Below are 121,896 nucleotides of genomic sequence, written 5' to 3' on the forward strand. Positions count from 1 at the left end.
TGTCGCTGGCACTCCTTGTAGGCTATGTGTGACTATACCCAGATAGCACAGGACGACTTAGAGTCGCAGTTTTCACGTCTTTTCTACGTCTTTACGTCTTACGTCTCAGTAAGACGCTTTTTAGGCGTCTCTGCTGGGACGACGTTTTCACGTTTGAAGGCAGGTGCCTTTTATGCATCTCATTTCTGACGTGAAAACGTCGTCCCAGCAGAGATGCCTTTATGGACGTGTAAAAGTTGTCTCTTTTGACACGCCGTTTTCACGTCAGAAATGAGATGCATAAAAGGCACCTGCCTTCAAACGTGAAAACGTCGTCCCAGCAGAGATGCCTTTATGGACGTGTAAAAGTTGCCTCTTTCGAGACGCCGTTTTCACGGCTGAAATGATTGAAGTACTTACGAAAATATGTATATCTCTTAATCGTTAATATACTAATACTATGCTTCATTTTAAAAAAAATTGTTTGATTTTTACCTAAAATATATTTTAACAGAAGTTTATCTCTTCTAATAATTATATAATATGTTAAAATACGTGTTAATAACGTGTGTTAAAATATTTTTTATATAATAATTATATAACTATATAATATATTATATATAATATTAATAAATAATAATTACATAATTATATTAGAAGAGATAAACTTCTGTTAAATATTTTTTATATAATAATATATACATATGATTTGATATGGTTTGAGCCTATAAGAATAAAAAGTAATGAATCTAAGAGCAAAGGTTCGCATGGATCAGCGAGGAAGCCATACATATATGAAGTTAAACGGTAAGTCCAGAGTTCGAATCCCGCCCAACTGCATTTTTCTAAATTGTAATTAGGTTTTTTCAGAGACAAAGTTGAATGCAGTGCATGAAAGTAGCAATATATATACAATATAGATTCTAATTTTTTTATAACTTTTTCTTTGAAGATTTTGTGCGTCTAAAAAAGATGTCCAAAAAGGCAACTTTTTTTGCGTCTTTACGTACAACTTAAAGACATCGAAAAGACCTGTGAGAGGCGACTTTAAGTCGCACAGTTTTGTAACAAAGACCTGTTAAAGTCGTACAAAGTACGCGAAAAAGACGTGAAAACGACGTGCCACAGTCGTAACGTACGACTTAAAGACGTACTTACGTCTTGTGTCAGGCAACTTTTAGGCGTACTTTAAGATCTCTTTGTGCTATCTGGGTAATGTAATTTACATTAGATATCTATTTTTCATAATTATATTTTCATTTACACAGAAAATAAGGTAAGTATTTAATTTTTTTAACTAACTTCTTATGAACGAATTCTTTAATTTCTGGTGATATCTTATTCTTATTTTTATCACTAGAAGTTGAAGAATTCGTTGATGAGAAGTAAGTTAAAAAGATTAAATACTTACCTTACTTCCTGTGTAAATGAAAATATAATCATGGAAAATAGATATCTAATTTAAATTACATTACAGTCACACATAGCCTACAAGGAGTGCCAGCGACAATCGCAGCGATACGTCGGGTGATTCAAATACTTCATTATGTTTAATATTATTGTGTTTTATACATATATAAGAATACAATATACCTTCAAACTAGTGGGTTATCAAATTATTTCAACAAAGAAATGATTACATTAATTCTGTTCACAAAAATCGATTTCTTGCAAAATCCTGAGGTCGTAGACAAATTTTGAGACCAGATTTGAAATCAGCATGAAAAAATCTACGGGAACTGATATATGTATATAGCATGTAAAAAAAAAATTTTCTGCGCATGGTAACGGAGAAACCGCATTTTCTTGAAATTGTGAAAGTGTAACGAATTTTCTCAAGGTTAAAAAACGTTCGTAACATAATCTCTCTATTTTTCCCATATTCTGCCAAGTTTCAGCTTTAATTAAAAAAAATTTCATAGCTCTACCTCATTTCCATCGAAAGTTCTTTAATTTTGAATCGAGTTTGGTCGAAAGTTCCCACTGCGCGTCTGCCCAGCATAAGCTTCCGGGCAGATGGAAGGCAGCTCGTTCCTGGATTCTGCCTCGCCGTAAGACCGAGGACCGAGCTGCCTTCCAAGCATTTGGCTGACTGGGATGAAACTAGTATTGCTGGAAGTACGTATTTTCAACTCTTCGTGGGCAAGCACGTTTTTTGTACGTTTCCTGGGCAACCTAGGTTACCTATGTTCACGAATAATTTTTTACCGTTCTAAGCTTTCTAAAATTTGAAAAAGTTCTGGAATACGTATGTATTAAAGTTCATTTATAGGTCTGTGACTACATATTAGTGAACATCAAAAACAGAGGAAAATTAATCGATTCAAATATTTTGTTATACATTTTATTTTATGAAATTCAGAAGTATTTTGAAGAAACAATAGAATAAAAGTTCTGTAACATTTGTAAAACTTCAATTAACTTCTGTATCACTTACAACGTGTAACACTTTAAATTTTAACAATTACAAACTTGAATTTAAATGCGATACATATACTATACATATACAATACATATATATCCCCAGTTAGCAAAATACTCGATTTCGGACGGGCATCTAATTGTAAGTATCTACACGCGCATAGGTCGCGCTTTCTGCCGCCAGAAAGACCGAGCATCTGCCCGAGCAGCTTGTGCCTGGGCTGCGCCGGGCCGGGCATATGCCCGGTCTTCTGCCCGGCTTATGCGCGCGTAGATACCCGTCCAAAATCGAGCATCCCATGCTTCGAGCAGCTTCGAGCGACGTTCAGCCAGTATAATGCCCTTCACCTGCTCGCCAGGATGGCCTTGATTTCTGCTCGAAGTAGGCCAGGCTGACTGGGTACATATACATAAAGAAGAAGTGTTAGCACATCGAAAATATTACTATATAAATATGCGAATGCAAGATAGCACTATATACCATATTAAAATTATTATAAATAATAGGAAGTAATGTTTTCGTAACTTTCCGCTGAATCTAAGAATTAGGCACTTACAGCAGTTTCTCTTCCGCCTAGCAAGCTGGCATTCGTCAAATGCATTTTACAGACTATTAACTCATAACTACCCTTATTATCTTTACGTGCGGTTCTCCCCTTAATCTGCGTCTCTTCTTTTATATCAAGCGACAAAAACGTCTGTATCACATGCAGTCCGCCTTTCTTTTCCACAGCAACATTTGACTTAAAGTCAACACCACGACCCATACCTCTTGTTGCTAATGTTACTGTCTTTGTAATGCCTGCTTCGTTAATGTACTTCTGTTTGGTCTGCTCTTTCGTATTTTCGTCTAACGTATGTAAGCGATCATATTTACTGCAGAATTTGTTTTTAAATTTATCTATTTCAATATCTGTATCGAAAAATATTAATACTGATCGTCCTGAGGCAATCTCAGAATTTGCATGACTATCAATTTTACTGAGCCATTGTCCCTCTGACGTTTCACATATAAAATCATTGTGTATATTGAATTGTAACTTGGTATTACCAAAATAGGAAACGCGTATAACCTTCTAGCAAAGGCTGAAATAATTCAAGACTCTTTTCTGTCTCTCTGGGAAACAGCTCAGCAATGGAATTGTCAAGAACATACATCCATACTAGACGCTCCTCAGGTATATCTGGAGACTTATCACTGACAAACAAGCCCTTGAAAGAGTGCCAAAATGATTTACCACCATACCTTTTTGAAAACTTGAATTGGTACTTAAATTTTTGCTTAACACTATAAACAGGCTCAAAATGTTTCATCAACTTAAAAACAAAGCGATATTGTTGCTCAAGAGATTGGTTAAGAGGGGAAGCTGGCCAGTTTATACAATTTGCCAAAACCATTCTACCGTTTTCATCTATTTTAAGCAAATCATTAACAGACATATCTGTTTTACCACTAATCTCTAAAATTAGCTCCTGAATGTGTTTACAAAGATGAAAATAAATAGGATGAGTTAAAGGTGCTAACTCCTTCAGCGATATGTGATTATTCACTTTCATTACTTTATTAAATAATAAGATCTGCAAATTACGCAAGAATATTGAAAGAGATTCGTTCATTTCATTAGCAAGGTCACAAAATAGATTTATATCTTGCTTACTTATGTAAAATACTTGTTGTCCAGATAGAGCATTTATATTCGAATCCATTGAATGAGCTGATTGAGAAATGGAGGAAAAACATTTCTCCAATAACGACGTTTTATGATTTTTCACCGCACTCTCATAAGTTTTATACAATAACTCCGCGAATACGTTCTTGGGTTCAAATCGATCAACTTGAGAAAAGCCTTTTCTACTTACATCTAAAGCTTTTTCTCTATTTATCAATTCTCGACAAGTGTCTTTAAAGTCCTTTGAAATATATTCATTGTTAACTATATTATCCGATATCGATCCTATAGGGGAAAGTCTACAGCCTTCTAATATTATAGAAAGCTGAAAAATGTCTTCTGCACACTCGAGATTCTCAACAGTTTTACCACTCCTATCTTGCAAAAGTTGTATAAACTGCATATAAGCAGCATCCCTGCAATTGATTGCTTCGTCTCTTATAATTTCAATGATTATAAGCTTTTTAAGGAAATTTTCCTTGGTGTTCACAACAGGTAATTGGTCAAAATCCAATTCTTGAAGCTTGTCGAAGCTTACTCTTGCAATAAAATCATCCTCATCAAAAGTAAATAGAAAACCTGGGCGTTGATTCCTAATACAGGGTGTCCCAGAACAAGTGTCGTTCCTTGAAATGGGAGGTTCCTGAGACCATTCTAAGAGACATTTTCCTTTGCACCAATGTCAACTGCGGCTTTGTTTAGGAGTTATTAACGAAAAACACGGACCAATCAGAGCGCGCCCTGGCCCGGCGCGCCAAGCCGCGCCGGCAAGCGAGTGTCGCGGTACGCCGTGACATCGCATCGTGACGGTGCGGCGGCCCAGGGCGCGCTCTGATTGGTCCGGGTTTTTCGTTAATAACTCCTAAACAAAGCCGCAGGTGACATTGGTGCAAAGGAAAATGTCTCTTAGAATGGTCTCAGGAACCTCCCATTTCAAGGAACGACACTTGTTCTGGGACACCCTGTATAAACTGTTTGATTACTATGTGGATGAGTAAATTCGCAAGAATATAACTCTATCAATCGATTTTTCTCCCACTTTCCATCCACATATCCATCGTTACAAAATGGTATTTTTATTCTTCCGTTTTTATCATGCCTGAGTTGATCCAATCTATCAGGTCGAGTAGCTCCCAAAATATGCCTCTCTGATAGTCGTTCCTTTGAACTTCTGACTTGCGAACAAGGACCTGTCTCCGGTTCTTGCTTGTGATCTACTTTAGGATGATGGTTATCAGAAGGTTCGAAATGTTTTTCCTTTGTCAGCTCGGGAATTCCTGAATTAATTTCCTCTCTATTTTGAAATTGTTGCGCATCTTCCTCAAAATCAGTACGGGCTCTTTTCGTGTTACTTCCAGTTACATCTGATAATCGTTTTCTTGGATTACTGACTTGTGAAGAAGGACCTGTCTCACGTTCCTGATTCTGGTCTGATTTAGGATCATGGGTATCAGAAGGTTCTAAATGTTTCTCCTCCGTCAGCCTGGGAAATTCTGGAATAATGACTATATCATCATCTTCTTCGTCTTCTTTTTTTTCTAACTCGCCTCTTGCCTCTTCCACCTAGATAAAAAGGGATATGGAGTCTTTAGTTAACAGATCACAGTTAGTATCTAAATGTTTTAAGGAAATTAAAGGAACTGATTTATTCAATAAAACATAAATCCTTGAGTTACTTTACATAGAAACTTAACTTTGTAAAGCTTTTATCGTACTAAAATGAATAACACTACCAATTTTTATGTAGAGCTTACTATCTTGTTTTTGGTTGCTTTTTCCGTTATTAACACGTTCGCTGCCGAGCGACATTTTCAAAAACGGTCCCACCACGCCAACAAATTAAAAAAGAATGTACTCGTTACGAGTATACTTGTAGTTGGCGTCTAAACACAAACTTCGACCTACGAGATAACTCGTTGTTGGCAGCGAACGTGTTAAGTATGAATCTGTACTGTAAAAAGCTCTAAAATTCTATTTTTAAATTCGGTTTATACATATTATAAATTTGTTCATTATTAAAAACCAATTAGCATTAACTTAGTAATACATATCATTGATTTCCTAAACAATTTAGCTATTTGCAACATCAAAACCGTCTAGCGTGGGAACATTTTGTTTGAAATTCTGAGGTCTACCGCTAGATATGTGAGAAGTTTTCTATACAGGGTGTCCCAAGTGGATTTATTGCTGAATAAGTGAGTTTTTAATTCAATCAGTTTTTGCTGCTTCTTTTGTTCTTTGCCAAAACGCTCCTAGGGCGCGCTTTGATTGGTCCGTGTGTTTTCTGTTAATAACTCCATAACAAAGCCGCGGCGGACATTTTTCCAAACGAAATTTCGCTTCCATAGACTGCAAAAACCGCCCATTTCAGGGAAGCTGAAGAGTTTGAGGCCCCTGTATAATGTTTTTCTTTCTGAATCCTTTTATATTGCAAACCTAGCTGCACTAGTCTACTTTCACGAGCTTCATATACGAACTAATTTGTTTAATTTTGTTGTAAAAATTTTATTCTCCTGTACTTTCACAAACCAATTTCTACGCAACCTGTCCTCACAACTATATGTATGTACAGTAATATCCCATTCTAGGCCCGGGGGGGGGGGCACCGCATTGTGCCACGTAGCCTACGCCTTCCCCTGGGGGCAAACACCGCGAGGGTCCAAGAAGAGCTTGAGCTGCCTCGATCGCCGAACAGTGTAAACATGCCGCGTAAGGGTGCGCCTACAGTGCATCCTACGACCGACAGACGTGGTGACGTCAGAGCCGTCTGGCAGACATTTCAAATGTGTGGGTAGGCCCAGGTAGGCCCGTCTGTGAGAGGCCCTTCTAGTTTCGTCCTGCATCAACCGACAGGACGGCCCTTGCACCATACAATATTTCGGTGCAGCGTTCACTTCAAATAATTTTCATGTCGCCAATTTTGAAGTATCCGTATTTTTAAAAACGGGGCCGTAAAGAGGACACTTGGGGCTATATTATCATTATTTTTATTTTTTTTATTTTCTGGTGCTTTCATAGCAATGCACCTGTTTAAAACAATTGCAAAATAAACTATGAAAACAAATATTTTCTGAACTGAAATAATATTTATTAAATACTCTGATGGTTTCACTATGAGTAACCAAAACTAAGTTTCATCAATTTGCTAGTTTAGCCGCTATAATTTAATGAAAAACTTGTGACACACAACTCATATTACACGTCCGTAAAACCAACAGTTTTCAAGATTTCAAAGAATTCTTCGAGGTACGTCTATATTTTGCTAAAGACTGCAACATATTCAAATTTGAACAAAATTCGAAACAGTAGTCCTATCTCGCATGGAAAGATTCATGTGCACTAATTGTATATGTATATGTAGATTAACTCTCATGGAAGTATGGATACTCGAAAATAATTAAAAATTAAAACAATTAGAAGAAACTGCGATTTACATAGATCAATCGTAAGCAAAAAAATTCAAATTGCAATTTTTGAGAGGAAACCTCTCTTAAATCCATTTACTTCGTTATTATTTTATTGTCGGAGCCACGAAGAAAAACTCGGACATCTCCCTATACCTCAATAGCAATTATGTGCTATAAACCTTGCAGACCTCCACGGTCAGTTTTGGGCTGCAGCTAATCATCTTGGGGTTTCCCGTCAAACCCGCACACCATGTGCAGTGACTCTTTTATCTGTCTTCCACTTGGAAGACACTTTTGGCCAAGTAGAGATGGGACACCTTTCATGTAGTGAAAAAACATTTTCAATTTGTTTATGTCCAACAAGTAGTCCAATACAATGCCCGAATTACTATATAATTGAAATACAATGTAATTCAATTCTGTAATTGAATTAGCAAAACTCTGAGTGGGTTAAGATATTACACCGTTACCGCCCACTACTACGCGATTGTCGGGGTGGCAAGGCGCCATCTCGTATGGGTCCGAACTGGTGACATCGTATTGATGCGAGCGTGAGAAGAAGGGTCCCAGGCAGGACTACGGTGACGTGTCTCTAGGAACGAATGAGCGGCCGATTGGATCAGAGCGGAGGAGGCAGACCTCGTTTCACACGCATTTTCGGCTGTCGACGAAATATTGGCTACAGCGGCCACACATACCATGTAGCGTGCAGCGTCGAAGTCAAAACATTGGGACTACGGGCGCGGCTGTGGTGGCAGATAGGCAGACCTAGCAATGATAGGCTCGATTTGTTTATGTGCCGTTCCCGAGGCTGTTCTCTATGGAGAGGTTTATGACAGGTCATTACTATTGAGCTGGAAGTCGACACTTTATCGGACATGACGTGTTGACTTGTGTTAAATTAAAAAGTACTTTACAGTAAAACATTATGAGTAGGACGCGTTAAAAACAGCTTTCTGGAAAATAGCTTCGCTGTCGATCGCCCAATAATGACCCGACCATTTGCATGCCCAATGTTTTACAGCCGCTACGCTATCGTACGTCGTACAGTGGTGCAAAATCCCCAAAACATGGCAATAATTCGTTTATTATGTCATTTTTAAAAATCTATGTGTATTGAAATACATTACAGTATTAATGCATCGATCATAGATTGTAATAGAACCTAACCCAAACACTGACATTGGAAAGAACTGTGACATACATTTGAAGGAAAAAATTTTGTCTCATTTCTTTGTTGTTTTTGCGTATATGCACTCCTTGATTTTCGAAAGTTTCATAGTGTAGATATTATTCAGTGCGGTGAGTACATTACTTTAAATTATAAAAAATGCAAAGCTAATCATTAATTTTTTTTGTATACATATTATTAAGACCCTATGGTGCCACCGATTTTTATTTGGTTATAATCCAAAAATTTGCGACTTTATGTTACTTTTCCACAAATAAGGTCACAATGGTTTTAGAAAGTGCGAGATAAACGATTATTTCGAATCCACATTTATTAATATTAAGATTTTTAAAACTAAGAAAATATGAAAAAACTATCCGAATACCCAAAGTCACAAGTTTTTCATTAAATTATATCATAGTGTAACCATAAGAGTATTTAATAAAAATGATTTCAGTTGAAAAAATATTTGTTTTCATAGTTTATTTTGCAATTGTTTTTTAAACAGGCGCATTGCTATCATACCGCCAGAAAATTGAAAAAAAAAATTATGATAATATAGCCCCAAGTGTCCTCTTTACGGCCCCGTTTTTAAAAATACGGATACTTCAAAATTGGCGACATGAAAATTATTTGAAGTGAACGCTGTTTCGTCCTACGCCGGACGAAAATTGAAATTATTTGATTTTCCTCCTACGGGTACGCGCACAGTGGACCCGTTTTCGCCCGACGACCGACTTTTGCCCACACAGACGAGCGTTCGGGAAGCATGTGTTGGTGTCTTTTCGACCGATTTCGACCGAAAAGTGCTCACAGTGGAGCCGACATCGGGCAAAATGGTCAAGTTCAGCGGGGAGCCGAACCTTTTCGAGACCTTCGAGAAGGGTAACAATGGACAAACCCCATGGGGTCCCGACGCCGGTGGAGAATCAAATCATTTCGTTTTTCGCCCTACGTCGGACGGTGCAGCGTTCACTTTAAATAATTTTCATGTCGCCAATTTTCAAGTATCAGTATTTTTAAAAATGGGTCAGCACAGAGGACACTTGGGGCTATATTATCATTATTTTTATTTTTCCAATTTCCGGGCGGTATAATAGCAATGCGCCTGTTTAAAAAACAATTGCAAAATAAACTATGAAAATAAATATTTTTTCAACTGAAATAATTTTTATTAAACACTCTTATGGTTTCACTATGGGCACCCAAAACTAAAATTGTCATTGTTTTGTTAGTTTGGCCGTTATAATTTAATGAAAAAGTTGTGACACCTCATATTCCACCTCCGCGTAGAACCATCAATTTTTAAGATTTCAAAGAATTCTCTTTGAGATACGTTCATGACTTTTTCGGATTATAACGTTCATATTAACGTCCAGTTCTAAACGAAAAAAATTAATAATTAGTTTTGTATTTTTTATAATTTAGAGTAATGCACTCACCGCACTGAATAATATCTACACTATAAATGTTTAGAAAATCAAGGAGTGCATATACATTATAACAACAAAGAAAGTAGAAAAAATTTTTTCCTTCAAATGGATGTCGCAGTTGTTTCCAATGTCAGCGTTTGTGCTTAGGCTCTATCTCTTATAATCTACATATGATCGATGTATTAATACTGTAATGTATTAATATTTTAATGTATTTCAGTACATATAGATTTTTGAAAATGACGTTACCATAGTAAACGAATTATTGCCACGTCTTGGGGATTTTGCACCACTGTGCGACGTACGATAGCGTAGCGGCTATCGGCACGTGCAATAAAACATTTGGCGCGTCCAATTCATAATTCTTTACTGTAAAGAAATTTTTAAATTACTTTACAACTGAGTTAAGTAAAGTACAACTCGTGTTGTCCGAGAAAGTGCCGACTTCCAGCTCAATAGTAATGATCTGTCATAAACCTCTTCATTGAGAACAGCCCCGGGAACGGCACATAAACAAATCGAGCCTATCATCTGTAGGTCTGCCTATCCCCCACCACAGCCGCGCCCGTGGTCCCAATGTTTTGACTTCGACGCTGTACGCTAGATAGTATGTGTGGCCGCCGTAGCCAATATTTCGACAACAGCCGAACATGCCTGTGAAACGAGGCCTGCCTACTCCACTCTAATCCAATCGGGCGCGCATCGTACCTAGAGACACGTCACTGTGGTCCTGCCTGGGAACCTTCTTCTCACGCTCGCAGCAATACAATGTCGCAAAGTCAGACCCATACGAGATGGCGCCTTGCCACCCCCTACAATCGTGTAGTAGTAGGCGGTAACGGTTTAATATCTTAACCCACTCAGAGTTGTGCTAATTCAATTACACTATTAAATTACATTATATTTCAATTATACAATAGTAATTCAACTACGTCATCACTGAATTACATATTACATGAAAATACAGCTCTCCAAATTATAGTCCAGAACTTTGAAGAAGTGCGGATATATTTTTATGTTTTTCTTTCATATGCTTGTTGGCTGTATATGCGGCGTAGTTTCTATTCCTCGTCCTCTATCCATTTCCTCTGCAAATGGTCGAGCCATTATAGAGCGATGGACAGCGAAGCTGTTTTTAAGAAAGCTGTTTATAGCTCGTCCAATGAATATTGTTGGGAAAAGTATGTTCCGTTCTGAGTTTTCTGCTGTAACTGTAAATCCTGGTACATATCATAAACCCCGAGTTTCCAAAAGGCTTCGCTGAACGTGGTTCGGCGGCCTACACAACTGTTCCGCGAGGGAAACACATCTGTTTCATTTATGATGTCAAGAAGCAAAGGTCTTGATTTATATGTCAAAATTGCGGGCCGGTTCCGAAATCTTTTTAACTGCTTTATGCCCACCGTAGCTCGACAACTGCATTCCAAAACGTCCTATAACCCGGACCTGCAATAGACCAGTGAACGACGACCGGCCATTAATCACGACATCGTCAACACGTGCGAATACGAAAAGTTTTTTATGACATTTTCCCACTGGCGGAAACTCATGTCGTGCGAAGATATTTTGCTTTCTGGTTCGAAAAAAACGTCGATGTCGCAAACTTCAAACGGGGGTTTTTCAAGATAAAAATCTGCTCTATCGCGTGGTATAGTTCGGTTTTCCGCTAGACCCTAATTTTTTGAGATAAATTCGAAACTATCCGCAAAAATTGGTGCAAAAGTGATATCTCTCCGTCTTTAATCATTGTTTAAACATGTTTAAACACTCATAATGTATTAATATTGGATATCACTGTATTCGGGAAAGTCTACAGAATCTTTTGCTGTAAAGAACAATTCAATATCTTTTATAATAACATCACAATATTTGTTTAAAGTTGAAAAATATGTCTTTTTTTTAAACTCCATTTTCTCAAAAACTGGACGTATAGAAAAAAAATGAAAAACAGATTCGGAATCAGCGCGGAAAACTCTATAAGAATCGCATAGTGGGAATCGAAATACTTTTAAAAAGTTGAAATTTGTTGGACAGTGTTATTATCTTGTTCAAAGAGACAAATTCTTCACTACTTCGTCTATGTGTTTTCATTTAGTATATTAATATACCTATCCGCATTTATAATTCCGCCAATTTGTATGTGCTAGCAAATATTGCCCCGTTCCCGGGGCTGTACTCAATGAAGAGGTTTATGACAGATCATTACTATTGAGCTGGAAGTCGGCACTTTCTCGGACAACACGAGTTGTACTTTACTTAACTCAGTTGTAAAGTAATTTAAAAATTTCTTTACAGTAAAGAATTATGAATTGGACGCGCCAAATGTTTTATTGCACGTGCCGATAGCCGCTACGCTATCGTACGTCGCACAGTGGTGCAAAATCCCCAAGACGTGGCAATAATTCGTTTACTATGGTAACGTCATTTTCAAAAATCTATATGTACTGAAATACATTAAAATATTAATACATTACAGTATTAATACATCGATCATATGTAGATTATAAGAGATAGAGCCTAAGCACAAACGCTGACATTGGAAACAACTGCGACATCCATTTGAAGGAAAAAATTTTTTCTACTTTCTTTGTTGTTATAATGTATATGCACTCCTTGATTTTCTAAACATTTATAGTGTAGATATTATTCAGTGCGGTGAGTGCATTACTCTAAATTATAAAAAATACAAAACTAATTATTAATTTTTTTCGTTTAGAACTGGACGTTAATATGAACGTTATAATCCGAAAAAGTCATGAACGTATCTCAAAGAGAATTCTTTGAAATCTTGAAAATTGATGGTTCTACGCGGAGGTGGAATATGAGGTGTCACAACTTTTTCATTAAATTATAACGGCCAAACTAACAAAACAATGACAATTTTAGTTTTGGGTGCGCATAGTGAAACCATAAGAGTGTTTAATAAAAATTATTTCAGTTGAAAAAATATTTATTTTCATAGTTTATTTTGCAATTGTTTTTTAAACAGGCGCATTGCTATCATACCGCCAGGAAATTGGAAAAATAAAAATAATGATAATATAGCCCCAAGTGTCCTCTTTGCGGACCATTTCTTAAAAATACTGATACTTGAAAATTGGCGACATGAAAATTATTTAAAGTGAACGCTGCACCGAAATACAAGCGCGCGGCGGGGGTCCTGTCGGTCGACGTCGGTCGAAGCTAGAAAGGTCTCACAGACGAGCCTACCCACACATTTGGAAGGTCGGGCCCGATGCCTCTGACGTCATAGTTCCGACCGATGTCGGCTCCACTGTGCCCGTACCCTAAGGAATGGATCCCCGGAGTGTGCGCCCTGGCTTCAAGAGAATTTCTGTTATAGAAACAGCGAACATTCATAGCAGGGACGACTGAACGTGCTGGTTTTTAGATTGCTCGGACATAGCATTTTTATATCTCGCCGAAGAAGTCGGGGCCTTCACAAATTACTTTACAGTAAACACGTGTTGTCCGAAAGTGCCGGTTTTCTGCTCAATAGATTAATGACCTGTGTCATAAACCTCTCCATAGAGAACAGCCCTGAGAACGGCACCCAAACATATCGCGCCTATTGCAAGGTCTGCCTATCCCCACAACAGTCTCAATGTTTTGACTTTGACGTCGCACGCTACATTGTTTTGCTGTTTAAAAATTGTTTATTTCAGGCATAAGAATGTTTAACAATGGTTGAATACTAAAAGAAATAAACGAAAAGTATCTTACTGCTAAATAAATTTCTAATTATTATACTAATGTAAAGGCACATTAGAGGTCTACTTGTGACGGTTTTGTACGTCGAGGAGCAGTTTATCTGTACTCCTCGTAGTAATTACTGCGTATCACAGTAATACATTATTCGGTTCACAGCCGTATTAATTTATCTTGCACTTGTATTGCTCCCGAAAAACGCCTTATACAACTAGGAGCTTACTTCTGAATGATAGTACAGGGTGATTGGTATGGGCGGTGAGGTGATGTATATTTACAAGTGAGATATAGGTGAGATAATGATATGATGCTATTTACAGGTGAGATAGTGATGCAATGAGCCTCTTTACAGAGCGAGAAGAAAAAGAACAAGAATATAGAATAAGGGGTGCAGATGTCTGCTTGTTTTTGGTTACACTACTAATGAGATCATATAATATAATATATCCTAACTATGTTAGTTAATGATACTTTTCCTATGTTCGGGAGTAAGCTGATTGGGTGGTAACTGTTAGGGTTTGTAGGATCTTTGACTTTTTTAGCTATAGAAATTACTTTGGCGGCCTTCCATTCTTCCGGGAATACGCCGTTTACATTGTATAGTCGCACGTTACATAGTATGTGTGGTCGCTGTAGCCAATATTTCGACAACAGCCGAAAATGCGTGTGAAACGAGACCTGCCTCCTCCACTCTGATCCAATCGGTCACGCGTACTCGTACCTACTTAGACCCGTCACCGTGTCCTGCCTGGAAACCTTCTTCTCAGGCTCGCATCAATGCAATGTCGCCAGTTCGGACCCATGCGAGATAGCGTCTTGCCACCCCCTATAATCGCGTAGTAGTGGGCGGTAACGATTTAATATCGTAGGTCGTAGGTCTTAGCCCATTGCTGTTCCGCTGTCGCTCGTACGGGCCAGTGTATTGGACCACTCGAAACATAAACAAATCGGCGGGCAATACACCACGCCTTTTCGGGCAACGTTGCAATCTATGTATTGTTATTGTTTCTGAGTTGATACGTTATAATGTAGTATGAGGAAGTCCCTTCCAACACGTGTTTTTCCTCGTGTTTTCGTCGGACGGTGGTCATGAAGTAATTCATGCTCGTCAGAAAACAAATTTTTACAATAGTCTCATTTTTAGAGTAGACCAGTATTTACCCGTCCTTATTACCAGTAATAAAATTTATGGGGGCTTAAGGCTGAAGCTAACGGACGAACGGTGCCTTCTACCTACAAGCCACTGATTTTGAACAATGTAGGAGACAAATAACTTTTAGGTCTTTACGGATAGGAGGAATTCTGTGATGTCGAATGTTTCCAATATAAACTCCCAAAAACTCATTGTCGTCGATTTGTAAAATCAACAATTCATCAAAAAATCATTTCGCGTCCGGCGATTTCGGCAATTGTAAGTGCACGAAAAAAAAACAAAGTTACACATTCGGAGTGTACGACACCCCAACAACAATTTAGGTAAAATAAACGACATATCTCACGTCCTCCTTCCACGCGTTCTGTTTTTTCGCGACGTGAAAGTTGCAATTTTTGTGACAAACGCTATCCCAAAGAATATTTAGCAATTTCATGGACCCGAAATAACAAACAATTCAAACCTAACAGCTGTTTGTAGTTACTGGAGTGTTTCACATCTCGTGTGTGTCGTATGAAATTTTTACATGATGCGTACAGTTGCAAAGTATCGTAGTGGGCGAAATGACACTATTGGTTTCCCTAAAATGAACATTTTATTATTTTCCGGTGTATCCGAAATAATTTTTGATATCATATGTGTATTAGGTTGGAAGGAAAGAGTTATGGCGCATTTTAAATAAGCAAGTAATTTTACTTGTATATCGAAAACACATGTTGCTAATTAGTCATTGAGATACGGGAATTGACAGGTAACCTGAATGATGGCAACAAGTTGTTACGAACAATGAAAAAGGAACGGTATTTCAAAGAGCAAGAATCGTAGAATACGACCATATATTTAAACATTTTTTCACACTAGATCCGGTGGAAAATTTGCAGAAAAAAGATATGTCTCTAATATATTTTTTTGCAATTATTTTAAATCATTATTTAAGAAGAATTCACCAAGCGGTAGGAACGTTTCCGTCTTCCATGATGTTATAAAGGAGACCTACCGATAGTTTACCTAAGGAGTTGTAGAGCACATAAAAACCTTTCTTTTTGTGCCACGCACAGCAGGCAGCCGCGACCCCCGTCGAGAGTTTATGACCTGACGGCTGCGGCCCGGCGCGAAAAGAAATTTCGGAGAGAAATCGGACCGGAGCCGCCGATGTCCGTCGCCCTATCCTTAGGGTACGCCTACGGGTGCGCCTACAGTGCATCCTACGACCGACAGACATGGTGACGTCAGAGCCGTCTGGCAGACATTTCAAATGTGTGGGTAGGCCCAGGTAGGCCCGTCTGTGAGGCCCTTCTAGTTTCGTCCTGCATCAACCGACAGGACGGCCCTCGCGTCATATATTTCGGTGCAGCGTTCACTTCAAATAATTTTCATGTCGCCAATTTTGAAGTATCCGTATTTTTAAAAACGGGGCCGTAAAGAGGACACTTGGGGCTATATTATCATTATTTTTATTTTTTTTATTTTCTGGTGCTTTCATAGCAATGCACCTGTTTAAAACAATTGCAAAATAAACTATGAAAACAAATATTTTCTGAACTGAAATAATATTTATTAAATACTCTGATGGTTTCACTATGAGTAACCAAAACTAAGTTTCATCAATTTGCTAGTTTAGCCGCTATAATTTAATGAAAAACTTGTGACACACAACTCATATTACACGTCCGTAAAACCAACAGTTTTCAAGATTTCAAAGAATTCTTCGAGGTACGTCTATATTTTGCTAAAGACTGCAACATATTCAAATTTGAACAAAATTCGAAACAGTAGTCCTATCTCGCATGGAAAGATTCATGTGCACTAATTGTATATGTATATGTAGATTAACTCTCATGGAAGTATGGATACTCGAAAATAATTAAAAATTAAAACAATTAGAAGAAACTGCGATTTACATAGATCAATCGTAAGCAAAAAAATTCAAATTGCAATTTTTGAGAGGAAACCTCTCTTAAATCCATTTACTTCGTTATTATTTTATTGTCGGAGCCACGAAGAAAAACTCGGACATCTCCCTATACCTCAATAGCAATTATGTGCTATAAACCTTGCAGACCTCCACGGTCAGTTTTGGGCTGCAGCTAATCATCTTGGGGTTTCCCGTCAAACCCGCACACCATGTGCAGTGACTCTTTTATCTGTCTTCCACTTGGAAGACACTTTTGGCCAAGTAGAGATGGGACACCTTTCATGTAGTGAAAAAACATTTTCAATTTGTTTATGTCCAACAAGTAGTCCAATACAATGCCCGAATTACTATATAATTGAAATACAATGTAATTCAATTCTGTAATTGAATTAGCAAAACTCTGAGTGGGTTAAGATATTACACCGTTACCGCCCACTACTACGCGATTGTCGGGGTGGCAAGGCGCCATCTCGTATGGGTCCGAACTGGTGACATTGTATTGATGCGAGCGTGAGAAAAAGGGTCCCAGGCAGGACTACGGTGAAGTGTCTCTAGGAACGAATGAGCGGCCGATTGGATCAGAGCGGAGGAGGCAGACCTCGTTTCACACGCATTTTCGGCTGTCGACGAAATATTGGCTACAGCGGCCACACAGCCATGTAGCGTGCAGCGTCGAAGTCAAAACATTGGGACTACGGGCGCGGCTGTGGTGGCAGATAGGCAGACCTAGCAATGATAGGCTCGATTTGTTTATGTGCCGTTCCCGAGGCTGTTCTCTATGGAGAGGTTTATGACAGGTCATTACTATTGAGCTGGAAGTCGACACTTTATCGGACATGACGTGTTGACTTGTGTTAAATTAAAAAGTACTTTACAGTAAAACATTATGAGTAGGACGCGTTAAAAACAGCTTTCTGGAAAATAGCTTCGCTGTCGATCGCCCAATAATGACCCGACCATTTGCATGCCCAATGTTTTACAGCCGCTACGCTATCGTACGTCGTACAGTGGTGCAAAATCCCCAAAACATGGCAATAATTCGTTTATTATGTCATTTTTAAAAATCTATGTGTATTGAAATACATTACAGTATTAATGCATCGATCATAGATTGTAATAGAACCTAACCCAAACACTGACATTGGAATGAACTGTGACATACATTTGAAGGAAAAAATGTTGTCTCATTTGTTTGTTGTTTTAGCGTATATGCACTCCTTGAATTTCGAAAGTATCATAGTGTAGATACTATTCAGTGCGGTGAGTACATTACTTTAAATTATAAAAAATGCAAAGCTAATCATTAATTTTTTTTGTATACATATTATTAAGACCCTATGGTGCCACCGATTTTTATTTGGTTATAATCCAAAAATTTGCGACTTTATGTTACTTTTCCACAAATAAGTGGAAAATAAATTATTAATATTAAGATTTTTAAAACTAAGAAAATATGAAAAAACTATCCGAATACCCAAAGTCACAAGTTTTTCATTAAATTATATCATAGTGTAACCATAAGAGTATTTAATAAAAATGATTTCAGTTGAAAAAATATTTGTTTTCATAGTTTATTTTGCAATTGTTCTTTAAACAGGCGCATTGCTATCATACCGCCAGAAAATTGAAAAAAAATAATTATGATAATATAGCCCCAAGTGTCCTCTTTACGGCCCCGTTTTTAAAAATACGGATACTTCAAAATTGGCGACATGAAAATTATTTGAAGTGAACGCTGCACCGAAATATATGACGCGAGGGCCGTCCTGTCGGTTGATGCAGGACGAAACTAGAAGGGCCTCACAGACGGGCCTACCTGGGCCTACCCACACATTTGAAATGTCTGCCAGACGGCTCTGACGTCACCATGTCTGTCGGTCGTAGGATGCACTGTAGGCGCACCCGTAGGCGTACCCTAAGGATAGGGCGACGGACATCGGCGGCTCCGGTCCGATTTCTCTCCGAAATTTCTTTTCGCGCCGGGCCGCAGCCGTCAGGTCATAAACTCTCGACGGGGGTCGCGGCTGCCTGCTGTGCGTGGCACAAAAAGAAAGGTTTTTATGTGCTCTACAACTCCTTAGGTAAACTATCGGTAGGTCTCCTTTATAACATCATGGAAGACGGAAACGTTCCTACCGCTTGGTGAATTCTTCTTAAATAATGATTTAAAATAATTGCAAAAAAATATATTAGAGACATATCTTTTTTCTGCAAATTTTCCACCGGATCTAGTGTGAAAAAATGTTTAAATATATGGTCGTATTCTACGATTCTTGCTCTTTGAAATACCGTTCCTTTTTCATTGTTCGTAACAACTTGTTGCCATCATTCAGGTTACCTGTCAATTCCCGTATCTCAATGACTAATTAGCAACATGTGTTTTCGATATACAAGTAAAATTACTTGCTTATTTAAAATGCGCCATAACTCTTTCCTTCCAACCTAATACACATATGATATCAAAAATTATTTCGGATACACCGGAAAATAATAAAATGTTCATTTTAGGGAAACCAATAGTGTCATTTCGCCCACTACGATACTTTGCAACTGTACGCATCATGTAAAAATTTCATACGACACACACGAGATGTGAAACACTCCAGTAACTACAAACAGCTGTTAGGTTTGAATTGTTTGTTATTTCGGGTCCATGAAATTGCTAAATATTCTTTGGGATAGCGTTTGTCACAAAAATTGCAACTTTCACGTCGCGAAAAAACAGAACGCGTGGAAGGAGGACGTGAGATATGTCGTTTATTTTACCTAAATTGTTGTTGGGGTGTCGTACACTCCGAATGTGTAACTTTGTTTTTTTTTCGTGCACTTACAATTGCCGAAATCGCCGGACGCGAAATGATTTTTTGATGAATTGTTGATTTTACAAATCGACGACAATGAGTTTTTGGGAGTTTATATTGGAAACATTCGACATCACAGAATTCCTCCTATCCGTAAAGACCTAAAAGTTATTTGTCTCCTACATTGTTCAAAATCAGTGGCTTGTAGGTAGAAGGCACCGTTCGTCCGTTAGCTTCAGCCTTAAGCCCCCATAAATTTTATTACTGGTAATAAGGACGGGTAAATACTGGTCTACTCTAAAAATGAGACTATTGTAAAAATTTGTTTTCTGACGAGCATGAATTACTTCATGACCACCGTCCGACGAAAACACGAGGAAAAACACGTGTTGGAAGGGACTTCCTCATACTACATTATAACGTATCAACTCAGAAACAATAACAATACATAGATTGCAACGTTGCCCGAAAAGGCGTGGTGTATTGCCCGCCGATTTGTTTATGTTTCGAGTGGTCCAATACACTGGCCCGTACGAGCGACAGCGGAACAGCAATGGGCTAAGACCTACGACCTACGATATTAAATCGTTACCGCCCACTACTACGCGATTATAGGGGGTGGCAAGACGCTATCTCGCATGGGTCCGAACTGGCGACATTGCATTGATGCGAGCCTGAGAAGAAGGTTTCCAGGCAGGACACGGTGACGGGTCTAAGTAGGTACGAGTACGCGTGACCGATTGGATCAGAGTGGAGGAGGCAGGTCTCGTTTCACACGCATTTTCGGCTGTTGTCGAAATATTGGCTACAGCGACCACACATACTATGTAACGTGCGACTATACAATGTAAACGGCGTATTCCCGGAAGAATGGAAGGCCGCCAAAGTAATTTCTATAGCTAAAAAAGTCAAAGATCCTACAAACCCTAACAGTTACCACCCAATCAGCTTACTCCCGAACATAGGAAAAGTATCATTAACTAACATAGTTAGGATATATTATATTATATGATCTCATTAGTAGTGTAACCAAAAACAAGCAGACATCTGCACCCCTTATTCTATATTCTTGTTCTTTTTCTTCTCGCTCTGTAAAGAGGCTCATTGCATCACTATCTCACCTGTAAATAGCATCATATCATTATCTCACCTATATCTCACTTGTAAATATACATCACCTCACCGCCCATACCAATCACCCTGTACTATCATTCAGAAGTAAGCTCCTAGTTGTATAAGGCGTTTTTCGGGAGCAATACAAGTGCAAGATAAATTAATACGGCTGTGAACCGAATAATGTATTACTGTGATACGCAGTAATTACTACGAGGAGTACAGATAAACTGCTCCTCGACGTACAAAACCGTCACAAGTAGACCTCTAATGTGCCTTTACATTAGTATAATAATTAGAAATTTATTTAGCAGTAAGATACTTTTCGTTTATTTCTTTTAGTATTCAACCATTGTTAAACATTCTTATGCCTGAAATAAACAATTTTTAAACAGCAAAACAATGTAGCGTGCGACGTCAAAGTCAAAACATTGAGACTGTTGTGGGGATAGGCAGACCTTGCAATAGGCGCGATATGTTTGGGTGCCGTTCTCAGGGCTGTTCTCTATGGAGAGGTTTATGACACAGGTCATTAATCTATTGAGCAGAAAACCGGCACTTTCGGACAACACGTGTTTACTGTAAAGTAATTTGTGAAGGCCCCGACTTCTTCGGCGAGATATAAAAATGCTATGTCCGAGCAATCTAAAAACCAGCACGTTCAGTCGTCCCTGCTATGAATGTTCGCTGTTTCTATAACAGAAATTCTCTTGAAGCCAGGGCGCACACTCCGGGGATCCATTCCTTAGGGTACGGGCACAGTGGAGCCGACATCGGTCGGAACTATGACGTCAGAGGCATCGGGCCCGACCTTCCAAATGTGTGGGTAGGCTCGTCTGTGAGACCTTTCTAGCTTCGACCGACGTCGACCGACAGGACCCCCGCCGCGCGCTTGTATTTCGGTGCAGCGTTCACTTTAAATAATTTTCATGTCGCCAATTTTCAAGTATCAGTATTTTTAAGAAATGGTCCGCAAAGAGGACACTTGGGGCTATATTATCATTATTTTTATTTTTCCAATTTCCTGGCGGTATGATAGCAATGCGCCTGTTTAAAAAACAATTGCAAAATAAACTATGAAAATAAATATTTTTTCAACTGAAATAATTTTTATTAAACACTCTTATGGTTTCACTATGCGCACCCAAAACTAAAATTGTCATTGTTTTGTTAGTTTGGCCGTTATAATTTAATGAAAAAGTTGTGACACCTCATATTCCACCTCCGCGTAGAACCATCAATTTTCAAGATTTCAAAGAATTCTCTTTGAGATACGTTCATGACTTTTTCGGATTATAACGTTCATATTAACGTCCAGTTCTAAACGAAAAAAATTAATAATTAGTTTTGTATTTTTTATAATTTAGAGTAATGCACTCACCGCACTGAATAATATCTACACTATAAATGTTTAGAAAATCAAGGAGTGCATATACATTATAACAACAAAGAAAGTAGAAAAAATTTTTTCCTTCAAATGGATGTCGCAGTTGTTTCCAATGTCAGCGTTTGTGCTTAGGCTCTATCTCTTATAATCTACATATGATCGATGTATTAATACTGTAATGTATTAATATTTTAATGTATTTCAGTACATATAGATTTTTGAAAATGACGTTACCATAGTAAACGAATTATTGCCACGTCTTGGGGATTTTGCACCACTGTGCGACGTACGATAGCGTAGCGGCTATCGGCACGTGCAATAAAACATTTGGCGCGTCCAATTCATAATTCTTTACTGTAAAGAAATTTTTAAATTACTTTACAACTGAGTTAAGTAAAGTACAACTCGTGTTGTCCGAGAAAGTGCCGACTTCCAGCTCAATAGTAATGATCTGTCATAAACCTCTTCATTGAGTACAGCCCCGGGAACGGGGCAATATTTGCTAGCACATACAAATTGGCGGAATTATAAATGCGGATAGGTATATTAATATACTAAATGAAAACACATAGACGAAGTAGTGAAGAATTTGTCTCTTTGAACAAGATAATAACACTGTCCAACAAATTTCAACTTTTTAAAAGTATTTCGATTCCCACTATGCGATTCTTATAGAGTTTTCCGCGCTGATTCCGAATCTGTTTTTCATTTTTTTTCTATACGTCCAGTTTTTGAGAAAATGGAGTTTAAAAAAAAGACATATTTTTCAACTTTAAACAAATATTGTGATGTTATTATAAAAGATATTGAATTGTTCTTTACAGCAAAAGATTCTGTAGACTTTCCCGAATACAGTGATATCCAATATTAATACATTATGAGTGTTTAAACATGTTTAAACAATGATTAAAGACGGAGAGATATCACTTTTGCACCAATTTTTGCGGATAGTTTCGAATTTATCTCAAAAAATTAGGGTCTAGCGGAAAACCGAACTATACCACGCGATAGAGCAGATTTTTATCTTGAAAAACCCCCGTTTGAAGTTTGCGACATCGACGTTTTTTTCGAACCAGAAAGCAAAATATCTTCGCACGACATGAGTTTCCGCCAGTGGGAAAATGTCATAAAAAACTTTTCGTATTCGCACGTGTTGACGATGTCGTGATTAATGGCCGGTCGTCGTTCACTGGTCTATTGCAGGTCCGGGTTATAGGACGTTTTGGAATGCAGTTGTCGAGCTACGGTGGGCATAAAGCAGTTAAAAAGATTTCGGAACCGGCCCGCAATTTTGACATATAAATCAAGACCTTTGCTTCTTGACATCATAAATGAAACAGATGTGTTTCCCTCGCGGAACAGTTGTGTAGGCCGCCGAACCACGTTCAGCGAAGCCTTTTGGAAACTCGGGGTTTATGATATGTACCAGGATTTACAGTTACAGCAGAAAACTCAGAACGGAACATACTTTTCCCAACAATATTCATTGGACGAGCTATAAACAGCTTTCTTAAAAACAGCTTCGCTGTCCATCGCTCTATAATGGCTCGACCATTTGCAGAGGAAATGGATAGAGGACGAGGAATAGAAACTACGCCGCATATACAGCCAACAAGCATATGAAAGAAAAACATAAAAATATATCCGCACTTCTTCAAAGTTCTGGACTATAATTTGGAGAGCTGTATTTTCATGTAATATGTAATTCAGTGATGACGTAGTTGAATTACTATTGTATAATTGAAATATAATGTAATTTAATAGTGTAATTGAATTAGCACAACTCTGAGTGGGTTAAGATATTAAACCGTTACCGCCTACTACTACACGATTGTAGGGGGTGGCAAGGCGCCATCTCGTATGGGTCTGACTTTGCGACATTGTATTGCTGCGAGCGTGAGAAGAAGGTTCCCAGGCAGGACCACAGTGACGTGTCTCTAGGTACGATGCGCGCCCGATTGGATTAGAGTGGAGTAGGCAGGCCTCGTTTCACAGGCATGTTCGGCTGTTGTCGAAATATTGGCTACGGCGGCCACACATACTATCTAGCGTACAGCGTCGAAGTCAAAACATTGGGACCACGGGCGCGGCTGTGGTGGGGGATAGGCAGACCTACAGATGATAGGCTCGATTTGTTTATGTGCCGTTCCCGGGGCTGTTCTCAATGAAGAGGTTTATGACAGATCATTACTATTGAGCTGGAAGTCGGCACTTTCTCGGACAACACGAGTTGTACTTTACTTAACTCAGTTGTAAAGTAATTTAAAAATTTCTTTACAGTAAAGAATTATGAATTGGACGCGCCAAATGTTTTATTGCACGTGCCGATAGCCGCTACGCTATCGTACGTCGCACAGTGGTGCAAAATCCCCAAGACGTGGCAATAATTCGTTTACTATGGTAACGTCATTTTCAAAAATCTATATGTACTGAAATACATTAAAATATTAATACATTACAGTATTAATACATCGATCATATGTAGATTATAAGAGATAGAGCCTAAGCACAAACGCTGACATTGGAAACAACTGCGACATCCATTTGAAGGAAAAAATTTTTTCTACTTTCTTTGTTGTTATAATGTATATGCACTCCTTGATTTTCTAAACATTTATAGTGTAGATATTATTCAGTGCGGTGAGTGCATTACTCTAAATTATAAAAAATACAAAACTAATTATTAATTTTTTTCGTTTAGAACTGGACGTTAATATGAACGTTATAATCCGAAAAAGTCATGAACGTATCTCAAAGAGAATTCTTTGAAATCTTAAAAATTGATGGTTCTACGCGGAGGTGGAATATGAGGTGTCACAACTTTTTCATTAAATTATAACGGCCAAACTAACAAAACAATGACAATTTTAGTTTTGGGTGCCCATAGTGAAACCATAAGAGTGTTTAATAAAAATTATTTCAGTTGAAAAAATATTTATTTTCATAGTTTATTTTGCAATTGTTTTTTAAACAGGCGCATTGCTATTATACCGCCCGGAAATTGGAAAAATAAAAATAATGATAATATAGCCCCAAGTGTCCTCTGTGCTGACCCATTTTTAAAAATACTGATACTTGAAAATTGGCGACATGAAAATTATTTAAAGTGAACGCTGCACCGTCCGACGTAGGGCGAAAAACGAAATGATTTGATTCTCCACCGGCGTCGGGACCCCATGGGGTTTGTCCATTGTTACCCTTCTCGAAGGTCTCGAAAAGGTTCGGCTCCCCGCTGAACTTGACCATTTTGCCCGATGTCGGCTCCACTGTGAGCACTTTTCGGTCGAAATCGGTCGAAAAGACACCAACACATGCTTCCCGAACGCTCGTCTGTGTGGGCAAAAGTCGGTCGTCGGGCGAAAACGGGTCCACTGTGTGCGTACCCTACGTCGTCGTGCCTCGGCGCACAGTGTCGCAAACCATGGACAAAAATCGAAAAAGTCACATCTTCATATCGATTCAAAACTATGTTCATACTATGTTAAAATGTCCAAATAATCATTTTTTGAAAACAAAAATTTAAAAAATGCAGTAGAAAATTAGTTGCAGGGAATCTTGTAAGCGAATATTAGGAAGATCAAATAGTACATCAATTCTCAGCGTAACTTGTTTACGTTGTGATATGAACAAAACACGTTTCTAGGAAATAATTTTTTTAGGAAATAATGGCTAGGGGTTGGCTAATTGTAATTCAACTTTAAAAATTTTGTAATACTTATATGCAACATAATAATTGACCTGAAATGAAACAATAAAATTTTATAGGTTTCCCTAATCTTTACCAGAGGATAAAAAAAAAACGTATCCGAACGTATCGGTGATTTTGGTTGTGTCTATTCCTAAGATAGTATATTTTGATATTATATAAGTCTAATTTGCGACTTCCGGCGAACATCAGAGTTATTTAACAAAATATGTAGCAAGTACTGGTCAGCAGCCGAGTACGCGGATATCCTCTTGTAGATATATGAGATTTGACTACGGTTGTTGAATAAATAAAAGAATGTTTATATTACATAAATTACAGATATGATTAAATAAATAAAAATTAATGTTCTAATATCATTGATAATTATTTACAAAAAGGTAACACCCTCTGATCACGCTGATTTTTTAATATGTTGTCCAGGTTAGCACCCCGAATAATGTTGTAATGGTGTTACTCGCTGGTCATTGTTTATAAAAAAGTTATTAACAAAAAAAATTAATCTACTTTTTATATATTTTAAAAACACGTTTCACATTTTCTCCTAGGCAGATAACGTGTGTAAATTTTCCCGCAGTAAAATGAATGTATTATACGAATTCTGGTATCAGGTATGTCGTTCACTTGTAGAAAGCGAAGATTCAGATTCTGATAATTATGAATAATTTATAATTTATAATTGTAAATAAATATAAATATAATTTATAATTTATATGAATAATTTATAATAAAATGAATAATTTAAGGGAAACAGTTGTTTTTTTAATATCTATATTTTCTATTATACTTATATGTATTTATTTTTATCTATTATTTTTATGTATTTATCATTATCTATTATTTTTATGTATTTATTTTTATCTATTATTTTTATGTATTTATCATTATCTATTATTTTTATGTCTTTATTATTATCTATTATACTTATATTTCTATTATACTTACATATTAATTATGCTACTTAAAAATTGTAAATATCACGTACTAATAACGCGCAAAAAAATTAAATTTTGTTTATTAAAATCGTTTTTTATTGTTTAAATAAATTACTATATTTATAATAATATCATGTTCAGATTGCTTTCAATATAAAGAAGAAAACCCATTTTGTTTCATGTCTCTATCATGAACAGAACGAAAGTTATTGATTTTTGTCCAAAAAACAGGCATTTCGCGACACTGTGCGGCGGTCCAAACGAGAGAGAGACATCATGGCGGACTGCTAGGCGCGCTCACCGCGTCGCCTAACCCCTACTCGACCGAAACAGGGGAGGGGGAATCCACGATCCCCACATTAGTGCGGCTGTGCTGCCCTCTTACAACGGCCCGATCGTTAAACCAGACACGATCGGCCCGGATTATGGCAACGACATCATGTGCCAAGATCGTGTCCAGGGAACACTACGAGCCCTCACGCGCATTTGTGGCGTGGCCACAATCTAGTCATCGTGTGGCTTGGACAGCTGCGAGTGGCGTTCGACCACTGTACGTGACCGTTTGGTGGCGTCGACACGCTGGGCTCGAGATGTGGCTCCGGCCCGCTTGGTTGTCTGGGTACTAATCGAATTACAAAACTTCATTATGTTACATTTTTTTTACGGAAGTTTCACCAACTTATTTGTGGCATTTTTCCGATTAAAATGGTAGCAAACACGATATAATTTCAACTGTATTTAGTGGTTTCATTGACGGTATGGAGTAACTTTAGGACAGAAGAGGATAGCGAGGGAAAAAGAAAGAGAAACTGCTATCTCGACGCTAGGCAAAGATTAAAAGCTTACTGTATGGTTTAAAATACGAATGCGAGATGCTAACTTTTTATTTCAATTTTCTTATACAAAATCAACAGTCTTAAAGATATCGAAAAATCCTTCGAGATATTCTTTCATAGGTCACAAAGACTACGACATATTCAAATTTGATCGAAATCCGAAATAGTACTCCAAAAAGTATCCGATTTCGCGTGGGATAACCCACCTCATTCATTCGTACAAAACTCCTAAACTCTTGTGCATCTTCTAGTATACATATGTAATTCCTGCATAAGTGAGTATATCCTCTTGAGAGTAGTCTCGAGAGAACTATCGATAGAAATGCTCAAATGGACTTCGGTATTACGTTGGAGGCAAAATATGTAAACAGAAAACTGAGCGTGTCTACACTCGCTGTCCTTTTCATACGTACAGCGGACAGCGCTATACTTTTCCACATTCGGCGAGGTCTTTGAGGCTCAAAAAAATAGTGTCCGGCAACAAGCTGTGCGAACGAACCTCCCCAAGACTTTTTCGACAATAGGTGGTTTACCTACTGTAGTTCTACAGACAGTTTATTAATGACATACTTATGGAAAGATTTTCTCGAAAACAAAACCTCAAACGAAAAAAGATTGATTCCATATATTCGCTTTGTATTTTCTCATGTAGAATCATCCCCCTCCGCTTTTCGTGACTATGATACTCATTATGAGGTAATAGTAATTACATTTCGTAAACAATGAAGCCAATAAATATCTTAGAAAGTAATCTTAAGATGAAAAAGGTTTATAGTTCGTAAATATATTTTATTTAGTTTATTTGAAATCGATTCCTGTTACATTGGAAAATGTCACTTGTCCTGTGATGCTATGATCAGCCAATGCGCGGTATGAATTTTTGTGCCTCTCTACGGTCTCTGGCCTGATAACAATTCAAATAAGAACAAATTCAATGAATTAGAAATTTCGTAAATATCAATTATAATTTTAGAATTGTGCTGCACACATGTTATATTATATTAAATCCTCACCGCTTCAGAAGGCGTGAAATACAACGATGACATCAATAGCACTGAAAGTGCAACAACAGCAAACTTCATTTTTCCAAACATGGTTCCTTTGTAGAATTGTTGGCTCCTCTATTATCGATGTACACTTTACTGCTTTATACATATACATGTCGACACACAGACGTTTAAAAATTAAAATGCACTTTTCGTGACTGCGCTACGGAGTTAATGGTTAATAAATTCCATTGTTGTTTGAATTTATTCTTTCTCTATAAATTACTATCGACCTATGATGCAGATATGTATTATGTATATCAAAACGATTATAATACACACAAAATAAAACCAAATTCCAGTCTTGCTTTTTAATACTTTTTATTTCATTTTTAATTACAGACGCTTTGACTGTAGTAGAACATGTGAAAACATGGTATGATCAGCCTAAACGGGGGTAGGGAATGAGGTGTTGTGGACTTCTACGGTCTCGAGCCTAAAAAATAAATAAGAGTAAAATAATTATTATGTTGTGTTAGTAACAAAGTGCATCCTCAGAGTGACTATTTCAGAGTTGTGTCATTTTTCGCAACTGTATCGTATGGGAAACAGTATCGATATTGATAATTAAATATTTCGAAGTGCAAAAGAATAGTGTAAAAACTTGATTATTAAATAATTCCTTACCGCTTCGTTGGGTATTATGTAGAATACCGATAGCAAAAGTGCGGAAAGAGCAAAAACAGCGAATTTCATTTTGCGGTATTTGGCTTTTTTCTTGAGCGAATAGTGACTCGCCTGTTGCTATGCAGCTTTATATACTCCGCTGCAACACAGACATTTAAACAGTTACAAGCACCTTCCGTGACACTTTTCGAGTTAATAGTTAATAAATTTTTCTTAATTAATGTGGACAGTCAGGAACTCGATGAACTACTTGTCTCTTCTCAGCCACTGAGTTGCTCCAATTGGGTTCTAGGTTATGTTTCAGAGTTCCTTTCCTGTAAGTTGTGCTAAAGTGAAATGCCCTAAACCTGGACAGCATTTTTTGCTACCTTTAATTTTCTCAGTTTAGATAAACAACAATAATTTTTTAAGAGTTGTAACATAAAATTCTGATTTTGGAAAGTAATTTAAAATCCCAAAGTAATTGCTTCGATTAATATTTTAATTGTATTAACAAGAATAATTCTAACCTATATAGTTGGACATATTAAATCCAATCTAAGCAAGTACCTGAACAGGAGTAAACCCTATACCAGGACAAATTGAATTTACATATAATTATATCGATAACATAGAACTTTATTAAATCTTTAAAGATTTACATATTAAAATACTATTATATTAAATTATATCCTGTTTAATCTTAATTTGTTGTTGTAAAGCTAGCATTTCTAGAGACAATACTTCTTTCTCCATATTTTCTAATTGAGTGCATAATTTCGCTTTCTCTTCTTTATCATTGATTTTTCACTTAATATCTTTAATTTCTTGTATAATTATATCGTTTTTGGTTCGTTTAAATTTTTATTGATTTTTTGTTCTTTTTCTTTTATAATTTTGATTCTCTCTTTTTCCTGCTTATTTGACAAATGTTCTTCTTTTATAATTTTTTTTGTCTTGCTCCTCTTTTTCAAGATCTTTAATTAAATTTCCTACGACGAAAGCTCGTGAACCACTTTCATTAATGTTCTTCTTAGACTTTTTAAATTTAGAGGCAGTAAAATTTTCTACATACGTTATACAAACTAATAGAAGACTAATTGTACGTACATTTAGATAAATAATTTGCCATATAAGTATAAGAACAACGAGTTGATTTAAGGCGTATGTACATCGATTATAAGCTTATAGTTAGACAGCTACTGCCATTGCGTCCCAGTATGGAGTACTTATATTTCAAAACAGTTCTAAACTTGGACATTTAATATTTGAATTAATAATTACTATTTAAGTCACGTTTCATTGCCAATTTATTTTAAAATATCAATACTATTATGCGTGATAATTATTTTTTGCCTGAGGATTTAAATTTTATCTTTTTATCTAATAAAAGTCAAACTGTACATGCTCTTGATTCTCATGAAAATACACTATTTTGAATATTGTTTTCATATAAACTTTGAATTTACTTCTAAATTTCAATCAATGTTTAAATCAAATAATAATCACACTAACTTGTAGCTAGGAGGGCTCAGAATATATAAAATAATTATTTCATTTCATAAAGATTGGTTTTAATATAAAAACTCAATGGTCTAGATTTAGTCATCTCATTTGGCTTGTCCTCAATTTTGACTATGCAACGGGGCTTAGGGCATTTCACCATTCTTCATACCTTCTTTTACATGTATCCGAACCCACTTCTTTGAAATCAACGCTAATTTTTTTTATTGAATTTAATAATTTAATCTGATTACTAAAAGATTGACATGTATACATTTATAGATGGCACGTTTATGATTTTGAGTCAAAATGGACCCAACACACGTCATGCGGAGGTTAAGAACAAAAAAATCTCATAAGAGATTTACCATATCGAAAAATAATGGGAAATTTAATTACATTATCAAGTATATGACTGCATTATGAAGTTTTTATTAAATTGAGCCATTTATTCGAGGGAAATATTGTAATTTATTTGGTGAATTTAAAACGCGTTTTTGCAACATGCACAGAATTGCGTCATGAATATCGGGAAACGTGACAATAATAATGTTTTTCACATAAAATTGCGCTGTCACGAGTTACAGTGATAAAATGTTTCAACCTTCCACGTATAATCTTTATCGCCAACTATGGCTTTCTACTGTCAGATATTGATATCAACAATAGAGATGGGTTTCTTGTGATAACAATTGTAAACTGTTGGAATAATGTGGATCATTAACTTTATAATTTCTGTACAGTACACGCTACTAATTATGGGTAATCCATAACAGCTGTGTTTATAAATTTTCCTCATTATTCCTATGCATTTCCAACATACCAAAGTGTATAATAATTCTTATATGAATAATGAATATATATGTAATGTAATATAAATGTTTTTCCAATTCAGTTTTTATAAAATACCTAGTCGAAAAATGATAAATTTGAATATGGATGGCAAGTTAATACGCTGCCACAAAACTTTATTTTAAAATGCGATTAAATCCTTAATAGTAGGAAGTTCGTGCTTGTGGCGGGTATATAAAGAACAGAACTGTTCGCTTACAGTAAAAAATTTTTTTCAAACTACCATATGTTCAGCAACATGTTGAAGGCAATCAGTATTGCATTCCTCTTAATAAGCGTAATTGTTTTGATGACACTTAATACTATGCCCACTGAAGCAGGGGTAAGAATTTATTGTTAGGACAGCAAAATGTTACAATTTATTCATGGTGTATTCCGTTTTACCAATTATGTATTATTTTAATTATTTCGAACGTTTTTTCAGCCCCTTTGGTGCAACTGTTCGCAATACACGACGATGCCAAAATCATGGCGATGTCGGGTAAGATTACATCGAATTATTTAATACAAAGTCACCCTTATAACCGCAGCACTATCAAATAGAATATTTCATACTAGTCAAGATGACTTGAGTACATCTAATGTTAATATGCTGTGTAATTTACTACTTAATTTACCGTGTATTTTATACGCAAGTAGTAACAATGTTCGTGCTTTTATCTGTTTTTTAGAAACTGTGCCAACGTGGTGGCTGATCAATTCGAATATGAAGACGATTCCTATGCATTGGATTTTAATTTCTCTGATCTTTATGAAATTCGATTTGAATTGCTTGATATAATAAACTATCACGATAATAAAAATCATAAATTTTTGTCAATTGAAATTATGTAAAGTGTGAATTCCATTTTAAAACCCTACCATTATCTAGTATCCCAACGTCCATATTTCCATGATATAAAGATAAAGATGTGGAACGTGGAAAATAAAGTATTCGTGTATATACATATAGATAAAGAATTAATAACGCAGTCACGAAAGATGGTTTTAAAATGAGATTGAGATCTTAGTGGTGGGAAACTCATAATCGCGACTGGTATATAAAAGAGCAAAAAAGTTTGTTAACATCAATGGATTGAAAAATCTACATACAGCAACATGTTCAAGGCAATCAACATCGCACTCCTCTTTGTGTCTGTAATTTTTCTGACAACACTTTATACTACGTCAACTGAAGCAACTGTGGTAAGAATTCATGTACATACAGTGAGACTTCGCTTAATGCTGTTCCGCTTAACGCTGTTTGAAGTATTACGCTGTAGTATTGGAATAGGAGTGTTTCGTTTAGAGCTCGAATTTATTGGAATGTAACCCCCGCGTTAAGCGGGGTGTCTCACTGTATACAGGGTGTTTACCTACAGGTGGGAGAAAATTTAAGGGGTGGTTCTCGACGATAATATCAGACGAAAATGAAGAATAAAAAAATTGCGATTTCGGCTTCGTTATTTAGTTATTAACAATTAAAAATCCGCCTAAAATGCTGCAACACTTCTGACAAAAGTATACGTTGCGTACGTCAGACAGGCGCGCGACAGTCTCGTATCAAGTGACAAACGCATGCATAGCTTGGTTCTCATTTGGGACCCCAGCGAGGTGAAAATGTTTAAAAAATCGGTGGACGACATTGAACCTACCTACTCGTTAAAATCCACAAGGGCATTTTTAATATCCGCCCTATGGAATTATCGAGTAGAAGGGGTCAATGCCCTTTCACTTTTAAATTCTTCTCACACATATCCACAAATCCTTATCCTGCACTATAATTGTTCATAAGACTGTACCTAATATACTGGAATAAACGCTCTAGCACTATTTACAATATCATACACACGCACTACGAGTTTACAGAGTCATGCGATTTCTGCAAACGGCAATCTTCGATGCGTGCGAGAAGAATCGTCCGTACAAGCTATTATCCGTATGCACACTGATTCAAGACAGTTAATGTGGTCAATGCACACACATGAGATATTTCGCGGTCACAGACAGAATGAGAAAGAATCACGAAATTCGTGAAAACAGGATAGACAATGTATTGGTATAGCAACGCGCGATGTTTGGGCGGTAGTTTGCTGTAGATCTTCATTTGTTTTATCGATCTGGCATCGACCTCATCAGCTGTCTCGAATCAGTGTGCATACGGATGCTAGCTTGTACGGACGATTCTTCTCGCACGCGTCGGAGATATCCGTTCGCAGAAATCACACACGACCTCAAGATGTCCGTTTCGTCTGTGAGCGAGTCTCTCGCGACGTAGATAGAGTTCAATAAAGTGCAGTGTTTCAACATTAAAGGATTACCAGTTCTTTGCATTCCCCTCAGTAAACTTGTACTCTCTGTAAACTCGTAGTGCGTCTGTATGATATTGTAAATAGTGCTAGAGCGTTTATTCCAGTATACTAAGTACGGTGTTATGAACAATTATAGTGCAGGATAAGGATTTGTGGATATTTGTGAGAAGAATTTAAAAGTGAAAGGGCATTGACCCCTTCTACTCGATAATTCCATAGGGCGGATATTAGAAATGCCCTTGTGGATTTTAACGAGTAGGTAGGTTCAATGTCGTCCACCTATTTTTTAAACATTTTCACCTCGCTGGGGCCCCAAATGAGAACCAAGGTATGCATGCGTTTGTCACTTGATACGAGACTGTCGCGCGCCTGTCTGACGTACGCAACGTATACTTTTGTTAGAAGTCTTGCAGCATTTTGGGCGGATTTTTAATTGTTAATAACTAAATAACGAAGCCGAAATCGCAATTTTTTTATTCTTCATTTTCGTCTTATATTATCGTCGAGAACCACCCCTTAAATTTTCTCCCACCTGTAGGTAAACACCCTGTATAAATTATATTTATCTAATTTTCTCATTTGAAATGTTGTTGTTGAATACGTACATTAAAGCTAAAAAATATTCGATTGCTTATTGGGTAGATAATGTTGAATGTCAAACTACATTCCTGATGAATGTCGTATTATTAATATGTATCATTTTAATGATGTTTTTACATCTTCCCAGCTTCCTCTTGGGTGCCACTGTATGAAGCCTAAAAGCTCCTTGTGTAAGGTAAAGTCATACATAGTTATTATATATGTTGTATACATAAATATTCAACATATCTAATCATTTTTTTCCGGCTTGTAGAAGATATGCAGAGGCGGACGTGGTTGAACAATTCGAATATGACACTAATGGAAGCAGTTTACAGCAGAGAAAAGAAATGGAAATAACAAGAACATAATAAAAACAATTTTTTGAGGGAAAATATTGTAGTTTTATTTAGTTTTATTTATTAACAAAGGTAAAATACAGATAGGTTTCTATGTGACAACAATGTGGTTTGACTCATATAAATTTTTGCTGTCACGTACATACTTCAATAACAATTGTTATAGAAGTTTGCTATTAATCTCTGCTGTCCACGATAGCTTTCTGTTAAGACATGTTTTTGTCAGTAATTTTGAGTATATATGTAGAAGCACATGGCATTAAAGTAAACTTTATGAGCGTCGTGATGTTATAGGTTCGGAATCGACGATTTTACTGTAAGACAATCACGAAAAATTCTTTTAGCGTAGTCAAATGTTAGTCAGGAGGAATATACATACAGGGTGCCCCAAAAATCCTGCTCTTCTCGGAAATGAAAGGTTCCTGAGGTCATTTGAAGCGACATTTTCCTTTGCAAAAATGGCCGCCGCGGCTTTGTTTAGGAGTAAGTGTGGATTTATAGTGGAGCTGCGAGCATCGATAATAGCGGCGCAGTGAAAAGAAACCAACATTCGTGACAACATTTCGACACATACTAATGAAAAAGTACGTATGTATTTTCTTTGTTTTACTTTTTTTTCACCGCACAGCTCACCTCGCTGCTCTACTATAAAGCCACCCTTATTAACGAAAAACACTGACCAATCCGAGCGCGACCTAACCCGCCGTGCGGCGCACAGTGGGCGAAAACCCGACAAAAATCGATTTTTAACTTTTGTTTAAATGTGTGTGACCGAAATAAATTATTTCACATCTTTAACAATACCCTAATGTTTATGAAAAACAAGTAAAATGAGTTAAAAGTTATTAAGTATAAGTTAATATTTGTATTTAAGTATTGTCGTTAACGCTCATCCCTTTAATTTCAAAATATTTTTGTCTGTTCAAACTCCTCGTACACAGCCGCAATTGCATGTAAAATTATAAAAAATTTGCTTATATAGCTCTTTGTACCAAACACGATATCATTTTAACTGTATTTAGTGGTTTCATTGACGGTATGGAGTAACTTTAGGACAGAAGAGGATAGCGAGGGAAAAAGAAAGAGAAACTGCTATCTCGACGCTAGGCAAAGATAAAAGCTTACTGTATTGTTTAAAATACGAATGCGAGATGCTAACTTTTTATTTCAATTTTCTTATACAAAATCAACAGTCTTAAAGCTATCGAAAAATCCTTCGAGATATTCTTTCATAGGTCACAAAGACTACGACATATTCAAATTTGATCAAAATCCGAAATAGTACTCCAAAAAGTATCCGATTTCGCGTGGAATAACCCACCGCATTCATTCGTACAAAACTCCTAAACTCTTGTGCATCTTCTAGTATACATATGTAATTCCTGCATAAGTGAGTATATCCTCTTGAGAGTAGTCTCGAGAGAACTATCGATAGAAATGCTCAAATGGACTTCGGTATTACGTTGGAGGCAAAATATGTAAACAGAAAACTGAGCGTGTCTACACTCGCTGTCCTTTTCAAACGTACAGCGGACAGCGCTATACTTTTCCACGTTCTGCGCGGTCTTTGAAGCTCATAAAAATAGTGTCCGTCAACGAACTGTGCGAATGAACCTCCCCGAGACTTTTGCGACTATAGAGGATTTACCTACTGTAGTTCTACAGACAGTTTATTAATGATATTGTAACGTCCGAGGTTGGGCATTGTTGGGATATTGGGAAGGATTCGATTTCGCGTTTTCGACTTCTCGTTCGCGACTCGCGGTGACGTGGGAGTGTACCACGCAGATCCCGGACCGAGTGAAATTTAATTTAATTCGATGATTCGATCGTTGGTGTTTTGAGACGGGATTTGGGAATTCTCGGACGGCTAGACCAAGTCCGCCTGACCGTGAATGAGGAGGGGCCCGAACGGCTAGACCAAGTCCGCTTAATTCTGTGTAGAAAAGGATGTCGGATCCTTATAGATACGCGATTTTCACTCTCACTCGTACACTATCCTCGTCGCACACGCACACGCCACTTTGATACATAAATCGTTGTATGAACCGCACGTGAATCGTAGAGGAGAATTTTGATGAAAGGAAGCGTTCTCTCAGACCACGGGTATTAACTATGGTAATTATACAGAAAAGTACTGCCCACTCCGATTTTGATGAAATGTAAATATGTTATGCAGCAACACATTCTGAACAGCCTTTTCCTTTTCCAATATAGGGGGGTCGCTTTTAGTTTTCGAGATATTTGCAAAAAACTATCGCGAATACTGTATTGAATTTTTCGTGCTCCTGCACGCTCCGCTGCAACGTAAACCTGTTTCGGTGCGGCGTTTGTTTACATTTTGACGCTGTAGAGATAAGAGAGAAAACAGGGGGGGGGGGCGGAAAGGGCCAGCCTCACACCACACACACCCACCCAGTGTTTCACACGCACCCACTGTTTCTAAATTATACTCTAGATTCTTAAATTATACTCTGTTTCTCCTAGAAACAGGTTTACGTTGCAGCGGAGCGTACAGGAGCACGAAAAATTCAATACAGTATTCGCGATAGTTTTTTGCAAATATCTCGAAAACTAAAAGCGACCCCCCTATATTGGAAAAGGAAAAAGTTGTTCAAAATGTCAATATCTATAACATATTGTAACGAAGTCTCTATTTCGCTAAATAAATGAACACACTTTCAATAACCGTAATACGCTACTTTTCGGAGGAAGGCAACTTATCTCTGGCTAAATCGCTTTTATCGCCTTTGACGTCTTCAACGTCCGCTCTCTCTCGTGTTTGTCTTTCGACTCTCTTTCGTTCCAGCGTCGTTTTCCTAACGATAGACCCGTAACAATATTTAAATTTCATCAAAATCGGAGTGGGCAGTACTTTTCTGTATAATTACCTTAACTATAAATAAATTATAGCGTCCCGATTTGTTCATCAATGAGAACTGTTCTGTGGGTATTGGATCGTTGTGAACGTAGATTAGAAGTGCTACGTGGATATTGAATAATTCGAACTGTATTGTGTTACGTCCCGGAGTCTGACTTTCGCGAAAACTATCGTTCCGCGACCCATTCCCCTTACTGGACGCTCTCAAATGCGATACAACCTTTTGTCCACGCGGCACGTTACGTCCGACGTCTGACTGGGAACCACGACTTTCGCGAACATGCGTATTCTACTTAACGCTTACAGTAGATTCGCCCCAAAGCGGCGGACGAGAACAGAGATAACTGAGACGGCACGAATCTTCGCAGGGAAATATCTAGCAACTTATCGGACAGTTGAGTATAGCGATCGGTGAAGACAGGCAGGCTTCCTTTATGCGAGCTGCTTCCGTTGCTCGCTGACGGCTGCAGTCGAATCAGGCTGGATCGTCGTAGGAAGGACGATGATCCTCACTCGTCCTGGGAAGATCACGTCGTCGGTGATCCTCGGTTGGCGGGAGATACCCCGCTGTTGTCCTCCGTCTCGCGTTCGTTGACGCGCACGAGCTTTCGTAATTGATAGCGACGAACGCGAATTGAATAGGAGAGTATTGCAAGCGCGAGGATGTAGGGAGAAGAACTAAGCGAGACTCACTTATTAAATTAATAACTGGGAATATATTTGTAACGTATGAAATGAAATTATAATGAACTAGAAGCGCGTGTTATAGCAGGACCGCTCAAAGGCGGATGAGAGCGAGGACTCGTCGGAGTCTGGACCGGGACATCCAGGAGGCGGCGAGCCTCGCTGGAGTCTTGAACGAACGTGTCAGACTGGCTGTCCGAATTGAACTGAACTAACTGAACTCTTTTTAGGATCGTGAGGTCGAATACATAGGTGTCTTATTTTCTACCGGATGTCTCGTTAGACATAACGCTATGGATGTTATGAGAAGCGCGCGATTAATGATTACGGTGAATGCTACGTGATACTGCTACGGGGAATACATTAAGATATGATTATTATACAAGGGTTAAGATAAGAATGGGTATATGGTATGAGGTGAGAATCGGATCTGATGAACGGAGCGAAGTATGACTACTTATAACTAATCAATGTTCTTAATAATGACGGTTACAATATCCTACTCTTATTGGCTATGCTTATAACCTATGGCAACACGTCGGCAGACGTGACAATTGATGAGACTGTTCGAATGAGACAATTAGCTATTCTCGATTAAATAATCTTGACCGACTGACTACTACTGACTGAAGATTTTGAATACTGTCGAAATACTAATGATTTAATGCCGCTCTGCTCTCCGATCCTGGCTTTTATAGGCCTGTTGCTAGGTGGATTTGTGGTGGGGAAACAATAGAAGGAATTTCATGGTTGAGAGAGCAGGCAGTGGATCAGTGGGGGAAACAATAGAATCGTATGCTTGAGTGAGCAGGCCTTGAAATTGTTATTCCCAAAATCGCTGGGGCTTGACGAGATCATATTCCAAAGTAATGACGTCAGATGAGAGTCTTCTCAGATATTAATGTTAATTAATTATATACCTGCTTGTGACGCAAATATAAGGAGGGAGTCCGGTGACGGACGTTAGGACGTTGCAATATACTTACGGAAAGATTTTCTCGAAAACAAAGCCTCAAACGAAAAAAGATTGATTCCATTGTATTCGATTTATATTCTCATGTAGAATCATCCCCTTCCGCTTTTCGTGACTATGATACTCATTATGAGGTAATAGTAATTACATTTGGTAAACAATGAAGCCAATAAATATGTTAGAAAGTAATCTTAAGATGAAAAAGGTTTATAGTTCGTAAATATATTTTATGTAGATCATTTGAAATCAATTTCTGTTACATTAGAAAATGTCACTTGTCCTCTGATGCTATGATCAGCCAATGCGCGGTATGAATTTTTGTGCCTCTCTACGGTCTCTGGCCTGATAACAATTCAAATAAGAACAAATTCAATGAATTAGAAATTTCGTGAATATCAATTATTTTGGGATTGTGTTACGGATAGAGAATATATTCCGTTCGTTTTCTCATCAGGAATCTCTTCCAGATCGTCTCTGGCGGGAAGCGTCCTAGATAACCTTTCATATCATATTGAACCCTTTGATTTAGGGCCGAGTTATGGCTCCGATCTCATTAGAAGTGACAATAATGAGAGTCTGGCCCTAAGCCTTAATCTCTAAGCACGATTAGATTATGAACAGAGTATTCCATTCATTGTAGGGGTATATAAACCCTTAGATTCTTACTCTCGCAGGTTAGTACTGCAGTAGACACGCATCGCGTCACGTCGTGCTGCATTTCGGAAAGTTGACTTCTAACGAGATCGGGCTAAAGTACCTTTCAGATTAAAGTTTAACCTTATAGATTCCGCTTGTTCGGTTTATAGTCTATTAGTCAGTGTTGAAGTTGCTTCGACTCCCCCGCATTGCCAGTGCGTGAAAACCGAGCATCCTAGTTTAGGTAAATTCTTTCTTTTACACTTTATATCTTTTACTCTCATTTCCAATCGCGACACGTACAGACTTGTATTACAGAATTTTATAAGTAGAATATATTTGTGTTATTGGTAATTAGAGCAAATTCATTGAACCTATAATTATTGTCCAAAATCATTATACATAGTAATTGAACGTTCCCACACGATACAACCTTACCGCTCGGGTTGTATCAATTAGATTATATTAGTTACGAGGCCTACTAACTATCCTAGCGACTCCCTGATTTCGCATCAGGTTCGTTCGCGCCTTACCAATTATCCAAATAGAGATTTTTCCTATCTAGTGGCTCCCCGATTTCGCATTGGGTTCGTCCACGAAAACTATACCATCCTAGCGACTCCCTGATTTCGCATCAGATTCGTCCGCATCCTAACAGCTCCCTGATTTCGCATCAGGTTCGTCTGTGCTTTTATCCAACCTCCCAGCGGCTCCTCAATTTCGCATTGGGTTCATCCGCAGCGCATTCGTATAGCAGGCTATAGAGAGATTGTGGATTGAGAGACCAGTGCTTGTCCAGCATCTGTTGTTAAACACTGTGCGAGATTTTTTCAACAAGCCCCGATTAACAGAGAAGTGGGAGCATAGACATTAGTTGTTGATTCTTTTAATTTAGGTTAGTAAACCACGTGCAATTTTGTGTAATCCTAGTCCAACTCATCTTATTAAAATAAATTATTCTCTTATTTTAGACGAATCAAGGTGTGTTTATTGCCTCAATAGCCCTTTCCACATATTATAAATACATGTGGGATGTCTAAATTCCAGCGAAAACAGGCGGAACGCGTGTTCAGCGAAAAAACAGACGAATAACGTCGAGAGAAAAGACAATCGAACAACGTCGATAGAAAAAGCGAAAGAGAGACGATCTTGAGGAGTCTCGCATCGGTCGTCGCCGTGTACAGTTGTACCTTTGTACACATATCTTTGTTCCATCATTTTATTTTTCATTAAATCATAGTATATGTTCGTTACGAGTCGGCTCATTAATTAATCCCTGCCCGCGTAGATCGATTACTTAATTCGATCGCAACATCGTGAAAATAGGGAAATCCTACATACATGTCGACACAGACGTTTAAACATTAAAATGCACTTTTCGTGACTGCGCTACGGAGTTAATAGTTAATAAATTCCATTGTTGTTTGAATTTATTCTTTCTCTATAAATTACTATCAACCTATGATGCAGATATGTATTATGTATATCAAAATGATGGTAATACACACAAAATAAAACTAAATTCCAGTCTTGTTATTTAATACATTTTATTTCATTTTTAATTACAGACGCTCTGACTGTAGTAGAACATGTGAAAACGTGGTATGATCAGCCAATACGGGGGAAGGGAATGAGATGTGGACTTCTACGGTCTCGAGCCTAAGAAACAAATAAGAGTAAAATAATTATTACGTTGTGTGTGTTATGTAGTGACAAAGCGCATCCTCACAGTGACTATTTATGAGTTGTGTCATTTTTCGCAACTGTATCGTATGGGAAACAGAGTATCGATATTGATAGATAAATATTTCAAAATGCAAAACCCCAGTTCAAAAGCCTGTGCGTCCTCCAAATGTAATACCAATATAAAATATTTTTATTATTACTTATTTTTTTATGAAACTTTTACCAATATATTTGTGGCATTTTTCTGATTAAAATAAGACCAAACACAATATAATTTCAACTGTATTTAGTGGTTTAATTGACGATGAACGTTTCGGGCGTAAGGAAGGACAGCGTATGGGAAAGAAATAGACGCGGAGAGTCGCAGTCGCTTCGGCCGCGCGCGGTCTCTCTTTACAAACGCTGTCCTTCTCTACGTTCGGCTGTGAAGCTCAAAAAAATAGTGTCCGTCTACAAAAAATGTAAATGAACCTCCCCGAGGCTTTTGCGTTTATAGAGGATTTACTGTATATGCATTGTTTTTTTTATAATAATTTTTATAATAATACGTGCTCGAGCAAAGGAATTCATTGAATTATTTTTAATGGAAGCACATGTTTATAAGTTCAATAATTAAAAAATATACAGAATGTGAAAGCGGTCATTTGTGACCGGTGGTAGTACGCGGTTAGTGTGTTAATAATTTATCTACCAATAATTTATCTTCGTTTACTGTGTGTTCAGGATAACTTGTTACTTCCTCCCAGTCTGTAGAACTTGTGGACCTCCCCTCGTCTTTGATGTCGTCGGGAAATATAATCGCGTCCGACCCCGGGACCCGTAAATCTGTGGAAACAAATTTTCACGATAAAAGATTGAATCAATTACCTCAAATAAATACAGGGAATAGGTACCATTTGTATGGACCCTAAAACACGTCCCATCTACGTTTGAATTATCTCTTTTTTATTTAAATTTTATTTATATTACATCCTATAAGGGGATCACCGTTCACATAAGTCCTAGGACACTTATTAAAATTTCGCTAAATTATAAAATAAAAGTGGTACTGTCACGTCTGCTGACGTGTTGCCATAGGTTATAGGCATAGTTAATAAGAGTAGGATATTGTAACCGTAATTATTAATAATATTCATTAGTTATAAGTATTCATACTTCGCTCCGTTCATCAGATCTGATTCTCACCTCGTAGCATACACCCATTCTTATCTTAACCCTTGTATAATAATCATATCTTAATGTATTCCCCGTAGCAGTATCACGTAGCATTCACAGTAATCATTAATCGCACATCTCATAACATCCGTAGCGTTATGTCTAACGAGACATCGCGTAGAAGATAAGACACCTATACATTCGACCTCACGATCCTAAAAAGAGTTCAGTTAATTCAGTTCAATTCGGACAGCCAGTCTGTCACGTTCGTTCAAGACTCCAGCGAGGCTCGTCGCCTCCTGGATGTCCCGGTCCAGACTCCGACAAGTCGTCGCTCTCATCCGCCTTTTGAGCGGTTCTGCTATATCACGCGCTTCTAATTCATTGTAATTCCATTTCATACGTTACAAATATATTCCTAGTTATTAATTTAATAAGTGAGTCTAGCTTAGTTCTTGTCCCTACATCCTCGCGCTTGCGATACTCTCCTATTCAATTCGCGTTCGTCGCTATCAATTACGAAAGCTCGTAATTCTCAACCGAATCACCGACGACGTGATCTTCCCAGGACGAGTGAGGATCATCGTCCTCCCTACGACGATCCAGCCCGAGTCGACTGTAGCCGTTAACGAGCAACGAAAGCAGTTCGCATAAACGAAGCCTGCCTGTATTCACCGATCGCCATACTCTACTGTCCGATAAGTCGCTAAATATTTCCCTGCGAAGATTCGCGCCGTCTCAGTTATCTCTGCTCTCGTCCGCCGCTTTGGGCGAATCTACTGTAAGCGTTAAGTAGAATACGCATGTTCGCGAAAGTCGTGGTTCCCAGTCAGACGTCGGACGTAACGTGCCGCCAGTGTGCCCAGATGGGATGCTTTTTTCGCGCATGCGCGGCGTTTTCAGCCTCAGTAAAGTACGCTTCGCGAGGAAATGTGGCACCTTGAGCGCCATGCCGAATGTTAAGAAGTTAATATTGAAATATAATATATATTCAGGTAATAATATAATTCCGACTTATTCTATTGTATTTAGAGGATGGGGAAGGGAAGGAGTGCTACATCATATTTTAAAATTTTGTATAATTCCTACCAATTGCAATCGTAATAAATTTTGGTTTACTTATTCTCTAGCAAACTAGCCGGTCTAACATCTTTAAAAAATTCATGTCTTTTGGACCAATTTCTAAAAAGTTATGCGATTTTTAAGCGTGTGCACTATTATTATCGCCGCTGACTAGCTGCCTCAGGGCTCTGCTACATCATCGCCTCGGCCACATCATAGCTACGTTACTGTTTTGGACGCGCATGCGCGAAAAAGCATCCCATCTGGGCACACTGCGTGCCGCGTGGACAAAAGGTTGTATCGCATTTGAGCGTCCAGTAAGGGGAATGGGTCGCGGAACGATAGTTTCGCGAAGTCAGACTCCGGGACGTAACAGTACTCACTAATTGTTTCTAATGTAGAGAACACATGCAAATCAAATCTGACCAAACTAAAGTCTGTCCCAGTTAAGAAGGGACCTGGATAACGACCGGTTTGCGTCGTTCGCTGCGCAGGTTCGCCCTGATTGGTAGAACTCCCAATGCACAACGAGCATGAGCCAATGAGGGGAGTTGGGAGGCTCGCAGCAAGGCGCTGCGATCAGTCGAGCTGCGCGAAACAAGTCCCTTCTTAACTGGGACAGACTATATATCCCATATTTTCGAAATTTTAATTATTCTTATATTTTCTAATTTTGAAAATTTAGGTGGTGCAATTGTTTTCCAGTTTGGCTTCTAGACCTGTCCATAATCGTCTCACAATTTCTCAATCTCTTTTTTGCAACATTTATTCAAACAGTATATAATTTTGCATTGAAATATAATCGTATAATAGCTACATCCAATCAAAATAAAACAATCAAATCAAGCTGGAAGCTTGTATGTGTTATTTAATTGCCATTTTGTTGGAGATATGCAAGTGTCCGATGATTTACAGACGGGAGTGTATAATTCTTAATTTACCAACCTTTGGAACTTCCAGGCGAGGTTCTCGACAACGCGTCAGTCTTATGGTCGATCTGTAAAATGTAAATGCTAGTCAAGGTACGTCACTTTGAAAAAAATGCCTTAAGACGGAAGACTCGTTTCCAGGATTGTAAGGGTGCGGTATTCGCCTTCTCATTTCTCAATAATAGAAACACGTGGTTTTTCAGTAGTCAAAAAAGCTAGATAAAAGATCGATCTAGAACGTTATCTCCCTCAAAAGTCCTATTTTTTTGTTTACGTGGCGTAATTTGCATTATTCGGCAGCATGTAACTATGAAAATAGCTACACATGCGCAGTTGTATGCTTCCGAATAATGGAAATTACGCCTTGCAAACGAAAAAATAGGACTTTTGAGGGAGATAGTGCCCTAGATCGATCTTTTATCTAGCGTTTCTTACTACGGAAAAACTGTTTGTATTAGCGGAAAATGAGAAGGTGAATCCTGCACCCCTGCAATCCTGGAAAAAGGAATCTATCCCCTTAAAAGTAACTTGTACATGTTCTCTTATAAAAATGACCACATTGATTTTATTTAGACTTTGTGCGGCTCCTATTGTAATACATGCACTACTAAAGATATCTATGTATACTTATTATTTTTCTAATTGTAAAATAAAAAACCTGGAACTAGTCATTTTGACCGGTATTGGTAGCTTTAGTTCTAATAGGTTGAAAATAATATAACAGCATTTCTAAATTCTTCTAATGTTTTCACCGTTTTAAATCACACCTCATTTTTCTCATAAATGCATAAAATCCGCTGTCTACAGATAAGTTGAATCTTCGATTATTGCTTTCGATCAAGCATATGAAACGACAAGAAATAGGCAAGTAACAGAGGACAAGTTAGTATAGAGAGGCACATCGAACAAGTCGCATAAAATATTTTCCGTTGATCATTGGTTGCAGCAACAACAACACGATTGCCGAAGGGGTACAATTCTCCTACGTCAGGCCAACCAACTCGTTCGCACACGTCACGAATCATGCAGTATTTTCGATTAGAGTTAATAAAAAATTGTCATTTGCTTACCAATAAGACGAAAAAGCAGACTCCGAAGAGTATCAAGATCGGGCCGCGGTAGACTCGTTCCATTTTCGGTAGATGTAACGACGCTGTCGGTCTAGGAATTGTGATAGAGCCTGTTGGTTCTCGGTGACACGTGAACACACACACCGTATCTCGAGAGGAAGCGGGATTTTTCACTGTCGGTGTGTTTAGAGACCACGAGTAAGCAAGACTCGCGAATAAATTCTCCGATTTTTCGTTGCTCTTGAGAGATACACCGTTCGCTGTCGGAAACGTACACGCGATACGAGACGCTAAATAGAAGTGGTGGATCGTAACTGGCAAACCGGTGTAAAAGAGAAGCAAGTGTTCAAAACAGCACGGTAGACTACCCTATTTTCGACAGATCGCTCAACGACCCTGCACGTTCAAGCGATCGCTCAAGATTGACCTGTTCCTGTTCCTGTTGCGCGCACTACGGTACCAGTACCGCCACTTCAGCCCCTTAATCGCGCACCGTACCCCAAGGAACCGAACAAGCCGATAGGGGGAGGATTTCTCGTGGATGGTTACCGCGCAGGCCTGGATTGGGTGTTGGTTTTCGGTGCGCCACGCCACGCCGCGCCGCGCCGCATGGAGGGGTAACGGTCGTTGCCCACTAGGACGCCCCCTCTGTATACCTGCGCCATCGCTTCGCCCGCAAATTGACGCTGTGCTGGTAGTTTTCCCGCCTACTAGACCGCTCTAGCACCGCGCCAGAACTTTCAGTGGCGCTCACCACTAGCGCGGTCGTTCGCCGCGCCGTAACCCGTCGAACGAGCTAATCCAGACCGTTCTAGTGGTGAACACCACTGCGCTGGCGGCAACTCGTGTCGAGAGCGAAGATATTTTGCCAAAACTCTCTGTAGGTTCGACGGTAGGGCACCAGTTCACTATACGCAGGTAGACGGTCCGGGTGCGAGTCCGACAATAATAATAATGTTGGGCCGTACCGTCGAGTTTTTATTGCTTTATGACTCGGTGACATCGTGGACTTTTTCGGAGTTTTCTGGCGATAGTTAATGTATTCTAAAGACACGCTGAAGTGATTTGGTTATTGCGGATTACCGGGGTTTGGGCGCAGTTACTTTCGAGTGGCGAACATTAGCACTTAGCACTGCCTACACAATCGCTTCTTATTTTACTGTAACGACTACGATTTCATTAGAGGGACGAAAAGAAAATTTTCGAAGCTCGCGCGAGTCCTTTCTTTTGTTTTCCACATCAACGTACTATTTCGGATATATCCACAAACATGATTTTGACTTGGATCTATTCTGACTCTCGCATAATTAGTAGCTCAATAAAATTTCTGTCCTCGACAATGGTTACTACTACTAATAGCCAAAAATTATTTCCATCATCGATAACGGTTCCTTATGACCAAAAAGAATTGTTGTCATTTATAATGGTTGTTTACCAGTCAAAGATAATGTCTATCATCGATAATTATTATTTGTAACTACTGGGTTGTGTAATAAATTACCGCGTTTTTCGTATCTTATTTTTTTCCCGAAATTTTCCATCAACAGAAGGGACATTCTCGGCGAGAATGTTTTGCCGGTTGTTGGATGTGCTGTTCGTACGGTATGCAAGAGACGATCTTAACGATTCGTAAAAACGACTAAAATGAAGATCGCAAACACTAGAATTGGTTCGTCGATTTCGTATATTTGTCAGTCAACGACGATTTTAGTTATACTATAATAATTTTCAAATTTTAAATACTTATAAAAGAAATTGTATTCACATAACTTAAAATATCCATAAACAATAGTTATTTTTAATTTAATAAAAAAAAAATCATTTGTAAAAAGTTCATATTATTATATCGCAAGGAAGGCAGTAAACGTTGAATTTCACAGAAATTATTCGGAAAATCCAGTTGTTTTAAAATATTAATTTGCATATGTTCTACTTACAAATAATTAGTCAAAGACTATCTTTGACTGATAAATATGCATTATAAACGACAACAATTCTTTGTGGTCATAAGGAACCGTTATCGATGATGGAAATAATTTTTGGCTATTAGTATTAGTAATCGCATTGTCGAGGACAGAAATTTATTTGTGCCACTGATCATGCGAGAGTCAGATTAGGTCTAAGTCAAATTATCATCGATAAGGTCCAAGTCAGATTATCATCGATAATGATTACATATTTGTAACTAGAACATGTGCAAATTAATATTTTTAATAAACTAGATTTCCCGAATAATTTCTATGAAAGTCAACGATTACTGCATTCCTTGTGATAAAATATAAACTTTTTACAAATGATATTTTTTATTAAATTAAAAAGAGACTATTGTTTATGGTGTCTGCAAAAATGTTTCCAACAAAAGTTGATCAGTATTCACTTTTGTACAAATCTCGATATCAAAAATTAAAAGTAAATTTTTTTTAATAAAAAACTGAAGGTTACTCAATTTTTTAAATATTAACATATATTTTTTATTTCATAATATTCTAACTGGTATCGAGATGAATTCAACAACCTATAACAATATAACATTATAAACCTTGAAATAACGGTGCAATAGAAAGTTTTCTTGCCCACAGAAAGTGCTGGCGAGCAAAACTCTCGCCGAGAATGTCCCTTCTGTCGAGGCGCGCTGGTTTTATGCCGTTGCAGGTATAGTAGGTGCAGTCCCATTGAAATACACAGAAGAAACCCAAAACGGGGACGGAGCGATGGCGCAGGTATACAGAGGGGGCGTCCTAGTGGGCAACGACCTTTAAGCGATGAACTTTGTGTAAAAATCAAAGAACTTTCGATAGAAATGGGTAGATTGTGGATCTCTGTGCAAGTTTCTGCATCAATTGCAAAACGCAGGAGCTAAATATAAATTTATATTCTTCATTAATATAATTTTAATGTCATGAAAATAATATATTAATACTACTCCTGCTTTTTGCATTGATTGTGAAAAGCAGGAACAATGTAAAAATTGATTTGTTCCCTTAACGACTTTGTTACATTAAAAACAACATTATAGCACATTCTTGGATTTTGAAAATCTTTTCCCGCGTTTTATATTTCGCACAACCAATTTCTTCATAAAGATCCGCAGTCTAGAAATGAGATTGAAAAAGTTTGTGCATTTATTGCAAGTCGCAGGAGCTAAATATAAATTTATATTCTTCATTAATAATTTTAATATGATGAAAATAATACATTAATGCTCTTAAAGTCTTTTCATATTTCCACTGTTTTAAATTGCATTCGCTAATTTTTGTTATTGTACGTATGTATAAAATCTCCGGGGTCGGATCGTTTTTTATATTTGTAAACCTGCGTTAAACTTGCATAATTACAAGAAAATTGTGGTTTATTCAATACCATGTACGGATAGATTTTTTTCTTGACATGTTATACTAGGGTGGACCTAATCTATACGAGAAAAAAATTTGTGCAAAGTTTGAGATGGATGGGATAAAAGGATCACGGGGCGCATTTAAATTGAAAATTTTGAAATTCACTTTAACTATGAAACATGGCATGTCGTTGGATTTGTCTTCTTTTCTGCATAGGAATATGGAAAAAGTATATAACCTCCTTTAAATAAAAAATAGCGATGACCTTGAAATTTGTGCCATTAAATTTACCTTATTGAACGGTGCAATTTTTTCCTCTGACATTTTTTCGTATAGGTAATCACAAGTAACAGAGATATTTAAACATTTCCATGTGAATTACATTTTATTTATACCAGAAACCTACCGTCGTAACCGTTAAACGCACTAGGACAGCGGTTTTCAAACTTTTACTCTTAAAGATCCGAAATCATTTAGAAAATAGTTTAACCACATTAGCAACGAACAATAAACAAAATCAACTTGTACTTTGCATTAAAAAGTACTTTTGTCAACTATTAAGTAATGTTAATAAGTAACACTATTTCTTGTAAACTGGCTTTGATTTTCAAAATATGAGCTGAGAACCACTTTCGCAAGACAGAAGAACCTTGAAATAAGGGTACCGTGCCTGCTGGTATGCTCTGAGCAGTGATCGTAGTATTATATGTATATCCGATTTTATGGAAACGCCAACGCATCACGATTACTAGGACCAAACAACCTTTACACCTTCTCTTTTCATGTCATTCTTTACACAGCACACCTCTCCCACTTCCTTCCACATTTTCCACTTCAAAACCAATTATATGTATACATATAGCAGCCCACTGAAATAGTAGAGAGCTTTTTCCTTGCGAACTCAAGACCAGAATGTTACGTTGTTGTAAGTACTTTACCTCGCCACCGTGTACGTTACTTTAATAAAAACTCTTCTCGATTTCCGTGCAATATTACACTCGATTTCGAAACCCGGAATCCAACAGTCAGTCAGAGAATCAAAAAAAAAGCTCAATGGAGAGAAAAACTGTTTTTATTACGACATGACGAAAATCAGATTATGGGCGCGAATTTGCCATCGAAAGGACAAGTTTTAAGAGTTCTTTTTACAATTTGTGGAAAGTGAAATTGAACCTTCGATCTAGTGCACATTTTGTTGTGAAAGAAGTGGAAGTTCTGTGGGAAAAAGAAAGAATCCCAGTCCGCCAAAGCCGTCACAGCATCGAGAAATTGGAGTCCTTATACCAGGAGTAGGCCTTACGAAAGGGTTGTAAACGACGATCGCAACTACAAGGTCAGACGGGAATAACAGTTTCTTGATCAGTTATCTTCGATATCGCACATGCTGATGCTTTAGAGATGATCACGATCGATGAAGATAAACAATTTCTTCTGTAACAAAGAAAAAAAGGACGACCAGGATCGATGATTGGGGGAGATCGAGTTCTTATTGTATATGTCGGACTACATCTTCGACAGACTATAGTTAGAAAAATATAATATAATCTCAGTATCAATATCGCGCAAGTTGACGCAGTCAAAACCTGTTGGATATGTACTTTAAAGTGTGTTGCACAATTAGTAACAAGTTTTACCTTGACGTTCTTTGACACAAAAAAGTCACAACTTTATTATTCAAAATATTTGTTACATTATTAAATTTGTTTATATATATTTAATGAAATACTAAAAACTTATTTTGCCAGAACACCTATAATTACGTTTTAACAGACGTATTTTTGTATTTAAACTTGAACACAGTGAAACGGAAAATTATCTCCGCGTTTAACGTTTTTCTTACTTTTACGCATTGGAAAAGTAAAATTAATAACAGTACTTTTACAAGCTCATAAATGCATAGAATTTGAATACCCTATTCTTATTTCTTGAGTTGCCGTTGCAATTGAAAGCCTCGTGCTTACCTAGTAAGGACGTTTTACATGTACAATAAACCAAACACGTTTTATTGGAGCTCATTCGGCATTGTTCAAGTCATGGAGCTGGGTGACAGGTACCTCGTTTCCGAACACAAAAGAAGTCCAAAGAATGGTGGTGCGAACTCGGAATTGGCTATCATGTAGTTACCTGCCGATTTCTTCGCTAATCCGCGCCGGACCGTAATTAAACAGGTAATAATAGGCAGCGTTTGGGTACTCCGGATTAGACCTGTGCTCCAAGTAGTTTGAAAACGTTCCTTGACCGTTCTATTGAACGTGTTTCTCTTTTATTCGTCTACCTGAATTCTTTCTATGACATCATTTTATAACTGCAGAAACGGAAGAAACGTATTGTGAATTTCTGGATTTTGTATTTTACAAATGAACAAATTATTTGTTCTAGATTCAACCGAACACAGTGTTTGAAAATTGAATTGAGACACTTTTTAAGAAATTCTATTTTTTTACGTGCGGCATACCATCGCGATGTAACGTGATTTCTAGGGGTGTGCGAGAACCCGAAATATCGGGAACCCGATGGTCGGGACGAGTCGAGAAGAGGTCGAGTCGGGTCGGGTTCCCGAAAATTTCGAGAATATGAGATAAGACAATCTTGAAAAGAATTCGTGATGGACAACATTCTTTCAATTTCGAAAACATCTAGAATAAAAAATTCGAAACTATGAATGTATTCATTAAACCGAATATAAATGATTACTGGGTTCTGGAAATTTTCGGGAATCTCGAAATTTTTCGGGAATCCCGATAAATTCGAGAATCTCGAAATTTTCGGGTACCCGTCCCGATCTCGAAAAAATTTCGTGTTCCCGACCCGACCCGATATTTCGGGTTCTCGCACACCCCTAGTGATTTCTGATGAAAATTCAACCTTTGCACTCGAAGCAATTTTAATTCGAAAATCAGGACAGTTCTTTCGACCCAGATCATTTTTATTCTATGTAATCTTTTTTACATTGTGCACATCAAATCGAACCTGTTTTCTCATATGCCAGTTGAGTTTTTCACAATTTATAGAATACAAACGAATTTAATAATGTTAAAACTGTTTTGAATAATCGTATGGCAATTTTTACTGGCGCCTCAGAGTCACCATTCGTGTGCAATGGGTTAATATTTACTTATTAAAAAGTTTCGCAATCTACATATTTAGTATTAAAATAATAAATTACAACTTAATTTATAAGTAAAAATCATTTTTTCCAGCGTAATCAGCGAAAGCACTCCATTAGCAGAACATGAGGCACGAAGTCCCATAAGATGATAGGTCTGTCCTTATATCTCGTCGGGGTGCGGTGATAGAATTACTTATTCGAGATTGTTGGAAATACATCATATACAGGGTGGTGCGCCACATTTTGCCAGCTCAAATATCTTTGTTGTTTTTAAAGATACGTCAAATGTCTGAAGGACAAAGTTGAATGGTAAAACGGGGCTTATACGATACCAAAAAAATTTTTGTTTTTATGTAATTTTTTCTAGAGATATGAAGGTGACCTTCATTTTTTTAAATGGAATGAGGTATTTTTTAATACATCAATCGATGCAGCTGGACATTCGTTATAAAAAAGTACTAACCTATGTATGTCGAAAAGTTATTAGTTCAGGAGATATTTCAATTTAAATAACTCTAAAATACCATTACTTATACATATACCGGGTGGTTCACGAGAAACAGGCCACCTAAATAGCTCCGTTAGGATTAGAGATAGAAGAAAATGTTAGAGAGAAAAGTTGTACTGTTAAAGGGGTCAAATATGGTGATATAAAAAAATGTTCCGATTATAGTCGTTTTCAAGGTCTTCTGAAGGTCATCGATGATTTTTAAATAGCACCATATTTTTAACTTCACAGTGTTGTAGCTGATGTCAAGACGAGTTCAATGATGTGGTACACTATGACCTCCAAGTGACCTTGGACTCATTAATAGATATAGTTTGACTACTCTGTTTGATCAACGATTTCTTCAGCCATTAGGTCTCATAACACGTATACCGTTAACGGAAGGTGATCTCTACGCGTACACAAACAAGATTATCAACAAACTACAGGTGTCTATGCCGAGTCAGTTATGGTCACCGAATTATTGCGAGTGTATCAGTTTATCGATAACCGTTTAACGATGCGTTACTCAAACCAGCATAAGATCGATCTTATTTCCATTTATTACGAAAGTCGTCAATGTCTTCGAGAAGCTGTTCGTCTTTACAAAGACCGATTTCCTGATCGCAGGTGTCCATCTCGTTCTACCTATTCAAATTTAGTTAAAAAGTTCCGTGATACAGGCAGTGTAGAAAATAGAAAACCTGTGAAAGCGAGAAGTGTAACAAATGAAGCCAATGCAGTCAATATTCTTGAAACAGTAAATGTAAATCCTTGCATCAGCACTAGACAACTCAGTAGAGAAAGTGGCGTTAGCCGAGCAAGTATCGTGCTAATATTTCGATTACACAAATTCCACCCATATCACATATCCCTCCACCAAGAACTTCATGGAAGAGATTCTGAAAATCGCGTAAATTTTTGTGAGTGGGGTTTGAGGCAAATTAGAAATGATAGCCGATTTTTTAGTAACGTATTATTTACTGATGAAGCAACCTTCACAAACCGTGGTCAAGTTAATTTAAGAAATATGCATTACTGGAGTAATAAAAATCCACGATGGTTACGACAAGTGGATAAACAACGACCCTGGACTGTCAATGTTTGGTGCGGAATTTTGAATAATAAAATAATTGGACCCTTTTTTATTCCAGGCACATTAAACGCAACAAGATACCTTACGTTTTTAGAAGGACCATTGCCCATATTTTTAGAAGATATTCCTTTAGAAATTCCTCGAGTAATGTGGTACCAACAGGATGGCTGTCCCGCTTATTCTTCACGTACCGTAAGAGAATTCCTGAACAATAAATTTCCAAATCGCTGGATAGGTCGTAATGGACACATACTATGGCCAGCTCGTTCACCCGATCTAACTCCTTTCGGCTTTTTTTGTGGGGAACACGCAAAGTTCCTTAAAATATATATACAGGGTGTCCCAAAACTCGTGAAAATCCCGAAAGGGGGTGGTTCCTGAGACCAATCTAAGAGACATTTTCCTTTGCACCAAAGTCAACTGCGGCTTTGTTTAGGAGTTATTAACGAAAAACACGGACCAATCAGAGCGCGCCCTGGGCCGCCGCGCCGTCACGATGCGATGTCACGGCGTACCGCGACACTCGCTTGCCGGCGCGGCTTGGCGCGCCGGGCCAGGGCGCGCTCTGATTGGTCCGTGTTTTTCGTTAATAACTCCTAAACAAAGTCGCAGTTGACTTTGGTGCAAAGGAAAATGTCTCTTAGAATGGTCTCAGGAACCACCCCCTTTCGGGATTTTCACGAGTTTTGGGACACCCTGTATAATAATATGTATACAGGGTGAGTCACCTAACGTTTGTACCTCAAATATCTTTGTTGTTTCTAAAGATACGTAAAATATGGTAAGGACAAAGTTGAATGGTACAATGGGGCTGACACGATGCCAAACAAATTTTATTCTTATGTCATTTTTTTTTTAGAGATATCAAGGTCACCTTGACTTTTTTAAATGGAACCACCCTTTTTTAAACACCTACAATGATAGTCCCTTTCATTAGGAATTCAGTGACTATAATTATTCCGAGGTCATTCAAGGTCAAGGACAGAAAAAACGTATAAAACTAAAATATGGAAGCAGAATACCTGTACTTTATAAATGTTCGAAATGATGGCCGTCTACGTCGATACATTGTTGTAAACTAGCTCTGAAGGAATGTTGAACTCTGATAGGTACATCCGAGGTGATATTCGTACATGCTGTGACGATACGCTGAAGCATATCTTCAACTGTTGTTGGAGCATACTTGTACACGGTCTCTTTTAGCAGACCCCATAAAAAGAAATCCAGTGGATTTAAATCAGGCGAACGTGCTGGCCATGAAACAGTTCCGCCTCGTCCAATCCATCGGTTTGGAAATCGAGAATCCAACGTTTCTCTTGCTACTCGTGCATAATGAGCAGGATAACCGTCATGTTGGTACCACATATCATAGCTATTTTGTAAAGGGACATCGTCTAACAAAATTGGCAGATCTTCTTGCAAAAATTGAGCGTATTTCTGTCCCGTCATCATTCCGTTAACGAAATATGGGCCAATTACTTTGTCGTTCAAAATACTCCATTGTCTTTGATGACACTGTCCAACAAATTTCAACTTTTTTTGTGATTTCAATATACTGTTGGGTCCTTCTTATAGAGTTTTTTGCGCTGATTCCGAATCTGGTTTTAATTTTTTTCCTATACGTCCAGTTTTTGAAAATCATGGCTTTGAAAAAAAAACATATTTTTCAACTTTAAACAAATATTGTGATGTTATTATAAAAGATATTGAATTGTTGTTTACAGCAAACGATTCTGTAGACTTTCCTGAATACAGTGACATCCAATATTAATACATTATGATTGTTTAAACATGTTTAAACAATGATTAAAGACGGAGATGCACCACTTTTGCACCAATTTTTGCGGATATTTTCGAATTTATCTCAAAAAATAAGGGTCCAGCGAAAAATTGAACTATACCACGCGAAAGAGCAGACTTTTATCTTGAGAAACCCCCCTGTGAAGTTTGCATGGTCGACGTTTTTACCGAACCAGAAAGCAAAATATCTTCGCCCGACATGCGTTGACGCCAGTGGTGCTCTTCCACTAGCGCGGTCGTTCGTCGGGATACGGCGCGGCGCGCTGCGGTGAAACGGCGCGTGGCTATAAGCGCGCAAGTATGTCAGCTTACTTAAATGTAATATTTTATTAAATGTTATACTATTGTTATTCATTATTTATTAGTATATTTATTCAGTATAAATTATTTTATGTATTTTTTAATGTTAGTCTCTCGTTTATAGTATATTTCATACAAAAAATACCTTTTGTAACAAAAAAATAATTTATTCACACACTACACTATTACACTATTTACAATGCTAATATATATGTGTACACTATTCAGATATAATACACTACTAAAATACATATATTATATACAGAACAACTAAAATACTATAAATAACTATAAATGTTTTTTATGAAGTTTTATACGTAGCAATGCAGATTTGAAATGCTTGACACGACTGATTTCAACAAACACAAAGCCGAAACTGAACTCTGGCATCAGTTTTCTTAAGAACCAACACGATACATATTTTGAAATAAATGATGGTCTACGGACAACGGAATACATACAATGTAAGGAAAGTCTGCAATGCGGTGACTGAAAAATTTTATTTTCAGTAATTGTCGTCTTATCTATGTATTGTAATTATAGTGCCAATGAACACTCGAGATTCTTCCGAGTAAAATAAGTCCAAACACAATATAAACGGGACTATTTTTATTGACTTAAATACATAATTAAAATAGTTTGCTCCATATTAAATCGATATAGTGTATTATATCTGAATAGTGTACACATATATATTAGCATTGTAAATAGTGTAATAGTGTAGTGTGTGAATAAATTATTTTTTTGTTACAAAAGGTATTTTTTGTATTAAATATACTATAAACGAGAGACTACATTAAAAAATACAAAAATAATTTATACAGAATAAATATACTAATAAATAATAAATAACAATAATATAACATTTAATAAAATATTACATTTAAGTAAGCTGACATAATTGCGCGCTTATAGCCACGCGCCGTTTCATCGCAGCGCGCCGCGCCGTATCCCGACGAACGACCGCGCTAGTGGAAGAGCACCACTGGCGTCAACGCATGTCGGGCGAAGATATTTTGCTTTCTGGTTCGGTCAAAACGTCGACCATGCAAACTTCACAGGGGGGTTTCTCAAGATAAAAGTCTGCTCTTTCGCGTGGTATAGTTCAATTTTTCGCTGGACCCTTATTTTTTGAGATAAATTCGAAAATATCCGCAAAAATTGGTGCAAATGTGGTGCATCTCCGTCTTTAATCATTGTTTAAACATGTTTAAACAATCATAATGTATTAATATTGGATATCACTGTATTCGGGAAAGTCTACAGAATCGTTTGCTGTATACAACAATTCGATATCTTTTCTAATAACATCACAATATTTGTTTAAAGTTGGAAAGTATGTCTTTTTTTAAAACTCCATTTTCTCAAAAACTGGACGTATAGGAAAAAAATTAAAACCAGATTCGGAATCAGCGCAAAAAACTCTATAAGAAGGACCCAACAGTATATTGAAATCAAATTTGGTGTTGTACAGTGTGATCAATTTCTCGCAGCCAGTGCGGATTATCCACAGACCAATAATGGGCGTTCCGTAGATTAATTGAGCCATGATCAGGCTTGCCATATTCCGCGCGTGCCATGCCCCTTACCGCTGCGCCCCTCGCCCATCTGCTGGGCTAAGCCCGCCTGGCTTGCCCCACTCGTCGCCACGCGTGCGCGTTGAGCAAGCTAACGGGTGTCCCATAAAGACTTCACTTTCACCCAAGCCAAGCCGTCCGCGTCCGTGGCGTCGCGCGGAACAAAAGAACGCCCGTTAGGTTCCCTACCTGCTCCCACTGGCGAGGAGTGGGGCAAGCCAGGCGGGCTTAGCCCAGCAGATGGGCGAGGGGCGCAGCGGTAAGGGGCCTGGCACGGGCGGAATATGGCAAGCCTGGCCATGATTGGTGAATGTTGCTTCGTCCGTAAACAAGACATTAGAAAAAAATGAATGATTTTGAAGCAATCTCCATTGACAAAAGTTAATTCTATTTTGAAAATCATTTCCGTGCAATTCGTGATGGAGCGATATGTGGAACGGATAAAATTTATGTCGGGCCAGAATTCGTATTACGCTACTTTTTCTCTGTCTGTGACCTTGAATGACCTTGGAATAATTATAGTCACTGAATTCCTAATGAAAGGGACTATCATTGTACGTGTTTAAAAAAGGGTGGTTCCATTTAAAAAAGTCAAGGTGACCTTGATACCTCTAAAAAAAAATGACATAAGTACAAAATTTTTTTGGCATCGTGTCAGCCCCATTGTACCATTCAACTTTGTCCTTACCATATTTTACGTATCTTTAGAAACAACAAAGATATTTGAGGTACAAACGTTAGGTGACTCACCCTTGTATACGAAGAAGTTGCGCGTAAAAACTATTCTTCGTGACCGAGTTATCAGGTTAGAATACAATAAATGTTACGTAAAATAGTGGAAGTAGTGTAATCAAAGAACTAATACATGTAACGAGTTTTAATATTATTTTTACGACTGGAATGTTTATAACGTGTGTGCACATATTTTTCTTAGGCCAGAAAGCGTAAGAGTCCCTGGAAGCAACGGGGACGCAAGGGATGATTTGAAAAACTGTCATTTCATATTTGAGGAAATTATTATATTAGATTACATTTGATAATTGTTCCAGGCTAAGGACAAATCAATGGAGTCTGAAGAAACTAACGTTCGATAATGTCCAACGCTGTAATGCCAACTAAATTCTTCATTGTGACAATGATGCACACACACACAACGGGAAATAGAATATAGAATTCTAATCGCTAGCATTAATTACAATTTCCTCTGTCCTTCTTGCAATCCACATAATACTTACAGTGACTCCCACTAATATTCGGACACTCTTAAAAACACCATAACTTTTTTAATATTGGAATATACGACTTGAAATTTTTGGAGAAGTTAGAACAATTGATTTGCTACAGAACGTGACAAACATTTTCGAAAAAAACTGCAAGTTGTCGGAATTGCAGAGAAAATACTAAAAGTTGTATTTTTCAACTGTTTTATGTGGGATTATATGAAAAATTTAGAAAACACGTTTCGTAGATCTGTATCAATTAAACATAATCTGAAAATTTTATCAAAATCGGTCGACGTTGTAAGGAGCTACAAACGTTTAAATATACACAACGTATTTTTTAAAAATTCAATATAGGCCCGTATAAAAAAGTTGTAAAATGCAACGTTTAGAGTATTTTGTCTACAATTCCGACCAAATGCAATTTTTGAAAAATTTCTTTTCACATCCTGTAGTAAACTAGTTGCTTTAGCTTCCTAAAAAAGTTCAAATCGCATAGTTCAATATTAAAAAGGTTATGGTGTTGTTAAGAGTGTCCGAATATTAGTGAATTTAGGCTTTTCGTAATCGGCAGAACGCCACGAATTGGCTCGTGTGACTTTCGTGAGGGCAGCACGGAAAATAAACAAGTTCAGCATTCACTTCTTAGTGGTTTCATGCCGAGCTACCTGGCTGGCCGGGGGATTGCTCGGCCGTGTTTATTGCACTACTATTGTGTTCTGGGCTCAGGCCTCAGGGCTCGACCCTCGGGCGTCGGTCGTGTTCATTGTAGCCTCGAGCTGGCCAAAAGTATTTATGGATTTATTCATTTTCGAAAATAGAATAAAAATAAAGAATAAAAATTTTATTCAAAGCTTCGAATAAATTCTCGGCGAATACAAAATTATTCAAATAATTTTCGAATAAAAGATACTTTTGTATTCGAACGTTCGAATAATGAATAATAGTTATTTATCTTTTATTCGAAAATTATTTGGATAATTTTTTATTTGAATACTGCCCATCTCTGAAGACAATCGAACAACGTCGAATGAAAAGGCGAAAGAGAGACGATCTTGAGGAGTCTCGCATCGGTCGTCGCCGTGTACGGTTGTACCTTTGTTCCATCATTTTATTTTTCATTAAATCATAGTATATGTTCGTTACGAGTCGGCTCATTAATTAATCCCTATCCGCGTAGATCGATTGCTTAATTCGATCGCAACATCGTGAAAATAGGGAAATCCTACATACATGTCGACACAGACGTTTAAACATTAAAATGCACTTTTCGTGACTGCGCTACGGAGTTAATAGTTAATAAATTCCATTGTTGTTTGAATTTATTCTTTCTCTATAAATTACTATCAACCTATGATGCAGATATGTATTATGTATATCAAAACGATGGTAATACACACAAAATAAAACTAAATTCCAGTCTTGTTATTTAATACATTTTATTTCATTTTTAATTACAGACGCTTTGACTGTAGTAGAACATGTGAAAACGTGGTATGATCAGCCAATACGGGGGAAGGGAATGAGCTGTGGACTTCTACGGTCTCGAGCCTAAGAAACGAATAAGAGTAAAATAATTATTATGTTGTGTGTGTGTGTTAGTGACAAAGCGCATCCTCACAGTGACTATTTATGAGTTGTGTCATTTTTCGCAACTGTATCGTATGGGAAACAGAGTATCGATATTGATAATTAAATATTTCGAAGTGCAAAAGAATAGTGTAAAAACTTGATGATTAAATAATTCCTTACCGCTTCGTTGGGTATTATGTAGAATACCGATAGCAAAAGTGCGGAAAGAGCAAAAACAGCGAATTTCATTTTGCGGTATTTGGCTTTTTTCTTGAGCGAATAGTGACTCGCCTGTTGCTATGCAGCTTTATATACTCCGCTGCAACACAGACATTCAAACAGTTACAAGCACCTTCCGTGACACTTTTCGAGTTAATAGTTAATAAATTTTTCTTAAATAATGTGGACAGTCAGGAACTCGATGAACTACTTGTCTCTTCTCTGCCACTGAGTTGCTCCAATTGGGTTCTAGGTTATGTTTCAGAGTTCCTTTCCTGTAAGTTGTGCTAAAGTGAAATGCCCTAAACCTGGACAGCATTTTTTGCTACCTTTAATTTTCTCAGTTTAGATAAACAACAATAATTTATTAAGAGTTGTAACAAAAAATTCTGATTTTGGAAAGTAATTTAAAATCCCAAAGTAATTGTTTCTATTAATATTTTAATTGTATTAACAAGAATAATTCTAACCTATAGTTGGACATATATTAAATCCAATCTAAGCTAGTACCTGAACAGAAGTAAACCCTATACCGGGACAAATTGAATTTACATATAATTATATCTATAGCATAGAACTCTATTAAATCTTTAATGATTTACATATCAAAATATTATTATATTAAATTCTATCCTGTTCAATTTTAATTTGTTGTTGTAAAGCTAGCATTTCAAGAGACAATAGTTCTTTCTCCATATTTTCTAATTGAGAACATAATTTCGCTACCTCTTCTTTAATTTCATCTTTATTTTCATTAGTTGCTTTAGACCTTATTTTTTTAGATTTATCATTGATTTTTCACTTAATATCTTTAATTTCTTGTATAATTATATCGTTTTTCGTTCGTTTAAATTTTTATTGATTTATTGTTTTTTTTCTATTGTAATTTTGACTCTCTCTTCTTCCTGCTTTTTTGACAAATGTTCTGCTTTTATAACTTTTGGTCTTGCTCCTTTTTTTCGAGATCTTTAATTAAATTTCCTACGACGGAAGCTCGAAGTGAACCACTTTCATTAATTTTCTTGTTAGACATTTTAAATTTAGGGGCAGTAAAATTTTCTACACACGTTATACAAGCTAATAGGAGCCTAATTGTTCGTACCTTAATTAAATAATTTGCCATATAAGTGTAAGAACAACGAGTTGATTTAAGGCGTTTGTACATCGAGTATAAGCTTATATTTGGACAGCTACTGCCATTGTGTCCCAGTATGGAGCACTTATATTCCAAAACAGTTCTACTCTTTGACATTTAATATTTGAATTAATAATTATTATTTAAGTTACGTCTCATTGCCAGTTTATTTTAAAATATCAATATTGTTATGCGTGATAATTATTTTTTGCCAAAGGATTTAAATTTTATCTTTTTGTCTAATAAAAGTCAAACTGTAAATGCTCTTGATTCTCATGAAAATAGACTATTTTGAATATTGTTTTCATATAAACTTTGAATTTACTTTTAAATTTCAATCAATGTTTAAATCCAATAATATTCACACTTACTTGTAGCTAAGAGGGCCCAGAATATATAAAATAATTATTTAATCTCATAAAGATAGGTTTTAATATAAAAACTTAATTGTCCAGATTTGGTCATCACATTTGGCTTGTCCACACTTTTGACTGTGCACTACTGTGCAGCGGAGCTTAGGGCACATTTCACCTTTCTTCATACCTTCCTTTACATGTTTTCAAACCCACTTCTTTGAAATCAACGTTAATTTTTTTATTGATTTTAATACTTTAATAACAGATTACTAAAGGATTGAAATGTAGATGGCACGTTTATGATTTTGAGTCAAAATGGACCCAATACCCGTGATCTGGAGGTTAAGAACAAAAAAGTCTCATAAGCCATTTACCATATCGAAAAATAGTGGGACATTTCATTACATTATCAAGTATATGACTGCATTATGATGTTTTTATTAAATTCGGCCATTTATCCGAGGGAAATGTTGTAATTTATATCGGTGAATTTAAAACGCGTTTTTGCAGCATGCACAGAATTGCGTCATGAATATCAGAAAACGTGACAATAATAATGTTTTTCACATAAATTCACGCTGTCACGAGTTACAGTGATAAAATGTTTCAACTTTCCACGTATAATCTTTATCACCAATTTATGGCTATCTACTGTCAGATATTGATATCAACAATAGAGATGGGTTTCTTGTGATAACAATTGTAAACTATTGGAATAATGTGGTTCATTAACTTTGTAATTTCTGTACAGTACACGCTACTAATTATGGGTGATCCATAACAGCTGTGTTTATAAATTTTCCTCATTATTCCTATGCATTTCGAATACACCAAAGTGTATAATGTATAATAATGCGTATATAAATAATGAATATATATGTAATGTAATAATAATGTTTTTCCAATTCAGTTTTTATAAAATACGTAGTCGAAAAATGATAAATTTAAATATGGATGGGAAGTTAATAACGCTGTCACAAAACACTACTTTAAAATGCGATTACAACCTAAATAGTAGGAAGGCCGAGCTTGTAACGGGTATATATGTATAGAACAAAACTGTTCGAATACATTAAAAAATTTTTTTAAACATACTTTTAGCAACATGTTGAAGGCAATCAGTATTACATTCCTCTTAATAAGTGTAATTGTTTTGATGACACTTAATACGTACTATATGCCCACTGAAGCAAGGGTAAGAATTTATTGTTCGGACAGCAAAATGTTACAATTTATTCATGGTGTATTCCGTTTTACCAATTATGTATTATTTTAATTATTTCGAACGTTTTTTCAGCCCCTTTGGTGCAACTGTTCGCAATACACGAGGATGCCAAAATCATGGCGATGTCGGGTAAGATTACATCGAATTATTTAATACAAAGTCACCCTTATAACCGCAGCACTATCAAATAGAATATTTCATACTAGTCAAGATGACTTGAGTACATCTAATGTTAATATGCTGTGTAATTTACTACTTAATTTACCGTGTATTTTATACGCAAGTAGTAACAATGTTCGTGCTTTTATCTGTTTTTTAGAAACTGTGCCAACGTGGTGGCTGATCAATTCGAATATGAAGACGATTCCTATGCATTGGATTTTAATTTCTCTGATCTTTATGAAATTCGATTTGAATTGCTTGATATAATAAACTATCACGATAATAAAAATCATAAATTTTTGTCAATTAAAATTATGTAAAGTGTGAATTCCATTTTAAACCCCTACCATTATCAAGTATTCCGACGTTCATAGCTCCATGATATAAAGATAAAGATGTGGAACGTGAAAAATAAAGTATTCGTGTACATACAGATAAAGAATTAATAACACAGTCACGAAAGATGGTTTTAAAATGAGATTGAGATCTTAATGGTGGGATGCTCATAATCGCGACTGGTATATAAGGAGCAAAAAAGTTTGTTAACATCAATGGATTGAAAAATCTACATACAGCAACATGTTCAAGGCAATCAACATCGCACTCCTCTTTGTGTCTGTAATTTTTCTGACAACACTTTATACTATGCCAACTGAGGCAATTAAGGTAAGAATTCATGTACAGTGAGATCTCGCTTAATGTTGTTCCTCTTAACGCTGCGCGCTGTTTGAAGTATTACGCGGTAGTATTGGAATAGGAGTGTTTCGTTTAGCGCTCGAATTTATTGGTACGTAACCTCCGCGTTAAGCTTGGTCTCACTGTATATAAATTATATTTATGTCATTTTCTCATTTGAAATGTTATTGTTGTATACGTACATCCCAACAAAAACATTCTGTAAACAGGAGCCAAGTTCTTATGGTCGTAAAAAGTTGTGAGATCAAACAAAATACGGCCAAGTTCGTTACCTTAGAAATACCTCTTGCAATACTGAAAAAGCGTTTGTAAAAATTAGTTAAAAAGAACGCTATTGAATTTTTAAAGAGTCACATGGAGGGCTAAATTATTCAAACTTGGCCGCTACTCTTTAAACCAATGACCATAAAAGGTGTTAGGTGGCGGCCAAGTTTGAATAATTTAGCTCTCCATGTGACTCTTTAAAAATTAAATAGCGTTCTTTTAAACTAATTTTTACAAACGCTTTTTTCAGTATTGCAAGAGGTATTTCTAAGCTAACGAACTTGGCCGTTACTTTTTAAACCAATGACCATAAAAGGTGTTAGGTAGCGGCCAAGTTTGAATAATTTAACCCTCCATGTAATTCATTAAAAATTAAATAGCGTTCTTTTAAACTAATTTTTACAAACGCTTTTTTCAGTATTGCAAGAGGTATTTCTAAGGTACGAACTTGGCCGTATTTTGTTTGACCTCACAACTTTTTACGGCCATAAGAACTTGGCTCCTGTTTACAGAATGTTTTTGTTGGGATTTCATAACTTTTTGTTGAAATTTCATCAATTATCAAGTTTATGGTTAAGCCTTTTGAAAATTTCGTTATTTTTGCGATAGGACGCACCGTTCCCGAGATGCAGCCATTTTTAAATTAAAAAAAAAATTAAAAAAAAAATTTTTTTTTTTGCTTTGGGTTAAGCCTTTTGAAAATTTTGTTATTTTTGCGGTAGGACGCACCGTTCCCAAGATACAGCCATTTTCTATATGTTCTATCCTACGTACCTATTTCGTAATGTTTTTTTTCTATACCACCCCTTTAAGGTGTAAAATTTCAAACTTTGACAATTATTCCTTCGATGGTTTGTTATGGTAGACCTGTGTGCCAAATTTCAAGCTTGTAGGTCAATGGGAAGTACCCAAAAGGTTTTGATGATCTGTCAGTCAGTCAGTCAGTCAGTCAGTCAGTCAGTCAGTCAGTCAGTCAGTCAGTGACAAATTTAACGATTTTTGAGGTCCTATATCTCGGAACCTACTAATGTTGGAAGATTAATGTTTTGTCAATATTGAGACATGATAGCATTTAACAACTGTAAGAAATTACATCTCTTCATCTGCCTCCAGTGCCGAGTTATAAGCCTCTAAAAAACGGCTAAATTGTTTCGTGTAAAAGGTGGTAGTGCAAGAACTTGGCTGGTGCACTACCGTGCACCTAGATTAAAGATAAAAAATATTCGATTGCTTATTGGGTAGATGTTGAATGTTAAACTATATTCATGATGAATGTCGTATTATTAATGTGTATCATTTTAATGATGTTTTTACATCTTTCCAGCTCCCTCCCGGGTGCAACTGTAGAAAGCCTAAAGGCGCCTTGTGTATGGTAAAGTCATACATAGTTATTGAATATGCTGTGTATACATAAATATTCAACATATCTGATGTTTTTTTTCTTGCTTGTAGTTGATGTGCAGACGACGTGGTTGAACAATTCGAATATGACACTAATGGAAGCAGCTTACTGCAGAGAAAAGAAATGGAAATAACAAGAACATAATAAAAACAATTTTTTGAGGGAAAATATTGTAGTTTTATTTAGTTTTATTTATTAACAAAGGTAAAATACAGATAGGTTTTTATGTGACAACAATTGTATGGTTTGCCTCATATTTTATGCTGTCACGTACATACTTCAATAACAAATGTTATAGAAGATTGCTATTAATCTCTGCTGTCCACGATGGCTTTTTGTTATGAAACGTTGTTGTCGGTAATGTTGAGTATATGTATGTATATGTATATAAACCTATTATGTGTAAAAACTTATTGTACCCTATTTTTAATTATACAATAAGAAAAAATTACATTTATGATATCCCTATTAATTATTAAATATACATATAACACCTATTCATTTACTAAAAATAATAATTTTAAAATATAAATAAGAAATTTTTTTAATGTAAAATTAGTATGTTCTTTAATTCGTGTTACACGTTTTAATTTCCTTTCTATATTCTATAATTTTAGTTTTCTTTAATCCCTCGTTCTATTTGCCGTTATATGGCCGTTATCGAAAAATAACCCCCCTTGCCCATAATGCTAGCTCACGCTCCATCCCTATACATATTTGTATGTATACATGATGTAACGCATGCATAATGACGTACTGCGCTTGCGCCGGACACAGCCAATGAAAAAGATGCAACTTCTACCCATGGTTCCATGCTTCTACCTCGTCCCCTCCTGAAAATGACTTCCACCCCGCAACGACATGCTCCATCCCTATATTCCTATATGGTTTTCGCGATACTCGAGATTCAATTCTGCGTTCGCACGAACTTGTCCGCTTCTGTCTGAGGTCTGAACGCGCTCGACGAAGTCGAGCCACTCTCGGGCCACCGGGCCACCCGATGGTGTGTCACGGATAGACTGCGGATCTTTCTGCAAAATAAAAAATGTCAGCGTCGATTACAGGAAATTAGGAGTGCGCGGGTTCCCGCATATACGGGTTCGTGTCGAGCCGGAGGAAGTCGAGCGAGCTCGAGCGAGTACTCGAGACATCTGAATGTTCGAGTAGCTTGATCGCATCGGGTAGCTTGATCGCATCGGGTAGCTTGATCGCATCGGGTAGCTTGATCGCGTCGAGTACCTGATCGCGTCGGATGCTTGATCGTCACAGATAGCCGGAGACATTCGGATTACATTATTACATAGATTAGCCAAACTCGGACGCGATCTTTTTATACTCGTGATTAAACATACGATTCGTAATTCGCACTAATGCGGTCCTGAATTATGTACTCGGTTTTATAAGACGAAATATACAAAAAAAAAATATATATATATTTCGGTTGTGGATTTTTGTAATTATTTGTTCAAAATGTTGATTTGTATAACATTATAAAAAATCATCGAAATCATCAGAATCATAGCCGAAACCGAAATCCACAACCGAAATATATATATATATTTTTTTTGTATATTTCGTCTTACAAAACCGAGTACATAATTCAGGACCGCATTAGTGCGAATTACGAATCGTATGTTTAATCACGAGTATAAAAAGATCGCGTCCGAGTTTGGCTAATCTATGTAATAATGTAATCCGAATGTCTCCGGCTATCCGTGACGATCAAGCATCCGACGCGATCAAGTACTCGACGCGATCAAGCTACCCGATGCGATCAAGCTACCCGATGCGATCAAGCTACCCGATGCGATCAAGCTGCCCGATGCGATCAAGCTACTCGATGCGATCGAGCTACTCGAACATTCAGATGTCTCGAGTACTCGCTCGAGCTCGCTCGACTTTCTCCGGCTCGACTCGACTGTCGGGTTCCCGTAAATTTCGGGAACCCGCGCACTCCTACAGGAAATAGAAACTAAATTGAATGTCATCTCTTCCCTTAATGATTTTAATAGAGGAGAAATCATATATTGACATCTTCAATTTAAAAAATTTTCCAACAACTATCAATTTCTTCTACTCAAGTTTGCTATAAATGCATAAAGATCCGCAGTCTATCCGTGACATATCAAGCGGCCCGAGAGTGGCTCGACTTCGTCGACTGATTTGAAAATTACAGTCAAAACGTGTTGGTCGAGGAAGTGTCGACTTCCAGCTCAATAGTAATGACCTGTCATAAATCTCTCTATACATAGAGAACAGCCCCGGGAACGGCACTGAAAGAAATCGAGCCTACCGGGTTGGGTCTGCCTGGGTCCAGTGATGCCAGAATCGGGGACGCGAGGACGCTTCCCCTCCAGCACAGGTTCCCCCTCTCTGACGGACCGTCCTCGCCGTAGCTTCTGCTGCGCACGCGCTACACACGAACGTACTTCTACTCTGCCGTGTGAGTGCATGCTCGATTGCACGCGCGCTACACAAACAAGCGTACCTCTACCATGTCCGTGTGACTACCTGCTCGACCGAACGCGTCGGCGACGCGTTCCTTCGATTTTCACCAATTTTCATGTTGCCGAAGTTTCGGAAGCACGAGTCGGAAAGTCGGGATCTGGAGACGGCGCGCATTTGATTCCCGGGACGGCGCGGCGCGACGCGGTGCACATTTTGCTATAACTTTTGATCTAAAAAAGATATCGAAGCGAAATTTGGACTAAATTTTTTTTTAAAAACCGGGTTTAATGGTTCATCCTAAAATATGTTTTGTATTTCTTAAAAAATTTTTCTCGTTGATCTTTAAAGTTAAGGTAGTCCAGAAGGCCCCCAACACAAATTGATTTTTAGTCGAACCATGCTCAATAAACAATTACGAAAAAATTTATAAATATTCCACTTAATAGCACACATGATTGAGATTTTTTCAGATTTTTCAGATTATGCAGACATGTTTAAAAAAATTGAAAATCTCGAAACATTCGAAGAAAATGCATATTTCGTATTGAACTTTTCGAGATACCAGTTTTATAAAAATTCATTAGTCCGATATTATTGAAACAATTGTCCTTAATTTTTCTCAGAATTTTTTATAAATTGTATCGTTAAAAAATCAAAATCAATTTTTTCGATACTTCTTTGTTGATGTATTATGTAATACTGAATATTTTTATAATCAGAAAAATAATGTACAGACTTGATAATGCAATATAAAATATTTTATTTACGTTATATTTCAATATACATATGTGCATCACTCCTAACAATTTTGGTAATCACATAATTATTGTAACGACATTTTACATATATCAGGTCGTTAAGTATGAAACTAGACAAATAAAACACAAATTTCAAACACATTTGTCAAGTTTCATACATCTCCGGTTACGAAAATCGATTTTAAATGGTCCCTGCCTTTCTGTAACATAACAAAAAAAAAAAATTAGTTAAAGTCATGATTGCAAAGTATAGAATAAAATATTGATGTATAACTTTATAGTATAGTTTATACTTATCTTTTCTTTGAAGTCATTCTCTTGAATCTGCTAATATTGATTTTAAAACCAGCGCTTTTGGATTGGCTTAGCGAGGTGAGGGCGATAGATTTCTCGTTGGAATCAAATCAAGTTCCACTAGATCAAGTGGAGCTTGGTTCCAGATGCCACGATTATTTGGAAGAGGCAGTTAGGGATGGAATGGCGGAAGTTGAGGTGTTCACCTTAAAGAAAAATTGCTTAAGGTTTTATGTGACCTTATGCAATGAATTGAGAAATCGTCTTCCTCATGACGATATTTTCCTCAGACAATTGACGGTCTTTAAGTCGCCCGATTCCCTATTTAACAGCGACAGAGATTTAACTTTTCAAAATCTCGTAACTGTCGCTAATAAATTAGGGAATTGGAGTGCCGTAGATCTACAAAAAGAGTGGGACTTCTTGTACTACGGCACTTCCCGGTCGCAGAGGGACCAATGGTCGAATCTGTCTTTTGACGATATGTGGATAGACATCTGTAACCAAACAGACCCGAATCATGTTCTTCGTTTCCCCCTTTTAACTTCTCTAATAAACACGGTCAGATGTCTTCCGCACTCGAATGCCGAGGCCGAGCGAATTTTCTCTTTGCTTCCCGACATAAAATCTCGAAAAAGGAATAAAATAGGCGCTGGCCTATTAAATTCCATGTGTGTGGTGCGCACATCCTTGAAAGCTAGACAGGAGTCTAGTGGCACCATGTCTGTCGATGATAGACATTTATCCCTTATGTCGGGAAAGCATTTATATGAAAATTCATCGCCCTCGCAAAGTTATAATCAATTAACTTTGCACTCGTTTTCGAACTAATGAGGTCGTGTTTTCTTCGTTAATCGTTCGATAGTATAGTTCATATAGTAAACAGCCAACAGTATGGATGAAGAGAGTGGAAGAGATGAGAGAAAGGATGAGCAGCGGAACCGGGGGTCCAGAGTGTGTGAATGAGTGAAGAAGAATGTGTGAGGAATGAGTGAACGGTGTGCTCTCTCTCTCTCTCTCTCTCTCTCTCTCTCTCTCGTGTTTAAGTGTAAATTTAAGTTAAGAATGAAGAGATAAGGAAGGTGAAGTTTGTAAGCGGAGCGGAGGTCCGCGTTTGTACCCCGAAATGGGAAATAAAATACTATTATTATTATTATTATTATTATAGTAAACAGCCTACAGTTTCTTTGTCGCGTTTTTAATACTTTTTAATGGGTTTTTAACATTTTTTTATCTTATTAGGAATTTATTTTAGTGAGTGACCATATTCATCGATAAAAAAGGATAAGTATACGTTACTATTTATATTGAGTCCTACAAGATTGCAATTAGAATTACGATTTTAATTATGTCTACTTTTTCTTTGAATATAGTAACGCGTGGGTGTCAGCGGTAATGAAATAGCAGATTCAAGAATGACTTCAAAGAAAAGCGAAGTGTATCGTTACATTAATATTTCATTCTGTAAGTACTTTGTACTTATAACTTTAACTATGTGTTTTTTTTATGTTGTAGAAAGACGAAGGACCATTTAAAATCGCGGTAACGTAAAATCAATATTAGCAGATTCAAGAATGACTTCAAAGAAAAGAGAAGTGTATCGTTACATTAATATTTCATTCTGTAAGTACTTTGTAATTATAACTTTGACTATGTGTTTTTTTATGTTGTAGAAAGGCAGGGACCATTTAAAATCGATTTTCGTAACCGGAGATGTATGAAACTTGACAAATGTGTTTGAAATTTGTGTTTTATTTGTCTAGTTTCATACTTAACGACCTGATATATGTAAAATGTCGTTACAATAATTATGTGATTACCAAAATTGTTAGGAGTGATGCATATATGTATATTGAAATATAACGTAAATAAAATATTTTATATTGCATTATCAAGTCTGTACATTATTTTTCTGATTATAAAAATATTCAGTATTACATAATACATCAACAAAGAAGTATCGAAAAAATTGATTTTGATTTTTTAACCACGATACAATTTATAAAAAATTCTGAGAAAAATTAAGGACAATTGTTTCAATAATATCGGACTAATGAATTTTTATAAAACTGGTATCTCGAAAAGTTCAATACGAAATATGCATTTTCTTCGAATGTTTCGAGATTTTCAATTTTTTTAAACATGTCTGCATAATCTGAAAAATCTGAAAAAAATCTCAATCATGTGTGCTATTAAGTGGAATATTTATAAATTTTTTCGTAATTGTTTATTGAGCATGGCTCGACTAAAAATCAATTTGTGTTGGGGGCCTTCTGGACTACCTTAACTTTAAAAATCAACGAGAAAAATTTTTTAAGAAATACAAAACATATTTTAGGATGAACCATTAAACCCGGTTTTTTAAAAAAAAATTTAGTCCAAATTTCGCTTCGATATCTTTTTTAGATCAAAAGTTATAGCAAAATGTGCACCGCGCCGCGCCGTCCCGGGATTCAAATGCGCGCCGTCTCCAGATCCCGACTTTCCGACTCGTGCTTCCGAAACTTCGGCAACATGAAAATTGGTGAAAATCGAAGGAACGCGTCGCCGACGCGTTCGGTCGAGCAGGTAGTCACACTGACATGGTAGAGGTACGCTTGTTGTGTAGCGCGCGTGCAATCGAGCATGCACTCACACGGGCAGAGTAGAAGTACGTTCGTGTGTAGCGCGTGCGCAGCAGAAGCTACGGCGATGACGGTCCGTCAGAGAGGGGGAACCTGTGCTGGAGGGGAAGCGTCCTCGCGTCCCCGATTCTGGCATCACTACTGTACAGTCCTCGTCTCGAGTGCTCGATCGGCCAGAGGAAGAGGTTGACCTTAGACAAGGGAAGGGAAGTAGAATCTATTGTAATGAGGGAAAGAACTGTCCGGGTTGGTTCAATCAACCTGACGTTTACCAATCAGGACACCCTTAATTGTTCAAACCTCCTTCCATGGTGACTGAGAGGTTGGTCTAGTTGGAACGAAGAGTGGGGCGCTACCTGATGTGGAAGGCAAGTTCGGTAATTGACGTCGCTCGACGGTTGACTGTCGCACCCTTGACCGTATCCTTAAAGAATTGAATGTTTATCCTTGGACCGGGCTTAACGAACGCGAGCGTGCACATCTGGGACTGTAATTTATGACTGCGAAGGTTCTTTAGAAGGTTCTTTATTAACCCGGGACGAAAGTAAGTATTCCGAGAATTACAGGATGTACAAAATAACATTTGGCTGTACCTAGGTGGCCGTAGTATAAATAATCATTTAATCCCAAAAACGGTCTGGTAACGGCTATATCATAAATAAGGTACGAAGTCGACCCTTAGACTCCTTATTCCGCGCGGCAGTACGGTTCATTGCAAACGCTATGGTTCTTTATGTTAAAAGGAGAATTTCCGTTGACGAATTTCTTGCGAGGAAAAACACTTCTTTGTGTAGGACTACGATCCGTTGCGACGGAACAATTACATATGTATACATACTGAGGGCCTACTCCACCCGTTCGCTTCGCTCACCAGCCCTCGCGGCGCGGCGCGGCTTCGCCACCATGAGTTTACGTCTGATAGAACTATTTTATGCAACAGAAAGGAAAAGATACACACGCATATACATATTCCATGCGGAGCAATTCTCTACGAAACAGTGTTTTGTTAATAATTGATGTTAATACAATTTTTGGTTAATTGACGTCCAGGGTAGATGCGTCGTCGCTGTGTACTTTACCTTGAATTCGGATTCGCGTTTGTCCTTGTGTACTGTGTGCACTAGGGCGAACCTTCGCTATACTTGACGAAAATTATTTTGCGAAATTTGTTTGGCCCCGTATCCCAGAATTCTGACAGATGTTGAGGAAATAATCTGGAAAAAATTTAGGGCCGATTGGATCATGGGAAAAGGATGCGCAGCAAATTTGAAAATTTTGAATCTGTTGAACCTTGACATATCGTTGAATTTTTTTTCTCTTTTAGAATCTACATATAGCATAAACAGTTGTTGATCGAAAAAAACATCCGTGACCTTAAAAACTTTATAAAACGACCTTGAAAAATTTTTTTCTCTGATTCTATATTCACCTCCTCACATACTACAACTTTTGTTTGCAGAGTTTTTTCATATTGTACATAACTGACAGAGATATTAAGGGGCGTAATTTGCATGATTCGGAAGCATACGACTGCGCATGTAGCTATTTTCATAATGCAATAATGCATATTACGCCTCGGGAACGTAAAAATAGGACTTCTGAGGCAGATAATGACCGAGATCGATCTTGTATCGATGTCAAGATTTAAAAAATTCAAAATTTTCAAATTTGCTGCGCATACGGGATACGGGGCCAAATAAATTTCATGGTCGAAAAATAAGGTCCACCCTAGGGTGCACTAAACTAATTTAGGCGACTTGTGTCCCTTGGCTCCTCTTTATCTGGGGCCTTCTTTGCACTGCGAAAATCGGGGAAGTCCGGTAGTTAAATTTTACCGTTAGGTCCCTGATATTCGGTCTAAGCGCTCCGGACCCGTTCGTTTTTAAAGGCTACTTTTCGGGCTCGAATATTTTTCTACAACCAGCATTTATTAGGCTATTTAAGTATTTTAGTATACCTTGCAGAGACAGATGCAGCTCTTTTCACACAAATTTCTGCTTTCCCTCTCTCCTCGCTTTTCTATTCAATTGCTCTGGAATATATAAGAGGAGCAGAAAGTTAATCTGCTCAGTGCTCGTAGTCCTCGTGCCGAATATCTTTCGGAGTTGGAAATATTAACGTCGCTCAGTCATGCCGAAATTTAGCAAATCTCGGATCATTACCATCGCGTTGCTGTTGGACGAGGAGGAAGCGGAGAAAAGAAGAAGCAGACGTAGATTCTGGGTGCATAGAAGAATTTCTGCATGGGTGGAGACATACAGGAGATTTCAAGGTTGTCATGATTTTTTTTAATAGCAACCCCTACTTTCTGTATCATAAATCGATAGATATGTCCTAAATCTAATAGCTTGAGATATTATCCACACAATTTTCTTTCTTCATTGGATATTATCTCGTTAACTATTAGGTTTAGGAGATATGAAGGTCAACACTTTTATACTCAGAATTTGATACTCTGTCGATCTATGGTATAAAAAAAGGACATTCCATTTTAAAAAATAAAGTTGACCTTCATATCTAAAAAAATGACGTAAAAATAAAAATTTTTTTGTACCGTATGAGCTCTATTTTACCATTCAACTTTGTCCTTCAGACATTTGACGTATCTTTAAAAACAACAAAGATATTTGTGGTGGCAACGTTAGGTGGTTCACCCTGTATATTATTTAGCCAGTCAACTACTCCATGAGATGACACAAAACATTTGATTAATCATTCTTATTGTTTATTAGTGGCCACTTGCAAAAAGACGTGGAGCAGCCTACGTGACGGATATAGGCGAGCTTTAAAGAGGAGGAAGAGCACAAGCGGCCAGGCAGCGGTTAACATACGTAGGTGGAAGTACGAAGAAGAGATGGCCTTCCTCAGCCGATATTATGATGATCGGCATACGCTATCATCCCTCAAAATCGGCGGAGGGGCTACCGGTTCTACCGATGGCATTTTAGAACGGGACAGCAGCGAACTTGATGCGGATGTAGCATCACAGGGGACGTCAAACTCCTCGCACTACGAACCCTACGACCCCGCTTCGCCGCGTTCCGCTTCGCCGCGTCCCGCTTCGCCGCGTCCCGCTTCGCCACAACGTCTGCCCGTAGCAACGAAGAAGAGGAGGGTGGAGGAGCGGAGGTCCGCTGCCGCGACGATTATGGACTACCTCCTCTCCGAGGAAAAAGACAAGGAAACCGACGAAGTGGAGTTATTCTGCCGATGTATTGGTGCGAAATTAAGAAAATTAAATCCCGTCACTATGACGATTGTGAAGAAAGAAATTTTTTCGCTTTTGTCAGATGCGCAGTGTCGCCAGTTACGAGGCGACACCAGCCCCTTATCGGACGAGCATCTGGATACATCCACATGAATTTTTTGGTTATTTTTTTATTATACTATAAAGTTAACACGCACACATACACACATAGTATATTTTTATTGGTACATACACACACTATAGTTTTTAATTTCATATAATTTAATGTCAGTTAATTAAAATTTTTTTTTGTTGTGTAAAATTGTTACAGATTGGTTTACAATAAAATTATATGTACGTTCCTTTGACACACTGTTAATTTTTTTGTAGGTGTTACCCCTTTCCCTAAACTTAGAATAAGTATGTTTATATAATATTAAATAGCTTGCGGTTCTGTCACGCAAACACTCCGAGCGGGCAATTTGGTCGAAATCGGAGACAAAATCAAAGAACTTCCGATAGAAATGAGATAGAGCCATGAAATTTTTGTGAAATTAAAGCTGAAACTTTGTAGAATGCGCGAAAAATAGAGAGATTGCGGTACGAACGTTTTTTAATGTTGAGAAAATTCGTTAAACTTGCACAATTTCAAGAAAGGTGTGGTTTATCCAATACCACGCGCGGAAAATTTTTTTTTTGACATGCTATACACCATTTGCAGTAGACTTTTTCACGCTGTGTCAAATCTGGTCTCAAAATTCGCCTACGAAATCAGGATTGTGCAAGAAATTGATTTTAGTAAACCAAAGTAATGTAATAATTTTTTCGTTGAAATCAATTGATAACCCCTTATTTTGAAAGTATATGTATTATATTCTCATATATTATACACTTTAAAAGAAATCATAGTGAAGTACATATTTGAACGTTTACTTGGGGTATATCACTTGACGAACGATCATTCGACGTAATATTTTTATTCTGATCGGTCCACACCGCGATATGAGACAGTTGTTTTTTAAAAATCTGAATAATGAAATGTTTTTTTAAAACCTGAATAATGAAATAAAATCCTTCCTTTAAATATTAAATACCATTTCACCCAGCTCTGTAAGCGCTTTTCGAAGCCGAAGATAATGTTTTGTCTAATTTAGCAGGAAAAAATGAAGGAGTAATGTGTAAATAACCATGATGTGTAAAGATTAAAATTTATTTGAATTGAAAAAAACAAATGTTAGAAGCTTACAATTGACTAAGTAAATCTTAAAAAAATAATATACGCGAATAATAATTTACACTACGCTAGAATTACATATACGCTAATTAAATTAAAAAAAAAAAATAATAAACGCAAATAATACATTATAATACGCTACAATTAGTCCAGTCGGCAGGTCGAAAAAAAGGCGTCTATTCGGAAAGTATTCCGAACTTAATGAAATTTTGACACGTCTTTAGGGGTACTCTGGGGTGCCGAATCTCAGTTTTCGACCTCGAGGACCCTGTGCTAACTTGGGGAGGGGGAAAAACCACGATTTTTATTACCTTGTTTTGGTTTTTCGCCTATTACTCAAAAACTGTGGGTCCTATGAACGTTTTTGTTTCATTTTTGGAAAGAGCATTAAATTCCCTTCAAATTTCACTAGTCAAACGTATTTTTTGATCGAATAGGTACCGAGAAACAGGCGTTCAAAATTAGGAAATGTTTTAAAATGTCACTTTGAGCCACACATTGTGACATTCAGCAGGAAATTGCAGGTTTTTGGCTCACAAATTTAGTTTTTCGACATATCTACATATAATCTACATACTATGTATACCCCTTACATTTTCACACTCCCCTTCGGACACCCCCCCCCCCCCCACGTCCCGAAAGACGAATTTGAGAAATACGTAAAAAAGTCTCTCTTTCTCCAAAAACCCTAACATTGTACTGTTATCAATATGGCTTCACATGGTTTGGAGGGGGGGTCTCTTTTCTCCAGAAACCTGCAATTTCCTGCTGAATGTCACAATGTGTGGCTCAAAGTGACATTTTAAAACATTTCCTAATTTTGAACGCCTGTTTCTCGGTACCTATTCGATCAAAAAATACGTTTGACTAGTGAAATTTGAAGGGAATTTAATGCTCTTTCCAAAAATGAAACAAAAACGTTCATAGGACCCACAGTTTTTGAGTAATAGGCGAAAAACCAAAACAAGGTAATAAAAATCGTGGTTTTTCCCCCTCCCCAAGTTAGCACAGGGTCCTCGAGGTCGAAAACTGAGATTCGGCACCCCAGAGTACCCCTAAAGACGTGTCAAAATTTCATTAAGTTCGGAATACTTTCCGAATAGACGCCTTTTTTTCGACCTGCCGACTGGACTAATTGTAGCGTATTATAATGTATTATTTGCGTTTATTATTTTTTTTTTTTAATTTAATTAGCGTATATGTAATTCTAGCGTAGTGTAAATTATTATTCGCGTATATTATTTTTTTAAGATTTACTTAGTCAATTGTAAGCTTCTAACATTTGTTTTTTTCAATTCAAATAAATTTTAATCTTTACACATCATGGTTATTTACACATTACTCCTTCATTTTTTCCTGCTAAATTAGACAAAACATTATCTTCGGCTTCGAAAAGCGCTTACAGAGCTGGGTGAAATGGTATTTAATATTTAAAGGAAGGATTTTATTTCATTATTCAGGTTTTAAAAAAACATTTCATTATTCAGATTTTTAAAAAACAACTGTCTCATATCGCGGTGTGGACCGATCAGAATAAAAATATTACGTCGAATGATCGTTCGTCAAGTGATATACCCCAAGTAAACGTTCAAATATGTACTTCACTATGATTTCTTTTAAAGTGTATAATATATGAGAATATAATACATATACTTTCAAAATAAGGGGTTATCAATTGATTTCAACGAAAAAATTATTACATTACTTTGGTTTACTAAAATCAATTTCTTGCACAATCCTGATTTCGTAGGCGAATTTTGAGACCAGATTTGACACAGCGTGAAAAAGTCTACTGCAAATGGTGTATAGCATGTCAAAAAAAAAATTTTCCGCGCGTGGTATTGGATAAACCACACCTTTCTTGAAATTGTGCAAGTTTAACGAATTTTCTCAACATTAAAAAACGTTCGTACCGCAATCTCTCTATTTTTCGCGCATTCTACAAAGTTTCAGCTTTAATTTCACAAAAATTTCATGGCTCTATCTCATTTCTATCGGAAGTTCTTTGATTTTGTCTCCGATTTCGACCAAATTGCCCGCTCGGAGTGTTTGCGTGACAGAACCGCAAGCTATTTAATATTATATAAACATACTTATTCTAAGTTTAGGGAAAGGGGTAACACCTACAAAAAAATTAACAGTGTGTCAAAGGAACGTACATATAATTTTATTGTAAACCAATCTGTAACAATTTTACACAACAAAAAAAAATTTTAATTAACTGACATTAAATTATATGAAATTAAAAACTATAGTGTGTGTATGTACCAATAAAAATATACTATGTGTGTATGTGTGCGTGTTAACTTTATAGTATAATAAAAAAATAACCAAAAAATTCATGTGGATGTATCCAGATGCTCGTCCGATAAGGGGCTGGTGTCGCCTCGTAACTGGCGACACTGCGCATCTGACAAAAGCGAAAAAATTTCTTTCTTCACAATCGTCATAGTGACGGGATTTAATTTTCTTAATTTCGCACCAATACATCGGCAGAATAACTCCACTTCGTCGGTTTCCTTGTCTTTTTCCTCGGAGAGGAGGTAGTCCATAATCGTCGCGGCAGCGGACCTCCGCTCCTCCACCCTCCTCTTCTTCGTTGCTACGGGCAGACGTTGTGGCGAAGCGGGACGCGGCGAAGCGGGACGCGGCGAAGCGGAACGCGGCGAAGCGGGGTCGTAGGGTTCGTAGTGCGAGGAGTTTGACGTCCCCTGTGATGCTACATCCGCATCAAGTTCGCTGCTGTCCCGTTCTAAAATGCCATCGGTAGAACCGGTAGCCCCTCCGCCGATTTTGAGGGATGATAGCGTATGCCGATCATCATAATATCGGCTGAGGAAGGCCATCTCTTCTTCGTACTTCCACCTACGTATGTTAACCGCTGCCTGGCCGCTTGTGCTCTTCCTCCTCTTTAAAGCTCGCCTATATCCGTCACGTAGGCTGCTCCACGTCTTTTTGCAAGTGGCCACTAATAAACAATAAGAATGATTAATCAAATGTTTTGTGTCATCTCATGGAGTAGTTGACTGGCAAAATAATATACAGGGTGAACCACCTAACGTTGCCACCACAAATATCTTTGTTGTTTTTAAAGATACGTCAAATGTCTGAAGGACAAAGTTGAATGGTAAAATAGAGCTCATACGGTACAAAAAAATTTTTATTTTTACGTCATTTTTTTAGATATGAAGGTCAACTTCATTTTTTAAAATGGAATGTCCTTTTTTTATACCATAGATCGACAGAGTATCAAATTCTGAGTATAAAAGTGTTGACCTTCATATCTCCTAAACCTAATAGTTAACGAGATAATATCCAATGAAGAAAGAAAATTGTGTGGATAATATCTCAAGCTATTAGATTTAGGACATATCTATCGATTTATGATACAGAAAGTAGGGGTTGCTATTAAAAAAAATCATGACAACCTTGAAATCTCCTGTATGTCTCCACCCATGCAGAAATTCTTCTATGCACCCAGAATCTACGTCTGCTTCTTCTTTTCTCCGCTTCCTCCTCGTCCAACAGCAACGCGATGGTAATGATCCGAGATTTGCTAAATTTCGGCATGACTGAGCGACGTTAATATTTCCAACTCCGAAAGATATTCGGCACGAGGACTACGAGCACTGAGCAGATTAACTTTCTGCTCCTCTTATATATTCCAGAGCAATTGAATAGAAAAGCGAGGAGAGAGGGAAAGCAGAAATTTGTGTGAAAAGAGCTGCATCTGTCTCTGCAAGGTATACTAAAATACTTAAATAGCCTAATAAATGCTGGTTGTAGAAAAATATTCGAGCCCGAAAAGTAGCCTTTAAAAACGAACGGGTCCGGAGCGCTTAGACCGAATATCAGGGACCTAACAGTAAAATTTAACTACCGGACTTCCCCGATTTTCGCAGTGCAAAGAAGGCCCCAGATAAAGAGGAGCCAAGGGACACAAGTCGCCTAAATTAGTTTAGTGCACCCTAGGGTGGACCTTATTTTTCGACCATGAAATTTATTTGGCCCCGTATCCCGTATGCGCAGCAAATTTGAAAATTTTGAATTTTTTAAATCTTGACATCGATACAAGATCGATCTCGGTCATTATCTGCCTCAGAAGTCCTATTTTTACGTTCACGAGGCGTAATATGCATTATTGCATTATGAAAATAGCTACATGCGCAGTCGTATGCTTCCGAATCATGCAAATTACGCCCCTTAATATCTCTGTCAGTTATGTACAATATGAAAAAACTCTGCAAACAAAAGTTGTAGTATGTGAGGAGGTGAATATAGAATCAGAGAAAAAAATTTTTCAAGGTCGTTTTATAAAGTTTTTAAGGTCACGGATGTTTTTTTCGATCAACAACTGTTTATGCTATATGTAGATTCTAAAAGAGAAAAAAAATTCAACGATATGTCAAGGTTCAACAGATTCAAAATTTTCAAATTTGCTGCGCATCCTTTTCCCATGATCCAATCGGCCCTAAATTTTTTCCAGATTATTTCCTCAACATCTGTCAGAATTCTGGGATACGGGGCCAAACAAATTTCGCAAAATAATTTTCGTCAAGTATAGCGAAGGTTCGCCCTAGTGCACACAGTACACAAGGACAAACGCGAATCCGAATTCAAGGTAAAGTACACAGCGACGACGCATCTACCCTGGACGTCAATTAACCAAAAATTGTATTAACATCAATTATTAACAAAACACTGTTTCGTAGAGAATTGCTCCGCATGGAATATATGCGTGTGTATCTTTTCCTTTCTGTTGCATAAAATAGTTCTATCAGACGTAAACTCATGGTGGCGAAGCCGCGAGGCGCCGCACAGTGGTTCCAAATCCCCAAAAGCTGGCCAAAACCCCAAAAATGAATTATGAGCTAGGACGTTTTTACCCATTGGGATGGGTACTCTAATAGTGACTCCGTAGTGGGGTAAACGGGAAAATGCTTGCATTTTTTTACCTGAGTTGCAGTCGTAGTCGAAACTTCGCTTTCGTTAGACAGGCATTTTTCACGCGCGTGAGCGTACGTACGAAATATAAGTGCAAAGTGTATAAGTTATATTGGAAGCTACTGATTTTTATACTACATAATGGATACAGTTTGCGGAGGTAAGTTCAATCGTTTTTAGTGCTGAATTGTTAATGTTAACCGGTTAACAATTACACGGAAGGGGAACGTAAATTTTGACCCATACATTTTAAAGATGTAGTGATAAGTTAAAACCTCCACACACCTCCAGCAAATAACTTACATAGGGTCTTAGATTATACTATTATCTTGCAAAATCTAAAATCTTAATTGCCAATTCGCGCCATTTCTCACGTACCACCATTTTATATAACTCAGTGTAAGCATTTTATTAGCTTTCACCAAAATATCTCGGAAAGTATGAATGATACTAAAAAATGTTTCAAATAAAAATTTTACGGTTTGAAGGAACACATTTGACGATGGTATGCCTTTGACTTATTAGTGACCTTGAAACGTCCTGCGAAGGTCACGGGTCAATTTTTTAAAAAAAGGGTTATTTTTTTTATATATTCTTATAGCTGACATTCAGACAATTTCAAAACAATATAATAACATTATTTTGCGTTAATTTGTTACCGAGATATAAACGTTTTAATAAGAGAGCTAGAGAGGAAGCGACCTTTAAGGGACAGACAGGTCTAAGTACATTAATTTATAGAAGTAATTAATTAACGTTTTAATTAATTCTTAGACAAAATGTTTCAAATATTGATTTCTATTATTTACTTTCAGGGTCTCGTGATAGCGAAATCCGTTTGACGAGAAAACAGATTTTTCAAATAATTAAGTGTTATTTGAATAGTGATATTACTATAATATCTGAACACCTTCAGAATCAGATATGCGAACAGCACGGGAAATTAATTGATGTAAATCATGAAACAAAGACCGCATTAGGGATTTTAATTTCTAAAATTAAGACAAAATGGCGAAGTGTAAAGAGAACGGAAGATTTCTTTTTTAGAAAGTTTGCTACGTGGCTTAATGTATCTGTTGCATTCCGTATACCTGCAGACAGCGACAATCATGCGAACATCATTGGCCGTCCTTCTTTAGAATTTGAAACCTCCAGCGAAAGATCAAAGCGAAGAAAGACAGCAGATATTCGGGCAAATTTTTCAGATGATGCATTATCGTATGCAACTCAAATGAGTTTCCGAGCATCTTCTTGTGCTTTGTGGTCGCAATACGTACGATACACCTCGGAATGCCAATTTTTGAACAGAAGTAACAATTTTTTAACGTATGCGTTCGCCATATTGGATCCGCCATTTTGTTTTTCGAATTTTGAGTCCAGATTTGTACTCAGCGGACCCGAAAACCATAGTATACTAATTTTTGAACAGAACTAACAATTCTTTAACGTATGCGTTCGCCATATTGGATCCGCCATTTTGTTTTTTCGAATTTTGAGTTCAGATTTGTAATCAGCAGACCCGAAAACCATAGTATACTAATTTTTGAACAGAACTAACAATTTTGTAACGTATGCGTTCGCCATATTGGATCCGCCATTTTGTTTTTTCGAATTTTGAGTTCAGATTCGTAATCAGCGGACCCGAAAACCATGGGATACCAATTTTTGGAAAAATTGAAGTACGTTTAGGGGTTTTGGCCAGCTTTTGGGGATTTGGAACCACTGTGCGCCGCGCCGTGCCGAGCCGCGAGGGCTGGTGAGCGAAGCGAACGGGTGGAGTAGGCCCTCAGTATGTATATGTAATTCTTGTTGTGTTTTAGCTTTGCAGGTAGTATCATAAGGTTATAGTATTACATAGTATTTCATTTAAAAGATGAAAAATCAATAACAATCGCGAGAAACTTCAACATCTGTCTCATGAATTTTTTCAGATTTCTTAAAAAACGAAAAGATGGACGGGAGGCCACAATAGGATACAAAAACAAAGAGAATCGTTTTTCATGAGCATTGAAAAATGATTATGGCAAAGCAAATTTTGGAATGTTTGTCCATTTATTTTGGTCATGTTCAACAGAAAAGCCAGACAATTGGCGTTCGAATGTGCCAGAATATTTTACTTCCACAACATTCTACTTTTTTGGCGGCTAAAGAATTCAAGGCAGTATATGCCATAAGCAATCTTATCCCAAAGATAGCGGTTGAGCTGTTACGTTGTTTTGATGTTCTGCTACACATATGTATGTAGCATATTTTCATTAACCCTAACATAAATAAATTTTGTTGTTTGCATGACAGTGTTGTATTTCATTAATGTTTTTATTATTGGAAAATTTTATATAGTTTTTGGTAACAACTGCCTGAACAAATGAAAAAATATTGAAAAACGATTGCAAGATCTTAATTTCAGGGTTAGAATTTTTAAATATTATAAATTTAACAATAACATTTACTCGTTGAAGATGAAAATATCTCTACTATTTCTACGGCATTTTCATATGCTTCTCCAAAATCGGAACTTGCATGTAGCCCCGGTGTCCTCTTGTTGCTTTATGACGGGGTGACCTTGCGGACCTTTTCGCAGTTTTCTGGCGCTGGTGGGTGCATTGTAAAGACACGCCACAATGAAGTGGTTATTGCGAGTTATTTGCGGATTTGGGCGTGATTAGTTTCAAGCTGCGAGCATTGGTTTCGCCTACAATCGCCTGTTAGTTTACCGTAACGACTATGACTTTATTACAGGGGCTTTATTACAAGACAATTTTCAATGGTTGCGAGTCGTTTCGAGAGGCGAGCTCTACAATCGCTTATTATTTCATTGTGAAGACTATGACTTTATTGGGGGGACGGCAAAAGAATTTTCGAAGCTCGCGAGTCATTTTTTATAATTATACAGGGTGTTTCATTTATCCAATTTTAGTTTACAAAAATTGTTCAGTATGGAGGGAAGAATCATATTGTGTAATTTTTTCAGGATTCAAATAACGAGAGGAGAAATTTCGCAACAAATCAATTTTTTAAAAAATGAAACCATACATTTCTTTCGTCATGACACGATAGGATTTTCCAAGACGAATTCAGCGACATATCACATTTTGTTATATTTACTGTCGCAAAACGAAATCTGTTTTCTGTCGATAAAAAAATCATTTATAAAAAGTTCATATTTTATCACAAGGAATGCAGTAATCGTTGGATTTCACAAAAGTTATTCGGGAAATCTAGTTAATTGAAAATATTAAATTTGCATATGTTCTATTTACAAACAATCATTATCGATGATAGACATTATCATTGACTGATAAATATCCATTATAACGGACAACAATTCTTTTTGGTCATATGGAACCGCTATCGATGATGGAAATAATTTTTGTCTATTACCAGAGATGGGCAGTATTCAAATACAAAATTATTCAAATAATTTTTGAATAAAAGATAAATAACTATTATTTTTTAATCAAAGGCTTGAATACAAAAGTATCTTTTATTAAAAAATTATTTGAATAATTTTGTATTCGCCGAGAATTTTTATTCGAGCTTTGAATAAAATTTTTATTCTTTATTTTTATTCTATTTTCTCGAAAATGAATAAATCCATGAATACTTTCGGCCAGCTCGAGGCTACAATGAACACGACCGACGCCCGAGGATCGAGCCTTGAGGCCTGAGCCCAGAACACAATAGTAGTGCAATAAACACGGCCGGGCAATCCTCCGGCCAGCCAGGTAGCTCGGCATGAAACCGCTAAGGAGCGAATGCTGAACTTATTTATTTTCCGTGCTGCGCCCTCACGAAAGTCACGCGAGCCAATTCGTGGCGTTCTGCCGATTAAGAAAAGCCTAAACTCGACGGAATTAGGACCGTTTCTAGTGGTTTTATTCATTAAAGTATGCTCGAAATTGTTATTCAAATAATTTTCTGCCCAAAAAAAGGATCCATTTAAGAAAATTAATTTGTTTCGTGAAATTCCTCCCCCCACCATTCGAGTCCTGAAAAAAACTTACACCATATTATTTTTCCCTCCATACTGAACAATTTTTGTAAACTAATTTTTTCGTAACTTTAGCGTGTCACGAGATATTTCCGTCATTGGATAAACAAAATACCCTATATATAATTTCTTATAACATACATACATTCTATATACAGGGTGTCCCAAAACTCGTGAAAATCCCGAAAGGGGGTGGTTCCTGAGACCATTCTAAGAGACATTTTCCTTTGCACCAAAGTCAACTGCGGCTTTGTTTAGGAGTTATTAACGAAAAACACGGACCAATCAGAGCGCGCCCTGGGCCGCCGCGCCGTCACGATGCGATGTCACGGCGTACCGCGACACTCGCTTGCCGGCGCGGCTTGGCGCGCCGGGCCAGGGCGCGCTCTGATTGGTCCGTGTTTTTCGTTAATAACTCCTAAACAAAGCCGCAGTTGACATTGGTGCAAAGGAAAACGTCTCTTAGAATGGTCTCAGGAACCACCCCCTTTCGGGATTTTCACGAGTTTTGGGACACCCTGTATGGATATAGAATATAGTCATAAATATGATTTTGACGGGGACCTAACTTGACTCTCGCATGATCAGTAGCCCAAATAAATTTCTGTCCTCGACAATGATTCCTAATAGTATTAGACAAAAATTATTTCCATCATCGATAGCGGTTCCATATGACCAAAAAGAATTGTTGTCCGTTATAATGGATATTTATCAGTCAATGATAATGTCTATCATCGATAATGATTGTTTGTAAATAGAACATATGCAAATTTAATATTTTTAATTAACTAGATTTCCCGAATAACTTCATAAGTTTAGGTCTAAAGCACGACATATTCGAGCGTTCAGAAACGCGGTTTCCAGACCACATAATATGACAGTAATTACTCTGTCCAACAAAATCAATCTTTTTTCATGTTCTACAATTACGGTTGGGTGAATCCTATAGAGTTTTTTGCGCTGATTCCGAATCTGCCCTTAATTTTTCTCCTAGATGCACAGTTTTTGCGAAACATGACTTTAAGATAAGAAACGTATTTTTCAACGTTAAACAAATATTGTGATGTTATTATAAAAGATATTGAATTGTTCTTTACAGCAAAAGATTCTGTAGACTTTCGCGAATCCAGTGATACCCAATATTAATATATTATGATTCTTTAAACATGTTTAAACAATCATTAAAGACGGAGAGACACTACTTTTGCACAAATTTTTGAGAATATTTTTCAATTTATCTGAAAAAATAAAGGTCGAGGGGAAAATCGAACTATATTACGCGATAGAGCAGACTTTTATCTTGAGAAACCGCCCTATGAAGTTTGCAATGTCGACGTTTTTTCGAACCAGAAAGCAAAATATCTTCGCTCGACATGAGTTGCCGCCAGCGCAGTGGTGTTCACCACTAGAACGGTCTGGATAAGGTCGTTCGATGGGTTACGGCCAGTTACGGCGCGGCGAACGCCCGCGCCAGTGGTGAACGCCACTGAAAGTGTCGTTCAGTGTCGTTCGGTGCCGATCCGTCAGTAGTGTACGGAAAAGACCACCACCGCGGTGCCTTTTTGACCGCGCCTTCCGTTGCAGGTAGCTGCCGTGACGGTATAGTCTGCAAAGACCTTTAGGGTGCGTTTATAGTTCTTGACTCGCGAGACGTTGTCTCACGAGACATTTGGTCTCGCGAGACAGCGGGTCATAAATTTCGAGCGGGGTCGACGGGCCCACTGTGCGAGGCACGAAAAAAGGTCTCTACGGCTTCACGGTTCGTTTAGGTAAACTACCGATAGCTTTCCTTTAAGTCAGTAGGATATCTTCGGAGACCTTTTTTTGTGCCACGCACAGCGGGGGGCACAGCGGGCCCGTCGACCCGCTCGAAATTTATGACCCGCTGTCTCGCGAGTCAAGAACTATAAACGCACCCTTAGGGGGCCGTCTCCTAGCAGATGACGGTCGCGCGTGAACACTCACACACCGCTAGAGTACACTCACACACCGCTAGACCACGTATACGTACGCGAGAATTGCTAGGATCAGGGAAATGCGTTCTGATTTCTCGATAATGCAAAGACGGGGGTTTTTATTAGTCAAAATAGCTAGATAAAAGATCAATCTAGCGCGCTGTTTGCTTCAAAAGTCGTTCTTTTACGTTTTCGAGCAATGATTTTGCAATATTCGGCTGCATGTTGCCCGTTAGATGGCGCTGCAGTCACGCCGGCGCACAGTGGTCTAAAACGCGAAATTTAGTGACATTTTGGTATAACTTCTAAGTTATTAAAGATATCGACGTAAAATTTGGAGTGTAGGATATTAACATGTAATCTTTTTTAATAATGTATAATGTGGTATACTTTTCGTTTATGTAATAGTTTTTTTTACTATTTTTTAAACATATTTACAAATTTAACAACCTTTAGCAAATTTTTTTGAAACGGAATACATTCAGCTTGGTCAATATATTATTTTTCTAAATTTTTGAGAAATCGCTATTTTTATAAAATTTGTTTCTTGATTTTCCAAAGCCTCCGGAGAAAATTTATCTGATCCTTATAAATTCACAATCTATAGTACCTGTATAATGCACAAAGTGAAATGTAAACAATAATAAAATCTATTGCAAAATTTGCCACCGAACAGACAAACAGACGAACAGACAAACAAACAAACAAACAAACAAGAAAGCGAGCTAATAAAAACGTGGTAATAAATATAATAAATTCAGATTTGTACGGAACGCCTCCATTCTTAATAAATAACAAATAGCAGAATAATAAAGGAAGAAATGTTGAACAGGGAAAATAGTTAACGTAATAAATGTTCAACTATTTATGTACTTACCAAATATTAGTGGAACGATATGTTTTATCACGAACGAGATATAACAAACACAAAATATAAATATAAACGTAATATAACAAACACAAATTATATAACAAATACAAAATATAAATTACTGTAAACAACGTATGACTAGTGCTGAGTTAAAGTATGTTACAGTGAGTGTGTGATGATGAACGAAGTGACAACAATATAAATTTGGAGTAGGCGTGAAATTGACGATCGGGCAAACCAATTCATCGATAGCATTTTTTTCTGAATATTGATGGGAGAAACGGTCGTATAAGATGATTGTTTAAAACGTATACAACGCGTTCGGAGAATTATACCTAATTCTCCTTGTATATTAATATAAACTGTACTAAACAATGGTATAATACTGAACTAATGCATAAAGTATACTGAGGTACGCACTAAATATAAACTGCACAAAACAAAATTTAAATGAAAAGGAAAAAACATAGTATATAACGCTCAAAAAATTGTAGCATAGCATAAAGATTTGAAGTGTTTCAAGTATAAAGTGTTTCTTAGTTGTCACGGAGCGGTGCGGCGCACAGTGGGCTAGATCGACGCGCTAGCTGTTCATGAGCCAAAAAATGAAAGTCCTCATATCGATTTTTAACCAATGCACAGTGATTCTTAAATGTCTATTACGTTCGAAAACGATAATATTAATTAAAGCTATTCAAAACTCTCGTTACAATAAACGTTCAAAGATCAAACTTTTTCAGATACGATTTATCACCGAAAAAATTCCGTTACTTCATAACGATGTCCTGGAAAACCTAGTGAAGATTAAGTGTCCAAATTTTTTTTTATGAATAATGTATATCTATGTTGAGAACGCCCCAGGAACTAAACACGTTAATGTTCATAATTTATTATTTAAAAAAATGCTTAGGCAACTAAGGAAAATCGTCAAAGTTTTTCACCTTTGACAAGGGATAAGTTAAGTCTGCCAGAGTTTGCCGGGATTTAACAAAGTGGAACATTTTCAGCAACATCTCCTCTAAAAGATCCTGTAAAGATCTCGTCCCAACTCGTCCCAGTTCGGAAATTATGATTGTTTAAAGCGTCGCGTGACACGCAATTCCGCGGCGAGTCGCGTTGCACGAGACGCATTGACGACCACTCAGCGGCTCTTAGGAGTCTAAAGACCTAACCCAGACCTATCTTATGATTTTTTTTTATTATACTGCCATTGATAAACATTCGAACTTCTTGCTAGCTTAGTTAAATAATTTGTATTTGAGAGACTATAGTAACAGCATCGTAGTATAGCATCACAGCAGTTTTTCCATATTGAAGACCTGTATTTTACCTTTGTTAAGAGGAATTATTGTATAGATTTTTGTTTATTCATAGATAAATAGAGTTATAAACGGAAAATCCGTATGATCAACTGAATATAGTCAGTGACTTTGTAAAATATAATACTTAATTTTGTTTAAATTTTTGTAATTCTTTAAATATAAGACAGTAATAACACATTTTTGTGCTATTTCATTAAATGTAATAAACTTCATTCATTCAAAAATTATGGATTACTCTTGTTTGAATGCCTGAATAGCCAGTTTCCAATTATTATTTATTATTCACACGATTTTTCAGACATTTCCGGTGGTGTGACAAACAAATGTTTCCTACAAAAAGTAATCAGTACACAGTCTTTTAAAAATCTCAGTACAAAAAATTTAAAAACAAAATTTTTTTTAATAAAAAATTGTGTTCACCTTGATTATTTATTCATAACTATATATTTTTTATTCAATAATATTATAGCTGACGCCAAGACAAATCCAACGATATATTTAATGTGGTCTTTATGTTTTGAAATAATGGTGAAATAGGCGTGAACAGCTACCGAGCCATTCTGGCCCACTGTGGCGGCGCGCCGGGAGACGAGCGTGGTGTAACGTCGCGATGCCGTAACGAACAATAGTTTCTCGAGATTATGTGAATCCTCCCCGATTTGGATGAGCTTTGGATATGTTATCAAGACCATGATTCTGAACAACATTTCCCTTTACAGTTTTTGTCGGTCGGAAGAACTTTACTTGTCAATTCATATGGGTGGGTTCCGCTTGAGCCGTCACAGCGGTAGGACGTATTTGTTTACGCTCGTGCCAGCGAGGTTACTACTCTATAATATCGTTAACGTATTACTGTAAAATAAGTTTCTGTGCTTTCTGCGTTCTTCTTTCCTCCGAACACAGTTTTTCTGTGTTCGGAAGTGTTTTCCGTGGAAGGAGTATCAGCATAAATGAGTGCCTCCAATATTGGAGATGCCCATTCTCATCGTTTCGTAAACCATACTGAAGTAAAACCAACAATGTCTACAATGTCTACACCAAAAGTATCGTATGCTCAAGTTACCCAAAATGTTACTTTTCCGAAGAAGGATCAAGCCATTGTAGTCGATTCAATGGAAGGAATCACGATCAAAGAATACACCGTATCCATCGGAAAATTAATCGGCCCAAGTAATATTCGATTCAGATCCAGGATTTCTCACGGCAGAGTATGTCTATATCTGAGCAGCCAAGCTATCGTTGATACTCTCCTCAGTACGCACAAAAGTGTAAACATAAGCGGTCATATTCTAGAAATACGTCCGCTTGTTTCTCCTGCCAAACGTATAATACTGTCGAACATTTGCCCAATAATACCGCATAATGTTATTGAGTATAAATTGAAAGAACTAAACATTTCCATAAAATCTCAAATATCGTTTATTAGAGCAGGAATGTCTGATCCTGGGTACAGTCATATTCTGAGTTTCAGAAGACAAGTGTATATTGAGCCAGAAGATATTAATGAACTACCAGATGCTATACAGATAAACTATGAAAACACACTATATTGGATTTACATTTCAACTGAAAAATTGACGTGTTTCATTTGTAAAGCCGAAGGTCATCTCGCCAAGCACTGTAAAAATAATAGCTCTGTCAATCAAGAACCTTCAATTACTATTCAGCATGAAGATCATACTTCTTCCACTCCAATGGTCGACTTTGCGGAGGAATCCAGTAATGATATGACTACTTACAGTCAAGTGTTGGATGACATATACGGTAATAACAACCTTTCTCAAGAAATTCATCAGGATAAACTAACATCAAATGAAGAAAACAATTCATTCAAAGTTCCTCTTGTATCCAGTAGCAAACGTCCTTGTTCAAATACCAGCTCGGTATACAATTCCTCTAATGTAAGTGAAATTCCAAGTACGATGGACATCGATAATAATAAAAAAACTACAAACAAAAACAAAAATAAGAAGTCTAGGACAGATAGCCGTTCAGATGAATTTAAAGAACAATTTGATCTTATAAAATTACTCATTAGCAGTCCGACACAAAACCCTCCTCTCAGTGTCGAAAATTTATCCAATTTTATTGTGGAAAGTTTAAACAATTCAGATATACAAGGACTTGCTTCTAAATTCACCAACGACACTCCAGCACTCATCGAAATGTTAAAACAAACGCAAAAACACATCAAACAGAAGAAACATAAGGCTCTGACTTCCAGGATTATTAAAAAGTTACTATCAAATAAGAAAGACACTTCTAGCGAGGATTTCAGTTCCTCAGAAGATCAATGAATAATTCAAACTTGCTCTATCAATCTCAATCTCCCACCTACTCTACTCAACGTAGTTGCAGCTCCTCAAATCTACGTTTGTTCTTCTGGAATGCAAGAAGCATCATACAACGGAAAGAAGAAGTTGAAGTTTTGTTAAAAAATTTAGACATTTTTGTGTGTGTGGAATCGTGGCTTACTCCCGAAAAAGACTTAAAGTTTCCAGGCTTTAACGCGTATAGACTTGATAGATTACATTCTCGTGGAGGCGGCATTATTTTTCTTATTCGTAAGTCCATTGCGTTTTCAGAGATAGATCATTTAATTTCAGTTCATGACTCCATTGAAATTGGTGGCGTAAATATAACTAATATTAATTCCTCTTTGAAGATCATATCTTGTTATAGATCTCCAGGTTCTGTTCTTTCCCAGTCTCAATGGGACCAATTAGTTAGTAATATTGGAAGAAGTAACAATTGTATTCTCATGGGGGACTTTAACTCCCATCATAGGGTGTGGAATTGTTCCAATACTGACCTGAATGGTGAAAGGCTTTTACAGTCTATTGATAATAATGATTTATTTCTGCATAACCCAAATTCATTCACTCATATCGATCTTTATAGGAATAGTAAGTCTAATATTGACCTCGTCCTATCATCTATGAATATTGCAGATAAAATTAACATTAAAATTAGTGATGAAATTTTGGGTTCTGACCATTATCCTATCTTTATTGATATCTTGGTCGAAAAAAATTATTATTATAGAAAATCCTTTAAAATTGATTCTGTTCGCACTGATTGGGACGGAGTCCTAACATATCTAGATAATCATTATGTTGATTTTTTTGATCCTCTCTATGACACTCTATCTGCTAGTGAAAAATACAAATTTTTTATTAATATACTAACGTATTCCATTAAGCACAACACTCCTGAAAAGAAAAGAGTAAATATTTGTAGACATAGAAATCCTGTTCCCTGGTGGGACTCGGAATGTGATAAGTTTAAAAGACTAAGAAGAGCTGCATATAAAAAATGGGAATATTCTCATAACCTTACTGATTTAATTAACTATAAGAAAATTACAGCTCAAACAAAGAAATTATTTAAAAGAAAAAGGAGGGATAGTTTTAGGGAATTCGCTGAAAAAATTAACATTCATACTGATGCAAAATTTACTTGGAACAGAGTTAGAGTGTTAAAAAATAAATGGGTTAAAATTAACCCAAAGAGCATTTCTGAGAATCTCCAGAATGAGAATCAAATTCTGTCTGCTCTGGACAAGATTAGTCCACCATGGGTTCGCACTGACCCTACCTATGTATCAAATGGTAATGTCAATGAGTTTCTTGATGCATGCTTCAATCTAACTGAATTTAATGTTGCCTTAGCTTCACGAAACTCTAGCTCGGCTCCGGGTCTTGACGGGATCAATTATCTAGTTATCAAAACATTATCTTTACAATATAAACTATTACTTCTAGATATTTATAATGAAATTTACTTATCAAATGACTACCCTCAGGAATGGAATCAATATTACATTCATTTCATTGAAAAATCAGACAAAAAAAGTGTCCGTCCAATAGCTCTTTCCTCTTGCTTTTGTAAACTGTTCGAAACGCTTATTAAAAATAGGTTACAATGGTGGCTCGAACATCAAAATCTACTTCCAGCTAGCCAAACGGGTTTCCGTAAAGGACAATCATGTATTGATAATGCCACCAAGCTAATGTTATACATTCAGGAAGGATTTTTTAAGAGAAAGGACACCTTGGCAGCCTTCTTGGATGTTCAAGGGGCTTTTGATAACGTGAATAGTGATATTTTGTTGAACAAACTGTCTTCTGTAGGTTGCACTAACCGTTTAATTCGATTTATTAAATTTTTAACATATAAAAGAGAAATATTCACAAGTTTGACAGGCGATGAAGTTAGATTTGTCTTCAAAGGTGTCCCTCAAGGAGGTGTGTTAAGTCCACTTCTTTATTTAATATATGTTTCAAAAATTACTGAAAACTTGCCTAAAAATATTTGTGTATCTCAATTCGCAGATGACATTGCAATTTATTCAAAAATCTCCCCACTAAGAAAATGTAAACATCTTATAGAAAGATCTATTTCCATTATAAAGTGTAACCTTCTTTTATTAGGTTTGGAACTAAGTCCACAGAAAACAGCTCTCCTTCACTTTAACAACAAAAAGATCCTCCCTGGACAAACTGAAATTACAGTAAATGATTGCCTTATCAAATCTAGTTGCTCCACTCGATTCTTAGGAATAATTTTTGATTATGAATTGTCTTTCAAAATTCATTTATCCTATGTTCAAAACAAATGTATGAGAGCCTTAAATATCGTTAAATTTCTATGTGGAACATGTTGGGGTTCAGACCCATCAACATTATTAATTCTATACAAAAGTTTCGTTCGTTCACATATCGACTATGGATGCTTCATTTATTTTCCTTCACGTAAAGATCTAAAGTACAAACTAGAAAAAATTCAATTTTCTGCCATTAGATCGGCTTTGGGTTATCGTATATCTACTCCTACCAACATTTTATTGGCTGAGTCAAAGCTCCTGTTAATAGAAGATCGTGTTGAATTTTTATGTAATAGGTACTTGAGTAAAATTATTTCCAATACTTCCACCTTGGTCAATAATGCAATACATCAATATTATTCCAAGACCAGAAATTTTAAACGCAAGAGGAAAAGACTCATACATCAATGTATTGATGATATCCCTATCATAAAAAGAAATTTAAGAATTAGTAACTGTTATGATATTTATCGTTTGGATTATAATATTATTAGTAATTCGATCCCAATAAATACAGAACTTGGTCATGATCTTAAAATATGTAGCCATCCAAATTTCATATTACATAATTGGCTTTCAAACTGTGACTCATACGCAATTTTTACTGATGGCAGTAAAATTCCAGGCTCTAACTCTGTTGGATCTGGATGTATTTGTAAAGATTTAAATATATCGACCAAAAAAAGCATCCCATCTATTGCTTCTATATTCACGGCTGAATGCATTGCTTTAATTGATGCTCTTGACATTGCTCTTTTGAACACAAATCATAATTATAAAATACTTACTGACTCTCTCAGTGCCCTGCTATGTCTACAAAAGTCAAAGATAAATATAATGACCAACTTCTACATTTACGAAATTAAGGAAAAATACTTTAAGTTCATGAAAGCCACATCGAACAACAGCAGTATAGAATTTGTTTGGATTCCGTCCCATTCAGGCATTGTTGGAAATGATGAGGCTGACGCCATAGCTAAGTCGGCAACACTAGAACAAGCTAATGAGCGTATTGTCATTCCCTTCTCTGATTTACGAGAATCTTTTAAAAACAAATGTAGACAAAGTACTAGTGATTTCACAATGCAGCAGGGTCAGTTTAAAAGCAAGGAATACTTTCAGTATTATGTTAGAGACGGGGTTGCACCATGGTTCTCGGGTTTAAATTTATCACGACAATTTATTGTTACATTCAATCGTTGTAGAGCAAATCATTATCATCTTGCAGCATCTCTTTCACGACTACATATAATAGATGATTCCAAATGTAACTGCGGCAATGAGGTTCAAGATCTGAACCATATTATTTGGCAATGTACCTTGTTGGAAACACAAAGAGTTGATCTCATGAAAAAATTAAGGAAGCTCAATTTGTTTCCACCCTTAAATATCAGATCGTTACTTTGTGAACCGAATATTCAGGCTTGTTATCTTCTTTTCAATTTTTTCAAGCAATGTAATTTAAAGATTTAAAGTTATGTACTTATGTGTTATTATACCTAATGTGTCCTGCGATACCTACATTACTGATGTTTAACTGTAAGATGTACATATATTACTAATGTATAGCTTTATAACCCCCTATGGGGAGTTTCAATTAAGCTTTCAATAGAAAAAAAAAAAAAAAAAATTCATATGGGTGGATCTCTTTACCCGACTTACGGCAACTTTACCCGAACGAGAGAAGAAGCAGAAACTGATTGTATTAAAAACTCACTTATTCAGCCGTAAATCCATTTGCTGCTTCGAAATGTGCGTCACTGGATCACTCGGTGACGAACTGCACAGATGTCTTCAGGTATACGACAGTACCAAAAGCTAAGGGACGTACGGCCAGATCGACGAACTGCACAGCCGGTGGTAGAAGGCCTAAGGGATGCGCGGTCAAGTCGACGATCCTGAATTTCACTTTCACTTTCGAATCGATAAATAATTCGTATGTTTATTTCACAGAGATGCCTTGAAATTTTTCCACACTCACAATCACTGTTCACATTTGTCAACGCGTTTCCGCGATGTCGAAGAAACGATGCTGTGGATGGATAATAGAACGTTATATCAGTAATAAGGATACACGAGATATCTCTTCCATGGCATCGTTCGTTCGTCAAGAATCGGTGTTTTCGAGAATCATATGGTTCTCGAAAAATCAATATCTCCTTGGGAACGATTTCATTTGTTTTAAACGACGCCTTCATCGAATACATTGTACGCTGGGAGAGCACAGTTTCGCGCGGCATCGCGAAGAGCATCGATCTCTTTCCGAGTCGGAGTAAGTAATTTCGTTCGATATCGATACGAGTTATAAAAGTGTGCTACGAGTTCAACAATTATATGAAAGTGTGGTAGTTGTATGTGGTAGTCAAATGGATTTACGGCTGAATAAGTGAGTTTTTAATTCAATAAGTTTGTGCTTCTTCTATCGTTCGGGTAAAGTTGCCGATGATGTGGGTCCTTACCGATTTCGATGACTTTGAAATAGGTTATAAATTCGATGTTTTAAATATCTTTTTCCTTTGAAATAAATTCTTATCGAAATCGGATAGAAAATAGTACATCGATCGATTTACAATTACAAATTTTTACAATAATATCGTAAACTAAAGCCGATCGACAGAAACTGTAAAGGGAAATGTTGTTCAGAATCATGGTATTGACAACATATCCAAAGCTTATCGAAATTGGCGAGGATTCACATCATCGAGAAACTTTTGTTCGTTGCGACATCGCGGCGTGCCACCGACACTCGGCTGCCGGCGCGCCGGGCTCAGCCGGGCTGCACGCGTCTAGCTCGCGCTCTGATTGGTCCGTGTTTTTCGTTAATAACTCGTTAACGAAGCCGCGGACGACATTTTTTCAAAGGAAAATTTCGCTTGAAATGATCTCAGGAACCTCCCATTTTCGGCTCTCGAGGGAATTTTGAGACACCCTGTATATGGTCTAAGGAAGCAAGAGAGACACAGCACTATAGCACCGTTATACTGCGGTGGGATTGCGGCCGGGTTGAGCGTGAGCCAGGAGTGTCGAACTGGATATTTAGGCACGTTGAATGCTCTATCTGCATACGAACGTGACAAATTTCTAAAAAAATACCATTTATTCTTGTATAGTTAGCAATGAAAAAGAGAATTAATCAAATTAATAAAAAAAAATAGAGCCTACGACCGGGCGCGAACTTAGTATAAGCAGGTCCTCAAATGGATTGAGGCAACGAAGCTATTGAGAAGATGGTTATAATATTTCCAGATGTAATGTTGATGCTGTAGAAATACTTTCAAATTTTTAAAAAACAACTATTTCATTTCGTGGTGCGATCAAAATAAAAATATTTTATATTCTAACACTAAGTTTAGGGGAAGAGGGGTAACACTTACAGAAAAATTAACAGTCTGTTAAAGGAATGTACATTCAATTTTATTGTCAACTTGGAGTCTCCGCCCCCTGTTCGCGTCGCTCACCAACACCCTATTTTATACATAAATGTATACAATAAACAATAATTAACTATTTTGTATAATAAAAAAACATTTGAATTAAATTACATTGAAAACTATTTTATGAAATAAGAAGAGATAAAAAGAGTTCATAAACTTCCGTTCTCGAGATGCTCGGGGAATGAAGAGGTGCCGCTGCCTCTCAACTGCCGAATCTCTATTCCGGAGATAATTAAAAAAATTTCTCTTTTGGCCACCGCCAAATCATACGGACTAAATTTTCTCAGCGCGTTACCAATGCCGCGACAAAATTGCTCGACTCCGTCGGCTTCCTTCTCTTTGTTATTCTCAATAAAGTAATCCATGACCGTCGCGGCGACAGTGGCCCTCGTCTCCTTCACCTTCCTCTTTTTCCTGGATACTTTCGAATGCTCCGACGAAGAGACTTCGGAGCGCGATGTGTTTGGTGTCCCCGGCGTTGCCATATCCACTTTTTCGCAGATGTCCCGTTCAAGAATTGTATCCTCGGTATCCTCAGAAGTAACGCCGACGGTTATTAGCTCTTTGTAAAAGCGACTGAGGAAGGACATCTCCACTTCATATTTCCACTTCCGATTCGCTGCCTGGCCGCTCGCACCTTTTCTACGCTTCAGCGCCCGCCTGTATGCATCGCGCAGATTGCTCCAAGTCTTTTTGCAAGCGGCCTCTAACAAACAATAAAAATGATTAATTGAATGCTTTGTGTCATCTCATGGAGCAGTTGCTTGGTAAAATAATATACAATTTATGTATAATATTGTCTTTTTTCATCGAAAAATATTATAGTTGATCATAGTTACCTGGCTGCTTCATCCTTTCCGCTATCCACAGCCAAACTCTTTCTTTCGCCTTTGAATCGCTGTACTTTGCATGCGTCAGGTCGTACAGAATTGGAAATTCGCGGATCAGTTCAATCAATTTGTCCGCATCCAGTTTGCCACAAGTGAAATTAAGAATTTTGAAAGAGACTTTGGACGAGGACTACGAGTAGACGAGTACTGAGCAGACTAAAGGTCGTTGCCCACTAGACGCCTCATCTGCCTACCTGCACCATCGCTCCGTCCGAAAATTGACGCTGCGCTGGTAGTTTTTCCGCCTACTAGACGACTCCAGCACCGCGTCAGCACCGCGCCAGAACAGTGGCGCTCACCACTAGCGCAGTCGTTTGCCGCGCCGTAATCCGTCGAACGAGCTAATCCAGACCGTTCTAGTGGTGAACACCACTGCGCTGGCGGCAACTCGTGTCGAGCGAAGATATTTTGCCAAGACACCTCTGTAGGTTCGACGGTAGGGCACCAGTTCACTATACGCAGGTAGACGGTCCGGGTCCGAGTCCGACAACAGTAATAATGTTGGGGCGTACGGTCGAGTTTTTATTGCTTTATGACTCGGTGACATCGTGGACTTTTTCGGAGTTTTCTGGCGATAGTTAATGTATTCTAAAGACACGCTGAAGTGATTTGGTTATTGCGGATTACCGGGGTTTGCGCAGTTACTTTCGAGTGGCGAACATTAGCACTTAGCACTGCCTACACAATCGCTTCTTATTTTACTGTAACGACTACGATTTCATTAGAGGGACGAAAAGAAAATTTTCGAAGCTCGCGCGAGTCCTTTCTTTTGTTTTCCACATCAACGTACTATTTCGGATATATCCACAAACATGATTTTGACTTGGATCTATTCTGACTCTCGCATAATTAGTAGCCCAATAAAATTTCTGTCCTCGACAATGGTTACTACTACTAATAGCCAAAAATTATTTCCATCATCGATAACGGTTCCTTATGACCAAAAAGAATTGTTGTCATTTATAATGGTTGTTTACCAGTTAAAGATAATGTCTATCATCGATAATTATTATTTGTAACTACTGGGTTGTGTAATAAATTACCGCGTTTTTCGTATCTTATTTTTTTCCCGCAATTTTCCATCAACAGAAGGGACATTCTCGGCGAGAATGTTTTATCGGTTGCTGGATGTGCTGTTCGTACGGTATGCGAGAGACGATCTTAACGATTCGTAAAAACGACTAAAATGAAGATCGCAAACACTAGAATTGGTTCGTCGATTTCGTATATTTGTCAGTCAATGACGATTTTAGTTATACTAATTTTCAAATTTTAAATACTTATAAAAGAAATTGTATTCACATAACTTAAAATATACTGCCAATTTTGCGATAATTGTTATCCAGACACCATAAACAATAGTTATTTTTAATTTAATAAAAAAAAAATCATTTGTAAAAAGTTCATATTATTATATCGCAAGGAAGGCAGTAATCGTTGAATTTCACAGAAATTATTCGGAAAATCCAGTTGTTTTAAAATATTAATTTGCATATGTTCTACTTACAAATAACACTGTCCAACAAATTTCAACATTTTTTGTGATTTTAATATACTGTTGGGTCCTTCTTATAGAGTTTTTTGCGCTGATTCCGAATCTGGTTTTAATTTTTTTCCTATACGTCCAGTTTTTGAAAATCATGGCTTTGAAAAAAAAACATATTTTTCAACTTTAAACAAATATTGTGATGTTATTATAAAAGATATTGAATTGTTGTTTACAGCAAACGATTCTGTAGACTTTCCCGAATACAGTGATATCCAATATTAATACATTATGATTGTTTAAACATGTTTAAACAATGATTAAAGACGGAGATGGACCACTTTTGCACCAATTTTTGCGGATATTTTCGAATTTATCTCAAAAAATAAGGGTCCAGCGAAAAATTGAACTATACCACGCGAAAGAGCATACTTTTATCTTGAGAAACCCCCCTGTGAAGTTTGCATGGTCGACGTTTTTACTGAACCAGAAAGCAAAATATCTTCGCCCGACATGTGTTGACGCCAGTGGTGCTCTTCCACTAGCGCGGTCGTTCGTCGGGATACGGCGCGGCGCGCTGCGGTGAAACGGCGCGTGGCTATAAGCGCGCAATTATGTCAGCTTACTTAAATGTAATATTTTATTAAATGTTATATTATTGTTATTTATTATTTATTAGTATATTTATTCTGTATAAATTATTTTATGTATTTTTTAATGTTAGTCTCTCGTTTATAGTATATTTAATACAAAAAATACCTTTTGTAACAAAAAAATAATTTATTCACACACTACACTATTACACCATTTACAATGCTAATATATATGTGTACACTATTCAGATATAATACACTACTAAAATACATATATTATATACACAACAACTAAAATACTATAAATAACTATAAATGTTTTTTATGAAGTTTTATACGTAGCAATGCAGATTTGAAATGCTTGACACGACTGATTTCAACAAACACAAAGCCGAAACTGAACTCTGGCATCAATTTTCTTAAGAACCAACACGATATTTTGAAATAAATGACGGTCTACGGACAACGGAATACATACAATGTAAGGAAAGTCTGCAATGCGGTGACTGAAAAATTTTATTTTCAGTAATTGTCGTCTTATCTATGTATTGTAATTATAGTGCCAATGAACACTCGAGATTCTTCCGAGTAAAATAAGTCCAAACACAGTATAAACGGGACTATTTTTATTGACTTAAATACATAATTAAAATAGTTTGCTCCATATTAAATCGATATAATGTATTATATCTGAATAGTGTACACATATATATTAGCATTGTAAATAGTGTAATAGTGTAGTGTGTGAATAAATTATTTTTTTGTTACAAAAGGTATTTTTTGTATTAAATATACTATAAACGAGAGACTAACATTAAAAAATACATAAAATAATTTATACAGAATAAATATACTAATAAATAATAAATAACAATAATATAACATTTAATAAAATATTACATTTAAGTAAGCTGACATAATTGCGCGCTTATAGCCACGCGCCGTTTCACCGCAGCGCGCCGCGCCGTATCCCGACGAACGACCGCGCTAGTGGGAGAGCACCACTGGCGTCAACACATGTCGGGCGAAGATATTTTGCTTTGTGGTTCGGTAAAAACGTCGACCATGCAAACTTCACAGGGGGGTTTCTCAAGATAAAAGTCTGCTCTTTCGCGTGGTATAGTTCAATTTTTCGCTGGACCCTTATTTTTTGAGATAAATTCGAAAATATCCGCAAAAATTGGTGCAAAAGTGGTCCATCTCCGTCTTTAATCATTGTTTAAACATGTTTAAACAATCATAATGTATTAATATTGGATATCACTGTATTCGGGAAAGTCTACAGAATCGTTTGCTGTAAACAACAATTCAATATCTTTTATAATAACATCACAATATTTGTTTAAAGTTGAAAAATATGTTTTTTTTTCAAAGCCATGATTTTCAAAAACTGGACGTATAGGAAAAAAATTAAAACCAGATTCGGAATCAGCGCAAAAAACTCTATAAGAAGGACCCAACAGTATATTGAAATCAAATTTGGTGTTGGACAGTGTAATTATTATCGATGATAGACTATCTTTGACTGATAAATATCCATTATAAACGACAACAATTCTTTGTGGTCATAAGGAACCGTTATCGATGATGGAAATAATTTTTGGCTATTAGTATTAGTAATCGCATTGTCGAGGACAGAAATTTATTTGTGCTACTGATCATGCGAGAGTCAGATTAGGTCTAACAAGGGGAGCCCAGGGTAGTCGGAATCCGGATTTTCGTGAAACTTGCAGTATTTGAAGATGACATATCCAAGTTTAATTTAGCAAAGCAGTAGCGCGCGCTTCTCAAGATTTCCCGAGAAAATGGCATTTGAAAATTCGGTTTACGCGTTCATAAGGAGTTCGCGTTAAGCTATGAACATGAAGCGCAGTGGCCGAGGGCGCTGCGAGAAAGACTGGTAATCAGTAGGTCGCTGGTTCGAGTCTTGCTGCCGACATTTTTTTTTTTAATCTTTTTTCAGTTTTAATCCTAAAATTTATGAAATCTGCCATTAAACAATTATTTTTTAAATAGAAAATGCATGTTTTTTATTTGTGGGTATTGAAAAAAATCGAACATAAAAATAATACAGTGTTATATTTACTTTATTATTGCTCATTCTTTATTAATAAAAAAAATTACGTGTTAGTATGACACGACCCAGAATGATACTCATCGTAAAAGCATGGGAAACAATAATTGGCTGTAATAAAACCAAGCGCGACGTCTGTTTTTGGGATTTACCTGGGTTGACCTCGCGCCTCACCTAGGTAAGAGTCTACCCCGTCCCTTCAACGGTTACTACCATCCTCATGCTGGTACCCCTTGCTTTTGCTTTGTGCAAACACGAAAGAAGATTTATCCAGGCAGACTCGGTTTATCCAGGTAAAGGAAAACCGGAAAACCCAACACTGCCGAGAGAGGTATAAATAGAAAATAATATTCTATTTGAAAAATAAAAATAATTATTCAATCTCTGCGATACCAGAGAAATTTTTATGAATGTTAATGAAGTGTGCTTTCCAATAGAACTCTTGAAAACGGCGTGCTCCTGTACAAACGCTCCGTTTATAGTGTGTGCTAGATGCCGAAAAAATTATTGTTTCCCATGCTTTTACGATGAGTATCATTCTGGGTCGTGTCATACTAACACGTAATTTTTTTTATTAATAAAGAATGAGCAATAATAAAGTAAATATAACACTGTATTATTTTTATGTTCGATTTTTTTCAATACCCACAAATAAAAAACATGCATTTTCTATTTAAAAAATAATTGTTTAATGGCAGATTTCATTAGGATTAAAACTGAAAAAAGATTAAAAAAAAAATGTCGGCAGCAAGACTCGAACCAGCGACCTACTGATTACCAGTCTTTCTCGCAGCGCCCTCGGCCACTGCGCTTCATGTTCATAGCTTAACGCGAACTCCTTATGAACGCGTAAACCGAATTTTCAAATGCCATTTTCTCGGGAAATCTTGAGAAGCGCGCGCTACTGCTTTGCTAAATTAAACTTGGATATGTCATCTTCAAATACTGCAAGTTTCACGAAAATCCGGATTCCGACTACCCTGGGCTCCCCTTGTAAGTCAAATTATCATCGATAAGGTCCAAGTCAGATTATCATCGATAATGATTATTTGTAACTAGAACATATGCAAATTAATATTTTTAATAAACTAGATTTCCCGAATAATTTCTATGAAAGTCAACGATTGCTGCATTCCTTGTGATAAAATATAAACTTTTTACAAATGATACTTTTTATTAAATTAAAAAGAGACTATTGTTTATGGTGTCTGCAAAAACGTTTCCAACAGAAGTTGATCAGTATTCACTTTTGTACAAATCTCGATATCAAAAATTAATAGTAAATTTTTTTTATAAAAAACTGAAAGTTACCTCAATTTTTTAAATATTAACATATATTTTTTATTTCATAATATTATAAACCTTGAAATAACGGTGCTGGCGAGCAAAACATTCTCGCCGAGAATGTTCCTTCTCTCGAGGCGCGCTATTGCTGCGCCATTGCAGGTACAGTAGGCGCAGTCCCATTGAAATACACAGAAGAAACCCAAAACGGCAAGGTGCGGCAGAGCGGTCAATCCGCGCTACAGTCTAGTGGGTGCACTTTTTCCGGGGCGACGAGTAGGCACGCTGGGGCTGCGCTATTGCTGCGCCATGGCAGGTATAGTAGGAGCAGTCCCAATGAAATACACAGAAGAAACCCAAAACGGGGACGGAGCGATGGCGCAGGTAGGCAGAGGAGGCGTCTAGTGGGCAAAGACCCATAAGGTTTATTGAAAATAACGTGCCTATATTTTAATAATAAAAGATATAGTTTATCTTCCGCTTTACAAAAAGTGTATGTTAAATAGATTAGCAAAACGAACACGTTGTGTCGGTTGCCTGGTCAGAGTTTAAACTGAGCATCGGTGGCATCGCAAAAACAAAACTATAACGAAGAGGGCACAACCGATTAATCAAATCGGTGGGCGCCTTCTCATTGGCTATTGTCATGGCATAGAGTATGAAAAGCTCATATTCCAACAGCCTCTCCGCTTGAATACTCTACGCGCGAAATCATACCAAGACTCTGTCGCAGGAAAGAAAAACGCTGCTTCGCAAAAGGCTTAGTGAATATATCCGCTCTTTGTTCATTCGAGCACACATACTTTACGATCAAATCCCCCTGAACGACCTTTTCCCGGATGAAATGGTACTTTATGTCGATATGTTTTGTTCTCTTATGGAACTCAGGATTTTTGACTAATCTAATCGCGCTCTGATCATCCAAAAACAAAACTAGAGGGTTATTGTTGCTCGCTCGCTTCGCTCGCTCGCGAGTAGGGTTGTTTTTGCTCGCTCGCTTTGCTCGCTCGCGGATAGGACTGCTCTTGCGAAAGGGTTAGTGGTACGCATGGCTAGTAGTACCTATAGCTATTAATGTTTTTTTTTTTATTTGGTGTGTGACTCTCCACGAGCCACACAAAGAACTTCCCGATTCGTTAGTTGCAGTATATTATTATCATTATTTTTAGTACGTTTTAAGAAGATTATACGTTTTCAGGGAAATAAATAGTTTTCTACTTATCAAGATGTTTGCTATATGGCGTCGCATTAAACCAACATCGTATGCTCGTTGCTCGCTTGGTTCCATGTTATAGCATACTAATGTTGCAAAATGAATTGTCTTAATTAGTTTTTCGCAAACGATACAACTCCTCATTATCCGGGTCTGCAGTATTGATCCTGGTTTTCTTCGATACTGTTAATTTAAATTGTCCCAAAATATATAAACCGCGCTCAATTTTGAAACTCTGCTCAGTGCTACATACAACATTTGTAAAGTTCGCCTTTCTGATTTTTTAAAATCCAAACATACTTTCTCGTATGTTTGTCCCTGACTTTTATGAATCGTAATCGCTTCAGCAGGAACCACTGGAAATTGACTACGTGTGATTTGATATTTTTCCTCACTCGACATATGTACTTGATTTGATATTTTTATTATAGGTGTTAAATTTTGATCAATATTTGCATTTTTCATATAATCACGATAACGAGTTCTTACTTTCACTCCTACTCTGGCCAATTGAAAATCTAACCACAATATAGACGGAATTTTAGTATTTTCTTGAAAAGTAATAAATTTTAATATTCCGCATGTGTGCTCCATTAACCAATCCGTTTTCAACATCAATGTTATTAATAATTATCATATAGTTTATATTAATTTTCAATTTAAAATTAAAAAAATCGAAAAAATTTGTTTGTGTAATTACGTTTGTTTCTACGGTGGAAACTTTTCGTTCTCTCGTATAAATTGCATTGTTGAATGAACTTCTTTCGAAAAAACTAAAAAACTGCTTGACCAAAATGGACCAAAATCTAATCAGCTCTAAGTTACAGCGGGGCACATCGATTGCATAATTCATCATCCTAATCGCGTTGTTACTTTTTCTGAAAACGTTAACGAAAAATTTGATTACATAGAAACGACCATATGCATACGCGCACACACACACACACACACACGCGCGAACATTTTGCTGAAAATAGTCTAAAATGACTGCAATGACCATGAAACGTGAAGATCTGCTAAAAAATCGATTTTCGATTTTCGGGGTCATTACAATAACTTCCCTATAAAATCGGGAAGTTAAAAAACATATCTTTCAACTTCAAACAAATATTGTGATGTTATTATAAAAGATATTGAATTGTTCTTTGTAGCAACAGATTCTGTAGACTTTCCCGAAAACAGTGATATAGAATATTAATCTGTTGCTGCAAAGGACAATTCAATATCTTTTATAATAACATTAAAGATGGAGAGACACCACTTTTGCACCAATTTATGAGGATTTTTTTCAATTTATTTTAAAAAATAAGGATCCAGTGTAAAATCGAACCATATCACGCGATAGAGCAGACTTTTATCTTGAGAAACCCCCCTTTGAAGTTTGCAACGTTGACGTTTTTACCGAACCAGAAAGCGAAGTATCTTTGCTGGTGTCACGCGGCAATCGAGGAAAGAAGAAAACTAACGTATAGTTATCGAACTAACACTCGTGCTTTAGCGCGATTGAAATAAAAGAAAGATTAATTCGTGAAAAGATATATCTCTTACAACTTTTTAAAAAAAAATGAGGTGAAACGAAATGACATGTGTTCGTGGGAAAAGACAATCTTTTTATTATCATCGTTACAGTGGCTCATCGGGCATATACATATATCCCACAAGTCCAAATCTTAAAAACAATAACCTCACAATAGTTGTAACGCTTCTTATAAACTATTCGCACGCAATCCTAACCTAGGTTAATACTTTCTCCTAACTCTTGCCATTTTCCCATAAAATCTGAGCAAAATTCAAAAATCTATCCTAAACTAACGCTCGCAGTTTAGCGTGTTACCTCGTTCTATTTCGCACCTATCCCTAACTCGCAACCTGAAAATCGTTGAAACAAAAAATAATTTTTTGGCCTAAATTTTGTTAAATTCTATTTAATAAATCTATTCTTGTTTACTATGCGTTAATACTCCCGAAAATCCGCTGATTTTATACAGTCCGGGAACTTCTTATACGACCTTCAAAGGGCGCCTCTTTAAACCGTACTTTAATCCGTCCGGAAACTTTCTATACGAGTTTGTATAGAAAATCCTCGGACAGATTAACCCTGGTCTCCCTATGCGAAAATCCGTGAACTTTCTATACGAAAAATTCAGAAATGGAAACGAGCCGAGCTCAATCAAACGCTTCAAACCAGTAGTGGTGTCCCCTGTAAGCCTATTCCACTGTGTTGCACGATAATTTCGGACAACAGCTGTAGAAAATCCAGTAGGAAAATAAATTCGGATAAGTTTCTAAATCAGTTTTTACTTGTATTGTTCAAATTTTGTTAACATCTGGAATAATCTGATTTTCGCGTACGTTTAGACGTGCTTGACAAATTGGTAAGATATACAGGAACTTTAGACGCAGCTGTTCGCATCGCAGACGCCAGCGAAGAATCATTGAAGGATGTGCGCTGTTCCTATTTAATGTAGCGCATTTTAGGAAATGAATTGAAGCTGCGCGAAAAAAGATGCTCATTCTCTAAGTTACAATGTAAGCATCGGCGATACGAACAGATACGTCCAAACTTCCTATAAATCTTACCAATTTTCCAAGCACGTCTATACGTGCGCGAAGATAAAATTATCCCGAACTTTAATAAAATTTGAACAACACGATTAAAAACTATTTTTTAAAATCTTCCAAATTTATTTTCTACAGTTATTGCCCGAGATTATCGTGCAACATAGTGGGATAGGCCTACAGGGGATACCACAGACTAGAAAGACCGCATTAGCAATAGTACCTCCTGGGTGATGTGGAAATCAATTAATGCGAGTGTCGCCCTAATTCGCCAAGAATAGCGCTTGATAAGCTTTCAGCACGTAGCCTGCGAAAATTGGTCGTCGCGAGTCGACAATTCCGAGCGCTGCTTTAAGGTCTTTGCACACTATACCGTCACGGCAGGTAACGGCAGCGGACCGCTAGGCCGTTTTGGGTCTCTCCTCTGTATTTCAATGGGGATGCGGACAATAGGCCCCATCGCCGCAGCAGGTAGACGGGATAGAGAGGCAACGTATCGGGACGGGAAAAAGTGCGCACACGATATCGGCAAGCGCCGACATTTCACTTTCTTCTATATAGTTTCCATGGAGGTGCGCGCACTAGACTGGCACCGTTCAGCACCGACACGACGCGCAACGTCTTGCCAAAAGGGACATTCTCGGCGAGAATGTTTTGCCGGCCGCTCGATGTGGTGTTCGAACGGAAAACGACTAAACGAATAAAATGAAGATCGCAAACAATAGAATTGGTTCGTTGATTTCGTATATTTGTCAATTCATGACAATTTTAGTTATACTATAGTTAGTTATTTAAAGTTTTAAATATTTATAAATGAAATTTTACTCGCATAACATAAAAATACTGCCAATTTTGCGATGATTGTTATCTAGACGCTATAAACAATAGTCTCTTTTTAATTTGATAAAAAAATCATTTATAAAAAGTTCATATTTTATCACAAGGAATGCAGTAATCGTTGGATTTCACAAAAGTTATTCGGGAAATCTAGTTAATTGAAAATATTAAATTTGCATTTATCGATGATAGACATTATCATTGACTGATAAATATCCATTATAACGGACAACAATTCTTTTTGGTCATATGGAACCGCTATCGATGATCGAAATAATTTTTAGCTATTAGTATTAGTAATCATTGTCGAGGACAGAAATTTTATTGGGCTACTAATTACACTAGTTTACAAAATGAAATTGATTTCATGTACATTTAGGAGAGTACACGGTGGGAGATTTCACCAATAAATTAAGACCATTCAGCGATGCTATCAAGGGTTTTACATATCGTTCCTCGCGAGAGAAACGGATCCCAAAACCAACCGAAGACAGAGCAAGAGCCAAAACTATTACTAAAATATTCTAAAGAATAAAGAGAGTTGGGTTCTTTCGTATGTTTTTTGCAATCAAAAATGTGTTGTTTTATTCAAAACGAAATAAGTTTTCGCTGTAGCAGTGGCATCAACGTGAGAACAAAAGAAACCATTGCCGGCATGGCCACTTGTCGAAAAATGAATATATTCAGAAAATGTGGGATTTGGATTTATTCACTCAATCGCTAATAACTGTATCATTTTTCGGCCGATTTACTTCTGGTTGGTGTTATTTTTTGCTTTACGTATATGTATAAAGAGAAAGCGGACGTTTTTGTCGGTTTCTATTGCCACAGAATAAGCTTAAAAATTTAATTTTTTTAAAAATCTGGACTATTTTCATCAATATCTTTTGAACCGCTTAACCAATTAAAGATGCCACTATACATATTTACTCATCATTTCAATGTCTTTCATTTGGTACCAAGAACGACCAAATCGGACACATCTAGCTCCAGGTATGGTTTTTAAAGTGAAAAGGAGTGAACAAATTGAAAAAATCAAAATATCTTAAAAGCTGTTCCGTAAAAAGAATGTTCACCTTTATTTTCGAATTCAGCAGGAGAAAATCCATAGGAAAAGTTACCTCTCATCAAATGTACATAAAATCAATTTCATTTTGTAAACTAGTGTTATGCGAGAGTCAGAATAGATCCAAGTCAAGATCCTGTTTGTGGATATATCCGAAATGGCACATTGATATGGAAAAGAAAAGAAACGACTCGCGCGAGCTTCGAAAATTTTCTTTTCATCCCTCTAATAAAATCGTAGTCGTTACAGTAAAATAAGAAGCGATTGTGTAGGCAGTGCCAATGCTGGCCACTCGAAAGTAACTGCGCCCAAACCCCGGTAATCCGCAATAACCAAATCACTACAGCGTGTCTTTACAATACAGTCATAGAGCAATAAAAACTCGACCGTACGCCCCAACATTATTACTATTGTCGGACTTGCACCCGGACCGTCTACCTGCGTATAGTGAACTGGTGCCCTACCGTCGAACCTACAGAGGTGTCTTGGCAAAATATCTAGCGCAGTGGTGTTCACCACTAGAACGGTCTGGATTAGGTCGTTCGACGGGTTACGGCCAGTTACGGCGCGGCGAACGCTCGCGCTAGTGATGAGCGCCACTGAAAGTGTCGTTGCCGGTCCGTCAGTAATGTACGGCAAAGACTACCACCGCGGTGCCTTTTTGACCGCGCGGTCCGTTGCCGTTAGCTGCCGTGACGGTATAGTGTGCAAAGACCTTTAAGGTGTTACGTATGCAGACGCTACCGTTTGTGACTCTTGACCCTTCCGGAGATATGTGTCGAAACAAAGGGCCTATTTAAGAACAAAGGGCTCACTCAAAATCGGATCATAGAGGGGCTTCTTGCAAGCGATATAACTTCTAAGAATTAATTTCTAATCAGAAGTAGCACGTGGCCCCCACCATCGCTAGGTCCGATTTTGGGTACTATACATATAATGGGTCTTATCGGCGCATAGTGGGGGGTATCGATTGGGTCTCAGGTGAATTGTCTATCGAATGGTTTTCTTATCAGCATATCGTGGGGATATCGATTGGGATATTCATTGAGGTTGTCGGTTGTTGAGGTATTGATTATGTTTCGAATCGCATATGGTTACACTGCACATGAGTTCGTACGACACGCCCTCGATCGTTTGCTGCGACGCACACTGGGCTCAATTGAAGAAGGCCGTGTAAATACATACATGCTACAGGATATGTTGCATTGTCATGTTGTGCATTCGAAACCAGTTTAAGCTGAGTGAACAGTTTAACAGAGGCCAATCAAAAGATTTACTTTTTAAATGAAAAAGAAATAGACGTTCCAAGAACAAATATTTTATTTATACTTCATTTATTCGTCGTAGATTATTCATGTTGTTCAGAAAATTATTACATACAAGCAGTTTAACAGAGACCAATCAAAAGAGATGCACTTTTTAAATAAAAAAAAGACGTTCTAAGAACAAATAATTTGTTCAAATTAAATTTTAATTATTCATCGTAGATTACTCATATTGTTAGGTAGTTTGTCACCAGTCTATTGTTCATCAATCTTATGTCCATTTCTTCTGGACTATCTTTTACATTCTTCAGTGATGAATAGGTTTCAACGGATGTTTCATATCATATTCTTGACTGTTTGTTATGATATAGATGGTAATTTACGTCATGACTGTAATTATCCAAAGCGTAGGAAATTGTCCTCCAATTTGCCATTTTCCTAAAAACAATTTAACATGATTATTGTGTTTTTTACCGAGGACCTTGGTGTAAAAATTGGGAAAATTCTTGCTTTTAGCGAAATTCTATCTGTCGAAGTGTCACACGTTTTTGTACACTTCTGGTTGTATGTTGCAATGAGAGAGAGATTATGTAATTGTTAAAATTTAAATTTACCCGGTTTTTACACCAAAGTGTTTGATTACGGCTGATATTTATTATGTCATTTTAGTTATTGAATCACTTGCTTGCCGCTGCAGAAGGTACAATATAATACGTTGACACTAAAAATACGGATACAGCGAGACAAAACAACTTCATATTCGGGAACATGATTTCTTTTATAGAATGTTTGACTCTATAGACACCGAAGCACGCGGCACTGTTTTATATACGAAGAAGTTGCGCGTAAAAACTATTCTTCGTGACCGAGTTATCAGGTTAGAATACAATAAATGTTACGTAAAATAGTGGAAGTAGTGTAATCAGAGAACTAATACATGTAACGAGTTTTAATATTATTTTTACGACTGGAATGTTTATAACGTGTGTGCACATATTTTTCTTAGGCCAGAAAGCGTAAGAGTCCCTGGAAGCAACGGGGACGCAAGGGATGATTTGAAAAACTGTCATTTCATATTTGAGGAAATTATTATATTTGATTACATTTGATAATTGTTCCAGGCTAAGGACAAATCAATGGAGTCTGAAAAAACTAACGTTCGATAATGTCCAACGCTGTAATGCCAACTAAATTCTTCATTGTGACAATGATGCAACGGGAAATAGAATATGGAATTCTAATCGCTAGCATTAATTACAATTTCCTCTGTCTTTCTTGCAATCCACATAATACTTACAGTGACTCCCACTAATATTCGGACACTCTTGAAAACACCATAACTTTTTTAATATTGGAATATACGACTTGAAATTTTTGGAGAAGTTAGAACAATTGATTTGCTACAGAACGTGACAAACATTTTCGAAAAAAACTGCAAGTTGTCGGAATTGCAGAGAAAATACTAAAAGTTGTATTTTTCAACTGTTTTATGAGGGATTATATGGAAAATTTAGAAAACACGTTTCGTAGATCTGTATCAATTCAACATAATGTGAAAATTTTATCAAAATCGGTCGACGTTGTAATGAGCTACAAACGTTTAAATATACAAAACGTATTTTTAAAAAATTCAATATAGGCCCATATAAAAAAGTTGTAAAATGCAACGTTTAGAGTATTTTGTCTACAATTCCGACCAAATGCAATTTTTGAAAAAATTTCTTTTCACATCCTGTAGTAAACTAGTTGCTTTAGCTTCCTAAAAAAGTTCAAATCGCATAGTTCAATATTAAAAAGGTTATGGTGTTGTTAAGAGTGTCCGAATATTAGTGGGAGGAAACTGTACAAAACAATAGTGTTCGTCAACAAACTGTGCGAACGAACCTCCCGGAGACTTTTGCGACTATAGAGGATTCACCTACTGTAGTTCTACAGACAGTTTATTAATGATCTACTTATGGAAAGATTTTCCCGAAAACAGGCTCAAACGAAGAAAGATTGATTCCGTATATTTAATTTATTTTCTCATGTAGAATCATCTCCCTCCGCTTTTCGTGACTATGATACTCATTGTTCGGTCTCGAGCAGACCGAACGTGAGATTTTAGACACGGTCCGCTGCAATAACCGAAACACTCGACGCGACGCGACGGTCCCAGAGTTTGGGTGTCATCGGACACCACTTCGGGACCGTCTCGAGAGCGAACCACGACCATTGACAGGGCAATCTCTGTATAAAGACTTTAGTTTCAGTATCGTTTCCCATATCATTCACACCTAGTAATTTTCATAGCCTAAACATAGTTTTACCAAAGCGCTCCTACTCCTACGACCAATAGGCACCACCCACTCACCAATAGCAATCACTTCTTCATCCCCATACACTTTTAGATAACCAATAAGGAAAGACGCCGTGTCGACCTTATACACAACGCGACACGAAAGACCAGAACACAAAATTCACTCGAAGCGATAACTACCTCTAACTTCTATTTTCGAACCTCATCAGTTGTTGTACTTGTTAAGTTTTTAAATATATACTGTGTTAGCTTCCAAGACTCGAATTTATTTTTAACTAGTCGGCGTTATCCCCATAACACCGTCACAGCCCCGAATATCGTCGCGAGCAAGCGGAACGGGCTTTACGACCCCGCGAAGTTCGGTATACGGACTTGCGGTATTCGGACGCTTCATTTTTGGTCCTTCGAGCCGGATCCAGACTGTGGTACCTGGATCCATCATTCACGAAGTTGGACGTCTGGAAGCAGCGCTCAACAAACGTACGAGACAACGGGAAGATTCGGTTGCACAGTTAGCGCAACATCTTCGTGTCATCGACCATCGGAGCAGTAGAGTCGGTAGAGTCTGGAGCTCTACCTCTGCAGCATCCACGAGGCCTGTCAACATCGTGAGCGTTACACCTGTCATTCGTCGGTCGACGCGGCCATCGTTCCTGAGGAAACGCATCGGGACCGTGGACGGCAACATTCAGAGGTTCGAGAAAATTCATCGCATCGTTCGCATCGAGGGCAGCATCCAGCATCACCGTAGGACGGACGTCGCCGGTGCAGCTGAACAGCAGCTCAACAACGCACACAACACCGTAGGACGAAAACGTCGCCGGTGAAGTAGTAAACGTGAGTCACACTGTTAAGGTCACCACTCCTTTGTATCCGTTTTCTGTGTTCTTCTCTCTTCCGGGTCATTTTGAACGTAATCATGGAACACGAGGGCATCGTACATACTGAAAGTGAGTTAGTGAGAAAGCGTGGGACAATAAAGGCGAGATTGACGACGTTTAGTAAACTCATAAATGAATTCGGTGAACCAGCCTCAGGTGACGTTCACCAATTACGGCTACGTGTGGCAAAAATGGAACGCGATTTCCAATCGTTTGAATCAATTCAAGACGCAATAGAGCTTATAACTCCCGAGGAACAGTATGAATCTCGTCTTAGTGAACGCATGGAATTTGAGGATGTGTATTACGCGAACGTTGCTAAGGCTCATAAATTTTTGGAAACAATTGATCAGCAGCAACCGTTAGCTGTAACTTTCAATCAAAATACCGCAAAGGATATCCAATCGCCAGTAACGGTAGAGTCCGACTTGCAAATCAAATTACCGACTATGCATCTGCCTAAATTCAGTGGCTCTTACACAGAATGGCCAGGTTTCGCTGATTCCTTTCGCTCAGCCGTTCATGACAACACTAACTTTCGCGAAACGCAAAAGTTGAGTTACCTTCGATCTTGTTTAACCGGCAAAGCCGCCGAAAAAATCGAGTCGTTAGAGACCACCACCGCGAATTATGCAGTGGCGTGGAACCTGCTGGAAAATTATTATAACGATCCAATAATCGTGATCAATAACAGAATTCAAGCCTTTTTCGAATTGCCTACGTATATACGTTCCAATACCGCGTCTTTGGGTGAACTGGTCGATCAAGCCAGCAAACATTACCGGGCATTACAAGCCCTGAATAAGCCTTTCCTCGAAGCATTTCCAATTTACGCTGTCACTTCGAAACTCGATGAGGCGACTCGCATGAAATGGAAAGAGCGAATCCAGGGAAAGACAGACATGCCATCCATGGAGGAACTACTCCAATTCTTACAAGCGAGGCAAAAAATGTTAGAGACAAACGAGAAATCGGCCAAACCGGCATTTTCAGATCAACCGCGACCGATAGTTAAAACGTACAATAACACGAGACCACATCAAAGGAGCAATGTCGCGTATACCGCGGTCCAACCGTCATGCGCGTTATGCAAGGAGAAACACTACACTGCGTCGTGTTCAAGATTATTACATACGGAAGTAAATCAAAGGCTAGGGTTGATAAAACAGGCAGGATTATGTATTAATTGTTTAAGGCCTAATCACGCTGTCAGAGAGTGTCGAGCAGGTTCGTGCAAGCAATGTAAGGCTGCGTTTATAGTTCCTGACTCGCGTGCTTTTCGTCTCGCGTGCTTTTGGTCTCGCGAGACAGCGGGTCAGAAATTTCGAGCGGGGTCGACGGGCCCACTGTGCCCCCCGCTGTGCGTGGCACAAAAAAAGGTCTCCGAAGATATCCTACCGCCTTAAAGGAAAGCTATCGGTAGTTTACCTAAACGAACCGTGAAGCCGTAGAGACCTTTTTTCGTGCCTCGCACAGTGGGCCCGTCGACCCCGCTCGAAATTTATGACCCGCTTGTCTCGCGAGACCAAAAGCACGCGAGACGAAAAGCACGCGAGACAGGAACTATAAACGCAGCCTAATGGAAAGCACCATACATTGTTGCACAAAGGACCAAACAGCGAAAAACAGGTAGAAACTCGGGAAAACGTCTCGGCGCTGACCGCAAGCGTCGGGTTCGAGATGCTATTGTCCACGGCCGTTGTAAATTTAGTGGATAGGCAAGGACGGTCGTTACCGTGCCGGGTATTGTTAGATTCCGGGTCTCAATCGCATTTCTTAACCGAACGCATCGCAGGACAGTTGGGACTGCCACGCGATCGCATAAATCTACCGGTAATCGGTATTAATAAATCGACCACGAGCATACGGTATGCGGTAAAAACGCATCTTCAATCTCGTATCAACAAATTCAATGTTGCAGCCAATTTCTTGATCATTCCACATATCACGAACTCCCTACCAACACACACTATTGCACGGTCGGAATTAGCTATACCGAAAAATATTCAGCTTGCCGATCCCAATTTTAATGTATCTTCCGAGATAGACGGTTTGATAGGGGCAGATCTCTTCTTGCAATTGCTTTGCGTCGGGCAAATACAATTAGCCAACAAGGCAATAACTTTGCAGAAAACCAAACTCGGTTGGGTTATAGCTGGTCGAATACCTACATCGCGCACACCAAAATCGACACAATGCAATCTCGTAACGGAATCGGTGCAAGATCATCTTGAAAAATTTTGGCAATTAGAAGAATCCGCTAACGAGAACATACGATCGAAGGAAGAGACAGATAGCGAAAGGCATTACCAAGAAAACACAATTCGTGACTTGGCCACCGGTAGATATATCGTGAAGTTTCCTTTCAATGACAAGATTCATCAGTTAGGACAATCATATTTTATCGCGTTGAAAAGATTTCGATCCTTAGAACAGCGACTTAATAAAAACCCGGAATTAAGAGTCAAATATACGCAATTTCTCGACGAGTACTTGAAATTAGGACACATGGCAGAAACACGTACGCAAACAATAGAAGACGGGTACTATTTACCACATCATCCAATACTGAAACAAAGTAGTTTAACCACGAAACTCAGAGTCGTGTTTGACGCATCCGCAAAGACTTCGAAGGGTATTTCTTTAAACGATACAATGTTGATAGGTCCAACTATTCAGGACGATATTTTTTCAATAATTGCGCGTTTTAGATCACATTCTTACGTACTGATGGCCGATATTGAGAAAATGTATAGACAGGTTTTCATACACCCCGATGAACGAAAATATCAAAAAATACTGTGGCGTTCAAATCCGAGAGAACCCATAAAGACATATACACTAAATACGATCACATACGGTACCTCATCGGCGCCATACTTAGCGATTCGGTCATTGTTTCAATTGGCAAATGACGAAGAACATCGTTTCCCCTCGGCAGCTAGGACATTGCGAGAGGATTTTTACGTAGATGACGTAATAACCGGCGCAAACACATACGCGGAAGCCGCGATAATTCGCGACGACCTCATTCAGCTTTGCAAGCAAGGTGGGTTCGATCTGAGACAGTGGGCATCAAACGACGTTAGACTTATCGAAGGCCTAGACAGCAACACAGACACGACACACGTACTATTAGACTTAGAACAAACAATCAAAACATTAGGAATTCATTGGGACGCTAGACGCGACGAGATCACATACAGTGTGAACGAATTTTCACAGAGAGATCGGGTTACTAAACGCACCATGCTATCGCAAATCGCGTCATTATTTGATCCCTTAGGACTGATTGCTCCAGTGATCATACGCGCGAAGGTATTAATGCAGGATCTGTGGAAGCTACAGTTAAATTGGGATGAATCGGTTCCGGCTAATATATTTACAACTTGGTGCACATTTTGCAATGAGCTGAAACAGCTGAAAAATGTAAGAATTCCCAGACAAGTAACACTAAAAAATCACGGGGAAATGCAATTACATGGGTTTTGTGATGCGAGTGAACAAGCGTACGGGGCTTGCATCTACATACGAACGATTGACAAGGAAAACAACGTAAAAACGCAATTATTAACAGCTAAAACTAGGGTAGCACCGGTAAAAACTGTGACACTGCCAAGACTAGAATTATGTGCAGCACATGTTCTAGCAAAATTACTTCGTACTACGATTCGCGCAATGAGGAGAATATCGTTCGAACGTATTTTTCTTTGGTCCGATTCAACAGTCACGTTGCATTGGATAAAAACTTCTCCTCACAAATTAAAAACATTTGTAGCCCATCGAGTAACTGACATTCAAGATGTTACTGGCAACTACGAATGGAGACATATAGCGTCAGCAGATAACCCTGCAGATTTATTATCGCGCGGCTTAAGCACAAAGGAATTGATCGATAGCGCATTTTGGTTCCACGGTCCATCTTGGCTAAATTATAAGGAGGACAAATGGCCTGTTTCTCGTTTAGAGCCGATAGCAATACCTGAGGTTCGGCCTTCTATAGTATTAACCACGCGCACTCTCGAATCAGATATTTTGGAAAGATTTTCTTCATTTTCAAATTTAAAACGTGTCTTAGCGTACATTTTACGTTTTCGACATAACAGTTCACGCAAAGAAAGCAATAAAGGCACGCTGTCGACATTAGAACTTCATAGGGCAGAACAGTTAATCGTTCAATTAATCCAAAGACAAGAATACTTGTCGGAGTTCCACGCCCTAGAAAAAACTAAATCAGTAACCGGAAATCTTGCTCCTTTGAATCCATTTATAGATAGCGACGGCATATTGAGAGTCGGTGGGCGATTGTCCAGATCGGAATTGCCCTATAATGCGCGACATCCGATATTATTGCCAAAAGGTCATTTCGTTACAAAACTAATCATCACAGATTATCACATAAGGAACTTTCATGCCGGAATTCAAGGCACGCTTAATTCGTTACGGCATAGGTTCTGGATTCCAAACGGAAAGGGTACAATCCGAAAAATAATTCACGGATGCGTTACTTGTTTTAAGGCGAAACCTCCGGTTTTCGAATACAAGATGGGCGATTTGCCCACCGATAGAGTCACCTTTACAAGACCATTCAAGATATCCGGTGTTGATTTTTGCGGTCCAATTTTCATAAAAGAAAAGATACAGCGAAATCGGAATAAAGTTAAGGTATATTTAGCTATTTTTGTATGTTTTTGTACCAAGGCGGTACACATTGAAATAGTCGGTGATTTGACCACAGATGCATTTCTAGCAACGCTACGGCGATTTTTTGCACGGCGAGGTATTAGCTCCGATATCTATTCGGACAACGCAACAAATTTTGTAGGTGCGAGTCGGGAACTCAAAGAAGTATACGCATTTTTCAAGTCAGAAACGACAAACGACACAATCTCTACCACGTTGGCCAATGAAGGCATAAATTGGCATTTTATTCCACCACGATCTCCGCATTTTGGCGGTTTGTGGGAGGCGGCAGTTCGCCGAACTAAACATCACTTGGTAAGAACGATTGGTAATACGTTGCTTTCGTATGAAGGGTTATTAACGTTCATAAACCAGATAGAAGCCATTCTAAATTCCCGTCCCATCACTCCGTTATCCACTGATCCCAACGACCTACAACCATTGACTCCTGGTCACTTTATTGTTGGTGAACTTTAACAAGTGTGCCAGATTACAGTTTCACTGAAACGCCGGTCGGCAGATTATCGTCTTGGCAGCATATTCAACAAATGCGACAACACTTTTGGAAGCGATGGTCTAAAGACTATTTGCAGGAACAAACCACAAGGAAAAAGCGGTTTAAACAAGGAGCACCGGGCATTGCCGTGGGAGCGCTTGTAATCATAAGGGAAGACAATGCGCCCCCGCTGCAGTGGCCACTAGGACGCATTACGGCAGTGCATCCTGGTCAAGACGGTGTCATTCGCGTGGTCACCGTGAAAACGATTCACGGAGAGTACAAACGTTGTGTTAAGCGCGTAGCTCCACTTCCTTTGTACGAGCAACCTAATACTTAATGTAATAAGACGTTTCATTTGTTTGACCTTATTGTATACTAACCAAGGCGTAGATTTACCAAACGTATAGATAATAGTCACAATTTTTTATTGCGTGCTATTTTTTATTGTTCTCATAGTTACTTATATTGTTTACATTTTGCATACTCGTTTATATTTGTATAATCTTAGTCCATTCTAGCTATCTAGCTTATAAAAAAAGCGTATCTAACCTGTAGACTTAGTTCGTATCTTATCCAAACAAATCATATCGTAGCAATATTATCGAAAACTGAGAATCACATTGTATGTATTGTTGAACTGTATAGTTCAAGGCGGGCGGCATGTTCGGTCTCGAGCAGACCGAACGTGAGATTTTAGACACGGTCCGCTGCAATAACCGAAACACTCGACGCGACGCGACGGTCCCAGAGTTTGGGTGTCATCGGACACCACTTCGGGACCGTCTCGAGAGCGAACCACGACCATTGACAGGGCAATCTCTGTATAAAGACTTTAGTTTCAGTATCGTTTCCCATATCATTCACACCTAGTAATTTTCATAGCCTAAACATAGTTTTACCAAAGCGCTCCTACTCCTACGACCAATAGGCACCACCCACTCACCAATAGCAATCACTTCTTCATCCCCATACACTTTTAGATAACCAATAAGGAAAGACGCCGTGTCGACCTTATACACAACGCGACACGAAAGACCAGAACACAAAATTCACTCGAAGCGATAACTACCTCTAACTTCTATTTTCGAACCTCATCAGTTGTTGTACTTGTTAAGTTTTTAAATATATACTGTGTTAGCTTCCAAGACTCGAATTTATTTTTAACTAGTCGGCGTTATCCCCATAACACCGTCACAGCCCCGAATATCGTCGCGAGCAAGCGGAACGGGCTTTACGACCCCGCGAAGTTCGGTATACGGACTTGCGGTATTCGGACGCTTCACTCATTATGAGGTAATAGTAATTACATTTTGTAAACAATGAAGCCAATAAATATCTTAGAAAGTAATCTTAAGATGAGAAAGGTTTATAGTTCGTAAATATATTTTATTTAGTTTATTTGAAATCTCTCTATTTCTGTTACATTAGAAAATGTCACTTGTCCTGTAATGCTATGATCAGCCAATGCGTGGTATGAATTTTTGTGCCTCTCTACGGTCTCTGGCCTGATAACAATTCAATGCATTAGAAATATCGTAAATATCAATTATTTTAGAATTGTGCTGAACACATGTTATATTATATTAAATCCTCACCGCTTCAGAAGGCGTGAAATACAACGATGACATCAATAGCACAGAAAGTGCAACAACAGCAAACTTAATTTTTCCAAACATGGTTCCTTTGTAGAATTGTTGGCTCCTCTATTATAGATGTACACTTTACTGTTTTATATACATGTCGACACAGACGTTCAAACATTAAAATGGACTTTTCGCGACTGCGCTACGGAGGTAATGGTTAATAAATTCCATTGTTGTTTGAATTTATTCTTTCTCTGTAAATTACTATCGACCCCTATGATGCAGAAATGTATTATGTATATCAAAACGATGGTAATAGACACAAAATAAAACCAAATTCTAGTCTTGCTTTCTAATACTTTTTATTTCACTTTTAATGACAGACGCTTTGACTGTAGTAGAACATGTGAAAACATGGTATGATCAGCCTATACGGGGGTAGGGAATGAGCTGTTGTGGACTTCTACGGTCTGGAGCCTAAGAAACAAATAAGAGTAAAATAATTATTATGTTGTGTTAGTAACAAAGTGCATCCTCAGAGTGACTATTTAAGAGTTCTGTCATTTTTCGCAACTGCATCGTATGGGAAACGGTATCGATATTGATAATTAAATATTTCGAAGTGCAAAATAATAGTGTAAAAAATTAATACGAACGAATAATGTTAAATAATTCCTTACCGCTTCGTTGGGTATTATGTAGAATACCGATAGCAAAAGTGCGGAAAGAGCAAAAACAGCGAATTTCATTTTGCGGTATTTGGCTTTTTTCTTGAGCGAATAGTGACTCGCCTATTGGTATGCAATTGCTATTTCATATTGCTATTGCTATTGCTGTTTGCTATTCAAACAGTTAAGAGCACCTTCCGTGACACTTTTCGAGTTAATAGTTAATAAATTTTTCCTAAAATAATGTGGACAGTCAGGAACTCGATGAACTACTTGTCTCTTCTCAGCCACTGAGTTGCTCCAATTGGGTTCTAGGTTATTTTTCAGAGTTCCTTTCTTGTAAGTTGTTTTAAGTTGAAATGTCCTAAGCCTGGACAGCATTTTTTGCTAGCGTTAATTTTATCAGTTTAGATAAACAACAATAATTTCTTAAGAGTTGTAACTTA

At 37.4% G+C, this 121,896-nt stretch overlaps 2 protein-coding genes and 2 long non-coding RNA genes across 4 annotated transcripts; 2 read left to right on the forward strand and 2 right to left on the reverse strand.

Moving 5' to 3' along the window:
- Positions 1–32,684: 32,684 nt before the first annotated feature.
- On the forward strand, positions 32,685–35,152 carry LOC143210535 (uncharacterized). Its single transcript, XR_013009273.1, has 3 exons — positions 32,685–32,827; positions 34,661–34,708; positions 34,787–35,152. It is a non-coding gene; the product is annotated as an uncharacterized LOC143210535 (long non-coding RNA).
- A 2,294-nt stretch (positions 35,153–37,446) lies between these two features.
- Positions 37,447–46,533, reverse strand: LOC143210544 (uncharacterized). Its single transcript, XR_013009277.1, has 4 exons — positions 45,948–46,533; positions 44,894–44,945; positions 42,423–42,556; positions 37,447–41,704 (listed from the first exon to the last, which is right to left on the reverse strand). It is a non-coding gene; the product is annotated as an uncharacterized LOC143210544 (long non-coding RNA).
- A 13,321-nt stretch (positions 46,534–59,854) lies between these two features.
- On the reverse strand, positions 59,855–113,743 carry LOC143210495 (uncharacterized). The gene is made up of 6 exons (XM_076427386.1): positions 113,714–113,743; positions 113,505–113,594; positions 98,402–98,590; positions 95,854–98,307; positions 60,624–60,762; positions 59,855–60,422 (listed from the first exon to the last, which is right to left on the reverse strand). Exons 1-4 carry the CDS (start codon positions 113,741–113,743, stop codon positions 97,720–97,722), a joined length of 897 nt encoding a protein of 298 aa, XP_076283501.1. The 3' UTR covers positions 59,855–60,422; positions 60,624–60,762; positions 95,854–97,719.
- A 465-nt stretch (positions 113,744–114,208) lies between these two features.
- On the forward strand, positions 114,209–119,536 carry LOC143210496 (uncharacterized). The gene is made up of 4 exons (XM_076427387.1): positions 114,209–115,244; positions 115,939–116,652; positions 116,959–117,446; positions 119,294–119,536. The coding sequence occupies exons 1-4, from the start codon at positions 114,209–114,211 to the stop codon at positions 119,534–119,536; spliced, it is 2,481 nt and encodes an 826-aa protein (XP_076283502.1).
- The last annotated feature ends 2,360 nt before the right edge of the window (positions 119,537–121,896 follow it).

This window comes from Lasioglossum baleicum, chromosome 7 (genome assembly GCF_051020765.1).
Source record: "Lasioglossum baleicum chromosome 7, iyLasBale1, whole genome shotgun sequence".
NCBI classification, from domain to species: domain Eukaryota; kingdom Metazoa; phylum Arthropoda; class Insecta; order Hymenoptera; family Halictidae; genus Lasioglossum; species Lasioglossum baleicum.

Coding starts and splice junctions, on each gene's coding strand:
- LOC143210495 (XM_076427386.1), bottom strand. CDS start 113,743: ATGTTGACAGGCCTCGTGGATGCTGCAGAG. Junction 113,595..113,713: donor GCCTCGTGGATGCTGCAGAG/GTAGAGCTCCAG, acceptor CGCTGCTTCCAG/ACGTCCAACTTCGTGAATGA. Junction 98,308..98,401: donor TGAAGCAGCCAGGTAACTAT/GATCAACTATAA, acceptor GATGACACAAAG/CATTCAATTAATCATTTTTA.
- LOC143210496 (XM_076427387.1), top strand. CDS start 114,209: ATGGAACGCGATTTCCAATCGTTTGAATCAATTCAAGACGCAATAGAG. Junction 115,245..115,938: donor TGTCAGAGAGTGTCGAGCAG/GTTCGTGCAAGC, acceptor TCAATGTTGCAG/CCAATTTCTTGATCATTCCA. Junction 116,653..116,958: donor ATCCGCAAAGACTTCGAAGG/GTATTTCTTTAA, acceptor TCCCCTCGGCAG/CTAGGACATTGCGAGAGGAT.